General features: G+C 36.3%; 11 protein-coding genes and 1 long non-coding RNA gene across 18 annotated transcripts in view; 7 read left to right on the top strand and 5 right to left on the bottom strand.

The window, feature by feature from the left end:
* The window catches only part of LOC101899460 (uncharacterized), a 61,692-nt gene extending 11,858 nt beyond the window's left edge, over window positions 1-49,834 (top strand). The window contains exons 2-7 of one of the 3 annotated variants that reach the window (XM_059130878.1): window positions 2,591-2,677; window positions 26,987-27,155; window positions 37,091-37,347; window positions 38,260-38,472; window positions 47,271-47,480; window positions 49,394-49,834. In XM_059130878.1, coding sequence (XP_058986861.1) covers window positions 2,591-2,677; window positions 26,987-27,155; window positions 37,091-37,347; window positions 38,260-38,472; window positions 47,271-47,480; window positions 49,394-49,480 — 1,023 coding nt within the window. In that variant the 3' untranslated portion in view covers window positions 49,481-49,834. The remainder of the gene's footprint in view (window positions 1-2,590; window positions 2,678-26,986; window positions 27,156-37,090; window positions 37,348-38,259; window positions 38,473-47,270; window positions 47,481-49,393) is intronic. The other 2 variants (XM_005178301.4, XM_059130879.1) reach the window with 2 other exon arrangements.
* Window positions 11,246-16,658, bottom strand: LOC101899282 (uncharacterized). Of its 2 annotated transcripts, none has more exons than XM_005178299.4 (3): window positions 16,524-16,658; window positions 15,684-16,264; window positions 11,246-11,505 (listed from the first exon to the last, which is right to left on the bottom strand). In XM_005178299.4, the coding sequence occupies exons 2-3, from the start codon at window positions 16,125-16,127 to the stop codon at window positions 11,281-11,283; spliced, it is 669 nt and encodes a 222-aa protein (XP_005178356.1). In that variant the 5' UTR covers window positions 16,128-16,264; window positions 16,524-16,658; the 3' UTR covers window positions 11,246-11,280. The 2 variants fall into 2 exon arrangements, with proteins under 2 accessions (XP_005178356.1, XP_011290430.1); XM_011292128.3 differs by having other exon boundaries at window positions 16,557-16,657.
* A 10,588-nt stretch (window positions 49,835-60,422) lies between the features above and the next one.
* On the bottom strand, window positions 60,423-60,915 carry LOC131806623 (uncharacterized). Its single transcript, XR_009344116.1, has 2 exons — window positions 60,677-60,915; window positions 60,423-60,617 (listed from the first exon to the last, which is right to left on the bottom strand). It is a non-coding gene; the product is annotated as an uncharacterized LOC131806623 (long non-coding RNA).
* Window positions 60,916-61,421: 506 nt separating this feature from the next.
* Window positions 61,422-62,436, bottom strand: LOC101900362 (uncharacterized). Its single transcript, XM_005178306.4, has 2 exons — window positions 62,315-62,436; window positions 61,422-62,256 (listed from the first exon to the last, which is right to left on the bottom strand). The coding sequence occupies exon 2, from the start codon at window positions 62,247-62,249 to the stop codon at window positions 61,515-61,517; it is 735 nt and encodes a 244-aa protein (XP_005178363.1). The 5' UTR covers window positions 62,250-62,256; window positions 62,315-62,436; the 3' UTR covers window positions 61,422-61,514.
* Window positions 62,437-62,584: 148 nt separating this feature from the next.
* Window positions 62,585-63,773, top strand: LOC105261491 (uncharacterized). Its single transcript, XM_059130923.1, has one exon. It carries the CDS (start codon window positions 62,994-62,996, stop codon window positions 63,750-63,752), a length of 759 nt encoding a protein of 252 aa, XP_058986906.1. The 5' UTR covers window positions 62,585-62,993; the 3' UTR covers window positions 63,753-63,773.
* Window positions 63,774-64,556: 783 nt separating this feature from the next.
* On the top strand, window positions 64,557-66,536 carry LOC101900186 (DNA polymerase epsilon subunit 2). The gene is made up of 2 exons (XM_005178305.4): window positions 64,557-65,511; window positions 65,580-66,536. The coding sequence occupies exons 1-2, from the start codon at window positions 64,809-64,811 to the stop codon at window positions 66,452-66,454; spliced, it is 1,578 nt and encodes a 525-aa protein (XP_005178362.1). The 5' UTR covers window positions 64,557-64,808; the 3' UTR covers window positions 66,455-66,536.
* Window positions 66,537-67,448: 912 nt separating this feature from the next.
* On the top strand, window positions 67,449-68,151 carry LOC101899110 (large ribosomal subunit protein mL52). Its single transcript, XM_005178298.4, has 3 exons — window positions 67,449-67,605; window positions 67,674-67,819; window positions 67,890-68,151. Exons 1-3 carry the CDS (start codon window positions 67,557-67,559, stop codon window positions 68,079-68,081), a joined length of 387 nt encoding a protein of 128 aa, XP_005178355.1. The 5' UTR covers window positions 67,449-67,556; the 3' UTR covers window positions 68,082-68,151.
* A 415-nt stretch (window positions 68,152-68,566) lies between these two features.
* On the top strand, window positions 68,567-69,989 carry LOC101898935 (small ribosomal subunit protein uS15m). The gene is made up of 4 exons (XM_005178297.3): window positions 68,567-68,713; window positions 68,772-68,993; window positions 69,057-69,190; window positions 69,421-69,989. The coding sequence occupies exons 2-4, from the start codon at window positions 68,779-68,781 to the stop codon at window positions 69,903-69,905; spliced, it is 834 nt and encodes a 277-aa protein (XP_005178354.1). The 5' UTR covers window positions 68,567-68,713; window positions 68,772-68,778; the 3' UTR covers window positions 69,906-69,989.
* A 147-nt stretch (window positions 69,990-70,136) lies between these two features.
* LOC101898766 (zinc finger Ran-binding domain-containing protein 2) lies at window positions 70,137-71,925 on the bottom strand. The gene is made up of 3 exons (XM_005178296.4): window positions 71,768-71,925; window positions 71,271-71,533; window positions 70,137-71,214 (listed from the first exon to the last, which is right to left on the bottom strand). Exons 1-3 carry the CDS (start codon window positions 71,815-71,817, stop codon window positions 70,454-70,456), a joined length of 1,074 nt encoding a protein of 357 aa, XP_005178353.1. The 5' UTR covers window positions 71,818-71,925; the 3' UTR covers window positions 70,137-70,453.
* Window positions 71,926-72,893: 968 nt separating this feature from the next.
* Window positions 72,894-81,768, top strand: LOC101898470 (GATA zinc finger domain-containing protein 14). Of its 2 annotated transcripts, XM_005178295.4 has the most exons (4): window positions 72,894-73,797; window positions 75,444-76,502; window positions 77,065-78,067; window positions 80,953-81,768. In XM_005178295.4, exons 1-4 carry the CDS (start codon window positions 73,469-73,471, stop codon window positions 80,959-80,961), a joined length of 2,400 nt encoding a protein of 799 aa, XP_005178352.1. In that variant the 5' UTR covers window positions 72,894-73,468; the 3' UTR covers window positions 80,962-81,768. The 2 variants fall into 2 exon arrangements, with proteins under 2 accessions (XP_005178352.1, XP_005178351.1); XM_005178294.4 differs by having other exon boundaries at window positions 77,065-80,971.
* Window positions 81,769-83,296: 1,528 nt separating this feature from the next.
* LOC101898299 (uncharacterized) lies at window positions 83,297-84,521 on the top strand. The gene has a single exon (XM_059130764.1). It carries the CDS (start codon window positions 83,581-83,583, stop codon window positions 84,295-84,297), a length of 717 nt encoding a protein of 238 aa, XP_058986747.1. The 5' UTR covers window positions 83,297-83,580; the 3' UTR covers window positions 84,298-84,521.
* Window positions 84,522-86,351: 1,830 nt separating this feature from the next.
* Window positions 86,352-121,660, bottom strand: LOC101898120 (uncharacterized). 3 transcript variants are annotated; one of them, XM_020035001.2, is made up of 5 exons: window positions 121,315-121,660; window positions 113,937-115,027; window positions 88,242-88,640; window positions 87,995-88,138; window positions 86,352-87,926 (listed from the first exon to the last, which is right to left on the bottom strand). In XM_020035001.2, the coding sequence occupies exons 2-5, from the start codon at window positions 114,762-114,764 to the stop codon at window positions 87,810-87,812; spliced, it is 1,488 nt and encodes a 495-aa protein (XP_019890560.1). In that variant the 5' UTR covers window positions 114,765-115,027; window positions 121,315-121,660; the 3' UTR covers window positions 86,352-87,809. The 3 variants fall into 3 exon arrangements, with proteins under 3 accessions (XP_019890560.1, XP_011290427.1, XP_005178349.1); XM_011292125.3 differs by having other exon boundaries at window positions 113,937-115,068; XM_005178292.4 differs by lacking the exons at window positions 113,937-115,027; window positions 121,315-121,660 and adding an exon at window positions 96,180-98,892.
* Between the last annotated feature and the right edge of the window lie 236 nt (window positions 121,661-121,896).

Genomic DNA, 121,896 nt, shown 5'->3' on the forward strand with positions numbered 1-121,896 from the left:
CCGAATGTTGCTCTGCGGTATTTTGGTCCAATCCCGGCGAAGCGCTTGCTTGAGGTGATCGACATTTTGGTATTTCTTAGTGCCAACCTTGCTCTCCAGACACAATAGTCAAACGGGTTGGTATCCGGAGATTTTTGTGGCCATTGTGAGCTGGAAATGAAGCGAGGAACCTCATTTGGCAACCATTCTGGGGTGGCGCGTGCTAAGTGCGATGGTGCTGAGTCCTGCTGGAATGTCCAAGGTCTGCGAGCCAAAATGTTTGCGTGCCCAAGGCTTTAATACACCCTCCAGAATATTTTCGCGATAATATTCGGCATATATTATGATGCCACGGTCGATTAATACGAACGGAGAGCAATCATCGGCTGTTATGGCGGCCCACACCATCACCTTGGCCGGCGCTTGAGTTCTGGTTGCCAACCCAAGGTGAACATTTTCAGCTGACCTCTTTGGCAAGTAAACACGATGATTTTGTTTGTTAACAAACTGCTGGACAACGAATGTTTTCTCATCGGAGAAAACCAAATTCGGCAATTCACCACTTTCGGCCAAGCGAAGCAACTCTTTAGCTCTTTTGAGTTTATTTTCTTTCTGTAGCGGTGTAAGTTCTTGCACTTTTTGGAATTTTAATGGCTTTACACCGAGCTCATTTTTCAATATTTGCCGAATGGAATGTTGCAATATGTTCAGTTCACGAGACATTTTTGGGCCACAACGACGTGGGTTTCGATCACTGCGATCAAGTCGCTTCTTGATTTTTCAAACCATTTCTGCTGATGTTGCTGTTTTCTTCCTTCCACTTCCTTGACGTCGGTATCACGATAACGAGCGACGGTACGAGACACAAAAGATTTATTCAAATTTAAATGCTGAAATGTTCTAACGATAGCCACTTGTGGTTTCCCAGCCAAATATAGAGAAATCACACAATCACACTTGAAATCCATCACGAATAACTTTTTTCTGGAAAATTCTAACCAAAATGCTTTTGTACGCTTGTAAACAATATAATGAGCTGTCACTGGAATAATTTCAACAGTTGTCGGACGAGTGGCTTGGACATGACAGCAGTCTGAAGTTGGTTGCAGTTTTTTTCATCTCACCCTGTTATGAGAGCTATAGCTATATCTGAACCGATTTTCACCAATTTTTTTTTTTTATTTAATTACCTCTGGATGTGCCAAAATTCAGGTCTTTTGGTCTAATATTGGCCATTTAGTACACAATTAACCCGAAATCGATTAAATATATATAGGGGAGCTAATATGTAAATTTGAACCGATTCTCACCAATTTCAATGGGTTTTGTCCTTGGGCCGAACAAATATTGTTTTGAAAATTTCATCTCAATCGGATAATTAATGCGACCTGTATTTTGTGCACAAAAATACATGGACGATGGACGAACGGACTGACATCCATAAATCGACTCAGAAAGGGATTCTATGAGGATCCTCAAAAGTAACTATGGTTCTATCGCACTTTCTTCTCCATGTTACACACAAATGCACATAGACATAATGCCCTTACCACTATGTGGTGTAGGGTATAAATTTATCATAACTTCTTGACTCATATAAAAACAATTTCTAATTTTGAGTAAAATTATCATAGCCATGTTCCACTGTATTTCTAGATTCCTTCAATCTCTCAAAACGCCTTACATGCCAACCTCATTAAAAATGTAGAATAAATCTCATTCCAGTGCAGTCCACCATGTGTATGTCTGTGCTGAGTGAAATAATAATTTCTTAGGAAATCGGAATCTTAACATTTTCAAAACATTTCTTCCTGGAGATTATGGCCAAGACACAATTAATTTACAATGGATAACTCTGCACGCCAAGTGACAACTACAACAACAACAACAACAATGGCAAATTCCAATATGCAAATGTATTTATAATTAATTACACAAGTCTCGGCCAGAAGTAGCCAACTATTACTGCCACTTGAATCCCAGCCGGCTTTGTCGCACTTGACATTGCCAAGGGAAAAGCAATTCGAAACCGAAATGAGGTTATAATTATATAATTTACGATTATTTCCCTATTTCGTAGAACCGAGATTTACAACACAAATGAAAAATGAACTTTTAATTTGAAACGAATGTCAAAGATTATTTCGTTTGGGCCAAGGTTAATGACAGGCAGCCAGATACATTGTCATAATAAAAATAATAATAATGGCCCGGCCTTTTGTGAGAATAATTACCCGGTGTGGAAGCCATTTGGAATAATTCGAAATAATTGAATATAATATTAAGTTGAGGTTAAGTTAATTAAAATGAATTAAAGTAGGAGAGAGAACAAGGTGGAGTGCAATGCGTGAGAGATAAGAAAGTTGCAAGGCAGGCAGGCAGGGATGGGAATTGAGAATCAAGTGGAAGTTTAATGGGAAATAGGATGAGAATTATAAATATTGTTTGTTAATGTATATTCTCGATATTAAAAAAATATTGGAAAAATGAATTAAGGCTGTGTTTGAGAAAAAGAAACAAATCGTATTTTATTTCATAAATTTTTCCTTAAGAATTTTCCAAAAAATTTCCCATTTATTAATTATGAGTTTTTTTTTCTTTTATTTTCCAGGTAAATTTAGAAAATACCATTCATTGGATAAACAATAATGAACTTGTTAAAAAAATCTTAAAGGAAGGTAAAAAGAATTTGAAAAAAGTAAGTAAATCACTGATGTAATATGAAAGGGAACATACTTCTTTTCTTTAGAAACCCATAAAATCTGACTGCAGAACTAGACGACAGAGGATAAAAAAGTATTTTTTCTATAGAATTTCTTCTTCTTCCATAGAAGACCAAGTGGTCTTCTTTTTACATAAAGACAAGGAGATCTTCTTCTTCTTCCATAGAAATCCAGAAGCTCTTCGGTTTCCATAGAAGACAAGAGGGTCCACTAGAATATACTAGGGTGGTCTTCTTCGATATAAGACATGGGAGGTCTTATTCCATAGAAGACTTGTGAGGTCTTCTTCTATAGAAGATCTGGGAGGTCTTTTTCGATAGAAGATCTGTGGAGGTTTTCTTCTATAGAAGACCTTGGGAGGTCTTTTTCGATAGAAGACCTGTGGATCTTCTTCCATAGACCACCAGGGAGGACTTCTTCCGTTGAAGACCTAGAGGTTTTCTTCTTCCATAGAAGACAACGAGGTCTTCTTCTTTTTCCATAGAAGACCAGAAGATTGTCTTCTTCCATAGAAAAAAAAGAAGGTATTCTTCTTCCATAGTAGACCAGGAAGCCTTCTACCATAGGAGACCAGGAGGTCTTCTACCATAGAAGACCAGGAGGTCTTCTACCATAGAAGACCAGGAGGTCTTCTACCATAGAAGACCAGGAGGTCTTCTACCATAGAAGACCAGGAGGTCTTCTACCATTGAAGACCAGGAGGTCTTCTATCATAGAAGACCAGGAGGTCTTCTACCATAGAAGACCAGGAGGTCTTCTACCATAGAAGACCAGGAGGTCTTCTACCATAGAAGACCAGGAGGTCTTCTACCATAGAAGACCAGGAGGTCTTCTACCATAGAAGACCAGGAGGTCTTCTACCATAGAAGACCAGGAGGTCTTCTACCATAGAAGACCAGGAGGTCTTCTACCATAGAAGACCAGGAGGTCTTCTACCATAGAAGACCAGGAGGTCTTCTACCATAGAGGACCAGGAGGTCTTCTACCATAGAGGACCAGGAGGTCTTCTACCATAGAGGACCAGGGGGTCTTCTACCATAGAAGACCAGGAGGTCTTCTTCCATAGAAGACCAGGAAGTCTCCTTCCATAGAAGACCAGGAAGTCTCCTTCCATAGAAGACCAGGAGGTCTTCTTCCCTAGAAGACGAGGTGGTCTTCTTCCTTAGAAAATCAGAAGGCCTTCGTCCACAGAAAAGCAGAAGGTCTTCGTCCATTGAAGATCGGAAGGTTATTTCTTTCATAAAAGACCAGAAGGTCTTCTTCTAGTATAGAATACCAGATGTTCTATAGAAGACCAGAAGTTCTTCTTCTTTTTCAATAAAGCACACGAAAGTATTCTTCTTCTTTCATAGAAGACGACAAGGTCTTCTTCTCTTTCATAGACGAGGTTTTCTTCTATAGAAGACCACAAGATCTTCTTCTATATAAGACCGCAAAATCTTCTTCTATAGAAAACCACAATGTCTTCTTCTATAGAAAACCACAAGGTCTTCTTCTATAGAAGACCACAAGGGGTTCTTCTATAGAAGACTACAGGTTCTTGTTTTACAGAAGAACATAACAAGGTCTTCTTCTGTAGAAGAACACCACAAGGTCTTCTTCTATAGAAGAATACCACAAGGTCTTCTTCTATAGAAGAATACCAGAATGTCTTCTTCTATAGAAGACCCCAAGGTCTTCTTTTAGACAACAGGGTCTTCTCCTACAGAAGACCACAAGGTCTTCTTCTTCTATAGAAGACCACATGGTCTTCTTCTTCTTCTGTAGAAGACCACAAGATCTTCTTCTTCTATAGAAGACCACAAGATCTTCTTCTTCTATAGAAGACCACAATGTCTTCTTCTACAGTAGACCACAAGGTCTTCTTCTATAGAAGACTTCACGTTTTTCTTCTATAGAAGACTTCAAGGTTTTCTTCCTTAAAAGACCACAGGGACTTCTTCTATAGAAGACCACAAGGTCTTCTTCCATAGAAGACCACAAGGTTTTCTTCTACAGGAGACTGCAAACTCTTCTTCTATAGGATACCGCAAGGTGTTCTTCTTCTATCCAATTACAAATAAAATAATTTGAAATGTGTATGATATGAAAAATTCGATTCTTGAATTGCAGAATTAGAATGTTAAGAAGATTTCGGTTGATTAAAACGATTTTAAAACAATTCGATAATGAAATTTACATTTGTCTTTTTCGACAATCGCCCGGCTGGCAACATACATATGTTGCTGGAGGCAAAAGGGCAAATTTGACTTTGGCTTAGAAAGGGATTTAATGCTGATGGCAACAATCTTAGCTGGCAGTTTGCCAACCACACATAAACTAGAGATGGATGGCCAGTTGGCTGGAAGGATTGTTAAATGGTTGGCTATCCATTTTCTTCCTTTTTTTTTTTTTTTGTTCCCAACATGACTTCAATGACGATGACGATTATTGGTGTAATGCTGTTCAAATAAATTCTCGGTATTTAATACGATTTGGCTCCAAATGTCAGAATTGCTTCAATGACAATGGGATGCAGCACGCAAAGAGGTATTCTAATTGATTTAGAAAATAGTTGGTAGTGTTGTTGTCTGATACCCTTAAATGGGCTACGAGCAATCATTCTTAAATGACAGAGAATATGGCAAAGCATCCTTCCACTCATGCAAGGTGTTCCAAAAAAGGTGTCATAAAAATATAAAAAAAAAATCATTGATCGCAGATTTTAGATACAACCATTAAAAATGCTGTACGCCACCATTTGGTACAAATTTGGCAATTTTCAAAAAAAAAATAAAATCCGTTAAATTTTTTTTAAAATCTTAAATCTAACAATATTCAAATGCGAAACTTGAAAAAAACATGTAGCTAAAATCATCAAAATACCGAATATCGTGGGGTACCGTTATATGGGGGTTATTCGAAGACGTGGACCTGCATGGACAATTTTCCGTCATAGGCTGTGTTATCCATTACGAAATTCAAATACCAAATTTGAAACAATTCCGGAAAATAATGTCGCTAACATCATCAAAATACCGAATATCGGAAGGTACCGTTATATGGGGACTATACGAAGACGTGAACCCGCACACACAATTCTCCGTCATAGGCTGTAGCATCCATTGCGAACTTCAAATACCAAATTTGAAATAGTTCCGGATAACAATGTCGCTTAAATCATAAAAATACCGAATATCGGGAGGTACCGCTATATGGGAACTATACGAAGATGTGGATCTACATGGCCCAGTTTCAATACCAAAAGTCCTGCAGACATAATACACATTTGAGTAAATTTCTATCAACTTAGTTAATTTGATTTCCACAGACGGACTGTCGGACAGACGGACGGACATTGCTAAATCGACATAGAATTTTATGCTGATCAAGAATATATAGACTTTGTGAGGTCTAAAATGTATATTTCGAGGTGTTACAAACAGAATGACAAACTTAATATACCCTCCATACTATGGTGGAGGGTATAAAACGAGATAGATATATTCTTTGTAGACTCACCTTGTTGCCGAAACGTTTTCTGCCTCACCTTTTTGCAATTTTTTGAGTTTAATTAAATGGAGGATTTAATTTCTTTCGATGTCTCTCACTCACCATTGTTGTCACACACACACGCACTTGAATTGGGGTTAAAGGTTGGGTTCAATGTTTACGTTTTCATTGTGGTTTGACGGTAAAATCCTCAAATCAGACAAACAAAAACGAAACAAAACCTGTGGTTAAATTGATTTTTTTTTTTTTTTGGTTCGTATCTCCGATCCGCTCTTAATTTAATGCATTGCAATTAAAATAAATTTGCAGTTATTTCTCCCCCGGGAGCGAAATTTTAGACTTAATTACAGGTTATTCGTCGCTCGCGGGGTTACTTATTATGGGAGGGGGGCAATTAAATGGGTTTATGCAAATTTGTTGTGCCTTTTTTTAATTAATTTGATGCGGGATTTTATTGTTTTAAATCTTTGATTCAGTTTTAAGTTTTGAAATTATTCAATTTATTTGCTGTCGTTGATCCGAATGACGTAAATCACGTTACATTTAAAGTAATTATTTACGCATAATCTGAAATGACACTGTGAATTACAATGTCAGGGTTGAAATGTATATTTGTTTACCAATTAATTAAAATTAATTAAAATAATTGTAATAATACATAAATAATTATTTGGAAATTTCCACCTTTCGGTTGACTTTTTCGCAGAATTATTTAATATTTAAAGAATCGCCGTTACTCACTACTTTGTAATGGAGAAAATGGGTAGCTTGGCTTTTCAGTTTTTGAGGGATAGCCCATTCAGACCCCAAACATGAATAACAACTTCATGAAGCCTTTTTCATAAACGAAAGTTCGCAGGGAGAAAAAGTAGACATCACGGATGCTGTCAAATTTATATTTTAAATATTTTATATTTTTTCCTACCGAATAATTTTGGGAAAGGGAATTTTGCAGACATGAAATTATTTCTTATTTGCATTAGTTATTAGTTTGTTCGTCCTTCTATGGAAATCACTCTAGCTTCCGAACGAATTGAATAAGGTTGATAAAATTTTACTCAGATGTGTCTTTGGTCTGCAGAAACTTTGGTATCAAAAATGGGCTATATAGGTCCACGTTTAGGTATAGCCACCATATTACTGTACCTCCCTATATTCATTGCTGATGGTTTTAGCGAAATTATTCACCGGAATTGTTTAAAATTTCCTATTTGAGGTTCCTTTGTACTACAGTCTATGACAGATAGTTTTCTTTGTTTTCTTTGGTCCAGGTCTTCGTATAGCCCAATACAAATATACAAATGGAATGACAAACTTAAAAACCCTCCACCATAGTATGGAGGGTTTTTAAGTTTGTCATTCCATTTGTAACACCTTGAAATATACATTTTAGACCCCACATCTATGTCGATTTAGCAATGTCCGTCCGTCTATCCGTCTCTGGAAATCACTCTAACTTCCGAACGAAGTAAGTTGATAAAAATTTACTCAAATATGTATTATGTCTGCAGGACTTTTGGTATTGAAAATGGGCCATATAGGTTCACGTTTTCCTATAGCCCCCATATAACGGTATCTCCCGATATGTGGTACTTTGATGATTTTAGCGACATTATTTACCGGAATTGTTTCAAAATTGATATTTGAAGTTCGTAATGGATAATACAGCCTAAGACAGAAAATACGTCATGAAGGTCCACGTTTTCGTATAGCCCCCATATAACGGTAGCCCTCGATATTCGATATTTTGATAATTTTAGCGACATTATTTACCGGAATTATTTCAAATTTGGTACTTGAAGTTCGTAATGGATAATACAGCCTAAGACAGAAAATACGTCATGAAGGTCCACGTCTTCGTATAGCCCCCATATAACGGTAGCCCTCGACATTCGATATTTTGATAATTTTAGCGACATTATTTACCGGAATCGTTTCAAATCCCGCATTTGAAGTTCGTAATGGATACTACAGCCTATGCCAGAAAATTGTGTGTGCGGGGCCACGTTTTATAACCCCCATGGTACCTCCCTCTATTCGATATTTTGATGATCTTAGCTACATTATAACAGATTTTTTGCAAGTTTCGCATTTGAATATTGTAACGACTTATGACAAAAGTGCAGGTTCACGTCGTCGTAAAGACCCTAATATACGGCTACATTCGGTATTTTTAAGATTTTAACAGGATTTTTCTTCGGATTTTATTGTTTTGAAAATTGCCAAATGTGTACCAAATGGTGGGGAGTATACAAAGTTCGGCCCGGCCGAACTTACAGCTTTTTCACTTATTTTTTAATTAAAAAAAGAGCAACTGGAGAAAATTTAGTTTTGTAAAAACTCTCGGATTTTTTTTTTAATTTTTTTCCAGAGGTGGGTATTTTTCCCTGATCCCGGAAAAGTATATTTTTCTTGATGGACGAACACGGATATATGACCCAAAAGTCCGGGTCCAATACCCAAACATACTAAACAGATATGGAGAATATAGGTGTCATCAGAAAGCTAATGTATATATCAATCCAACAAGGGCTCCTTTGATTGAAATGGTTCAGGCGTTGTATCAAAATTACTGATTTTTTTGACCCGGATTTTTTTTAAAAAGCTCAAAAGTCAAAAAGGCCCCATTTTGGGAGTCCACAAAATTTATGTCAAAGTATAGTTGACACTATCATCATTCCAAAATCCTACAATATATATGTGATTAACGTTCTAGGATTCAGAGATATGGGTCTTTGAACCGGGACGAGCCAGTATTGAAAATATGTTTTCAGTATGAAAAAATAACTTCGCGTAGTCGGTGTTGGAAAGAGAGGAAATCTCAAGCCCCGGCCAAAATAGCCTTTTTTAAAATGGCCATAACTCCTTAAATATTGACATTTTGGGATTTTTAGCATCGTTTTGATTGCAGTAATTTAAAGTTGAAAAATAGCCTTTCTTAAAATGGCCATAGCTCCTTAAAAAATTGACATTTCGGAAGTTTTTAGTATCATTTGGATTGCAGTTATTTAAATTTTAAAAATAGCATTTTTTAAAATGGCCATAACTCCATAAATATTGACATTTCAAGGTTTTTAGCACCGGTTTAATTGCAGTTATTTAAAGTTGAAAAATATTCTTTTGTAAAATGGCCATCGTTTTCTCTGAAATTTGTTTTTAGCTCCATTAATTTTAAAATATCTTAGAAAGATTGTCAGATTATCCATAACGTCTGGGGAAGATCATTTGACTCTGAGAAGGTCCAATTAATATGTTTACCAAATTTGAGAATCCAAAAAAAAACCCTTGAAATGTAATCAAAACAATAAAATCCGAAAAAAATCCTGTTAAAATCTAGAAAATACCGAATGTAGCCGTATATTAGGGTCTATACGGCAACGTGAACCTGCATAGGCAACTTTTGTCATAAGCTATTACAATATTCAAATGCGAAACTTGAAAAAATCTGTTTATAGTGTAGCTAAAATCATCAAAATATGGAATATAGAGAGGTACCATGGGGGTTATAAAATGTGGACTGTAGTATCCATTACGAACTTCAAATTCAAAATTTGAAATAATTCCGGTAAATAATGTCGCTAAAATGATCAAAATACCGAATATCGGGTGGTACCGTTATATGGGGGCTATACGAAGACGTGGACCTATAGGGCCCATTTTCAATACAAAAGTCCTGGAGCTGCATAGGTTACTTTTGACATAAGCCATTACAATATTCAAATGCGAAACTTTGGAAAAGATCGGTGAATAATGTAGCTGAAGTCATCAAAATACCGAATATCGGGTGGTACCGTTATATGGGAGCTATACGAAGACGTGAACCCGCACTGACAATTTTCTGTCACAGGCTGTAGTGTTCATTATGAACTTCAAATACCAAATTTGAAATAGTTCTGGTAAATAATGTCTCTAAAATCATCAAAATACGTAATATCGGGAGGTACCGTTATATGGGGGCTATAGGAAAACGTGGCCCATTTCCAATACCAAAAGTCCTGCAGACATAATACACATTTGAGTAAATATTTATCAACTTACTTCATTTCGTTCGAAAGCTAGAGCGTTTTCCACAGACGAACAGATGGCCGGACATTTCTAAATCGTCATAGAATTTTATGCTGATCAAGAATATATGTGTACTTTGTGGGGTCTAAAATGTATATTTCAAGGTGTTACAAACGGAATGAAAAACTTAATATACCCTCCATACTATGGTGGAGGGTATAAAAAGAAATCCATAGCAACAAATTTGTTATCCAGTGTTATCAGTTGAGCTCCACGTACATATATATGTTTATAGCCTTGTTCATAAAATCGAATAGAACTACTTGCATAAATTGTATGTATGTATGTATGTTTGTGTGCATAACATTTCCTACAGCATCTTATCCCGCCACATAATATCAATGTTTATTATGATATATGTAAAGATAATTCTAAGGATAATTCTATCCCAGATAAGGAAGACATACATACATACACTCATATTTCCTTCCTTCCCTTAGGCAAAGTAACAAAATATACACAAAACTCGAACTCGGTTGACTAGCCGGACTAGATTCTAGTCCGCATCAACCAGACTGCTGCTATTCATTCTACTTTATAGATTTGAATATTAAATTTGTTCGGGCCATTAAAGTGAATGAATGGATTTTGACCCCTGATTTGGGTTGGCTCACACAACTGGTCAACTGGTTCTACAACATGATTGTCGATTTGCCACATAAATTTATAAATAATTTCACTAATTGAAATTTGGTTTGAAATATACATTTTATATGTCGCAGTTATTGAATTTCGTCGAAGTCATGGCGATAATGATGATATATTTCATTTATTTTATTCAGAGATTTGTGCAGTAATTGAAATTTTAAATGTTTATATTTTAAAATAATATGTTAATTTATTTGTTTTATAATTGCATGGGATAATAAATAAAACTCTTAATTAATATATTATTTTTATTCTACTTTTTTTTAATTTCTTCACACACAATTTTTGGCATTTGATTCTTTTTTGGTTCTTTCTTCCCTTCCCATTCCTTTTCTTTATTTTATTATTATTATTATTTTTTTTTTTTTTTTTGTTAAATATCCACTCCATGAATTGTCAATTTATAATGCAGCTCATGTTCGGCAGGCAACAGGAAACGTACGACAGTGAAATTAAAACCAATGCCACCCATTACAGGATACACTTGTAAATCTTGGTTTCCGGTGTGGTTTTCGTTATTAGGGTCAACAGCATCGGCATCATTGCCATTATTATAGTAGGCATGAATTCCAATTATGGTGTAGGTATTTGAATTTTCCTGGAAATAGAAAAAATTACAGACAATAAGGAAGTCAATAAATACTATACCATTCTACATGCATTTAAGACATTCTCAATATATAGAAGAAAGAAAGAGCTAAATTTAAGAGGTTTTTAGAAGGATTTTACAGAACTTTTTAATAGGTTTTTAGAGAACTTTTTTAGTTCTTCTAAATAGAGAAAACCTTATGTAAGATCTCCTGATATAGCCAGTCTTGTAATAGGTCGAGTACACACTTGCAAAATTCCAAACCATTTTTAAGGAGTTTTCTATTGAAAGGAGGGTGTCTGCGATTTGCCTTTTTATACCCTCAGCCATATGGCTACAGAGGGTATATAAAATTTGATAGGTCAAAATGTGCCTAGTCGAAATAACGATTTTAGACCCTAGGTCTCTTTGGACCAAACCCTTTTCAGAACATTTGGAGGCGATCTGGCGATGTACGTCTGTCTGCCTGGTGTCCAAACTGGGTACATCATAATATTTTTGTCAAACTTAGATCGAGTTCGGAGATGGGCAATATCGGACCACTCCTTCTGGTACCTCCCCCACAAAAGGTCGAAATTTTCAAAAAATATATTTTTTGCACAGAAAGAGAAAGGATAATTCGATTTTGCTCCATTTTTGCAAATCCTACTATTTTCGTCAGTTCTAGGTCTCGTGCCAAAATGGACAATATCGGTCCACTCCATCAAGTACCTCCTCCACAAAGGGTCAACATTTTGAATAATTACAACTCTCATTGAATGTTCAAAATTCACATATCCCAATATTTATATTAACCCAAGGTCTGCTGTTAAGATGGGCAATATTGGTTTATTTCTTCTAATAACTCCCCCACAAAAGGTCGATATTTTCAAAAAAATATATTTTTTGCACAGAAAGAGAAAGGATAATCCGATTTTGCTTCAACTTTGAATATGCTAATATTTACGTCAGTGCTAGGTCAGGTGTGAAAATGGACAATATCGGTCCACTCCATCAAGTACCTCCCCCACAAAGGGTCAAAATTTTGAATAATTACAACTCTCATAACATCTCAATATTTCCTTGTATGATTTTAATGTATCTGGGCGATTTCGGATCGGAGAGCTTTAAGAAGTCCTCGATAATTAAAAGACGTTGTTATTTATTTATTTATTTATTTATTTTTTTTTTTGGCAGAAGAACTTTCGTATGTCTTCTACAGGAAAAAGCCAGTAAGGAAAGTCCGGCGTGGCCGAATATATGATACCCTACACCACTATGCGTATTTAGTAGAGCTCCCGTACCTAAAAAGTTTATATAGTGGGATATTATGTAAATGTTATGATTTTACTTCGATAAAATTTGACAAAGGTGCATAAAACGCATTTCAGGCACTAGAAACCCAAATCTGAACCGACATTCACCAAATTTGAAGTTCTTTTTTCCAGTATAAATTCAGTCAGAAATTCCAAAATCAAGTCCATTTGAGCAGATATTAACTATTTTGCGCACAAAAAACGTGAAATCAGATAAAGATATATATGGGAGCTATCTCCACATCTGAACCGATCGTAACAAAATTGTAAACACTTATTTCTGAGCTGTACCGAAGATTATCGTTGTGGAGTGCATATTACGCATGTGAGAGACTTAAAACCCTAAATAGGATAAAACATATATACAGGGTGAGATAAAAAAAACAGCAACAAAGTCAAACGCCATAATTTTTAATTTTTTTTAATTTTAATCAATGAAAGCAAAAAATGTCGGAAATAGCATAAAATTTTAGGAAAAGCTTAGATTTGTTCGAATTAGTCACCTTTGTCACGAATTATGGCCTTCAAATGGCCAATAAATCATATTCACCGTCACACGCTGCCCGAATGTTGCTCTGCGGTATTTTGGCCTATTCCCGGCGTAGCGCTTGCTTGAGGTGATGGACACTTTGGTATTTTTGTTGTGCCAACTTTGTTTTCCAAAATACTCCACACACAATAGTCCAACGGATTGGTATCCGGAGATTTTGGTGGCCATTGTGCGCTGGAAATGAAGCGAGGAGCCTCATTTTGTAACCATTCTTGGTTGGTGTGGTCTTGGCGTGCTGAGTCCTGTTGGAATGTCCAAGGTCTGCGGCCAAAATGTTTGCGTGCCCAAAGCTCTAATTCACCCTCCAGAATATTTTCGCGATAATATTCGGTATTTATTCTGATGTCGATTAATACGAGCGGAGAGTGACCATCGGCTGTTATGGCAGCCCACACCATCACCATGGCCAGCGCTTGAGTTCTGGTGGCCAACCGAAGGTACAAATTTTCAGCTGACCTCTTTGCCAAGTAAACACGATCCTTTTTTTTTTTTTTTTTGTTTACAGACTGCTGAACAACGAATGTTTTCTCATCGGAGAAAACCAAATTCGGCAGTTCAACACATTCGGCTAAGCGAAGCAACTCTTTCGCTCTTTTGAGTCTATTTTCTTTCTGTTGCGGTGTAAGTTCTTGCATTTTTTGGAATTTCAATGGCTTTACCCCAAGCTCATTTTTCAATATTTGCCAAATGGAATATTGCGATATGTTCAGCTCACGAGCCATTTTTCGGCCAATGCGACGCGGGTTACGATCAAGTCGCTTCTTTACTTTTCGAGCCATTTCTGCCGATGTTGCTGTTTTCTTCCGTCCGCTTTCTTGACGTTGGGCCACGCTACCAGTATCACGGTAACGAGCGATGGTACGAGACACAAAAGATTTATTCGCATTTAAATGCTGGAGTGCTCTAACGATAGCCACTTGTGGTTCTCCAGCCAAATATAAAGAAATCACGCTTGAATTCCATCACGAATAACTTTTTTTTTGCAAAATTCTCACCAAAATGAGCTGTCACTGGAATAATTTAGTAGCTGTAGGACGAGTGGCCTAGAAATGACAGTAGTCTGAAGTTGGCTGCAGTTTTTTCATCTCACCCTGTAGTTCCCAAATTTTGACTACTGCAAAACCATGATACGCATTCAAATAAGTTTCATAGTTGGTATGATCTACTTCACATAAATCCCGAGTATAAACTTTTTTTGTTACGACAGCGACAGGGTATCATAAAGTCGGCACCGCCCGACTTTCGAACTTTCCTTACTGGTTTCAAAAATCTACTTTTTTATGTGACGTCACCCCTCTATGCGTCTGTTGGTAGTCTACCTCTAAAAGTATTTAATTGAAAAGCGAATTTTTAACAATGTTGTATTAATAGGTTTTATATAAGTCTTCGACTGATAGAAGACCTTTCAGATATCAAGTCAAACATAAAACTATTTTTATACAATTTTCCCTTATCGAACTTAACCTTTTTTATACCCTCTACCATACTATGGAGAGTATATTAACTTTGTCATTCCGTTTGTAACTCCTCGAAGTACTCATGCCAGACCCAACAAAGTATATATTATCTTGATCAGCGTAAAATTCTAAGTCGATTTAGCGATGTCCGCCTGTCTGTCTGTATATCCGTCTGTCTGTTGTAATCACGCTATCTTTCAAACGAATTGAGGTAGAAGGCTAAAATTTTGTACACATGTTTATTTTTCCAGTAGGCAGGTTAAGTTCGTAAATGGGTCATGTAGGTCCACATTTTCATATAGCCCCCATATAACGGTACCTCCCGATATTCGGTATTTTGATAATTTTAGCGACATTATTAACCAGATTTGTTTCAAATTTGGTATTTTATGTTCGAAATGGATACTACAGTCTAAGACAGAAAATTGTCTGTGCAGACCCACGTCTTTGTATAGCCCCCATCTAATATATAAGTACCTCCCTATATTCGGCATTTTGACGATTACAGGTACAATACCCACCGAAATTGTTTGAGATGTCGTATTTGAAGTTCGTAATGGATGCTACAGCCTGTGACAGAAAATTGTCTATGCTGATCCAGGTCTTCGTACAGCTCGGATATAAAGGTATCTCCCTATATACGATATTTTGATGATTTTAGCTGCATTATTCACTGCTTATTTCAAGTTTCGAATTTGAATATGTAGGTCCACGTCGTATAGACCCCAAAATACCGGCTAACTTCGGTATTTTTAAAATTCGTTCAAAATCGTGGAGGGTATTCAAAGTTCGGGCTGGTCGAACTTACCGCTTTTTAAGTTGTTTTATTTTATTTTATTTTATTTTTTTTTTTTCAAAATTCTCACTTTTTTTGTTAATACTCACCACTTCTGGATATTTGACATCCAAAACCGCCGGGCCTTTTAACACAATATCCTCATCGTACAATATTGTAGAATATTTCGTGACATGACCCCATGCAAATATTTTCGGGACCTCATCTGCTTCCGATGACACTGGCAAACGTTTCGCCGCTGTAGTTGTGGCTGTGCCAGTGACTCGCCTTACAGCTGCAGGCTGAATGTGGCCTCTGTTCAACCACAATGAAGAGGTGTCTGGCGAGTGGCCTTGAGTTTTTCCATGACTGCTAACTTCATGGGAAATAGTTGTAACACCACTTGTCGTCTCAATAGTTGGTGTGCCAAAACTTGTTGCCGGCATCATCAACAACAGCACTAGATATGCCAAAAACGGCGGCGGCGGCAGTTGAGCGTAAAACACTTTTGCCAAAATGCCAAAAAATTCCACAGCATTGCAAAACAACCGCATCCTGGGGCCTGGTGGGGGATGTGGATGGTATGTTTGAGTCGCCTCTTATAATGGGGATCTCCAAGAGAGATTCTTATTCAATTTAATTTCGTTTTTTTTTTTTTTTTTGTTTTGTTTTTGTGTTAAGAGTTAATGAGCTGGCAAAATAAAATAAGTTAATTTGGAGTAATTATTTTGGGCTTACATGGTTATAATTTTTTCTCAATTTTGGAAGCAATGACAAAGTTTGTTATCCCAAGGCTTGAGGCAGAATATGGGACACATTTTAATATTTTTATTTTTTATTGTGTTTAAGTTTTAAAATGCTATAGAAGATAATTTTAAATTTCAATTATTACGATGAACCTGTTGGAATTTTTCCAAAAAAGATCATTTTCAAAAAAATCAACAAATTACACAAAAATTATTTCCAATGCTATTTTTGTCCACCTGATTTATTTAACTTATAGAACAAACTAAATAACTGTCTACTTGTTAAACTTGTTTTGTGTATTTGCTATTGTTAACTGAATTTAAGTTGCAATTTATCAAATGTAAACAAAAATCAAGAAGTTATATTGACGCTCCAAAAGGCACAGTGTTTCGAAACCGCACAATAAATATTTTATCAAAAAAAACTTGGTGGGAAATAATATCCACAGTACATCTTTAAAAAGAATCTACTGGCTAAAAAAATAGCAAAGGTCTTTGGTCCATAGAAGGCCTGCCCTATGTTTTTTTTTTTTTTTCATGGAATTCAGCCACATTGAAAACCTATAAAGGACCTTGTATTCAAACAAAGTCCCTTCAAAAGTTTTCACTGTATATAGAAGGCCTACAAAAATTTGTGAATGTATAGCAAACCTGGAAGAAGATCTTTATGCAATTTCCGACCACAAAAGGGTAAGAGGCATTTCGAAGAATTTTAACCGAACCATCTATCCATATAAGGCTTTAAAAATATAAATATCTGAAAAATATATAATAGATGGTCTTTCGTCCAAAAAAAAAATGTGTACGCATAGAAGACCTGGGGAAAATCTTTAGGAGATTTTGGGACCATAAAAGTTCTTATTGGGATCTTGGCTCCATGGAAGGCATTTCGAAGAATTTTAACCTAGCCTTCTGTCAATATAAGACTTGAAAATGGTTTTCTGTCCAAAAAAGTTCAATAGATGTTCTTCCGTCCAAAAATTGTGTACGTATAGAAGACCGGGGAAAATCTTTAAAAGATTTTGGGACCAAATAAGTCCCTATTTTGGTCCCTAAATGTAATTTCGAAAATTTTTTTTACCTAGCCTTCTGTCCATATAGGACTTTAAAAAAGGCCAATAGATTGTCTTCCGCCCAAAAAATTATGTACGTATAGAAAGCCTGAGAAAATCGTTAGGAGATTTTGAGACCATAAAGTCCTTATTGGGTCATACAAAACTTTAAAATGTTTTTCTGTCAAAAAACCGATCAGTAAATGGTCTTCCGTCCATAGAATTTATGGGAGGACTTCTTCTATAGAGTATATATTCTCTCTTCTCTCTATAGAGGATCTATTGAATGTATTCAGCCTATAAAAATCCTGCATGTTATGTATGAATTATGGAAGGTATTCTATTTATAGAACGGCTGTAGAGGGTCTTGTATCCAAAGAAGAAAAATTGTAAAAGACCTTTTGCACTCAAAATATCGGTAGAAGATGTTTCGTCTCTAGACGAAAAATCGTTAATCTACAGGAGACCCCTAAATGCTCTCCGAAGACGAGGACAAGGTCCACTGTCTTTAGAAGACATGTAAAGACATAAACATCTTCTTTCTACAGAATACCGGTAAAGGTTTTTATGCCTATTTAAGAACTGCGAAAGGATTTCTGTTTATAGAAGATTTGTCAAAGGTCTTTTGATTATTGAAGGTCTTCTGTCTATAGAAACCTTCTTAAGTTGTTATCTATATGAAAATTGTGTCAAAGATCTTCTGCTTAAGGAAGATATGCTAGAGGTCTTCTGCCAATAGAATATTTGTCACAAGTATTTTGTCTACAAACGACCTGTTAAAGGTCTTCTGTCTATAGAAGACCTGTCAAAGGTATTTTGCCTAAAGAAGACCTACCAAAGGTCTTCTGTCTACAGAATATCTGGTTAAGAAACTTCTATCTATAAAAAATTTCCAAAGACCATCTTACCAACAAATTAGAATTTTTGAAGAACATTTTTCCGCCCCCTTGTAAGAGTCTTCTATAGAAAAGTAAATCTATCAGAGATAAAAGCTCTTTGAAAGTATTCACATGACAGGAAAGAGAAGGCCTATTAATGGTCTCTGGTAGAGAAGGTATTCAATAGTCTTCATGAAAAAAGAAGGCCTTTCAACAATGTTTTTTTTTTTTTTTTTTTTTTGATAATCCTACCTTTTCTTGTTCGTCTCCTGTAGAGAAATACGTTCCGAAGACAAAAGATCGTTTATTATAGACAAAATACATTTTCAAAATCTTCAATATAAAGAAGATCCATAAAAGTCTTGTATGGTCTTCCATAGATAATAGGTATCAAAAAAAACTCTTTATAGGCATAAGACCCATATAAACCCTTTTAAATGTTCTCGTTCCTTAAATTACCCTTCCAATGGATTTCTTTCCGTAACCAAATTTTAAATATATAATTTATAAATTTAAAATGTATAATATAATTTAAAAATTTAAACATATTTTTTTTTTCGAAATACTGTGTTTTCCCCACTGCCTCAACATGTCTATTCACATGTACCTGTGCGTGGCCGAAGAGACATAACAGAAATACACCAATAAGTGATAAGAAATTCCATTATCAATCACAAGCACCCACCCGGTTTGGGGTTTGTCAATGTGACTATTCAACACCCTTTTATGAGTAATTATGCGACATTTTATGGGTCCAAAAAATTAAAACAATGCAGAAATTAATAACCACTACCAGAGTTAGTTAGGGTACTTTTTTATGTGGAGAACAAGGCAAATTTATGTTCCCAAGTGTAGCAATCAACGAATTTGAAAAAAAAAATTGAATTGGAGAGAAACAAATTGTGAAAAAAAACACAGCTAATGGCCTCCAACATATTGAAGGAACTTAAAAAATTTCCAAAAAAAATTTCGCCGAAAAATACCGCTCAAAGGAAAACCATTATATGGGGGGCATACGAAGACGTGGTCCTGCATACACAATTGATTTCATAGGCTGTAGTACCCATTACGAACTTCAAATACGAAATGTAAAACAATTCCAGCAAAAAAAGTTCACTAAAATCATCCAAATAGCAAATATCGGGGGGCTATACGATATCGTGGACTTATATAGACAATTATCTTCCAGAGGGTAAAGAACACAGAAGGAACTCCTTGTGTGGATTTTAAGACAATTTCATATAAAAAATTAGCTACAATCATTAAAATAACGAAAATCGGTTATATGGGGGATATACGATATCGTGGGCTTATATAGACAATACTCTTCCAGGGGGCAAAGTACTCTGAAGAAACTCTTTGTGTGGAATTTCAGACAATTCCATATAAAGGTGTGGCTAAACTCATCAAAATACCGAATATCGGTCGTTATATGGGGACTAAACGATATCTTGGACCGATATAGCCCATCTTCGATTTTGGCCTACCTGCAGACAAAATACTAATCTGTGCAAAATTTTAGCTTCCTATCCTAATTCGTTTTGACTCTAGCGTGATTACCACAGACGGACAGACTGGCTGACAAGGCTAAAACGTCTTATAATTATACGCTGATCAAGAATATATATACTTTGTTAGGTCTCAAATTATTATTTCGATGAGTTACAAACGGATATACCCTCCATACTATGTATGGTGGAGGGTATAAAAAGTAAATTGTTTCTGGCCATAAATTCCGTGCAGGTCAGTATTTTTATAGACCTGTGTGTTATCAGTCGATATCTCTTTCAGTCGTTGCGATAATACATTTTTTTCTTATCGCTCTGAGTATCAATCACATTTACTCTCAATTTTTATGGGCCACATTGCAGCGAATATCAGCGCTACAGTGTTGTATTCAAACAAATAATTTTGAGAATTATCGAAACAATTGTCTGCTGCTCAATTTTACCTGAAAATTTGTAATTAGTATCGAACTCTATATTTACAACAGATTTCACCGTAATCTGGTATTTTGGTTAACCAAAGAGTACAACATCCTGTCTCTTGTATTAGAGAGGTTACAAACGAAACGACTCTTTTCATGAGTGTTTAAAAATAATATTTTTGACATGTGAAGCATTTGAATTCTAGGTTCTACCTTTGAAAGATTAGTGTGGATAATGAGGTATTGTTCTTAATTACACCGGCCTTGAACTAGATTATAACAGAGGTTTGAAACTAATACGGCTTTAGGGCGAAGCAGGGAGAGAGTATTGTATTATTCCAGCAAAGCTATCAACGTGGAAACCATTTTTCTGTCCAAAACTATTTCAAAGTTTCCATATCTAAAACCAAGGAAAAAAATTACTTCAATATCAAATTTCAGAATTTCAGCTCAATACCAAATTGAGTAACATTTAGTACAAATATCGAAAACAATCTACATCTCTCCATCCTATACATCAACAAATTAGTACGATATAGTACTTTTCGAATAATAATAGTACGCACTTGCACCAGATTTCAACACCAGATACCAACAGAGACATCTTTATCAAAATTTCGAGATTCCAGCTCTCTATAAATTCACTCTATACCGAATTTAGTACCATTTAGTACTTTTCGTATAATTTTTGTTCTCATTTGCAGAACCGTTCTATATGTCAATTCCAGACACCAACAGTTATTGCAATAAAATATAAAATCATATAAAATTTTACGGTTTCATCTATATCCCTTCACCCCGTACAAAATTTAGTACCATTTAGTACTTTTCGAACAACCATAGTACACATTTCCATTTCGATATCTCAGTTCCAGATACCAACAGAGACCTCAATATCAAATTTGAAAATTTAAGCACTACCCCTTCACCCAATACCAAATATAGTACCATTTAGTATTTTTCGAACAACTATAGTCCACGTTTCCTAAACCACCCCCAATTCCAAAACCACCACCAAATCTGAAACATAGATACCATCAGTAGTCTAACTATCAAATTTCAGCATTTTATCTCTATCCCTTCAACAAATAGCAAATGTAGTTCAATTTAGTACTTTTCGTACAAACCAACGCCAAATCTCAAAGACAGATATCATCAATAATTAAAATATCAAATTTCAAAATTGTACCTCCATCCCCCAGTACCAAATTTAGTACATTTATAGTACAGATTTCCGAAACCATCTCCATATCTCAATACCAGATACCAATAGAGATCTCAATATCAAATATCGGGATTCCAGCCCTATCCTATCATCCAATACCAAATTTAGTACCATTTGATACTTTTTGTACAATTTTGGGCCGCATTTCCAAACAAATCTCAAATATAAATACCATCAGTAATTTAAAAATCAAATTGCAGCCTTTTATCTCTATCCCTTCACCCAATACCAAAGTTAGTAATATTTAGTACTATTTAGTACAATTATGTTACAGATTTCCGAAATCACCTCCATATCACAATTCCAGATACCAACGGAGATCTCAATATCAAATATCGGAACTTCAGCCCTATCCCTTCACTCAGTACCAAATTTATTGCCATTTATGTACTAATCGTACAAATATAGGATGCATTTCCAAAACAACCGCCAAATCTCAAACACAGATACCATCAATGATCTAAATATCAATTATAAGAATTTTATCTCTATCCCATCAATCAGAACCAAACTTAGTACCATTTAGTAATTGTCATGCAAATTTAGGACAAATTTCCTAGACCACATCCATATCTCAATCTCAGATACCAGCAGAGACATCAAATTCCAAATTTCCTAAACCACCTCCATATCTCAATATCAGATACCAACAGAGACCTCAATATCAAATATCGGGATTCCAGCCCTATCCCTTCACCCAATAGCAAATTTAGTACCATGTAGTACTTTTCGCACAAATACAGTACACATTTCCGAGATCATCTGTCCAGGCTAAACATGAACAGCCACCCTAATACCAAATTTCAGATTTCAAACACTATCTACTCACCCAATACCAAATTGTTCCTAATATAGTACCTATTTTAGTACTTTTCGTACACTTGTGGTACACATTTCCGAAACTATCTCTTTATCATAAAGCTATTACCAGCAGGGATCCAAATATGAAATTTAAAAATTCCACTTCCATCTATTCATACTAGACCAAACTGTTCCGAATTTGGTACCATTTAGTACAGTTCGCACACTAAGTAAACATTTCCCAAACCCCATTCATATACCAAACTTACTTTACAACATTGATTATCATACCAAATTTCAAATTTTTAGCTCTATCCGTTCACACAATACCAAATGGTACTATTTTAGAAGTTTTGTACCATTTTCGAAATTTTGGTAACCTTAAAGTTCGAATTTCCAAAAATCCTTTGGTGCATCTATCCCGTACTCCATCTGTGACTTTCATTCTAAATTTCAGAAAACTAGCTCATTCCGTTTGTCCAATACAAAATATTTAATTTTTAGTCCATTTTAGTACTTTTCGTATCCTTTTAGTACGTATTTCCAAAAACTCAGCCTTATCACACGTCTACGTCTAAAAACGGACCCTTGTTCAAAATTTGAAGATTCTAGCTCAGCCTTTTTGTCTCAGCGTTGATTCTCAATTAGTCAGTTATCTCTCTCTCTATCTCTCTCTTTGTCTCTCTTATAAATATATTGTATATATTTTACAGCATACCCTATATCATGGCTGTCATAATCAATGTAACGGCCAGAAGTAACCTTTACGTGTATTTATGATTTTTCCGGGGTTAAAAGTATTCGTGGTTTTATGGAAATTTCGGTAGTTTTTACCCAATGTTATGTAAATTTCGGCCTCCATATATTATACGCTGATCATCCAAATTAGTTGGCTTCTGCCCTGTCCTAAACCCAATCCTCACGCCGTGTGGTATATAATTGTGATCTTTAGAGCCACTGCTAAATTAGGACAATTTTCTATTTTTGGTCCATTTTAAACCCCTAATCATCTCCAAAAATAATATGTTTCTAACTGACCCTAATCTCACCTCCATGCTAAGTTTTGTGAGGATCGGACCAGGAGACGAGGAGACCAATATTTCGAGGTATTACAAACTTTTTGGCCCAATTAAACATATAATGATCAACATTTTTGAAAAAATGTTTTCTTCAAAGCCTCAATTAAAGTTGAATTTTTTTTTTAATTTTTCAAATATTTTTGAAGGACCTAAATAAAGTGTAAATTTCAAGGATTTTTTCAGGGATTTATTGATTTTTATTTATTTTTTAAAAGAAAATTATTTTAAATATAAATAGATATATTCAAGTATGTTCACCAAAATTCCCTTAAATACATATTCCGCATAACCAATGACATTTTTTTATACATTTTAAAATTTCTCAACTCCAACAGACCACAACCATACCCTCACATTCCCACACAGAAATATATATGACCATGTCCAGAGGTTGCAATTAGTCTGCGATGCCTTTGGTATTTTGGCCACATGCTGCCACCACAATTGACCGTAATGAAACACTGCCATTAAGCATTTGCCAAAAAAAAAAAAAAAAAACTTGAAAAAAAAAACGAGCCAAAAGCAACATTTATTTGTTCGCCTCATATATCCTGGCAAGCTATCTCTCCTCCTCCTCTTCTTTGGTCCTTCTCCAAATGTGTGCAAGAAATTCCTGCCAAAGGTCAAAGTCTCAGATCAAAAGACAATGGACAAATTTAGTGACACTAAGAGTAATGACTTTATCTCGCTCTCCCTAACTAATGTCCCTTTGCCAAAGTAAAAAGCAAACAATTGTAACAAATCACTTTTTAAAATTAAATATAGATTTTTCTTATTTTTTTGCGCAACAAATCAATTTATGTTGTGTGTGTTTTTTCGTGGGAGCGTTTTAGAAAGAGGGGGAGTGAGAGAGAGAGAAGATATGTGGTGGGCTGATATGGAAGCTGAGGATACCCTTTTTTCGCAGTAATCTAATATCTTAACATTTTTAAGAAAAGGGATTTTTAAGGAATATTTAAATTTTTGAGGAGAATTTTGTTCAAGCTCGAAAGCGGAATTGTAAGTAATATTTTTTTCAAGAACTATAAAAGATAAAAATCTTGTTTTTTAAAAATATTTTTAACAACTATCAAAATTATAATTTAGAGTTTTCAAAGAAGATTTATTAAATCAATAACAGACCGGTAGACACATAACCCTTGTTTTTATAGAATTTTTTAAAGAACCGACAGAACTATTATGCGTGCGCTAATTTTTATAACTATTGTTGGATTTTTTAAGGGTCACTCGTGACATGTTTACCCTCAGCCATATGGCTACAGAGGGTATACAGGGTGAGATTAAAAAACTGCAACAAAGTCAAACGCCATAATTTTTACATTTTTTTCTTACATTTTATTGAATGAAAGCAAAAAATGTCACATTTTAGAATAAGTTTAGATTTGTTCGAATTCGTCACCTTTGGCACAAATTATGGCCTTCAAACGGCCAATGAAACCGTCACACGCTGCCCGAATGTAGCTCTACGGTATTTTGGCCCATTCCCGGCGAAGCGCTTGCTTGAGGTGATCGACACTTTGGTATTTTTTAGTGTCAACCTAGCTTTCCTGACACAATAGTCCACCGGAGTGGTATCCGGAGATTTTGGTGGCCATTGTGAGCTGGAAATGAAGCGAAGAACCTAATTTTGTAACCAATCTTGGGTGGCGCGTGCTGAGTCCTGTTGGAATGTCCAAGATCTGCGGCCAAAATGTTTGCTTGCCCAAGGGTTTAATACACCCTCCAGAATATTTTCGCGATAATATTCGGCATTTATTCTGATGCCACAGTCGATTAATACGAGCGGAGAGCGACCATAGGCTCTTATGGCGGCCCACACCATCACCATGGCCGGTGCTTAAGTTCTGGTGGTCAACCGAAGGTGTACATTTTCAAATGATCTCTTTGGCAAGTAAACACGATCAGTTTGTTTTTTTTTTACAAACTGCTAGACAACGAGAAGGAATGTTTTCTCATCGGAGAAAACCAAATTCGGCGGTTCACCACTTTCGGCCAAGCGAAGCATCTCTTTAGCTCTTTTGAGTCTATTTTCTTTCCGTTGCGGTGTAAGTTCTTGCACTTTTTGGAATTTCAATTGCTTTACCCTGAGCTCATTTTTCAATATTTGCCGAATGGAATATTGCGATATGTTCACATCGCGAGCCATTTTTCGGCCACTGAGACGCGGGTTTCGATCAAGACGCTTCTTTAATTTTCGAAACATTTCTGCTGATGTTGCTGTTTTCTTCCGTCTTCTTCCTGGATGTCGGGCTACGCTACCAGTATCACAGTTACGAGCGATGGTACGAGACACAAAAGATTTATTCACATTTAAATGATGGATTGTTCTAACGATAGCCACTTGTGGTTTTCCAGCCAAATTTAAATCACACTATCACGCTCTAATTCCATCACGAAAAACTTTGTTTCCGGAAAATTCTCACCAAAATGCTTTTTACGCTTGTAAACAATGTAATGAGCTGTCACTGGAATAATTTTAACAGTTGTCGGACGAGTGGTATAGAAATGACAGCAGTCCGAATTTGGTTGCAGAATGTTTGACTAAACTCAATATCTAATATGAATATCGAACCACTTCCTGCAAAAAAGTGCAGTATTAATATTCTCTGTAACACAGTGTCTCTGTTTTAATGCATCCACTCTTTCTCCTACCTCTTCAAAAAAGTTCAACATTTTCCAAAATATTTTCAGATCAGGTCAGATGCGAAATAGAAAAATATTGGTTCACGCCTTCGGCATCATCCCAATAAAGGATAAACATTTTGAATAATCAAATCAAAATATATTTTATAATGAGACATGGGCTGAGGGTAAATATCTGTCGACATAACGGGCTGATTTTTTTTTTAAGTTGTCTTCAAGAAAATTCACTGATTTTTTTTAAATTTTCTTATAATCGTACAAACCAAAAGATAAATCAAGCATACCCACAAAAACTCTCTCTCCCTCTCTTTTGTGACGAAAAAAGCAAAGTTATTACAACAATGGTAATTTAAAGAGCAAATATTGAGTTTTTCTCTTCCCCCCTTTCACTCTTCTCGAAACAAAAATCCTACATTCTCAAGAGCCACTTATGAACCACACATGTTCCGGCTTAAAATAAGAAAAAAACTCACAACCATAGATTAAAAGTTTCGCCATAGACCACAAAGTCAAAGGATACCCCGAACTCAGCGCATTCATCAGCGCACTTTCAAATAAAAATACAAAAAAAAAAAACAACTACACAACTCTACAAGTTTCTCCTCCCACAGAGAGACATAAAAACGAACTTTGATTTCTCCAACGACAACTATAACGAAATGTCCAAAGACGAAGCTTGTTTCCTGGCAATAAAACGCAACTAAAAAGGAAAACTTTGTGGGAAATTTATTTTTCATTTTTTTGCGGTATAATCGAATTACACGGCTGCTGCTTGTCTTTGATTCAAACTTCCTCACATTCCACTCTCCTCCCCTCCATTTTTCTTGTCATCAGAGGTGGTGTGGCATTGTAAATCTTCGATTATTGCCATTGTGGCCAACAAAGAATCGACTTTTTGGCCAAACAATAAAAACAATTTAATGGTTTATTGTATTACAAATATTTGGGGAAAGGTTTTAGTGATGTCCACCAAAACTTTTGGCCATGGGAGTTTGGAGATTTTCTTTTGTCTTTTTTATCTTTTTTTAATCTTTGATTTTTGTTTTCTCCTCTTTTTTATAGTTAATCACCTTTAAAGATGGCAAAGTAGGTGTCAACTTCTTTGGCTATCATGCTGAGGCTGGACTTGGTGGCCAAAATTCGGGTAATGGCTTAGCTGGCGGCCTACACGCCTCCGCAGGAACCCCATGGGGTCAGAATGCCGCTGCCGGTTTGGGTGGTAATGTGAATGGTAAGTGGAAATTGATGAAGTGGAAAATCGCATTTACTATGTGGAAGGAAGGTGTCCGGTTTATTAGAAGAACAATAGTTTTTTAAGTATCAGGCTCATAGAAGAGCTCTAAGAGATCTTAGAGAGCTGTGAAAGTTATTTCAAAGACGTCATATGGAAGATATTTTAACCATAAAAGACCCATGAAAAAACTTATTTAGAGGAGGCCTCTAAAGGAGATTCTATGAATAGTCTTCAAGACATAAAAGATCAGAGACACTTAGACACTATACTTAGAAGACATTTGAAGGATCTTCTATGCAAGAAAGACTTTAAAAGGAATAAGGGATCACAGAAAGACCTTCTATACGTAAAAGGCCTTTGAAGGGTCCTTTATCCCAGAAAGACATTTAAAGGGTCTTCGTCGCCTTTTCCGCCCACGGAATAGCAATGAGAGGTCCTATTCAGCACCTTCTATCCAAAGAATACATTTGGAGAATCTTCTATTCATAATACTGTAAAAAAACTCAGTAGATTATGAAAGTAAGGCTAAAAATAGAAGTCACTTGTATCGACGTTTTGAAAGTTTACTTAAATATAGGGGACAAGTTATAATCTCTTCCGCAAATTTGGTACAATGACAAGTGACACGCTGCCCGAATGTTGCTCTGCGGTATTTTGGCCATTCCCGGTGAAGCGCTTGATTGAGGTGATCGACACTTTGATATTTTTTAGTGCCAACTTTGCTTTCCAAAATACTCCCGACACAATAGTCCAACGGATTGGTATCCGGAGATTTTGGTGGCCATTGTGCGCTGGAAATGAAGCGAGGAACATCATTTTGTAACCATTCTTGGGTGGCGCGTGCTGAGTGCAATGGTGCTGAGTCCTGTTGGAATGTCCAAGGTCTGCGGCCAAAATGTTTGCGTGCCCACGGATTTAATACACCCTCCAGAATATTTTCGCTATAATATTAGGCATTTATTCTGATGCTACGGTCGATTAATACGAGCGGAGAGCGACCATCGGCTGATATGGCGGCCCACACCATCACCATGGCCGGCGCTTGAGTTCTGGTTACCAACCGAAGTTGCACATTTTCAGCTGACCTCTTTGGCAAGATTGTTTACAAACTGCTGGACAACGAATGTTTTCTTATCGGAGAAAACCAAATTTGGCCAATCGAAGCAACTCTTTAGCTCTTTTGAGTCTATTTTCTTTCTGTTGCGGTGTAAGTCCTTGCACTTTTTGGAATTTCAATGGCTTTACCCCGAGCTATTTTTTTAAAATTTGCCGAATGGAATATTGCGATATGTGCAGCTCACGAGCCATTTTCGGCCACTGCGACGTGGGTTTTCGATGAACCCATATATAACTTCGACCGATTTGCCTTTTATTGTACACCAAACGTGTAATATTAGCCCAAATGCGATGGAATTGGGCACTTACAACCGAATTGAGTCTAGAAGCTAGTATGCCAATTTTGGAGAAGATCGGTTCAAATATAGCTATAGCTTCCATATATATTGTTCATCCGATTTGTTATATTTGTTCCCCACAGCCGTAATATGCACTCCGTAACAACGATATTCAGGAAAACATATCAAATACAGCTCAGAAATATATTTGCCAAATTCTATCGAGATCTGTTCAGATTTGGATATAGCTCCCATATATATCTTTATTCGATTTCAAGTTAATTGTGCACCAAATGGACAATAAAAGCCCGAATTTAAAAGATACAAATGACTCGGTATATTTAGTCCTTTGAACTTTAAATTATAGTTATAATCATAGCTTCTATTAATTGAATTCTCCCATAAAAACTTTTAATTGTTACGTGAAGCTCTACTAAATATGCAAAGTGGTGTAGGGTATCATCAAGTCGGCCCGCCCGTCTTTAAAACTTTCATTACTGGTTTTAAAATATTTTTTTTTTCCAAAAAACTGGATTTTTGAAGGACTTTCTGACTGGGAATCGTGATTAATCTTACAATATTTTTAAATGTCTCATATTTTTAAAAGTTTTTTTTTAATGTTGTGGATTTTTTCATTTTTTATTTAAGGACATTTTATATTTATAATATTTTTTTAAAGATTTCACTCTCTCAATAAAATCTCAGACAACTTTGCAACACATTAAAATACATTTTATTTCTTACTTTCCCTCTCATCCTGCTTTCCTCATTTGAGATTTCCGCAAAATAAGCTTCCGCAAAAAAACTCTCCCAATTCCCACGAAAATTATTCGCTTAATTACTCGCTCTCTTCCCTCTCTCTCACTCTCTTGTCTAAAGTAACACTTAATTACAACAACAGCAATCCACCAAATGATTAAATTTTCCATGTCCGGCGGAAAGTTGTTAGCACGATTTTTTCGTCAAGATAACAAAAGCAACAACAACACCAACAAAACTCCACACAAATCTGCATTATCTTTATACCGCCATTAATTAATATTATTAAAAAATTTTCCAAAAATAATTAATTTTATTTGTTTACATTCCTTCCTGGGCTCCCCTTCCTGTAAATGGTACCTTTGCTGTTGTCGCTTTTGTTGTTGTTGTTGATACAAAGGATTGTTTTGTTGCCTCAAAGTTCTATCCGCTGCTGCGGCTGCTGTTGTATCCTTTGTCCATTTAAAGTGTTAACCAACCAACCATCCAACCGGGAAAGTGCTAAAAACCGTCATGGTTTAACTCTTTACCGTCCAGCCTGAACTCCGCCAACGGCCAACATGTTGGCTGGCTGACAGACTGGCTCTTTGGTTGGTTGCCTGCCTGTCTGCCTGTCTGTCTGTTTGGCACGTTTGTTAGTTAGACAAACGTGCTTTGAAAATGGTTTAAGACAACCAAGGATTGCCACGAGTTTCCCAAAATGAATTATGTGCCTTGTCAATGGTGCCAACGGAAGGAGGAGAAGAAGTAGGTACTGTGGTTGGAAATTTTGAAAAATAAAGGTCAGAAGGTCTTCTCATGCAAAATGCAAGATGATCTGGAGGGGTTTAAATCCCCGAGACCACAGTGAGGGGCTGAAATGCGATCTAGCCAAACCCTTTTTTTCTCGGCCATCTCGAAGGGAGTAATGGTTTTAGTACAAACTTGGAACGAAAATGGAAAATATTGATCCACTCCTTTTAGGATTTCCAACAAAAGTAGAAAACAAGCAAAAGAATGTATAGCATATATAAAGCGAACGAAGTTCCCGTAGAATAATCCAAACTTGGTAAATTGTGATATTTATATCAGATGGAAAAATGCGAGCACTAATTCTCGTACCTAGCCCCCTCCCACCATAATTTCTGGACCAAAAATCACGGATCTTTTTATACCACATTGTGGTAAGGTATTATGGCTTAGTGCATTTGTTTGTAACATGGAGAAGGAATCGACATAGACCCATTGTTATTTTCGAGGATCTTCATAGAAACACTTTCTGAGTCGATATATGGATGTCCTTCCCCTGTCCACGTCCAAAATGCAGGTCGCATTTATTATCCGATTGAGATGAACTTTTCCAAACAAAAATAGATTGGCCCATGCACGAACCCTATTGAAATTGGTGAGTATCGGTTCAAATTTTGATATAGCTCCCATATATGTGGTCAACCGATTTCGGGTTAACTGTGCACCAAATGGTCAATATTAGTCAAAATGACCTGAATTTTGGCACATCCGACCGAATTCAGTTTAGAAGCATGTATGCAAATTTGGTCAACATCGGTTCAGATATAGCTATAGCTCCCATATATATGTTTCATCCGATTTTGGGTTTTAAGTCCCTCACATGCATATTATGCACTCCACAAGAATGGTACCAGAAATGGTTTGGTACCAGATATCAGATACAGCTCAGAAATACATCTGTAAAATTTTATCGAGATAGGACCAGATTTGGATCTAGCTCCCATATATAGCTTTATCCGATGTATGGTTTATTCTGCCCCAAATAGCTAATATCAGCCCAAATGGATTAAATTTTGGAAATTCCTTCTGAATTCATGCAAGAAATAAGTACCTCAAATTTGGCGAAAATCTGTTCAGATATAGCTATATCTCCCATATTCAGGGTGAGATGAAAAAACTGCATTCAAACAAAAGGCTGCTGTTATTTCTAAGCCACCGCAAGTGGCTATCTTTAGAGCATTCCAGCGTTTAAACGTGAATAAATCTTTTGTGTCTCGTACTATCGCTCGTTACCGTGAGGTGATACTGGTAGCGTAGCCCGACGTCAAGAAAGTGGACGGAAGAAACCAGCAACATCAGCAGAAATGGTTCGAAAAGTATAGAAGCGACTTGATCGATATCCGCGTCGCAGTGGCCAAAAATGGCTCGTGAGCTGAACATATCGCAACATTCAATTCGGCAAATATTGAAAAATGAGCTCGGGGTGAAGCCATTGAACTTACACCGCAACAGAAAGAAAATAGACTCAAAAGAGCTAAAGAGTGGTGAACCGCCGAATTTAGTTTCCTCCGATGAGAAAGCATTCGTTGTCCAACAGTTTGTAAACAAATTAAATTATCGTGTTTTCTTGCTAAAGAGGTCAGCTGAATATATGCACCTTCGGTTGGCCACCAGAACTCAAGCGCCGGCCATGGTGGTGGTGTGGGCCGCCATAACAGCCGATGGTCGTTCTCCGCTCGTATTAATCGACCGTGGCATCAGAATAAATGCCGAATATTATCGTAAAAATATTCTGGAGGGTGTATTAAAGCCTTGGGCACGTAAAAATTTTGAACGCAGACCTTGGACATTCCACCCAAGAATGGTTACAAAGTGAATTTCCTCGCTTCATTTCTAGCGCACAATGGCCACCAAAATCTCCGGATACCAATCCGTTGGACTATTGTGTCTGGAGTATTTTGGAAAGAAAGGTTGGCACTAAAAAATATCAAAGTGTCGATCACCTCAAGCAAGCGCTTCGCGGGAATGGGTCAAAATACCGCAGAGCAACATTCGGGCACCGTGTGACGGTTTCATTGCCCATTTGAAGGACATAATTCGTGCCAAAGGTGACCAATTTGAACAAATCTAAACTTATTCAAAAATTTGATGCTGTTTCCGATATTTTTTGCTTTCATTCAATAAAATTTAAAAAAAATGTAAAAATTATAGCGTTAGACTTTGATGCAGTTTTTTATCTCACACTGTAAATATGTATTCTACCACTGTGCAAACTTGAACGCATCTTATTGTTCCCTAGCCGAAATACGTAATTCATACTCTTTTGCGCTGGCTATTGTCTTTCAATATTTTCACCAATTTACACTTTAAACGCTGTACTTGTTATCGCTTTGGTTAATTACGAGAATGCTGTTGAAGAAGTTTTCTGGCTTTTTCTTCGAAAATTCTTGAAAGTTGGTTATTTTGGTGGAACTTTCTAATGCGCTCGAAAAACACTTTTTGCCACCCTTCCCAACGGTTGGCCAAATCGTCTACAATTATTTACGCTATCGTCGCTCTGTTTAATTAATTTCTCTGGCACATTGACAAATGTGGCCCTTGGCATCCATTTACATGATGGGGATTTGCCAACAACAGCAACAACAAAAACTTGCAATCCTTTTTTTCTGCGTTCTCTCCACAAACATTAAGATGACCGTACCGAAAACGGAAACAAAAACAATGTTTCTTTGTTAGGACAAAAAGCACCTCATGGACCTGTTTGGCTTTAAATTGTTAACTCTTTTTCTTCCATTGCCTCTCTCAATCATTAAAACGAATTGTCGAACTTTTTCAATTAATCTACTGTTCCAGAGAGAGAAGAGGAGGGGAGGGGTTCCTCTCCTGGCAACAACAAAAAAAGAAACGTATCTCCTTCAGTGCCATGTGGAATAATTGTTATAAATCTTTAGCGAATCTCTAAAAAAATATATATATGACGAAGGTAACAAATGCTTTTAATGGCTTTAAGTTAAAAATTTTCAGTGGAAATTTCCACTGATACAATTGTGCGCCTCACCCTTGCCCTCGTGGCATTTTAAGTCAAAGGCTTAGCGCTTTTAATGGAGTTGAAAGTAAATTAAAAATCTTAAGAGTGCAAGAAAGAGGTCTACACAGTACAACCTCTCATGGCAACCCAGAGATTTATTTCTCTTTAAAGGGTTTTATAACTAAACAGAAAATGATAACAATTGTTCGGGACTAATGGAATTGTTCTGTACCAAACAATATTTCAATTGTAAAGATAGCAAAAAAATCTATCCACTCTTCATTAATCATGGCAATGCATTCTATTCATTGCAAACACAATCTTGTCCAGACATCTCTAAAACATCGAATAGATATGAATTCCATGTATTCAATCACCTTAAAAACCAACTAAATGGCAAAGAACAATTAAAAACTCATAGAGAAAATCATTTGGGCGCCAACTTTTTACGAAAATACAATTTTTGCTGCCCTAAAGGGCAAAAAATGGAGGATTTTTAAAATACACGGTATAGGTAAAACATGTTTTAGGTAAAATATGTTTTATACTTATTTTTTACATATAGAGGGTGAGATAAAAAAACTGTGTCTGGAGTATTTTGGAAAGCAAGGTTGACACTAAAAAATACCAAAGTGTCGAACACCTCAAGCAAGCGCATCGCCGGGAATGTGCCAAAATACCGCAGAGCAACATTCAATGACAGTTTGAAGGCCATAATTCGTACCAATGGTGACCAATTCGAACAAATCAAAACTTATTCTAAAATTTGATGCTATTTCCGACATTTTTTGCTTTCATTCAATAAAATTAAAAAAAATGTAAAAATTATGGCGTTTGACTTTGTTGCATTTATCTCACCCTGTATATGAGAGAAATTCTATCTCTTATTGAGAGAAGAATCTTCTTTAATAAGGAAGTGATGAGGAGGATGTGCAGAGACGAGAGGTATAGAAGTTTTCGCTTCTATAAAGTGAATACCGATTTAAGATTTCATCTACAGAGAAGATAGACAATAGGTAAGGCATATCTCTCTTAAAAATCTCTCTTCTATACCAAAGAGGATTTCTTCTACAGATGGAAAAAAAAATCTTCAAATGACACAAAACACGCAAAAATCTGGCAGAAACCCCCTCTTTTCTAAAGAGAAGAGCCATATTATATCAATAGAACATTTCTCTCATTCTACAGAGAAAAAAGTTTTTACCATCAGATATAAGAATTTTCTTGTAAAGGTTGAAGAGCCCTAAAATACTATATATTTCTATAAATAGAAAAATCTCTTCTGTATTGAGTAAAAGTCCCTTTTGTAGATGGGAGAGTTCTTCTCTACAAATAAAGCTGCTCTCTTCAATAAATAGAAGGCTTCTACAAATGGGAAATAAAATCCTTATAAAAACAGAGGAGTCCTCGAAGAAACGAAGTAGAATATATTTTTTCTTGAAAAGAAAAATTCCCATTTTTACAAAAAAAAATCCAATCTTCTACAGATAAAGTTTCTCTCTTTTGGAGTTTTTTGTCTCTTAGATAGCAAAGCTTTTTTCATAGATGAATATTGTTTGGATGAAGAATACTCTATTGAAAGAAGAACTCGCTCTACATTTTGATTGATTTCTTTGCAATGCATAGATAGGTCGTCCTCTATACAGAAGAGCTCGTTTCACTCCATAGACTATAAAATGCTCACCTGTGAAATGAAAGCTCTCTCTTATTGATAGAAGATTCTTCGTCGCTAGGAAGAAGATTTTTCTCGATGGGTAGAAGGATAATTCTCTCCTATATATGGAAAACTTGTCTTCTACATAGAGAAAATAGATCTGCGCAAGACAAAAAAATCGTCTGTGGATGGAAGAGGTTGACGACTCATATCTACAGGCAGAAGAGCTTTTTTGTAGAGGAAAAAGGTTAAAAAGGAAACGGCAACAAAGTTAAACGCCATCATTTGTACATTTTATTTTAAATTTTATTGAATGAAAGGAAAAAAAGTCGGAAATAGCATCAAATTTTAGAATAAGTTTAGATTCGCCAATGAAACCGTCACTCGATGCCCGAATGTTGCTCTGCGGTATTTTGGCGCATTTCCGGCGAAGCGCTTGCTTCAGGTGTATTTTTTAGTGCCAAACTTGCTTTCCAAAATACTCTAGACACAATAGTCCAACGGATTGGTATCCGGAGATTTTAGTGGTCACTGTGCGCTGAAAATGAAGTAACCATTCTTGGGTGGCGCGTGCTGAGTGCGATGGTGCTCCTGTTGGAATATCCAAATGTTTGCGTGCCCAAGGCTTTAATTCACCCTCAAAAATATTTTCGCGATAATATTCGGCATTTATTCTTATGCCACGGTCGATTAATACGAGCGAAGAGCGACCATCGGCTGTTTTGGCGGCCCACACCATCACCATGGTCGGCGCTTGAGTTCTAGTGGCCAACCCAAGGTGCACATTTTCAGCTGACCTCTTTGGCAAGTAAACACGATAATTTTGTTTGTTTACAAACTGCTGGACAACGAATGTTTTCTCATCGGAGAAAACCAAATTCGGGAGTTCACCAATCTCGGCCAAGCGAAGCAACTCTTTAGCTCTTCTGAGTCTATTTTCTTTCTGTTGCACTTTTCGGAATTTCAATGGCTTTACACCCGAGCTCTTTTTTAAATATTTGCCGAATGGAATATTGCGATATGTTCAGCTCACGAGCCATTTTTCGGCCACTGCGACGCGGGTTTCGATCAAATCGCTTCTTTACTTTTCGAACCATTTCTGCTGATGTTGCTGTTTTCTTCCGTCCACTTCGTTGACGTCGAGCTACGCTACCAGTATAAGTATGACGGTAACGAGCGATGATGAAAGACAAAAGATTTATTCACATTTAAATACTGAAGTGCTCTAACGATAGCCACTTGTAATTCTCCTGCCAAATATAAAGAAATCACACTACCACGCTTGAATTCCATCACGAATAATTTTTTTCTGGAAAATTCCCACCAAAATGCTTTTATACGCTTGCAAACAATATAATGAGCTGCCACTGGTATAATTTTAACAGCTGTCGGACGAGTGGCTTGGAAATGACAGCAGTCTGAAGTTGGTTGCATTTTTTTCATCTCGCCCTGTATATGGACAAATTGTGTTCTACATTGAGAAAAATTCTCTTCCGAGAGACAAAAATATCATCTATGGATAGAAGAGGTTACAAAAGAGAGTTTTTTTTTATTATGGGTAGTAGCTCTTATTTACGTTTTTTGTAGAGGAAGAAGTATCCCCAATATAGAGAACAGCGCTCTTTTCTGGAGAAAAGAACCCTCTTCTATATTGAGAGGAATTCTTCTTATGTAAGGAATAGCTCTCATGTATGAAGAGAAGGCTTCTCACCTATAGAACGATAAGCTATATTTTATAAAGAATAGAACTCTCTTCTATAAAGAGAATAATTCTCTTCTATTTATGGACAACTTCTCTTCTTCATAGAAAAAAATTCTCTCTTCGGAGACAAAAAAATCATCTATGTTTGCTAGAGGTTACATAGGAGACTTATTTCTTTTATAGGTAGTAGAGCTCTTATCTAAAGATAGAATAGCTTTTATTGCAGAGAGAAGAACTATCTTCTCTACGGAAAGAGTTCCCTTCTATAGAAGATAGCTATTCTATAATGAGAATAAACCTCTACTATATATCTGTGAATTATCTCTTATAAATAAAAGAACCACACATAGAGAACAACTCACTTTTGTGGAGAAAATAACTCTCTTCTGTATAGAAAAGACTTCTCCCCATGTAAAGAACAGCTCTCTTTTATGAAGAGAAGAGCTCTCATCTTCTCTTCTAGAGACTAAATGTTTTATATGTATTGAAAAACTATCTTCTATTTATAGAAGAACTCTCTTCCAGAAAGTTCACAAAAAACTTTTTTTCTGTGGATTGAAGAGGCTATCGAAGAAAGTTCTTTTATATCCACTGAAGAGAGCTATTTCGTTTAAAAAAAAAGCCTTTCGCATGTCTTACCTCATATTTTAATTCTTGTCCTTGCAGGACGTGCCGCTGGCGGTTTATATGCCGGAGCCCAAGCATTGCCCGATGTTGGTGCCAGTGCGGTTTTAGGTGGCGATACTTCCAAGGGCGGCTATGGAGCCTCCGAAGCATATGTTCCCGGCAAGGTCAGCCATCGTTCACACAATGTACAGTTTGAGCAGGCTACACAAGCTGTGTTGACCAATGAAGTCCCAGTTACAGATGGCCCCAATGTTATCCAAAAAGTCAAATCGAAGAGATATCGTGGTGATGCTGCTGTAAGTAGATGACTTGTCGATTTTTAAATATGTGTTCTAAAATTCTAGACAATTTGTAGTGACATTTTGTTTAGACGAATTTTGAATGTACAGTGGAACCCCATCCTCCCTCCCCTCCCCTCCCCTCCCCTCCCCTCCCCTCCCATACTATTAAACATTTTTTTTCCAAATTTTCCTATGAGAGATATTTTGTCATCTAATTGGCTGGCAATGAAATATCCCACTGTATATTCAATTTTTGAGAATTTTGTATTTCTGTATGGTCCTATAATTCATTAAAATCATCTTCATTTAAAAATTTCATATTTTCGATTATCATTGCGATTATGACTTAACATCTCTTTATGATACCCCAAATTTATGACTTTTTAACAGTCAGATGTTAATGAGAATCAAAACATTGGCCGCAGTCGGCCAACACAAAATCTTGTCATTACGAAAACCATCAGCAAAACCGCAATTCCAATATCATCCACAGCCACCGAGAAAAGTGGATCCAGCAAATACCATGGAATTGCAGCAGGCAAATCATCAACATCGCCACCATCATCATCATCGTCATTAATATTCCCATCAGACCACCACAGCAGCCAGGCCACTGTGGATGGTGAGAATAATACCTTTAATCTCCTGGTTGACGATAAATCTCCATTATTATCACCAACGGCAACGGGGAACTCATTTGCTGCATCACAAGGCATTATTTCATCAGAGTCATCATCACTATCGTCCTCGTCATCCTCTTCGTTGCCATCATCGCCATCATCATCATCGTCATCACCGTCGCACTCATTAACTCATTTCAATCAAGACAATTATAGTGGAAATTTAAACGATGACGTCGATGACGACGACAAATCGACCATCATTGTACGACAACATAACCGAACTAAACTCCGCAATCGTCAACAGCACCAAACAGTCTTGCGACAACGGCTGCATCAACGCCACCCTCATCCCCATCAGCAACGTAAATTGCAGCGGCGCCTCAACAATGCCCACCAGGAACGTCAGCGTTCCAAGACCATTGTCCGTACGGTGGAACAAGTGAATGTTGCGGCATCCGACCAGCAAACCGACAATCATGGCGAACAATTACCGTATCAGGCAGGGAATTCGGAAAAGGTATAAACAAAGCCATGGTAGCATACATTGTGGAAGCCTTGGGGGAAGATGAAATATAAGACATGGAAAATACAAAGAAAGGGGAGAAAAGAAAGGAATTACAAATGGTTACTAGTGGTGGTGGTGGTAAAGGATAAACAAGAAATGAAAGGGAAACAAGTGTTGCAATATGTAGCTTTGTCATTGCTTAGAGTGTGATATGCAGACACATAGACACACGCATATATACTCAGTAAATCACACATACTCACACGCAGCCACAACACCTGGTTAACGGTTACACAAAATTACATGATTCCATTGTTGTTTTAATTGATATTTCCTGAAAGTTAAAAAGCAAAGGTCTTTCCACGATTCCTAAAGAGCAAAGACCTTGAGGAGGTCTTGGAATGGCAAAAGACCTTCAAAGGGTCTTGCATTAATCGTAGATTTCCAAAATTTCTTCCAGAGACAGAATGCATTTACAAAGTCTTAAAAATACTAAAGGCCTTTTCAAGGTCTTCAAGAAACGGAAGAACTTTGCCGGGTCTTCCTTAAATAGCAGACCTGTACAAGTTTACATACTGAAGACCTTTACCACGTTCTCCATAGACAAAAGACCTTAACAGGGTATTTTAGTGACCTAGATTAAGTACAATGTTATCCAAAGGCAGAGGATCTTCACAACATCTTCTGAAGGCAAAATACCTTCACTTGGACCACTATAGAACAAAGATTTTGTGGAAAATTTTCTAGAGAACGAATACTCTTAATATAACGTTTTTCTACCCTTCACCATAGTATGGAGGGTATATTAAGTTTGTCATTCCGTTTGTCACACCTCGAAATATCCTTTTTAGACCCCACAAAATACATATATTCTTGATCAGCATAAAACTCTATGTCGATTAAGCGATGTCCGTCCGCCTGTCCGTCTATGGAAATCACTCTAGCTTCCGAACGAATTGAAGTAGATTGATAAAATTATACTCAAATGTATATTATGTCTGCAGGACTTTTGATATTGAAAATGGGCCATGTAGGTCCACGTCTTCGTATAGGCCCCATATAACTGTACCTCCCGATATTCGGTATTTTGATTTGGTATTTGAAGTTCGTAATGGATACTACAGCCTAAGACAGAAAATTGTCTGTGCATGTCTACGTCTTCGTATAGCCCCCATATAACGGTACCTCCCGATATTCGGTATTTTGATGATTTTTGAGACAATATTCATCGGAATTGTTTCAAATTTGGTATTTGAAGTTCGTAATGGATACTACAGCCTAAGACAGAAAGTTACTTATGTAGGTCCATATCGTCGTATAGACCCTAATGTAACAGGTACATTTTATTGTTTTTGAGAATTGCCAAATTCGTTCCAAATTTAGTGGAGGGTATTCAAAGTTCGGCCCGGCCGAAGTTACAACTTTTTTACTTGTTTAATGGTCAAACGGCTTTATAAGGACTTCCCTGGAACAATGAACTAACAATGTCTTCTTTGAACCAAATGACCTCACAAGACGTTCTTTGAACCGAAAATCATTGAAAATCTTCTAATTTATGGACCGACACCTTTTCAAGGATTTTTTATAGAGAGAATGGCTATAGAATAACTTGTATAAGTCTTGGATCTATGGTATACCTACTAAAGCTTTTCTATGTATGGAAGACCTTGAGAAAAATTCCTTGGAAATATCTTCTATCTAGAAAAGATCTTGGGCCGGTCACCTGTAAATTACATTCGTTGTAAAGTTCTCTGTCTTCAACAGCTCTTCCAAAACTCATATAAAATGAATTTTGGTGGCGGAGTGCATCAGTAGTTGTGAGAGACTCTCTTGCTCTGCCAAATCAATTGTAAATGAAATTCGAGAGAGAATACGTGTGCTCTTCTGTGTATGGATGAAAGCTCTTCTGTCTGTGAAGAGCTTCTAAAGATTTTCTGTTAATAGAAGATCTTCTAAAGCTCTCTTGATTTTAAAAGCTCTTCCTCTTATGTAAGACTGGCGATTGGCCTCCTGTCTAGATAAGACCTTTAAAAGCTCTTCTGCCTATATAAATACTTACAAATCACTTTTATCCATTGAAGAACTCCTAAAGCTTCTATGCCTAAAATGTTCTAGATCGGTCCAGATTTGGACCAAATCAATTGAGAGAGAATACGTGTGCTTGATGAAAGCTCCTCTGTCTGTGAAGAGCCTCTAAAGCTCATCTATTAATTGAAGACTTTCTAAAGCTCTCTTGTTTATAGAAGAATTTTAAAAGCTCTTCCTCTTATGTAAGACTGGCGACTGGCCTCCTGTCTAGATAGGACCTTTAAAATCCCTTCTGCCTATATAAATCCTTACAAATCACTTCTATCCATAGAAGAATTTCTAAAGCTTCTATGCCTATGAAATCCATTATAAAGCTCTACTGTCTCCGGAAAACCTTTTAAAGTTTTTCAGCCAATATAAGACTAGGAAAAATTCGTGGTTTTTTTTAAGGCAGTGTAAAGCTCTTCTGTCTACAAAATAACCTAAAATGTTTTCAAGATCGGTCCAGATTTGGATAAAGCTCCCATATATATAGATATATTTATCCGATATCAGGTTTATTCTGAACCAAATGACTAATATCCTAATGACCTGAATTTTCGCACATCCGACTGAATTCGGTCTAGAAGCAAAATTGGTGATAATCGGTTCATATATAGCTATAGCTCCCATATATATGTTTCTTCCGATTTAGGGTTTTAAGTCCATCACATGCACACTTCGCACTCCACTAGAATGATATTTGGTACCAAATAACTTATGAAGCTCAAAAATAACTTTGTCAAATTTTACCGAGATCGGATCAGATTAGGATATACCTCCCATATATATCTTTATCCGATTTCAGGTTTCTTGTGCCCTAAATGGATGAATATAAGCCCAAATGCATGAATTTTGGCACCTCCAACAGAATTCAGTCTAGAAGTAAGTACATCAAATTTGAGGAAAATAGGTTCAGATATAGCTATTGCTCCCAGAAGTATGTTTCATCCGATTTGGTGTTAAAGTCCCTCATATGCGTAATATGCACTCCACAACAATAATATTTGATACCGGACATCAGATACAGCTCGATAATACCTCTGCCAAATGTTATAGAGATCGGTTCTGATTTTTATATTGCTTCGATATACATTTTCATCGGATTTTATGGTTATTGTTCACAAGATATGTAGTATCAGCCCAAACTGGACAGATTTTTTTTATTCAACCGAATTTAACCACTTGGTAAAACTCGTTCCGGTATATCTATTGCTCCAATAAATATGTTTGAACATAATCTTTATCGAAGTCATATCATGTACTATAGAGCAATGTTATTTGGAACTAGAGGTACAAAAGCCTCTGTCAAATTTGTTGAAAATCGATTCAGAGTTGAATATAACTCCCAAATTGTGACTACTCTAAAGCCATGATACGCACTCAATTAAGATTCATAGTTGGTATATATAAACTATTTTTTACAGGAGCTGTACTAAATACGGACAGTGGTGAAGAGTATCATATAATCGGCCCGCCCGGTTTTTCGACCTTTCTTCACTTTTTTTTTTAAAACATTACAAGCATACCTTTTGTTAACAGAGAACTTTTTAAAAGTCCTCGTTTAAAAGGACTACAGAGGATCTTCCGACAATAAAATACCTCTGAAATATTTATTGTCCGTAAAAATATAAAAATGAATTTAACTTTTTATTCACCTCTCCATTATCCATAGAAATTGAAACCAAGCCCTTTAGAAATTTTGAGCTTATCTTAAAATTTATCGTTTTTACCATTTTTCCCAGTTTTCTATCAGTTTTGGCAAAAAAGCCCGCCACTAAAATGATTCCTCGAATTTCATAGAAAATATTGTTCCCTTGTCTGTTTTTTTTTTGCCATAAACTCCATAGCGTAACGCTCAACCAGTCCCGGAAAAAAACAAACAAACATGCAAACACATGTGCCAAAAGGGGCACCAACAAACACAACCATTTCGCAGCCAATCAACATGGAGTGCCATCTTTCATTTATGGTTAAAATGGGAATGTTAGACGACAGCGACTCCGACAAGAAACTGCAGCAGGAATAGATCCTCTGCTACGCTGCAATATTGAGGTTTTATCCTCTTTCAATTGAGCCGGGCCATATTGCCTAAAGTCCCAAAAGGATTCAAAATAAGATGCAGCTCAACTACGGTGTGTAGTCATGTATGAGTTTCTCAATGTGTGAGTGCCTGTGTGTATGGGAGGAGGGGGGAGGTGACTATCTCTGTGTAGGGATAACATCTCAAAGCATTGTGACAGAATATAATGCCACGGATGAATGAATTTTGTGAGGGTTTAAGGTTAACACTCATAGATCTTTTGTAGGAGATGCTGGATGCAGATGCAGATACTAAACGTGTGTCTTGCTACGGGTGATTCCCACGCCAATAACAGACATTAAAGCGTCGTTGCATTGTTCCATATTGGTGCCATTTAAGTGCACTTTAATGGTTAACGGCAACCAAGGACTCGTCGACAAGATGCTGTTGTGGCCATTAAATGCTTTAAAGTCATTAAAGGGAATTGAATTTCCAAAAGGATTCCATTTCTTGAACAATTTATTTGAAAAAGAGATTCGATAATTATAACCTACACCACAAGGTGGCAAAAGGAAACGAGATAGACCCATAGTTCCTTTTGATGATCTGCATAGAATCACTTTCTGAGTTGATTTATGCATGTCAGTCCGTCTGTCCGCCCGTCCGTCTGTCTAGTATTTTTGTAAACAAAGTACAGTTCGCATTTATTACCCTATCCAGATGAAATTTTGCACAAATCATTTCTTTGGCCCAAGGAAGAACCCTATTGAAATTGGAGATAATCGGTAAAAATTTAGATATAGCTCCCATATATATCTTCGTCCGATTTTCCTTTTATTGTGCACTAAACGTGTAATATCAGCCCGATTAGTATGCAATTTTGCACATACAACCAAATTAGGCCCGATAATAAGTATGCCAAATTTGATCGAAATCGGTTTAGTTATAGCTATAGCTCCCATATATATTGTTCATCCGATTTGTTATTTTTGTCCTCCGCAGCCGTAATATGCACTCTGTAACAACAATATTTGGGGAAATGTATCAAATGCAGCTCAGAAATACATTTGCTAAATTTTATCGAGATCGGTTCAGATTTGGATATAGCTCCCATATATAACTTCGTCCGATTTACCTTTTATTGTGAACCAAACGTCTAATATTTGCCCAAATGGGATGGAATTTGGCACATGCGACCGAATTAAGTCTAGAAGCTAGTATACCAAATTTGATGAATATAGCTCCCATATATATTGTTCATTCGATTTGTTGTATTTGTTACCCACAGCCGTAATATGCACTCCGTAACAACGATATTCAGGGAAAAATATCAAATACAGCTCAGAAATATCTTTGCCAAATTTTATCGAGATCGGTTCCGATTTGGATATGGCTCCCATATATATTTTTATCCGATTTCAAATTAATTTCGCACCAAATGGGCAATACATGTCAGAATTTAAAAGATACAAATGCTTCGGCATATTTAGTCCTTTGAACATTAAATTATATTTATAATCATAGCGTATCTGATTGAATTCTCCCATAAAACTTTTAATTGTTATGCGGAGCTCTACTAAATTAGAAAAGTGGTGTAGGGTATCACAAAGTCGGCCCCGCCCGACTTTAGGACTTTCTTTACTGTTTTTTTTTTTTTTTTTTTTTGTAAGAGAAGGCATTTTAAACAACTCCTGGAGAACCATCAAAGCTGGAAATATTTCTTCTACAGATCCTGCCTGGACAATTTTTATACCTCCTTAAATTCCTTCATATCAAAAAAAAAACAATCATTTCTAACTCCTGTCATTTTACCACAAAACGGTCCGACCACTTTATCTGCTAATTGAATTTTCAAAATTGTTGATTTTTTTCTTCAAACCCCATTTAAAACGATTAAAACTGATAAACCAAATTTGCAAATCCACAGATGCATTTTGTTAAGCGAAAATAAAAATATGGTCACATTTTGATTCATTTCGATTTGAATAAATTTTCATGGAGAGAAAAAAACCACCACCAGCCTGCATTGCACAAGGTCATATCCATTTGTTATCTGACCAATGTTTTTACAAATTAACACATTTATGACTAAACTCAGTGCTTAGATTATCGTCCCCCTCCGCCCAAAAAAAAATAACAAAATTTTCAATTTTATGCAACGGATACGGAAATTATTTTGTTTAGAGGAGGACCCTCCCCGCTTCCCAGGAAACCAATAACATGTCCGCGATTAGCAATAAATATGTGTGAGTGTTTGTGTGCTCCATTGAGCACATGAGCTGATAGTGTTGCTCTCGTTGTGACCACAAATGCATAAAGTATTTTAACAATTTATTATTGTTATTGTTTTTTTTTTTTTTGTGTATTACCCAAAACAGAAATATATGTGTATGATTTTTGCTAAATGCAGTTACATTTATATTGCGGCATGTCGGGGACATAAAATACATATCTACCACAAGTGGATACTGGGGTGAGGTGAGAAAATAGCGCACACGGTTCCTCTAAAATAACAACAAAGTTCTCTTCGATAAAAGTAAGTCAATGTTTTCTCTGGGAAGAGCTGATGTTATTTTTTTGAGCTCGTCTGTCTTTAGGTCTTCGCATAGAAGAGCTGAAGATCTCTTCTCACAGACGAGCTCAAGGTCCTCGCATAGAAGAGCTCAAGATCTTCTCATAGAAGAGCTCAGGGTCTTCTCATAGAAGAGCTCAGGGTCTTCTCATAGAAGATCTCAAGGTCTTCTCATAGAAGAAGAGCTCTAGGTCTTCTCGTAGAAGAAGAGCTTAAGGTCTTCCCACAGAAGAAACGCTTAAAATATTCTCATAGAAGAAGAGCTAAAGGTCTTCTCCCAGACTAGCTGAAGGTCTTCTTCTAGAAGAGCCTAAGGGTTTCTCCCAGAAGAACTGAAGGTCTTCTCACAGAAGAGCTGAAGGTCTTCTCCCAGACTAGCTGAAGGTCTTCTCCTAGAAGAGCTGAAGGTCTTCTCCCAGAAGAGATGAAGGTCTTCTCCCAGAAGAGCTGAAGGTATTCTCCCAGAAGAGCTGAAGGTCTTCTCTCAGAAGAGCTAAAGGTCTTCTCCCAGCAGAGATGAAGGTCTTCTCCCAGAATAGCTGAAGGTTTTCTCCCAGGATAGCTGAAGGTCTTCTCGCAGAAGAGTTGAAGGTCTTCTCCCAGAAGAGTTGAAGGTCTTCTCCCAGAAGACCTGAAGGTCTTCTCCTAGAAGAGCTGAAGGTCTTCTCCCAGAAGAGCTGAAGGTCTTCTCGCAGAAGAGCTGAAGGTCTTCTCCCAGCAGAGCTAAAGTTCTTCTCCCAGAATAGCTGAAGGTCTTCTCCCAGCAGAGCTGAAGGTCTTCTGCCAGCAGAGCTGAAGGTCTTCTCCCAGAATAGCTGAAGGTCTTCTCCCAGGATAGCTGAAGGTCTTCTCGCAGAAGAGCTAAAGGTCATCTCGCAGAAGAGCTGAAGGTTTTCTCCCAGAAGAGCTGAAGTTCTTCTCCCAGAAGAGCTGAAGGTCTTCTCCCAGAAGAACTGAAAGTCTTCTCCCAGAAGAGCTGAAAGTCTTTTCCGAGAAGAGCTGAAGGTCTTCTCCGAGAAGAGCTGAAGATTCTCTCCGAGAAGAGCTGAGGATCTTCTCCGAGAAGAGCTGAAGGTCTTCTCCGAGAAGAGCTGTAAGTTTTCTCCGAGAAGAGCTGTAGGTTTTCTCCGAGAAGAGCTCAAAACCTTCTCCTAGAAGAGCTGAAGGTTTTCTCCTAAAAGAGCTGAAGGTCTTCTCCGAAAAGAGCTCAAGTTCTTCTTCGAGAAGAGCTCATGGTCTTCTTCGAAAGGAGCTGAAGATCTTCTCTGAGAAGAGCTGAAGAACTTCTTCCAGTAGCTTTCTCCGAGATGAACTGAAGGTCTTCTACGAGAAATGTTGAAGGTCTTCTACGAGAAGAGCTGAAGGTCAGTTGGTCTTCTTCCAGATAAGAAGAAGGTCTTTTCCAAAAAAACAGAAGGTGTTTTCCTCGATCAAACCCAATACCCATACAAATGTTGACATTAGCAAATGAAATAAAAATGTTTATTTGCCACAACAAATCCAGCGACACACGCACACACACACACATACCGGAACCAGACAAAGATTCACACAAACAGATTTCTACTAACATTGGCTTCGGTTGGTTTTGACATAAATGTTGTTGTTGCTGTTGTTAGCCACAAATTTACATTAGACAGTACAGCAAAAACATATTACATTATAGACATGCATATATTTTTACACGCTTACGTACATATGTAAACACACACATACATGCTAATGCATGTATGTGTTGGGATGGTCATATTTATGATATCTGCATGGGTATCAAAAATACAAAAAAGAGGGACAAATATTTTCAGAATAACAAAAAAACCCATAAGTGCGGCTTTTCGGAGAGTGTTGCTGACATTTGCGTTTATTTGCATCCCCGCCCCGCCACAGATGTGTTGACAATACTTTTAACCACATACCCGCAAAAAGAGCCTCCATTTAATATAACCTAAAATGCTGGAAATTTATGTTAATGTGCCGTAGATTTCGTTTATAATGACCTTGACGGAGGAGCAGGAGACGACTTGTTGAGATTGTTATAAACGAATGGTTTTTGTTGCTTAAATTATTTCAAAATCTGCTTGAAAGGATTTAATAGATTTGAAATGAAAAATTACTAATTCGGATTTTATTTTGTAATTTCTTTAACAGCACATTAGAACCCACAAACACAAATTGATTGCAACCACATCCGCTGACGTTTCTGCTGCCCCCGCACCCCCAGCCCCAGTTAAAGTAGTATCCGAACCAGCCCCAGTGAATTATGTTCCAGTACCTGGACCCGTTGGCCACTCCGAAGCATCTGCTGATGGTTACATTGGTGTGACTAAATCCGGAAATGTTGTTCCAGCTGCCTTGCAGGTAATAACATAAGAAGACTCGGTACTTCTGAAGTAATTTAAAAATATTTTACATACGAAAAAAATCGATCTAAATATCCCCTATGTAGAGGTCTTTAAAAGATTTAAAATGGAAGATTTACCATTAGTACATTTTACATTTACCATTTTACAGATCTTGAGTGTCCCCTATAAGTTCTGTCTGTAGACATAAGACCATGGTAGATATTTGCAAAAAAAAAAACATATCATATCTGAAAATTTTGAATGGATAGAAAATGCATAGAGCTCTATTACAGATCTATTTTCTCAGATTTCTAACGATCAGATACTACACGGATCAGAACGTTGTCACATACACCAAAAGTAGTTTCATAGAAGAGAGTAAAAGCTCTTCTCTAAAAAACTGAGGCAGAAAATGTCTTGTCGTCGGGGGCCAAAAGATCTTCACGTAGAAGGCCAAATGTTCTTCTCGTAAAATGCCAGATAGTCTTCTTATAGAAGGCCCGAGGTCTTCTCATAGAAGGCCAGAGGATCTTCTCATAGAAGGTCTTCTTATAGAAGCACCAAAGGACTTCTTTTACCTTAAGACCTTCAGGTCTTTTCAGAGAAGTGCTGAAGGTCTTCTCTTAGAATAGCTGAAGGTCTTCTCTTAGAAGAGCTGAAGGTCTTCTCTTAGAAGAGCTGAAGGTCTTCTCTTAGAAGAGCTGAAGGTCTTCTCTTAGAAAAGCTGAAGGTCTTCTCTTAGAAGAGCTGAAGGTCTTCTCTGAGAAGATCTAAATGTCTTCTCTGAGAAGATCTAAAGATCTTCTCTGAGAAGATCTAAAGTTCTTCTCTTAGAAGAGCTGAAGGTCTTCTCTTAGAAGAGCTGAAGGTCTTCTAGCAAGAGTAGATGTTTTTTTTTTCCAGAAGAACAGGTGGTCTTATCCTAGAATACTAGAGATATTATCTTAGAAGAGCAGATTGCATTCTACAGAAGAGCAGATGGTTTTCTCCCAGAAGAGCGAATGGTACTTTATAGGAAAGGCAGATGGTCTTCTCTCAGGAGAATATATAGTCTTCTCCCAGAAGTGCAGATGGTCTTCCCCCAGAAGAGCAGATGGTCTTCTCCCAGAAGAGCAAATGGTCTTCTCTCCTTGAAGGGCAGAAGTTTCTTTCCTTGAAAAGCAAACGCTGTTCTCCTCGACGAGCATAAGACCCTCTCTTAGAAGAGTAGAAGCTCCTCACCTAAAAGAGAAAAAGTTTCTTTCTACTCTAAAAAAGCAAAAGTTCATCTTCTAGAAGAGCAGATTCTCCTCTCCTAAAAAGATGGATTTCTAGGATTTTCCTAGAAGAGCAGAAGTATCCTCCTACGCGGCCTTTAAATAATAGACTAGAAGGTATTGTCATAGAAGAAGACTAAACATAGACCATAAGGTCATCTCAATGAATATCACTACATCTTCGTGCAGAAGAGGAGAAGGTCTTCTCACAAAAAACCACAAAGCCTTCTTACAGCAGACCGCAGAATCTTTTCATAGAAGACCACAAAGTTTTCTTTCGAAAGAGCTCAAGATCTTCTCTTGAAAGAGCTCAAGGTATTCTCATAGAAAGCCACGAAGTCTAGATCTTCCCTTGAATGAGATCAAGGCCTTCTCATAGAAGACCAGAAAGTCTTCTCATAAATGAGCGGAAGGTCTTCTCACAAAAGCGAACAAGACATTCTCATAGATGAGAACAAAACCATTTATAGAAGAGAATAAGGTATTTTCAAAGAAGACCAGAATGTCTTCTTACATGAGACCGGAATACAAATTATTGTAGAAAAGGAATTAAAAAATAACACTTATTATCCTTACAAGCTTCAACATACAATTAAACATTTTTAAATTTATTAAACATTTTTTTTTAAATAATTGTCATTAAACCTCTCCTCCGTCCCTCTTTTCATTTCAGATTCCCATTGGCATTTTGCAATCTCTACAACAATCCCTGGGTGGCCTCGGGGGATCGAGTAGTCTGTCCGTTTCCAAATATCATTAAATAACAAAATTACACAAATGATTTTCGATATTATTTTATTTTATTTTGATTCGACTCAACTCATATCTATTTTTGTATATTTATATCTCTCCATATTCATATACGTATTTATGAATGTAATCATAGTTATAAGTTTGTATGTAATAACTAACGTGTTTTTTTACAATTGTATTTTCAATATTCAATTTTAATTTGATGGCATTACAAGGCAACAACAAAAACAACTATAGCATCAATAACAACAAATTACTTACTGATGAGAATTCGAAATATCAATACTATTTTCTGTGGTGAATATGATTATTTTCTGTGTTTTGTATAAAACAAATAATAAAACAACAATTAACAAAAAAATCGGTAAAGTTCTTGTTTGATTTTCCATTTATGGCGTACTGGCTGGCTGGCAGTCTGTATGGCTGACTGACCATTATTGGAATGTTTAATTATAACTTTTTATTCAGGATTGTAATTGGCCATAAACTCAAACAACACATTCGCGCCCGTGGCCAACATTTAAGTTATTTCAGAAAGATACCAACGCACTGGCCGGCCAGCCGGCAGTCAGGACAGCCATCATGCATTCGGTGGAAGTCATTAAATGTCCGAATTACAACAGCAGCCACATCGACATACACACTCGCACACCTCTATCCAACCCTTCCCATATCCTTGCAAAAGTTATGGTAACCAAAGGCGTGTGGGGTGCGAGGGCGAGAGATTTGAAATCGTTATCCCGTTCATATTCCCTTGGCTACCAAAACAAAACATCACAACAGAGCAGCAGCAACAAAAATTACAACTGCCGAAAGTGCTTTTCGTACAACAGATTAAAAGCCATTAAAAATTATAGCAAATTTTCCATGTAACTCCAGAGGCAACGATCTGGTGGGGTTATAGTTTAACAGCGAGCCCAACGATGTGTATGGCGAACTTAATTGCGAGGAAACAAAAAAACAAGTTTTAGACAACAATTTGCCAGGACGAGAAAAATATCATGTTTTCCACTCATCATTTCAATATTTACTTTTCTCCGAAATCATTTTCGGGGGTCATGTTCTGGGAAAATTGACATGGACATGGGCATCAATCATGGGCACAATGAACATGTATGTACTGTAGAATTTGAGGTTACAGGGCAAAGTTGAATGAACAATGGTGTATAAAATAATAAAAGGTTAGGTTGGGTTATTTAAAAATAGAAAGCCACAGGCATTTGAAAACAAGTAAGCAAAGGCTACAGTCGAGCGGGGCCGACCGTTGAATACCCTACAACACTATAATACACCATACAGTTTATATAGGCGAAGTAGTCGACAGAATTCCACAAGATATTGAGACAGATATTTAAAGAAAACTATCAGGTTTCGTTCTCTAATTTTCGAAAAAATAACAACTTAAACTAATTTGCTCATTTCCAATTTATTTGTAGATGTTGCACGTAAATGGTCTTCCTAGATCTGGAACCAATATCTCCCAAAGACCTATAATCTCTCAGAAGTAGCAAAAGATTAACATTTATTATTGGTTTTTGACTGAAACGCATCTATATGAGATACAGACATTTGACTATATTCTTCAAAGAAATAGTCAGAAGTGCGGCTTTCTTGTATTTGTGAATTCTCCAAAAAGCCTCTGGAATGGACATTTTCGTATTTTGTCTACAAAAGTTGGCAAACTATTTCACACATTGAATATTTTTGGATGGCCATTAGAAATGGCTTGGTTTTTGCAATGTGCGGTAACCCCCATTCAAATGTGCGTGAGGATCGGGCGATAATTACGACCTGCCGACAATTTTGCAGTTTTTTGGTCCATTTCAACCCCTAAATATATGGCGATCATCTCAAAAAAGAGTAGGCTCCTATTCTGACCCTCATCTTATCCCCATGCAAAATTTCGTAAGGATCGGGCCATAAATGCGATCTGTATATGATATCCTGATATCCCAACTACTTAGTTTTGTTAGCTGTAGAAATATTACCAAATATTTAATTCAAAATGAAAATATGCCAAAAATATGACAAAATTGAAAAAATATGAGAAAATTTTACAAAATCAATATTTTCATCTTTAGAGAGATATTTTTATGCGATTTTTTTAGACGTTTTTTCTTTCCTACCAAGAGGCCATTCTGAATTTATGAGAACTGTCGAAATCAGTTCAGCCGTTCTCGACATATAAGAGATCTTTCAAGCATATCTTCTTTGATAGACATATATATCGCACATATTTTAACATCAATGTAAAGATCAGAAGTAACCTCGTCATGGCTTTATGATTTCGCCGGGATTTAAAATATTTGCGGTTTAATGAAAAAATTTTGAATTTTTTCAACACAAAATATATGGTCTATTTTACCCGCTAAATATTATCCGATGACCACCCAAATTGGTAGGCTTCTTCCCCTCCCTAAACTCCAGCTACATGCGAAATTCCGCGTCGATTGGTCTATAATTGCGACCTGTATAGCTACTGCAAAATCCGACATTTTTTCAGTATTTGGTCCATTTCAACCCCTAAACATTTGGCGATCATCTCCAAAAACAATAGGGTTCTATTCTGGTTCAAGCCCCACCTACATTCTAAATTTTGTGAAGATCGGACCATAATTGCGACCTGTAGAGTGATTACAAATTAACATGGACAGACGGACAGACGGACAGACGGACGGACGGACATACATAGCTAGATCGACTCAGCTCGGCGAGCTAGGAAGATCCATATATACTTTCCTATATGGGAAATCAATATTTCGAGGTGTTACATAAATTCTGGCCCAATCAAACTTATAATACCCCCAACACATAGTGTTGTAGGGTATAAAAAACACAATTCCAAAAATAACTTACAAGATCCGCTCATGGATAGAACAAAGGTATTTTCGTAGAAGAGCGGAAGGCCTTATGTTATAGAAGTAGAAATTCTCTACAAAAAGAGCAACGGATTTTCTCTTTAAAGAGCAGAAGGTTTTCTAATGTAAGAGCAAAAGTCCTCTCTTAGAAGAACAGAAAATCTGCTCCGAGAAAAGCAGAAGGTCTCCTCATAAAAGACCAGAAGCTCTGTTCATAGAAGGCCAGAAGGTCTGCTCATAGAAGACCTGAAAGTCTGCTCAAAGAAGGCCAGAAGGTCTGCGCATAGAAGACCAGAAGGTCTGCCTATAAAATACCAGAAGGTCTGCCTATAAAATGCCAGAAGGTCTGTTCATAGAAGACCAGAAGGTATGCTTGTGGAAGAGCAGAACTCTCCTCATAGAAAACTAGAAGGTCTGCTCACAGAAGACCAGAAGGTGTGCTCTTAGAAGAGCAGATGTTCTGCTCATAGAAGACCAGAAGGTTTGCTTATAAAAGACCAGAAGGCCTAATCACAGAAGAGCAGAAGGTCTGGTCACAGAATAGCAGAAGGTCTGGTCACAGAAGAGCAGAAGGTCTGGTCACAGAAGAGCAGAAGGTCTTGTCACAGAAGAGAAGAAGGTCTGCTCACAGAAAAGCAGAAGGTCTGCTCACAGAAGAGCAGAAGGTCTGCTCACAGAAGAGAAAAAGGTCTGCTCACAGAAAAGCAGAAGGTCTGCTCACAGAAGAGCAGAATGTCTGCTCACAGAAGAGCAGAATGTCTACTCATAAAAGAGCTGAAGGACCAGAAGGCCTGCCTATAAAAGACCAGAAGGCCTGCTCACAGAAGAGCAGAAGGTCTGGTCACAGAATACCAGAAGGTCTTGTCACAGAAGAGCATAAGGTCTTGTCACAGAAGAGCAGAAGGTTTGGTCACAGAAGAGCAGAAGGTCAGGTCACAGAAGAGAAGAAGGTCTGCTCACAGAAAAGTAGAAGGTCTGCCCACAGAAGAGCAGAAGGTCTGCTCACAGAAGAGCAGAAGTTGTGCTCACAGAACAGCAGAAGGTCTGCTCACAGAAGAGCAGAAGGTCTGTTCACAGAAGAGCAGAAGGTCTGCTCACAGAAGAGCAGAAGGTCTTCTCACAGAAGAGCAAAAGGTCTTCTAACAGAAGATCTGATGGTCTTCTCACAGAAGATCTGATGGTCTTCTCACAGAAGATCTGATGGTCTTCTCACAGAAGATCTGATGGTCTTCTCACAGAAGATATGATGGTATTCTCACAGAAGAACTGATGGTCTTCTCACAGAAGAGCTGAAGGTCTTCTCACAGAAGAGCTGAAGGTCTTCTCTTTGAAGAGCTGAAGGTCTTCTCTTTGAAGAGCTGAAGGTCTTCTCTTTGAAGAGCTGAAGGTCTGCTCATAGAAGACCAGAAGGTCTGCTCATAGAAGACCAGAAGACCAGAAGGTATGCTTGTGGAAGATGACATTTTTTCACTAGGGCGAGAGACGTCCACAACGTCCTCTTTCAAAATACCTCATTGTATTCTCTCAGAGGTTCCGGAGGTATTCTCTCAGAAGATTAGAATGCCTCCTCTCAGAAAACCAGAATATCTTCTAGCAGAGAAGCCAGGAGGCCTTGTCATAGAAGGCCGTCTCATTAAATCCCAAACGAATAGAGTAGAGGTATCTCTAAATCCCAACCACATCAAAAACTAACCTCACTTAAATATTTACTCCCACAAAACTCGTCGTTCTATATTTGTAGGATTTACCCAATTCCCTCTCCCTCCCTATCTTTTTTCTTGTTTGAATACAATGAATTTGAATATAAATCACCACATTTACACATTCGTTGAAAACTTTTCATTGCCTTGTGGAATCGTGTCCTTGAAATGTTTCAAATAAAATAGCAACAAAGCACAACAAACCGAAAAAAAGGAAACATTCCAACTCCCAATTGTTGTTAAATATTTAGAAGCCACATTTGTATGAATGTGGCAAATGCATATTTCACACTCGAAGGCTATTAATCTTCTAAGAATTAATTGAAACATTCCAATGATCCGCAAGAGCATACCCCAAAACTGCCGCCAAACGATGCGGTGGCATCCCTCTTTGGAGACCTCAAACACAATCAAGCCAGCCAGGCAGGCAGGCAGGCATCACAGCGTGTTTGTATTTAACATAAAACCGCAATGGCAATAACAACAACCATGATGACGGCGAAAGGAACCATTGCTACATTTGTTTGCCTGCAATATGGTATGGGATGGATGTGGAGGTTCTGAGAAGCATAACCATAATGAGAAGATTTAGCAGATATAACGAAGGTGTAAATGTTTGCCAACTACCCATGGCAGATGTCTTGTGCAAAGTTTTTAATAACATGAATAGAAATGCCAGCATTCTAATGCTCCCCAAACAACCAAACACCTCCACCATTTCCTCCAGCAGCACCAGAACCCATAACATGTTTACTATCTGTTTACATATAAAGCCCATTCGTATTCATCTTTTGCCCACCCCCACCCCTTCAACGATACAACTAACCATGCCACCATTATATCAAAAGCGTTAATGACAGCGTGAAATGATTAGAAGGAGTGGGGTGGGGAGGGGGAGTTCGTTTGGTTGTTGAGGAGATTTAAGTGTTCGCTGGTATTGCTAATGGAAAGTGGCAACTGCCACTGACATTGTCGCAGTTACTGGTTTACTGCATGGACCGTAGAATGGTGGAGATCTTCCCCAGCGAAACAAACAACACAATTTGTTAGTGCGGTTACAGGACAGACCCCATTTGTTTGCCAAATACATGGCCCGTGTTCGCATATTTCCATGTGTGGACCTACGGTTAAGCAGGGAAGGACTTGATTTGGGCATGCATTTACTTTTCACAACATTTTAAAAGAAACTCCTAAAAGCAAACAGAGGAAACAAGGAAAAATATCGAAGAAGGTCTAAGGCTTCCATATGAAAGTCGAAAATGTCTTAGAGATAAAGGCTTAAGGTCTGCAAATAGAAGACTTAAGGTTTTCTAAGAAAAGACCAAAGAAATTACTTAAAGAAACTGAGTTCTTCATATAGAAAAGCTGAGTTCAGAAGGTCTGTTCCAGAAGGCCAGAGGATTCTCTCATGGAAGGGCAGAAGGTCTCTTCATAGAAGAGCTGAAGGTCTTTTCACAGAAGAGCTGAAGGTCTTCTCACAGAAGAACTGAATATCTTCTCACAGAAGAGCTGAATGTCTTCTCACAGAAAAGATGAAGGTCTTCTCACAGAAGAGCTGAAGGTCTTCTCACAAAAGAGCTGAAGGTTTTCTCACAAAAGAGCTGAAGGTCTTCTCACAGAAGAGCTGAAGGTCTTCTCACAAAAATTACTTTAAAAAACTGAGTTCATATAGAAGATCTGAGATCTTATATCGGTCCGTATCGTTATATGGACCCAAACAATAGCAACTATCTGACATACCCATAATACATAATATTTCAAAAAAAGATTCGTCGAAAATTACCGTATAATGAAATCCGTTATATGGGGGCTATACAAAGACGAGGACCTGAATATGCAATTTTTGGTCATAGGCTGTAGTGCCCATTTGGACCTTCATATACGAAATTTAAAACAAACGTGGACCTGCATGAAAAATTTTGTGCCATAGGTTTAAGTACCCATTACGAACTTCAAATACGCAATTTACACCAATTCCGTTGAATAATATCGCTAATATCATCAAATTGCCGAATAAAGAGGGGGTACTGTTATATGTGGGGTATACGAAAACGTGGACCTGCATGGAAAATTTTCTGCCATAGGTTTAAGTACCCATTACGAACTTCAAATACGAAATTTGAAACAATTTCGATGAAAAATATCGCTAAAATCATCAAAATACCGAATATAGGGAGGTACCGTTATATGGGGGCTATACGAAAACGTGGATCGACATGAGCCATTTACGAACTTCGCCTGCCTAATGGAAAAATAAACATGTGTGCAAAATTTTAGCCTTCTATCTCAATTCGTTCGAAAGATAGCGTGATTACAACAGACAGACGGACAGACAGACGGACATGGCTAAATTGACTTAGAATTTTACGCTGATCAAGAATATATATACTTTGTAGGGTCTATGAGTATTTCAAGGAGTTACAAACGGAATAACAAAGTTAATTTACCCTCGATAGAATGGTGGAGGGGCTTCCACAAAACCCAAACAAGAGCTATTCTAATTGAAACCCAAAACGATTACTTTTCGCAAAAGAATTTTCCAATGAAATCCCGAAAAATTGAATTTTAGGAAGACTAATGGTCTGTTACAGAGCTGGTGTGATGTAAAAGTATTTACTACGATCACCGATTTTCCCTTTATAATATCGGAGAAAAATGCAAAACTTGTACATTCTTTCAGGTTCTGGAACGGAGCGTAAAATGTTTTCTTTACTGAGAATTCCAAATAGAATATTAAAGCTTCCCCTCAGCACATGAGTTCGAAAAAGGCCCTTGTGGAGTATACTCCTCCAAATTCCCTGCCTTTAACTTTACACTAGGAAAAAAATCGAAATAAAACTCCAAAGTATGTCTGCTGGTAATTCACTAAATTATAAAGCTCCTTTGCTGAATGGTATAACATTAGAAGCATATCAGCACCAACACCTCCATTATCGAAATGTAGCCGCCAAATTTATTTACATACATACATATGTACATCATCAAATATTTAAATGTATAGGGGGAACTTAGGTGGGTGGGTGGTCTAGCCATAAAATGTAACGCAATGTCATTTTGTCAAATATATGGACGCATATTTTTTTCTTGTTTTAATGACCATGATTTTATCTTTGCGCTGTGATGCAGGAAACATATGATGTCTATTTACAAGAAGATAGCAAATGAAATCTAGACCATTTTATGGATACTCCAAAAAATGAGTACCAAATTGAATTCATAATTCCTCTAAGAAACCAGAGATATTCAATGGTATGAGGTGTATGGCAAAAAGTTCGAAAGCCGACTAAATCAATTTAGAGAAATGATTTTGGAATCATTTGGCATGAGGAAATATAATTCACTTATTATTAAATACCAAACGAGTATCAGCAAAGAATTCTAGGCGCTATCAATTGCCTATTTGCAAGCTCTTCTATTCCAAAAGAGGGGTGTACAAGAAACTTTTCAGCAAAAAACTACTCAATAACTTGTAGGGAGGGAATTTTCTCGTCCCCGTACAAATCTTGCAAACAGCTATCTAACGACGTTCGGTAAAATCTAAAAAAGAAACCGTTTTCGCCTTATATAGGCGTTACACTTTTAAATAAGTGCAAAAATCTAATGAAAATAGCAATTTTTATAAAAAAACAAAGTAATTTAATTGTACAGTACAATATTGAATGCTTATTATCTAAAAATTAAAGAAATGTGTTAATTGTTGCCCATAATTTTCAGTCATGATACTGGATAATTCTTACTGAATAAATTTTCCCACTAAAAATCAGCAGTCTCTTTACTCAATCTCATATTTTTGGGTTATCGAACAATTTGTACGCTTCAAATCTTCCAGGTAGTTTTTTTTTTTTTTTTCAAAGAATTTTATACATTTCATCTACTTCCCCATCCATAGTACGGCTATAACTCAACACAAAATGCATAAATTCGTAGCGTCCAAAAAATAAATAAATATCTTTGAATGTAATAAACCAAAATCTAAACCATCGTGCAAAACTTCGTTAACCTCAACAACATTGCCTTACAGAAGACCAATCCAACCACCCATACCTATCTGCATATTCTCCGAACATTTTCCCAATATTTAACAACATCAACACCAAAAACATCCATTTTGTTGAAACTATTAGTTGAAAGTGCAACCACACAATTTGGAGCGGCTTGTTTTCATTTTCACTGAACACGGGCGGCAGTCCGTAAAAACGATACAAAAGTTTCATCGTATCAAAGCTCAAGGCCAAAGGCGGCAAGCTACTATGGTTTAAAGGCTGTTTGGTGGTATTTGCATTGGTGGTGTTTTCCATTGAAGAGCTGCTGTTTGTGGGTGCCAACGCATAACACGTTACAATGCAAGACCCCCATCAACGAACATTTGATGTGTAAATATTCGGCTGATTCTACACACACGCAATAGTCTGCCAACCACAAGCTGCTATAAAGAGTAACAAAACATAATGTGCCTAAAATATTTCTGGCGAATCAATGGACAAAGTGGGCCCGTCAAAACCATCATCTAACCATGCAACCAAGAGGCGAAAGTGGTTAAAAATCCTTAATAAATACTTGCTCCTTTCAAAAATGTAATTACCATAGCACAAAATGTATGGGCAAGAGTTTTGGAACTCATTCTAACAGTGGTCCGGGGAACCAAATAGAAAAAGGAGCAATAGACCTCAAACTAATAATTAAAATCCAAAACTTAAAAGAAATTGAATTGTATTTAGTTGGAAAGATTACGTCTATTTTCAAGATTATTTCTCTCCATAGACAGACAGCGGAGAAGGTTATAGGGTCTATTTGATGTTTAATTTTGGTTGGAGACACATATAACTTAGTAAAAATTATCCTACTCAAAAAATTGAACTAGGGACCTTCTGGTCAATTCTTTGAATTTCCACTTGGCTTTAATACTCTCTTGGGTGACTTATTCAGGGTGAGATGAAAATATTGTAACTAATTCAGCTGTCATTTCTAAGCCACTCGTCCGACAGCTGTTCAAATTTTCCAGTGGCAGCATATTATACTGTTTACAAGCGTAGAAAAGCATTTTGGTGAGAATTTTCCCAAAAAAATTTTCCAAAAAAAAAAAATTCCAAAAATATGTTTCGTGATGGAGTTGCTTCTTTTGGCCAAAAGTGGTGAACTGTCGAATTTGGTTTTCTCCGATGAGAAAACATTCGTTGTCCAGCAGTTTGTAAACAATCAAAATTATCGTGTTTACTTGCCAAAGAGGTCAGCTGAAAATGTGCACCTTTTGTTGGCTACCAGAACTCAAGCGCCGGCCATGGTGACGGTGTGGGTAGACATAATAGCCGATGGTCGCTCCCCGTTCGTATTAATCGACAGCGGCATCGGAATAAATGCCGAATATTATAGCCTTGGGCACGCAAACATTTTGGCCGCAGACCTTGGACATTCCAACAGGACTCAACACCATCGCACCAGCACGCGCCACCCATGAATGGTTACAAAACGAGGTTCCTCGCTTAATTTTCAGCGAACAATAGCCACCAAAATCTTCGGATACCAATCCGTTGAACTATTGTGTTTGGAGTATTTTAGAAAGCAAGGTTGGCACTAAAAAATATCAAAGTGTCGATCACCTCAAGAAATCACTTCGCCGGGATTGGGTCAAAATACCGCAGAGCAACATTCGGGCAGCGCGTGACGGTTTCATTGGCCGTTTGAAGGCCATAATTTGTGCCAAAGGTGACCAATTCGAACAAATCTAAGCTTATTCTAGATTATTATTAAATTATTTCCGACATTTTTTTGCTTGTATTCAATATAGTTTAAAAAAATTAAAGTTATGTATGTCTTCTTCCCATAAAATCTAGCAAGCTCACATTTTTCTTCTGCAAGACCAGAAATATTCCCTTTCTGGAAATTGTTATGTCATTGACATGAAAGTTTTTTTTCAAAACAGACAAATATGTCATATTCTCGCCGAAATTAACATTTATCATTCTTCTTTTTCCAAAAAGATCAAAAGATTTCTATTTTTTATAGTTCAAGAACAATTTAGATGAACTTTTCTCATAGGGGCCTTCCTTTATAGGAAAAAATCTTCCACTTATTGATGACCAGAAGAGACTTGCAAATCCGAGTTTCTCAATCTCATAGAGAAACATCAGAGCAGATGCTATTGTTCCCAAAGAAGTAAACAAGTAAAAAAACTATTCCCAGACTAGGCAGTCCAAGTACCCAACATACCAAATTGACTTGAGAATAATATTTTAATAAGCTTTCAAAAATAAGCCTTAAGCTTGAGAAAATCTTGAGAATGTATTGAGAAATGCTTGTTTAACAATTATAGAATAGTCGAAAGGGAACCCTTATTCATAAGCTTATTCTTGTAATTGCAGAATAAGCTTACGAAAGTAATATTATATCAAGCTTATTTTTTCAATGGTATAAAATATTTATTTTTTAATTATTTTACACATTTCATTCATTGATCGCCATCCCAGCTGTCGCTGCCTCCTGTTGCATTGATACCTAGATGATTTCTTTCCCCTTATTTGAGCTTCCGCATCTCCTCCACTAATTCTTCACTTCTCTTGAATTCTTGCAACTTTTTGACGCCTCTATTCTGAAATGAGATTGAAATAATATACACTACAGATTCCCAGATTTATTATTCATCATTACCTTAGAGTTTCGTCCAGAAATGGGTCTTAAATTCGCGTGATTTTGATTTTAACCAAAGAAAATATTTTTTTTGTCAACAATTTTCACAAAAAAAAAAATCAAAACAAATTTGTCAACAAAGGACAGATTTGAGAAAAGTTTGTGCAAAAAAGTTTTTCTCTAGCATTGTTGAGGAATTCTTACGATAAACTATTTTCATAATATTATTCTCAAGCTGTATTGTATTTTTGGTATGTTGGGTAAAGACCATACATTCTTGTCTGTAATTTGTCTATTCAATTAAGAGAAAATAATCATTCTATAAAGATTAAGTCCCTATGCGGTTTCCCATAAATATATAAAAACAATTAATCATCAAAGATAGAATAAATCATTTGATATCGTACAAATTACCCCATTGTGTCATCTTTATTTATAGAAAATATCATTTGGCTTTCTTCATAAGTAAGAGATCCCAACTAGTCTTTTTAGCCGCCTATATAACTTTTATTCTAATACTGACAAAGATTTGGGTTTTTGTGCATTAAATGTTTTTGTGTAAGAGACCCACTTGCTCCTCTACAAAGGAGTTGGTTTTCAGTTTCCAAAGCTTCGCAAACGCTCATTTTCTGTTTGTATTAAAAATATTTGTTTTTTATTAATTTAATTATACCTAAATATATAACATATATAACAATTATCGTAATACTATGTATGTAAGCATATAGAACATTAATTACTTGCTGCAACAGCTACTAAAAAGAGATTTTTGATCTAAAAACAGTTCTCATCGTATTGTATGTCTCATCTCTAATAACTTATTATTATTAGAATATGACAAATCACTTATTTTTAATTTTCACTGTGGGTTATCTGTTGTCTTAGGTATTCTGACTAGCACTTCATATTGGGAATTGCAAACTTCGACATCACCATAAGGCATATAGGCCATTTTATATTGACGATGTAATTTTCCATACAGAGTTTTTCCTTCGTGCTCGGCACGAGCTATGTACAACGGTTCACTGTACGCTGTATGGCCCGAGACCAATGCATTTTCTGGTAAATTCCCCTCAGATGCTGGCACCCATTTATATTCGGCATTATCACAGCTTATGTCCAAAATTTCGATATTACTTGTTAGAAAATGTGATTTAAATCCCCATGGAACATATACCCCACGTTTTTGTGGGCAATAATAGGCTGGTATCAAATCTTGGTTAAAGTAACCACGAGCAGCGTACATATCATTGCCATCATCATCGGTCCCGTAGTGCAGCCCAAAGCTTTTTATCATTTCCGCATCCATATCGTGGTCTATGTGAAGCCAATCATAGCCGCTATAGACATTATTGAGCTGAGGTGGGGAATTTGTTACTGTTGATTCGTCCAAGGGTTGAAAATTTAAATATATTCTGTGACACCGATGTCGTAGACAAGGATCTCGACACTGGGGACAAGTGTGTGATACCCTTAACCAATGGAATAAACATTGCTGATGAAATACATGACCACAACGAGTAACGTAAATATTGTCACGAGCCGCATAGAATTCACTGCATATTCCACAAAGTATATTCAACGTTGATGCCATGTTGTTGCTGGAATTAAAAAATCTTTCATTAACAACAATTACAGAAAAATTGAAAATTTTTTTACTTTAGCAAAAATTATTTCCGAATGAATAAATAAATGTATTAGCTGTCCTTTGTTGTTGTTGTTGTTTATGCACTATTGACAGTTGCACTTCTTCGATATCATCTGTTGTGAAATACCTACACTGAAAATAAATTTTGAATAACCGGTTTCCGTTAAGTAATAAATAGCGGTTATAGAAATAAAAAAAGTTGAAATGGTTGGTCATGGACATATATTTATGTACCTTTAACTCTTTTGGCTGGCAAATGAAATATCCAGACTAAATTGTCAAAATTAGTGTCATGAAATTTGCATCAGGGTGAGAGATAACGCGGATGTTTCATTTCTATAAGTATTCAAAATGTGCATTGAAATCATTCTTACTGTACAATTTAAGTATTGTACCTAGCGCCATCTATTGAAATTTACAAAACAATTAATTGAGCCAAACAAATTGGTCTTGATATGATAAAATATGTCCATATCTGCAGTATTTAATAAATATTCGGAAAAATATTAACTTTCAATGACTTAGGGCTTAACAAGTAACCGTTTCCCAAACTATTTCAAATTAATTTTTTTAGTGCATTAAAAATTCTTTGGCATTTTAATTTCGCAACGGAATGACTGCTCGGTCAATTCAGCCGCTTAAAAACTCTGTCAACACAGTTCCCACCATAATATTCCATGTTTAACGGACATGACTTCCCTTAATGTAGTCTGTGACGTCTGCAACGAATATTACAAATCCAATGATTTCATCTATACAACGGGATGTGGACATCTATTTCACAGAACTTGCCTATTTCGCAGACTTCAAACTTCATATACCTGTCCCCAATGTAGTGTTGGATGTTTGCGGCAACAATGTTATCGGGTATATTTCAAGTGGATAGGTCAATCAACTGATGACACATCACATCTTTTATTACCAAACATCGAAGTGGAATCGACAAATCCATATAAAACAAAATATCCCAGCAAATATATGTGGCTTTTTGTTCAGCATGATTTCAACGACGATCTCTGTCAACAAATTGGTCTTTATTTGGATATTAACGAAGATAATGGTTATGCGATGTATGCTGCACGAGTATATTACAAGGGTGATATGATTCCCGGTGTCTATTGTCCACAATCGAAAGGAGTGCATATAGTCTGTGGTAGTAAGTGTCATTTACTTACTGAAAATATAGAAATACTTGATATTTCCAATGATGATGCGGTATATAAATGGATAAGAAGTTCTTATGATGAACGACCAGAAAATGCTTTAGTTTCTGGTAATGCCATAATGGGCAATGAACCACTGTATATGGTTCGTATCATTCATAAGGGTAAAGTTTTATATGGAAAATTGCATTTAAGAAATAAGATGGCATATGCCCCATTCCGTGGTAAAGAAATTTGGAAATATAATTATGAAGTGTTGGTACGACTTCCAAGGAATTGCCTATAATAATAATTAATTAAAAAATTATTAGTTTTATATGAGGAATTATTGATAAATCTGCTGTAATAGTTACATATAAAAAAGTAGGTATGTAGTAACGCAATTAAAACCATATATATATATATATATATACATATATATATATATATATATATATATATATATATATATATATATATATATATATATATATATATTATATATATATATATATATATATATATATATATATATATATATATATATATATATATATATATATATATATATATATATATATATATATATATATATATATATTAATTTAATGTTGGTGCAAAATATATAAATTATAATATATGAAGTCTTTAGATAGATGGAAATTTCGAAGTACACTATATGGAATGTTCCCTGCATTGAAGGTCTCCAATGAATACTTCGAGAAATTAACTTGAAATATACCACTTGAGTACATATCAAAGCTACATATCTCATTCTTTAAAAAAGGATTAACGCGCTTCTTTGAACAATCGGTCATTCTACTCCGGAAATCGATTTGGCTACAGTTTTAATTTTTCTTCTATGTATCCGTTGAAAGAAGAAATTTTTAAAAATCTGAATAGAAGAAAAATTCTGTAAATGACCCATAACCTTAAAGTTAAACAAAAGGATTCTAAGTTTTTATTGAACAATTGGTATATTTAAATGCTAAAATTGGAGCTTTACCATTGTTTGGAAGCTGCACAAGTCAATGTCAAAATTGGACACTCTTTTTATATATTTAATAGTAATATGTGTTTTATTTTCATGTTTTCATGACCCAGAATTGTCATAAAGGTCCATCACGGCCTACAAATGAACTCTCTCCCCACAAATGGACTCTGGATCCCCCATGACCAATACATTTACATTTTTGGCATAACTAAATATTTTTCTACAGTGTAAATTACTCTTCGGGTTATCGATTACTCGATATATATATACCACTCTTGGCGCGCAAAACAACAGTTGACAGTTCAATTGCATTGTTTATTTTGGTTTTTTGCTGCTTTTTGTTTGTGCAAAAATAAAATCATCAACGAAATGGACGATTTAGCCAAGCTACGGAAGAAAATTACGAATGCATTTAAATTAAGTGGATTTTTAATACGTTCCGAAAACAGCGTTTTCCTCGCAGAACAATTGGCTCCTTTCGATGACAACGAACGAGAAAAATGGCTCACAATCATAACCGAGAATCTGCAAAGTCAACGTCTGAAATCGACCCATGTTGAAAGGGCAGCATTGGAAAAGGCTATCAATGAAATAAATCGTGTGGGGCTGGATGAGGGCGAGTCTGTTTTCTCGGTTATCGATGCCTTTTCGGTGCCGCGTTATGTGTACAACAAACAAAATAAGAAATTTGAATTAGAAACTGAACCACGTTCGTTGCTGGCCAAAACCACGATGAAATCGGGACAACTTAGGCAACGGTATGAAATGCTACTGCAAAAGACACTGCGACATGAACTCTTTGCTCCTGCTGTAATTGAGAACGGTGTGTCGGCCGAGTCCAGGGCAAAGAAGTTTAAACTGCTTTATTGTGAGAATCTCTTGTCCAATTCCGTGGTCGAGGAAGCTGTAGTCTTGGGTTTGTTGACACAACTAAAGGAGGGCAAATTTTTCATCGAGGATCCAACGGGTAGTGTGGAACTTGATTTGAGTGGAGCCAAGTTCCATGCCGGATTCTTTTGCGAAGGATGTTTTGTTTTGGCCGAGGGATCTTATGCTGGACAAGTTTTAAAAGGTTTGATACATATATATGCCATTCCATTTTTCTTTTAATTTTAAAGTGATGGATGTTTTGGATTTTAGTGGACGGCTTGGGTTTTCCACCTGCAGAACCAGCCGTTAGCAGCCGAGCCTTTTTTGGCACACAAAACAGTTGGGGAGGTGAATCTTCAAAGTTATTAAAATATTCTACAAGACTACAAGAACTGGAAAGATCAAACACAGAGGCCACCATTGTCTTTTTATCTGATGTTCGTTTGGACATGCCTGTGGTTATGGAAAAATTAAGAATGCTTTTTGTTGGTTATGACTCGTGTCCACCTGTGGCCATTGTGTTAATGGGCCCTTTTGCAGCTTCCGAACGGCAACATCATGCCCTGAAAAATCATCTTAATGCTTTGGGAGCCTTGGCCAATGGCTGTGAACAATTGAAAAAACAAACAGAGCTAATTCTTATTCCTTCCAGTGAAGATCCAGCAGCCCCGAATATATTTCCCCGTTCAGCTATACCCAAAACTCTGGCAGCTGGACTGCTAAAAGTATGGCCACGTACACGTTTGGCCACCAATCCATGTCGTCTACAGTATTGTACCCAACAAATTGTGGTATGTCGTTTGGATCTGATGGCGAAGTTTTGTCGTAATACCTTACATTTCCCACCGGATACCTCGAAAATCGAACAACACTTTGCCCGCACACTAATATGTCAGGGCCACCTGACACCCATACATCCTATTGCCATGCCTGTACATTGGGATTATGATGCAGCTTTGTGGTTGTATCCTCTGCCTGATTTAATTGTCGTTGGTGACTCTTGTCAAAGTTTTTCCACAAGTCAACATGGTTGTACCGTACTGAATACAGGATCATTTGTTAAGTCCAAATTTGCTTTTAAAGTATATATACCACACACAAAGACAATAGAAGATTCCGAAATACCAGACGATATGGAAGAGTAAATTAGTTAGGGTGTACGTTTTATTGTAGTATTTTAAGAAGAAAAGGCTTTCTGTTTTAATAAAGTTGTTTTTAAACCAAAAATACATATGTACTTAATCCATATTTGCACAAAAAAATTTATTGAAAATTACTTTCTCAAGAAAAGAATTTCTACCCACTATGCGTGTGTGATTTCGATTGAATGTGGAAGTAAAAAACCTAAAGCATATATAGAGCCTTGTAAAAATTTAGCACACATATTTTTACACATATTCACGAGTATCCATTTAAAGCCTAAAATTAGAGGTCAATTAGTTGAACAAAGTGTCTGTGACCTTGACGAACCAACCAACGAATAACCAAAGCAATTTTGCTCTTTAAATGTGATACCAAATTATTAGTGCTAATCAAATGCGTAGTTTGGTACTAAAAAGTCATAACTTTAATATTAGTACAAAATTTCTATCTTAAATTTTGTGTTTGGAAAACATAAATAGATCCCATCGCCACTTTCCTCTACGAAAACCTACCCCTGCCCAGCGTGTGATACAGGCCCGCACAACACGCTGCATTTGTTTAATTGTCCTGCCAAGCCTACCCAACTCCGTCCAGAGGATCTATGGCTACAGCCCATAAAGGTAGCAGAATTCCTAAACCTGGACATTGAGGAAGAACCAGATTAGTCGGAAAAAACAACAGAACGTGTAAAACTGCTACAACAACAACAACGAAAACCTACTACTGTACCTTCCTAATATTTCTTATTTCTCAATATATAAATCTCCTTCCAAAAACAATTTAACCACGCCATCTACATGCGTTTATCAATCATCATCTACTACTAAATTCATCAACCCTTAATAGGTAACAACATCAGCTGTCAAGAGATTTAATAATTCCTCCAAGAGGAGAGCGAACAATTATAATTAGAACATAGCATAAGTCGAACAATCGACTATGAATAGTCGAGTACTCGGTTTTCACCCAAGCCCATAGTCGAGTTCGAGTTTCAGAACTTTGAGTACTCAAAGTCGATTAATCAAAAGTCGACTTACATATCCCTTTCCAAGAGGATAGGATTTCTGTGAAACCAGCAAAAAGTCTTTGATTTTTGAAACAAAAATGCTGAGAGTTACACAAAACACAACTGGCGTCATATGCAAAAGACTGGGTAACTATTCTTTAAATAACCTATGGCTGAATTTCCGAATTATCTTACAACATTCATTTATATTACAGCTCGTAACATCTCGTGCACGGCCCAAGTGTCCATAGATCAGAGATGGCGTGAAGAACATGGTTTGCCAGCTAATCCCAATGAGTTTGGACCATTGACCAACTTACCCGATTACACATTTCTGGATGGACGTCCCACACCAATGGGCGTAAGTACAAAGTTTTGATGCCCGCGAGAAAACCCTTGCTAACATTGTTCCTTTCCTCATTTCCAACTAGTCCAATCAGAAGAAACGTCTAATAAAACAACAGACCATTGCGGCTAAAATTGTCACACTTAACAAAGAATTGGATATGGCCAAGCAGAGGTACCAACAATTGCAGCAGCAAGAGAAAGAACAACGCCAACAGATTATGCAAGCCAAACTGAAACCAAAGGGTAAACTAATGCTGGAGAATCTGAAAAAGTAGGAGAAGCTTTTGGAACGAGTATCATTTAAATTTATTGTTATTTAATAAATGTCAATGTTAAACATTTAAATTGCATAGTGATTTATGCCAACTTTAGGCCACACTCTTATTTACATTCCTTATAACCTCCGGTATTGTATTGTATTGTCTGTCATATGGGTATAATGCTACCACAGTATGGAGTATTTTTGGTTAGGTCAACCAATTGTAACAGCTTCGCTCAAATGTCTGCCGGTATACTCCAAGATGTATGCAAATTGGTTGAACACATTTTTGGATTAAACGAATTAATTTGATATTCCTATATAGGAATGTTTTTGTGGGAAAAGCTATGGCTATTCTATTACCTATCTGTTATGAGCTTAAGGGAAATAAAAAATAATAATAATAAAAAATTTTATTTTGATAAAACCAAAATAATTCGGCACTTTCAAAAATTTCTAAATATGTTGATAACCATAATTATAATATTGGATTCATTGCGATAGTGAGTTGGTTGTAGGGCATTAAAAAGTTGCATTTGCCCGCCTTTTTGGTTGTTTTTATTTTTCTTGACATATCAGCTGTTTTCTGTCATTGGGTGTCAAATGTGTGTGTGACATAACCTCAGCGTTGCGTTTCTTCTAGAGGAGGTATATCTTAAAAATGTCTAAATTATTAAATAAAAATTAATAAAATTATTTTTCATAGGGTCAAAATGAATATAACACCTATTCTACGCACTGGTTTGTATTTGGCCAATCGTCCTGTGGTCAGACAGTATGCATTTAAATCGGATCTAAAAATCAAATGGGTTCGTCCCGAAAAAATTCCTTCTATTCATCCGGAGAAAAGTGGTGATTGCTCCAAACTGTCGGCAGTTAATCCAAAGGAGTTGATGCTTGGATTTGAAAAGTCCAAAGAATTGGAAACGTAAGCATTTACAAATCCTTTTATTTTAATTTAAATAATGTTAAGCCCGTTTTATTTGTATAGCGCTGATGCGGCCGTCAAATCTCTTTTTGAGTTGGGCAACAATCCCTATGTGAACACAACCAGATACCACAGTGAACAATTAATCAAAGAGGTTCAAAGGCATCCCTTGGATTATGGTTCCATGGAGGCAAAATGTAAGTTACTAGAATTTGGAACAAGTTTCGTTTAGGGACACCTTCCGGGCGATATCATTAAATAATGTTTTTTAAGGCGAAGTTGAGGTGGTATAAAAACTGTTTAAAAAATACTCCTGTGTAAAACGAGACTTACGAAAAATATTTCCGAATCTAGCCCAAATTCTCAGAAGTGCCCTAAACGAAAACCATTACTTTAAATTTCAATTAAAATATAATCATTTTTTTAGTGGCCCGTATGACCGTTTTCATAAGAAGATATCAACAACATATGGAAGAACATCCGCGGGACAAAAAACGTAAAGTTATACTCAAGGAAATGATTGAAAAACGCAAGAAATTCCTAAAATACTTACGTCGTTGGGACTACAGGCGTTTCGAGTGGATCTTGGAAAAACTGGATTTGGTATATAAACCACCACCAGCTGAATTCCATTGGATTACACGCAAAGAGTCGTTACAAAAGCTCACCGACATCCATTGTGAAAAATTGAGACAAGAGAAATTGGATGAATATCGTAAAACCCTAGAAGAGCAGCAAATTCCATTTTTAGAGGATGCCATTAAGAAAATGCAATTTATACGTCAGGAACAAATTGATTTGGGCATACCGGTAACGGTTACCGAAGAAGACATCGAACAGAATAAAAAGAAACTGGCTGAATTGAAGGCATTCAGAGAAGAGACAAAAGCAGCTGCACGTAAAAGTAATTAAATGTAAATCTACACAGCTAGCAGTTTTATAGTCGTAATAAAGAATTGTTGTAAAAAAAATATTTATTTATGCGAAAAAACACTACTCCAAATGTGTTTTTCGTTCGCATTCACGTTTGTATCGTCATACAGAAACAGGTCCTCAATCTTTACTCCCCAGTGTGACATCTTTCCAAAAAAAAAAAAAATTTTCTTACTGACAGATTCTTAACCCCGACAATCTTAAAACAAATTATTATGGGCATGATATCTTTATTATTGATGACTTTTTAACAAAATGTCAAAGAATTTAGCAACGAGCAATTTATTATTCAAAGTTGTGGGAAAGTTTTTCTTGTTGCCTGAGAAATTCTAAAGTGATATTTAATATTGAAAACAAAATTCAATGGACAAAAACTCTTTAGGGTTCTTTCCTATATTTGTTTACATAGAATACTTAATTCATGTTTAGAAATTCATTAACATTAGGAATTTTCTTTTTATGATTGAAGGATTTAAGGTTTAGTAGAACGTGGATGCGCTAATGTTATTATTAAGGATGCTTGGCCATTAACGTTTACGTTTTGGTGAAATCGATCTTGAACGCGATCGGGTTCTTCTACGGGAACGTGGTGACCTGGAGTGCTTGCGGGATGAGCTTGAATTCCGACTGTGATTACGTTTGGATGACAATGAACGTGTTGAACTGTGGGATTTCGAGCGTGAATTTGAATCATCACTGTGATGGCTGTGACTTGATGATGTTTTATGTTTATCACTCGGAGGTGAACGATGTCGATTTTGTACTACTTTTCTGTTGGGGCTACGGCTAAGGGAGCGCGAATACGACCGTTTCTTTTTAAGACTACTTCTCGATCGAGATTTCGAGTGAGTCGATGATCTCGAGGATGACGAAGTGGATGATGAAGAAGACGATGAGGAGGACGATGATGACGACCTGCTTGAGGAAGACCGTGAATTTGGACGTCTTCTGTGTTGGGATCTGCTTCGCGATCGTGATTTTCTTTTGTTGTCACTCTTTGAACCAGAAGCATTACTCGACTTGTTATTGGTATTATTTGCATTGCCATCGTCATCATCTTCATCACCAAACAAATCATATTTGGCTAGATCATCTTCATCTCCCTCTTCTTCGTCATCGTCATCTTCTTCATCTGGTTCACGCTTCGTGTCTTTTTCTTCGTATGCCTCTTTGCTATTGAAATTCTTTTTGCGTTTTTTTAGACGGCCAAATTCGTCATATTCACTGTCAGACTCAACATGCTCCTTATATTCAACTACCCCGCGATCATTGTAGCCTCCACCCAGACCTGTAAAAGTATAGATTATTATCGGCCAAAACAAGGTACTATTAATTATAACTAACCTGTTCTTTCCTCATTATCAATAACCTTTGGAGCATTACACATATTACATGTCTGGCGACGGGCCCAGTTTACATTGGCACATTTGTGACACTGCCAATCATCTGCACTGAAAAGACCACGAGACTTTTCGGCTGCAGCTTTTCCAATTTCCGTGCCTAGCTTTTTGCTACCAGCACTGCCTCCACGTTCTGTACGCTCAGTGCTGCGAGAACGACGACACTTATTGCAACGACTGCGACGGGCAAAATTCAGATGTCGGCAGCTGTGCGGAAAATGTTAACAAAAATAAAAACAACAACAAACCAAAGCAGTCGTCCAAATGTGCACACAATGAATTAATTCGTTGTTTTGGCATGGCAGGATGCATAGATGGGACGAGAGTCACCGAGAAAAACACGACCAAATAGAAAGAATTAGATTAGTACTATTTCAACCAAATTGCATTTGGACTATGAGTGTGTGGTTCTATTAAGCGTCCACAGCAAGCACCACTCACGTTACATCACCACAAATCCAATCCCCACTGCTATCGGAAACAGAAGACATCCTTATTTTCTATACTGCAAAATATATACCATTCCAAGCTTCCGTTTTGCAAAAAATTCTTCCGTAGTATCTACTATTGAAGTGTGAGATAGAGCTGACAGACATTCGATAACAACATTTATAATATCGATTATTTCCTTCCACTGTCAATATTGATATGTCATGTTCCCACCGGCATTTAAACAACGCCGTTCGCTCCCAAATTTGATGATTATGAACAACAATATACAACTTTTATCCTTCTTTTTTAAAAAAATGAAAATACTTTGAAATTCATTTCAAATTCAGAGACAACATAAATGCATATTTTCAACGGGGGACAATATGCATAATTTTAGGATAAAAGATCTTGCCCTACTATCTTTGATACAATTTAATTTTGGAAGAAATTTTTAAATAAAAGAATGGTTGACATAATAAACTCCATTACAGAGTTGCATTTCCCTAGTTTCCTTAAAGTTGAGCAACCTTTCTTATTGGGCCAAAAAAACGTCTGAATTCGTGTATTATTTGTCCAAAAAAACTATTTTATCAGGTATAAAAATTAATAATTATTTACCATTCACTTAGAAGAGTTTAAAATCATTGTCTTTAATTTAGATTTTTATCAACATTTGAAATCGAGTAGATTTAGTAGACTTATGACATGTATACGTTAGGACTTTTTGCAGGGTTAACCTACGTCAAGTGTATTTATTTGAAGTATTAGTAAGGTATATTACAATTTTAATCGAAATCCAGTGGGTTAACTCTTTTAAATGTAGACGTACTGTTACCTGCTCTTTAAAGCTAAACGGATTAAGCCCGTTGATAAAATGACTCAATGCGCCATATCTGTTGAGCCCTTCAAAAGTATGGTGAGGCTTTATTCCCTTTTGCTTTCTGTCTCCAAAGTCATTGAACAAATGAAAAAGCGAATAAGGAGCAAAAAATATATTCGATAAGAAAAAAACTTTAGAAAAAAAATCAAATCATTCTCGCACAGAATGATGTGTGAAGCGTACAATGGCCGATTGAGCTTGACAGACAACGGAGTCGCAGAATGCTCCATCTCCGGCAGTCTCAACGGACTGTGTCGACTTTGATGTTCGTGTGTCAATCGACGCCGATAATTTTGCATTCTTCAAGATTTTTTCGGGCAAAATTTCTCACGAAAGGAAGGAATATTGCATTTGCTTTTATTTTTTCTTTCAAAAGAATTTGTTAAAGAAAATCCGTGTTTATTTAAGTGTTAAGTGTTGTGATTGTGCTAAACGAGAGAAAACGGTTTTGTCAACGAATTTTGACAGTATTTCACAACAGAAACGCCAAAAGAACGGAGAGCAACAGCAACAACAAGAAGAAAAGCAAAGCATTCAACGTCTAAGACGCATTTTTGTCTCCCCCTTAATGTTTTGTATATATCTTTATTAGACTTCAAGGAATAAAAATTACATTTTACCCTAATAAAACATTCAAATTGGATTTGAAACCATTTTGAACACCAAGTTTGGCAGCGTATTTTACATCATAATTGGTAAATTGCAGCAATAAAATTAGCAATTAACGCTTTCAAGATACTGCCACAAAGCAAAATTTCTTTTGCGTCGGCCAAGACAAAGGAAACGGATAAGGTTTGCGTCCCCAAACAACATCTGGAACACGTTTCACTATGGCTAACATGATTGGCAACAATAACAATCCGAACGCTTTAAACAACAGTAACAGCATGCCGTTGGCGGCGGGATCCAATCCGAATGCAAACTCAGCGGTAGGAGGCCACAGTGTGGGTGGCGGCATATCAAGTCTTCGTGAAATCAGTGATTATCTGCTACCTAATGGTGGTATGATAAATTTGGCGCCGGGTCAGTGCCCTTATGATCATATCATTGAAATGATACGAGGTCTAGATCTCGACGATGATGGCATTACAATGAATCACAAGATCAAATCTATAGAGACCGATTTCTGTAATATGGTCCAAGATGAGAATATGCTTTGGTAAGTTTGTTTGTTTTCACTATGCGCTATGCGTTCTTGATCCTTACAAAATCGACTGCACTAATATTTGAGGTTATGTCGGGAAGGAAGGGAGGTTGTTGAGGCCCTGCTGGTGCTTTTGTTTTTGTAAATATTGGAGGGGTCATGACGCGCGTTTTAATGTGTATGTGTACATGCTGTTTTAACACAGGCAGCAGCACCAGCAAGTAAACAAAACGTTCACATCGTGTAGCCGTTTTTATATTTCATGCTAATCTCACTTACCGTCGTCGTCGTTTATTGATAACTTGGTTTAGTTATGCTAAGCTATGGTTGTTGTTTTTGCAGCTTTTGTTGTGACGCATTGACCAAATGTGTGGTCGGACATTGATGACTACTTTTTGTTTTGTACCTATATTGGGTTTCTAATGAATGCGCTTTGGTCGCAAAGCGAAAAAATATTCGAAATGTCTTATGCTAAACAGGGAGGGAGATTGTTTTAGCTTTCTGTTCCCGTGCTTAAATTGTGAAATTAGCTAGAGAAAAATTTTGGTGAAATTATAAGTAGCTATCCATAAAAATTACTTATCAGTTTCCAGAACAGTTTGCAATTAGGAATGTCTAAGAGAAACGGTAAGATAGGTTTTAATTCTAAGGAAATTCTAGATAATTTTTTTAAAATAGTTTTCTCTTCTAAAAATCCGGTCTTCCTCAAATGTATTGAATTCCACAGAATGTTTATATGCCAGAAAGAAAAATCCAATTATCTGTGTCAATTTTTAATAGAAAATTTGATGCCTTTAGAAACCTTAAGGATGCATTATAATTATAGGAGATAGTATGGATCTCACATGAGTATTCATCAGTGGAAGATCGTAAGATCCTTTAGGCAAGTTATTCAATCTGCAAGCCTTTAAATAAATTTCAATCTTGGGAAGGGCATCTGTGTGAGGTCTAAAAAGTACTGAGTAATATAAGGCCTGTAGTTGCGGGTAACCTACATATTCTATCAAAGGCTATGTATTCAGAAAACTCTACACTGACGAGTATTTGAAAATCAATGACTATAAATTAAATATTTGCCTGGGAGTACATTGGAAATTTCTGTAGTATTGAAATGCCCTTTCCTGTTATAGTTATACATTTTATTGCATCTATTATCTTAACCCTGAGTGGGCAGATCGACATAAAGGTCGTTAAACGCCTTAGCATAAAATTGAATAAAATTATCAAATCGCCCACAATAGTAGTTATAATACATTTTGTTTTAAAGGTGGAGCCCTTTATATCTTATAAGAAACAATAATAGATTTACGAAACCCAGCTTGAGATTTTTATCCAACATCATTTCTTCTAAAAACCAACAATTGTGTGCGTAAAATAATATTGAGTTGGGAAATTTTCGAACGCAAATGTAAACACCATCAGCTTGATTTTCCCGCCAATTCTATGCTACACTTTTATTGCAATCCACTTAAACTCACACAAACGATGGGAATTAAATTTGTGTTTTGCTTGCTTTCGAATTGAAGATAATTAAAAGTGTACAAAAACATTTAATTAACTCCAATTAAAATACACGATGTGATTTTCATTTTTTCTTGACTTTGTTTTATGAATCATTCCTCGATGTTTTAAATAAATCTCTATGTTCTTTTTCTTTTCAGTGAATCAATGGCCTATATTAATGACAAAGCTCTAGAGGATGGAGAAACTGCACTAAAATTTGCACTATTATTTGCCTCACGCAATTTTGATGTCTTGGCCATGAAAGAGACCAAGGTGCGTACGGCCATGTTAACGCTTTTACAAAAGAATTTCGTCAATTCTGAAACATATCGCTTGTACGATCGTGAGCGTTTGTATAATTCAATAATACTTTTGGGTGAATACTATCATCGAGTGCGCCTGGCTGACAATGCTCCGATCACAATTTTGGGCGAATCACTGCTGACCCTTTTGATTCGGGAAATAAGTGAGGAGAAAAATGTCAATAACGTTAAGTTGGTCAAATTAATATTGTCACAAATTACCTTAAATGGTGGCCTTTTGCGCAACTTGCACAATGCAGATTTATCACAACTTTTATATCTCATACGGAAGAACTTGATTGAACAGCCGAATCTTAAGCCGAACGTTAAAGCCATTATGTTAATGACTTTAGATTTATTTTATAGCAATTTTGAGAGTCTCGGTTCACAGCTGGAGGGCATGTATTCAAAATATCTAATAATGGAAGATGACGACGATCCGGAAGATATGGGTAACAATAATCAAAACTTGTCATCACCTGCTCAACAACAACAACAACAACAGTCTCCATATAACACCTGCCCCACAACAACAAATACCCAACGCCAAGGCTATAGAAATGAAACGTGTAACAATTACGATGAAGTTCCCCTACCATCCTCTTCAAACAACACCAGCTATGAAAATGGTGATTCAGGAAATGTAAATGATAACACCGAAGAGGATCATGATAACTACAAGCGGTGGAATGATCAGGAGTGTGGAGATTCTTTGGAAGAGTGTGACATAAATGTGGGTAATAGTGGCGGCGTTGCAGGACGTGGCGTTGGTCCATACAGCAGAAATGATGATCGAGATCAGTTGCATTCGTCCAATAGTCGCCATGAAAATGACCCTGACAGAGAAAGTCGTAATTCAAGGCGATCATATCAACCAAGACAGTCGCCAAGGCCCTTGAATCAGAACTATAGTCGGTAAGTAAAATATGTCGGGTTTTTGTTTCGTTTTAAGCTTTAACCAAATGTTGAATTCTTTGTATTTTAATTTTTTTATTAAAGTAGTTGAATCATTTTGTATTCGATTTACTAGACTTTGTATGCATGACACAATATGAACAAATAAATAAAAAATGTATCCATGATTTGTAGAACCCCATTTGAAAACCCTGTGGAAACTCTTCTATCTATAAAACATCAGTGGAATGTCTTTTAGGTTTTTAGGATATCTTAAGAAAGTCTGATAAAGATGTACTATTTGTAGAAAGTCTAGTTATTCTGAAATGAATAGACTTATGGACTATACTTGTCATGGTACAAATAAATAAATAAATAAAAGCTACTCATGATTTTTTGATGCTATTAATAGAAGAAATATCTTGTTCATTCATCTCAGGCCTTGGTACTGATTCTAAAAAGCAAGGACAGATTTTAAACATTAACACTTTTAAGTAAATATAGTTTAATGTTTGTTTAAAACGAATGAAATTTCCAAATTGGGCCAAAATAAATTTTCAGAATTTTCCTTGTTTTTTTTTAGACAAAATGAAAATCAACATCAAAGTGCAAGGGATTCTCAGAATAGCGGTAATGAGGAACGTGATGAATCAAAACCTTTGCCTCGTTGGCGTGCACCTCGTTTCAATCGCGACGACCAACACAAAGATAATCGCAGCCGCAATGTGCAACGGCGATTCAGTGGCAGTTTCGATGATGACCGCCAAAGTGTACGCAGTGACGGTGGCAGTATCCGTTTGTATAGTATAAACGATCGTCTCAAACATGCTCAAGAGAAAATCGAACGTTCGGGCAATGCAAGCACTTACAGCGGCATTGCAAACTCCAACTGGGATCGTCAGTCGCAGCGAGATGATCGCAGTGAACGTTCATATATGAGCAATTATGAACGGGGCAATAACCATCGTCGTGGTGGCCGGCATTATAATCAGCGGCCAATGTACGATAAACCACCACGTTTCCAAAAGAACAAAGGTGGGGCCAACAATGCGCATAGTGGTGCTGGCGATAAAAATCAGTCGGATACTTGGAGACGTTCTAATAGCAATCTTAAGTACTATGATGAGAATTCACAGTACAACAACACAAATGGCCCAGAATCGAACAGTCGTAGCTCATCGCGGGCCCGCACATTGCCAAGACCTGCAAAATCGAGAATGGATGGCGGAGGTGCTGGTGGCAATTCATACCGACGCAGTCAAAGTCCCAACAGCTACCAGGGTGGACGTGGTGGCGGTGGAAACCACCACAATAGCCATAATCATCACAATAAAAACAGAACACGCCACTTTGGCCAAAGATACAGTAGTCAAAGTAGTTTAGCCAGCGAAGCGTCCAGTACATTTGATCGCCATACGCAGCATCATAGAAATCGCTCATTCTCAAGACGTAATCCATCTTCTGCCATGCAACAATCCGAACAGCCACCCCAACAACAACAAACACAACATATCCCGCCACCACCGCGCAAGGAGAAAGAGAACGAGGATGATTGGACAGACAATGAGGCGACAAACAGCGAATTGGTACGTAATGCCCGCCAAACAACCGATTATATGAATTACTTATCATCAAAATAATATGTTTGGTGTAAATTATTATTAACAAATACACATAGTAAACAAAAGACGTTATCTAAACGTACAAGGGAATAATGTAAAAAAATGTGTGTGTGTGTGTTCGTACAATTCCCGCCTAAAATGTAATGCATATGTTGTATTTTTTTTTAATTGCATCTTTAATGTTTCATACAATATACATATATATATTTCTTTTTTTTTTTTTTTTTGTTATAAGAGAATGTATGTAGATTGTTTTAAGTAACATTACATTTATATTTAACAGTATCCCCTTTGGAATGTTTTATATTTTGGTGATATAATTGATCAATTACATTTACGTTTCTTTTTCATAGATTCTTTCTTGAATTTGTAACTGCTCTGTATCTATATCTAAATATTTTTATGTATGTGTTTGTCAATTGTTTTGTTATAGATTTCACATTTTGTTTTAGAACCAATACTTTTGTATTTTATCAAACATTTTTACAGACATTCAGAGGAATGTATACCACTATCGCTTTGTTCTATATTACCTTTTTTCCGTAGATATCCCTCTTTAGATATTTTCATATTTTCTGAAAACCTTATATTTTGAAGTTGACTTTTTTTGAAAGCTTGCTATGTAGAGATGGCTCGATAGAGAAGTTCAGGAACAAGTTTATACCTATGTTATTAAATTCAATATCTGTGCATGAGTACATTTAAATGTGTGTATATATTTTATACAGATACTCTCTAGCATACCCGAGGAAACTCTTCTATTTATAGAAAAACTGTAGAAATTCTTTTATCTTCAGAAAACATGTAGTATAAATTAGATATGGAATGTATTCCATGAAAGAAATATTGCGGTGGGATCAATTGTAACCCTCAGATTGCTGTAGCGAACAGTCCTCAGAAAGGCACCAGTCAAAGATTACTTTCATAGAGATAAGCATGTGAAAGGACCTTATATCTATGGAATATATGTATACTCCAGCTATAAAATAATTTAGAGAATCTTTAGAGGCGAGAAGTCATAAGGAAGGCAGCAGTCAAAGAGAACTTCCATAGAGATTATCATGTGAAAGGACCTTGTATCTATGGTATATATGTATATTTTAGCTATAAAATAATTTAGGGAATCTTTAGAGGACATTCTCTTATTGGAGATCGTGGAGGACCTGTGGCAGATATATTGTTTCTTTAAATCTTGGAATTTTACACACTAAGATAAAATTTGGTAGACATTTTATGCATACACACCTGTGGAAGGCAAAGCAACTGCCGAAGCCCAAAGACATTTAGAAGATACTTTTTTAAATACCTTCTATTTGCAGAAGACCCGTAGTAATAATTTTTATATACGAGCCTCTGGGGAAGAGATATCTACAGCAGATCCGTGCAAGTCTTAGGACGAATTATGGAAAGTATTTTTAACACAGACTTGTATATCCTCCACTTACAGAAGACTCGATGTGGAAAATCTCCTATCCATAAAGAACATGATAAGCATATTGCCTTTATGTGAGCATTGGAATCTGTAGGAACCAATCAACAGAAATCCTACGAAAAAATTTTTTACATCCGATTTTATATAAATTTTGCAATATTTGTATCAGTGCGAAAATTGCAATATCGGTCCACTCTTTCTAGTACATCCAACACGACGTGTCAGCTTTTTGAAACCCCATAACCCTCAGGAAATGCAAAATGAGTATCGACTCTTTTCAAACTTGTTACATCCCAATATTTCTACCAAAACAAGATTTGATGTGAAGATGGGGAAGATCGGAACACGACGCTTTTTAAAAGTAAAATAGGACTCCGATTGTTTTTAAATTTCGCTAGTTACAATATTTCTGCCAACTCTACATCTTGAATTAATATATGATAGATCGCACCACTTCTTCTGGTATCTCTCCCATAACGGGCCAGAACTTTGAATACCCATAACCCTTATGCTTCAATGCAAAATGAGCATCCGATTCTTTTCAAACTTGTCACATCCCAATATTTTTAACGAGACAAGATCTGGATTGATAATTGGGAAGATCGGACCACGCTTTCGAATAATTCCCCTACAAATGGTAAACATTTGGAATTGTCTTCGATTGTCTTCAAAATTTGCATGTTCCAATATTTCTACTAACTGTAAGAAGACCGGGATAGATCTGACAACTCCTTCTGGTACATCCCCCATAAAGGGTCAACTTTGAATAATTTCAGTCTTCTAAAATGCGAAAATATTCCTCAGTACTAATCATAGATAGCACATTTCAATTTAGTGTAAAGATCGCAAAATAGCAAAAAAAATATACATAAATAAATGATCATATGCTGAGGGTATATATTTGTCGACTGACAGACCGACACTTTTTAACTTCCTATTGTCCTTTTAAAAAAGAAAAATATTTCGAGAAAATATTTCGATCTGAAATAGATCTATTAAACGTGTCATATCTAAAAAAGTTGAAACGTCTTCCTGAAATCTTATAGACCTCTGTCGGGTTTTTCCTTCACTATTTATATGGAACTTTTAATCCTTCCGGAAAATAAGAACACTTGAAACTTTCTGTAGCATTACTTTTTAATGTATGTTCCATACATTTTAATTGTCTGAAAACACATTTCTAAACCAATGTTGCATGAACTATAAGAAAACAATAATGATGTTGTATACGCTAATGAAGAAGGTTGCATGTAATGTACATTGTTTGTTAAATTCAATTCAATATTTATTTATATAAACATATTTTTATAATATTTCTAGTGAATGTTTATTTAGGAACCAAACTAGTTTCTTAATTTAAAGGACGTTGTTGAAATAATAATTATTTATGTATTTTTTCGCCAACAAATCACAACAGATTCCATGAAGAAATATTTCACAGAAAAGCATTAACATAAACGGCTACCTATCTGTGTCTTTAAACGTTTACCACTTGATAGAACCTTAACGCCGGAATGTATCTTTCCAATAACACTGCAATCAACAGCAACCCAAAATGGACTCAAATGAAATTGGTATTCCTTTAAATGTCTGTTAGTGTAAGAGAAGCAAAATACAACAAAACAACAACAATGCATTATAAAATTCTACTGTGGTATAAAAACAACAACAACAGCAAGAACAATGATCAAATAGGAGAAGCGCTAACATTTATATGTAAAATTAAAGAAAAAGGAAACAAAAGAAAATATATTAAAAATAAATGTAATGTATTTTAAACAGCAACAGTAAAAAAAATAATCATAGTATCAACTAAAATACATAGGTTTGAAAGTTGCAACTAATCTTAAATCAACCAACCAACCAACAAAAATTTATTAATTATATATGAAAACAGAAAAAGTCTATAATTGTAATTATTAGAGTTTATTATATTTGTTAACAAACTAAGCTTTCATTCATAATTTATATTTTATAAGTAGCCATTGTTTTATAAAGTCGCCACAGTTCATATCCGACAATGTGGTTTTTCCATAACTTTTTTGTTCATTTTCCCCGAAACTCCTGCATCCAAACAAAACCCTCCGCCCCTTTAGAATCAAGTGATGTGTAACTTTGGAATTTTATAAGATTGTGGCATGATTATCGTTTATTTTAATTTGAGTAAAAGAAAACCAATTGTAAAAAAAAATACTTATATTAAAATAAAAAGATACAAACAAAAAAAATAAAAGTAAATAAATAAAGTCATTAAAAATGACCTATTTTAAGCGTAATAAAATGTTTAATTATTTTATTGGATTATATACTTTGGTAAATATACGTCATGGAAAATTGTGGATCGAAAGACATTTATAGACAATGATGAGTTAAGCATAAGCGTTTTGCAAAAAAAAAAAAAACATTTTATAGCAAGCAAAGCTGTTTATTTTTATAACTTGAAGTTCTGTGCGATGATTTACTTGATTAGATAATCTGTCTACACATATGTGCAAAATATATAAGCATTTAATTTATTTAAAACATTAAAAGAGTTTTAAGATAGGTTGTGTCTATGGAATATCTCTGGAATCCTTTTATCTGGAAAGTCTCAGTACTTAAACTTTCAAAATTGCTCTCTTTACTTGTTCTCATTTACTGGACTTTTGGGTTATCGAGCAATATTTTGTAAAAAATATTGGGTTGTCGAACATACCTTTTGTAATATTTTGTAAAAAATATTTATATACATAGATATTTTCTCAGTGGAATTTATCCAGTAATATTAGCTGATTGAAAAACAGCTACATTGCAAAAAAAAAAAAAAAGCTCATACCTATTTCTAATGAAAACTCCCAAATAACTAAAATTCACGAATAGAAAAACAGAAAAATATGTTTTCTTATACAACGTCAATTGCAGGTTTTTAAAATAAGGGGTTTTCAACAATTTTTAAAATTTTCACCAAGTTTTCATTCAAAATTTTCAATTCCAAAATAAATATAATAAATGGTATAATAAATACGCATTTTTCGATGCCGACTTAACCAGCACTGCTCAAGAAAAAAATATCTCTTTACAGTCAAATTTCTCTTTGCTTTTTTAAATCAAGAACAAAACAATGTTATGTCATTATTTATACAAATATATTTTATCCATTTGCTTTATAAATTATTTTGGCAAACATTCATGTTTAAAAACAATTAAATGGAGTCGTAGAGTATAAAGAAAAAGAGAATTTTAATTTTCTCTTATATTATCTCTTTTTTCGGCTCATGTTCTAGAACACGGGTTTGAGCAGGGCTGGTCTTAACTCAACATAAGCAGCTTGCAAAATGAAGTTGTACTAACGGTTGTACAGTGTGTGGCTTGCATAAGAATTATCTTTGTCATCATTTCGTTTTGTATACCTGTATTGAGAAAAAGAAGAAGACTTGTCCAACTAGTTCCGCGCTCTTTTAGTGAATGTGTTCAACAATATATGTTGTCAGCCTTTTGTTTTGATTCCCATCTTTATTCAGATTTTCTTTTTGTGCTGTTTTTCTTTTCAGAGTTGCCATTGTTGCGACATAACAGCTAGTTCCGCGCTCCTTTGGTGAATGTGTGTTCAAACCACTTATGTTGTCGGCCTTTCCCTTTTGATTCCCATCTTTATTAAGATTTTCTTTCAGTGATGTCTTTCTTTTCAGTGCTGCCAAGTATCCTTTGTTCGTTACTTCACTCTCCCGGTGGCGTCGGTGGCGACGGTTTGGTGTGAAATTGTTAAATTATTAATAAAAAATCAAGCTTAAAAAATAAATATTTAAAATATAAATATTATTGAAATATTTCCAGATATACATTATTTATTGTATTTTTATCTGCTAGGTGGTTGATTCTGGCTTTTGTTCCTCGGGTTTTTCCAAGAGTTCGGATGCATACATATAAACGTGCATTAATCATCATCTTCATATGTGCATATGTGCACAATGGATGTGCAATAAACATCTGATTGTTTAGACGAAGACGACTGTTAGAAGTGAAAACATCTCTTTAGAAAGATCATATCCAGAATCCTGTTCCAAGGATGTCGGCGCCCACGTCTTTAAATGTCCTTTGTGCTATATGCAGTGAATATTTTCAAAACAGTGACATTGTTTATTGTACTACAAGATGTGGCCATGTATTTCATCATAAATGTCTGACTCGTTGGTTGTCCAATTCCAAAACATGTCCCCAGTGCCGTGGCAATTGTCAGCGTCATATGATACATCGAATTTATTTGAATTTTTCTGAACCCACACCATTGGATGATGTCGATACGGAACCAGAGGCCACATTCGATTGGTACCCGTTGGAGAGTTCCATGAGTGTTTCCGAGATTGCTGGCTTTGGCTTCAAGTTGGATAACGATGAAAATGGCGATGCGATCTATGCTGCCCGTGTATACTACAAGGATGATTTATTACCAGCTTATTATGTTCCCCAAAAGAAGGGAGTGTATTGTGCCTGGGGTTGTGCGTCACATTTTGTTGATGACAATATTGAGCAATTGTATATCGCTAGCGATACGGCTGAGTACAAATGGGAGTCAGCTGAAAATGGTCATGTACCGGAAAATGCATTGCATGTAGGTTATACGCAAAACAATGAAGAATTATATTTTGGCCGAGCTATGTACGAGGGACGATTACGTTATGGCAAAGTTCATCCATCACATCACTGCTGTTATTTTCCATATAAGGAGTGGGAGAAAAATAACAGAACTTATGAAGTATTAGTTCGAATACCAAAGTCTGAATGAAGTAAATAGGAGAGGGGTAATTAAGCATAAAATATATTATTTTCTTGGGTATTTTGCTTGTTTTTTTTTAACCAATATTTTTGTTTTAAACCCATATAAGATGGCCAAAGTGACGGACAATGTTGTGCTTTTGCATAATATAAGAAAATGTTTGTCCTAAATACACTATGTTATGATATGTCATTTTATTTTAAATAAATGCTATTACATTATTAATAACTAAACGTTGATGCATTGAAAATTACACAACAAAACTATTTGTTTTGAATTAATTAATGGTTTTATACACCAAACATTTAATTTCATTCCATTTGTTTCATTCAATTCAAAATAAATAAGCCAACGTGACCAACATAAAAACAGCATACAACTAAGTTAAACTAAAAAAACTAAATATGGTCTGTTCCAGAACTGCAAGAATGTAAAAGTTTTTACTACGATAACCGATTTTCCCATCTATGATATCGAAGAAAATTGGAAAACTACTAGATTTTTGCAAAATTGCATTCCTTATTCAATTTTCAAGAGAATATTTTCCAATAAATTGGAAAAACTTTTTAGGAGTATAGGGCAATAAATTTGAGGCCCTTTGTGTATGGTTAAGCTACATAAAATTGACCCTAAAAAAGTTGAAAGTATGGGAGCCATATCCCAATCTGAACCGATCTCTATAAAATTTAACCGAGGCATTTCTGAGCTGTATTTGAACAGATTTTCACTAAATTTGATGTACTTGCTTCTAGGCGGAATTCCGCTGAAAGTGCTAAAATTCAGCCCATTTGCTGCACAAGAAACATGAAATTATAAAAAAATATATGGGAGCTATATCCAAATCTGAACCGATCCAAATCTGCGCTGTATCTGATATCTAGTACCAAAGATCTTTGTTGTGGAGTGCATACTGCGCATGTGAGGGACTTAAAACCCCAAATCGTATAAAACATATGTATGGCAGATATAACTATATCTGAATCGATTTTTACCAAATTCGAAGTATTTGTTTCTAAGATGAATTCAGATGTAATTGTCAAAAATCAGTCCATTTGCTATATCTGAACCGATTTTCACCAAATTTGATGTACTTCTAGACTGAATTCGGTGGGATGTGCCAAAATTAAGGACTTTTGGACTGATATTGACCATTTGGTTTGCAATTAATCCAAATTCGGTTGAAGTTATATATGGGAGCTATATCTAAATCTGATCTGATTATCACCAATTTCAATAGGGTTCGTCCTTGGGCCAAATAAATTTTGTTTGGAAAATTTTATCTCGGGGACCTGCATTTTGTTCAAAAGAATACATGGACGGACTGAGATGCATAAATCGACTCAGAAAGTGATTCTATGAAGATCTTCAAAAGTAATTATGGGCCTATCTTTCTTCCTCCTCCATGTTACAAACACATGAACAAAGACATTATAGCCTTACCACTATCTAGGGTACAAAAATCTAGGTTTGAGCAGGTTTGAGAAAATCATCTCTCCTGATAGAAATAATAACAGAATAGAAGAGAATAATAATAGAAATAATAGAAGAGAAATAATTCTAAAAGCGACAAGCTGGAAAAACACTTCTTAATGAGTCTGTCATTGATAAGCTATTGAAAATATACATCTTAAAAAATCTATGTTTCTTGCACTGGAAGTTTTTGAAAATATTTCTTAAAAATTCATTTTAATTAGATTGGGAAGTTATTTAAAAATACTTCTTAAAGCATCCAGATTTTTGGAATCCGAAAGCGTTTGTAAAACGAATGTATAAAAAAATTAATGTTCTTTTAAAGGTCTGTATTCTCGGATCATGAGGCTCTTAGTTCTAAAACAAATAACAAAATTTCTTTATTTGTCCTTTAAAGACATGCCCGTGGCATCGGCCTCATCAAAGTGTTTTAACATACTTTTAATTTATAATACTCACTTCCAAGTTTCCTGGCAAATAAAACATTGAATATCTTAATAATCTACTTAGATTATATTTTGAAAAAAATTGTCGAGATTTATTATTGTTTTTATTGTAAATCCTTTAAAGTATATATATAAAAAACATAGTAATTTAGTAAACACCAAAGAAACGATATTTTTATTATAAAATTTTTGGTGATATAAAGAGGCCCAAATTAATTTTCAATATAAAACAAGGCAAACAATAAATACAAGCATAAAACAAATTTGCTTAAATCTAAACCAAAGAGTGGAAATGATAAAAAAAAACTCAACAAATAAACACATTTTTTTCATAAATATAAAGATAAAAATAAAAAATGCACACAATAAATACAAAGATCCAATGTTAGGAGAAATAATTGAGAGACAATTGTTAATTTTAAGTATTTGATAAAACATTTTTTTGTAATTATCTCATTAAAATGTTAGTTTGTATACATGTAATTGTTTACTGTAATTGTAATTGTTTACTGTGTTTAAAACAACATATGGCTACAATAAAATTCGTTTATAAACAAATAAAATTAGTTGGGTTTCAGATACAAACAAAATTTATGAAAGAAAGAACATAGACTGAAAATCGTTATTTTAAAGATCCAGATCTTTCGGATCCAAAAATGTATACTAAAGGTATTCGGCAATAGAATACTCTTTAAACATTTTTCAGGAGTAGAATACCTTCAAAAGATTTTCCAACGCCTTTAATAGCAAGGGTTTTCTATTGATAAAATAATTCTTTCTAAGAGCTGTCTTAAAGCAGAAGGCATTTACAGGTAAAAAAGAAGAACTTCTTAAGAAAAACTTTCAAAAAGACCTGTTTCTCTATGACGATGCGAAAGGAAACTTGAAAGAGAAAAATCAATTCTTTACATTTTTTTTTAAATTTTTGATTCTTATTTAATTAAAAAAATGCTCATAGTTCAAGTTCACTTTCCTATCGTCATAGAGAAACCGTCGCTTAATAATTTTGAAAATTAAACTACCGGAAGAGTCTTCTCTTCCCTCATTTATGTCCCTTCTCTTTCATAACATTTTTGCTGACTGAATCCCGACGAACAAATATTGACAATTGAAACCATTAATAATGGATTTTGGAAAATGGCTGTTTCAAGAATACTTATAGAAGGCCTAGATGTATATATAATTTTCCGACAATGCTAAAAATGGACCTTACAAAAAAAAAATCGAGATGACAATACGTATAAAAATATTCATATTCTTGCTGAGACTCACTTGCAACAGCAAGGATATAATTCTTCATCTTCTAAAATTGCTTATATGCTAATCTATATTATTCTATATATGTATGTAAGTATGTATATATGTATGTTTAGCTGGGTGTGTGTGTCTCCTCGGTATATTATAGATTATATATTAATATAAAAAATGACCCTACATACTATAAAACTTAATGTTAGTGGGAGGAGGGTTGGTGCCAATAATAATAATGGCCTTTCTAAACGTATGTTCCATAGGTCCAAATGTCCCCCATGCACAGGAGCGAGCGGGTACTGTTGAAAGCTTTCATGAAACCATTTTCATTTTGATGTTGTTGCAAACAATCAATCAACAGGAACATTTACTCTTCTCATCGTTTAGTGTCTGATCTCCGGTCTGGTTGAGATTGAATTTTTCGCTATCGGCTAAATCGGCGGCACTGATCAATTTATCATTAAGTAATATCTGCAAGATCAAGGGAGAAGAATTGTGGTATTATTTAAATAAAATAATTTGCGGAATTTTTATTTTACCTTATTAACTAAAGCTCTAGCTGCCTCATCTATGTTAATGTTCTCCTTGGCGGATGTTTCGAACCATCCAGCAAAGCCATGCTCCTTAACATATTCATCCATTTTCTCGGCATTTGTTACCATGCCCTGTTTATCTTGATCGCACTGCAAGGAGAATAAAAGTTCAGATATTTTGTGAAAATATAAGGAGCTCTAATTTTAAGGAAATTGGAAAGAAATAGTGGGCTCATTGATTCGCTTCACCTACCTTATTGGCCAGCAATATACATGGAATCGGACTGCCATCCGGCAGCTGAACTTTCGAGTCTAAATCCTCTTTCCATTTACTAACACAATCGAATGTACCGCTGCGTGTCACATCGAATACAATAAAGGCACCGACGGCTTCTTTGTAATACACTCGGGTCATATTGCCGAAACGTTCCTGTCCGGCAATATCCCACAATTGAAGGCGTACAATGGTGTTGGGATCCCAGTGCAGAACCTTCAAGGCAAAGTCAACACCGATTGTTGCCCGATAGTTTTGACTGAAAAACTGATGGACATAACGTTTGATGAACGATGTCTTGCCCGTGCCCAGCTCACCGATGACTAGAATTTTATAGAGATGCTCGCGTTTTTCGGCATTTGCTGATGTCATTATAGTCTGAAAGCAAAGAGAAATTGAAATGTAAATAAAGGTATTTTAGCATAATGTTGGGATAAATTTATCCAGCTGAAATAAAAATTATTAAAAATTCATGGCTTTTTTGTGGTTACAGCCCAAACTTTCGATTTGCCACTCTTCAGTATTCAATACAAACTAACTTCATCGTTTAATAGTTCAAATCAATGATGAGATATTAACTACATATCAAAAGTGTGTAATTATTGGCTTAAGTCTTATATAAGCTTCTTAGACGGACGGACATAAGACATTTAGAACTTGCTCGGCTATTAACTGCCCTTTCGGGTGTCTTGAGGGCCAGGGAAAAAATATGCGAAGAAAAAGAAAAGTGTCAATTCGATTGTGGCAAAAGGAAAGAAATTAACGTTTCTACAGCCAAACAAGGTTAGCGCGAACTGCTTGGAACCGTAGCAAAATCATACAAGGTAAGCCGATAGGGCTGTTCCAGAATTGCAAGAATGTACACATTTTTAGTATAACCCATTTTCCTAAAAGAAAACAATATTATATTCTTGCAGGTTCTGGAACAGAGCATATGCTAACATATGTGTTGTCTTCGCACTTTTTTAGTGGTAAAATTAGTAAGAGGGAAGAAATGTAACTCTCGCTCTGAGAGAACGGGAACGGTGCTTTTCTCTGAGAAAACCCATTGGTCGGAGATCTTCTCCGAATGTGTTAGAGTTCTTAACAGAAAAAGGCCAAACGTCTTGGAATATCTAGTACGGAAGAACTGGAGGACTTCTTACAAAAATGATACCTTTCTTGTACGAATAAGGCCTAACTTTTATAAGAAATCCTCCAAGTTTAAAAAACACTAGCTCTTCAAGAATTAGACCTCTAGCACTTCCAAGAGAAGGTCTTCGGTTATTCTTTATGTAAAAATTTAGGTCATTTATAAGAAGAAATCTAGCCTTTATATATGAAGAGATTCTGTACTTCCAGAGGAGATGCTCTTTTACGAGAGACTTTTAGCTCTTCAACGAGAATACTTTCGGTTTTTTTTATAAGAAGACCGACAGCTCTACTGTGAGAAGATCCCTAATTCTTTTACGAGAAACCCAACAGCTCTTCTGTGTGAAGACCTCTAACTCTTTGACGAGAAAACCTACAGCTTTCCTATGAAAATACCCTCAGTTAGCTCTTCTATGAGAAGACCTTCAGTTAGCTCTTCTATAAGAAGACCTGCAGATAGCTCTTCTATGAGTATGCCTTCAGCTAGCTCCTCTATGAGAAGACATCTAACTCTTCTATGAGAAAACCTATAGTTCTTCTATGTGAAGATTTCCAGCTTAGGTCGTCAATGAGAAGGCCTCCCGCTCTTTTATGAAAAGGCCTCTTGCGTTTCCATTTGAAAAGCTCCAGATTTTCCATAAGAAAGCCTCTAGCCTTTCTATGTGAAGAGTTCCAGCAATTCTAGATAAGTTCTCCAGCTCTTCGATGAAAATACCTTTAGTTTTTTTAGACCTCTAGTTTTTTTTTTGATTTTCTAAGTGAAGACCACCAGCACCTTAATAGAATACTTCCAGCTCTTCTATAAGAAGAATTTCAGGTATTCTGTAATAATACCTCAAGATCTTCTATCAGAAAACTGCTTAGCTCTATTGTGAGAAAACCTCCAGCTTTTCTGTGAGAAAGCCACTTGGACCGTTCATGAGAAAATCTTCAAATCTTATATAAGAACACCTCTAGCTCTTCTATTTGAATACCTCTTCTGATCTTATGTGAGAAAGCCTTCCTGCTTTGCAAGAGGACCTCCAGTATTTCAATGAGAAAAACTCTCGATCGCTATTCTTTAAGAATTGTATAGGAGATTGTGATTAAAACGAAGAACAAGTATTATTCTCTAAACAGATCTTTGAGTCTTCTTCAGTGCTGTCGAAAATGGGCATAATTTTTGCCATTTTTTATACTCTCCATCATACTATGAAGGTTATATTAAATTTGACATTCATTCTATTCAAAATAGAGTGCAAGGCTATTAGACAGATTCCCAAATGCCTCGGAATCTGCCTAATTTCCGTTGGAATCCTTTAAAAACGATATAATATGAATAACAATGGAAGGAGTTCTTCTTTACATATAAGACACCACCATAAAGAAGATTTTTTTTGTTATAACGATTTCATAACAACAGGGTTGCCAAGTTAAACAAACTTCAATGGTATAATACGTTGGTGTTCTAAAATGTTGCTCACTTTTTGCTCTACAGCAGAGTTCTCGATAGGAACATGTTTCTGTCACATGAACTGTTCATAAAGCATTTTGTCTCGTCTTTTTAATTGTTTCCCCCCCATTGGGCGCCATTGTTGAATACACACGTTGAGTTTTTAATTCCTTCCTACTTGTTCGAGATTTCATATAACATATTGCTGCGGAGTTCAAAGTTCAAACTATCACTAAACATGAGAATGAATGATATATAGCCTAAAGTAGTAGACTGAAGGTATAAAAAAGGACCCAAATTTTAATTTATAACATCAACGTATATTTTTCTTCAATTTCAAATACTTCTGCAGATTTTGTGGCGGAAAACAATTTAAAACTCCAATACTGGTCTTTTTGAAGAAAAGCTACTGTTCTTCTCTAAGAACATCTTGTCCATTATATATACGTTTGCCTGTACCTTTGGCCCGGTCTAACCAATTGTCTAAGGTTCATTTGTATTCTCTCTAAAGAAAATTTATTTTCACAATGCTAAACAGTATCCAAGCAAAAGAAGGTAAGAAGAAATAAAGGAAAGCGTCACGTGAAAATGAATGACCTGACCAAACCCAACATCATCAACAACAACAACATGAGCAGCAGCAACACATGGCGACCAAATGAACTGAGAAATCTGGAATAACTGACTGTCATTTACAGTTGTAAGGCTTCCAGACGGAATCAAATTTCATCATGATGTTGGTGTTGCTGGTGCTTTACGTCGGCGTCACCTAATATGCCAGCCAGCCAGCCAGCCAACCAACCAAGAGGAAAGAAATCAATGTTTGCCAGTGATTAGCTGCAGATAAATGTGATTTAAATATAAGTGTTGATATTTCTGAAAATGAAATGTAAGGAAGAGGAAATAAATATTTTCACATAACCGATGCCGCAGAGTTTACCTCAAGTCGTTGAACCTTTTGTTAGATGGGGGTGATAAATGTTAGGTTACGTATATTTTGGAGAAAAAAAATAAAAATCTACAATATTCTTATCCTATTTATAAATTAAGTGGGTGAATATGGGAACTATTTCTTTAAAAAGATTCATTAAAAAATAGTTTATTAGTTATTATACTCAAAGAATTTTTTGGGAACCAAGAAAGTACATAGTAGAAGTATTTCGAAATATAAGACGATTCTTCCCTTTGGTCCGAATTATGGACTAGGGCTTTTGTATTTCCAAATTTATAATAATACTCTAGATATGTCGAGGATTTCACCATGATAGAAATAACATGTAAACCAATAAAGAAAGTCTAAATTTTGCGCGAGGCTTTTTGATACCCTACACCCCTTTGTATATTTAGTAGAATAAAAAATATAAAAAATTGGATGAACAATATATATGAGAGCTATAGCTATATCTGAACCGATTTTCACCAAATTTGACATAGTGCCACATTCCAACCTATTAGGTCTAATATTATACATTTGGTGCACAATAAAAAACAAATCGGACGAAGATATATATGGGAGCTATATCTAAATCTGAGCCGATCCCGATAAAATTTAGGAAAGGTATTTCTGTGCTGTATATGATATATTTCCCCAAATATCATTGTTACGGAGTGCATATTACGGCCGCGGAGGACAAAAATATCAAATCTGATGAACAATATATATGGGAGATATGGCTATATCTGAACCGATTTCGATCACATTTGAAATACTTATTTCCAGGCTTAATTTGATCGTAATGCATAATTCCATATTATTTGGGCTGATATTACACGTTTGGTGCACAATAAAGACGGGAACTGTATCTAAATTTTGACTGACTATCTCCAATTTCAATATGGTCAAACAAAGGACTTGTGCAAAATTTAATCTGGGTCAGGTAATAAATGCGACCTGCACTTTGTACCCTGACCACCTTGTGGTGTACGGTTAAGAAGGAGCTATGTTAGGCCGGGTAAATACTCTTTGGAATGACCTTGCAGCAAAATGTAAAAAAACGTTGAAAATGCCGATATAATTAAAAAAAAAAATACAATAATACAAATTCCGAATTTAAAATTATTTGGTAAAAAGTATGACTAAAAAGTCAAAATATCGAATTCACGTCTATACGAAGACGTGAAATTTTATTTATTTTTTATCTCTGCCATAAGATATAGTACCCATTACGAACTCTATATACCAAATTTGAAACAATTCCGGTGAAAAGTATTACACAAATCGCCAAAATACCTTGAGGTGCAGTTATGTGGGGCTATACGGACCTTGGTTAGATAGGAAATTTGAGATAATTCTGTTAGTACCGATATTGGCAGGTATCGTTATGATCTCCAAATGCTGCATTTGAAGCAATTCTGGAGAAAAGTGTGACACACATCATCAAAATACAGAATATCTGGAGATACAGTTATATTATGAGGTCATACTCCTTATTTACAGCAAATTCGGTTTGATGTTATGACTAAAACACCCATAAATCCTATACCAAGACGTATATATATAGCCTATTTTCAATACCTGCAGACCTAAAACAAATTTGAGTAAAGTTTTATCACTTCTTAATTTCGTCAAGAAGTTGGAGTGATTTCCAAAGACGGACATTGCTAAATCGATAGGGAGTCTTAAATTGTGTCTAAAACACCCAAAAATCCTATATATAGTCTATTTCCAATACCAAAAATAAAAATTTTCAAAAAAAAAAAAAACTCCGAAAAAACAGTTAAATGATGACCTTTATGCGGGGCTATTCGAAGTCGTGGACCTGCATAAGCAATTTTTTGTAATAGGCTGTAGTACTCATTAAATCTTCAAATACGAAATTTGAAAAAAATCGGGTGAATAATGTCTCAAAAATCATCAAAATACCAAATATTGGGAGGTACCGTTATATGGGGGCTTTTCGAAAACGTGGACTATTTACGAACTTAACTGGCAAAATACGCATGTGTGCAAAATATAGCCAAATCATGAATATTTCGAGGAGTCACAAACGGAATGACAAAGCATAGAATGGTGGATGGTATAAAAATGGGAAGCGAGAAATTATTTGAAATTAGGTTACCTTAAATTGGACCATGGGGATTAAGCTAGTAAAATATTATTTTTTTTCATTTAGCTTCTTACGTATACCTTCAGAATCTACTATAGTCCGCCACAATCATGCTTCTATTTCAATTTTTCTTATCACGCAGTAATACGAATTATTTCTTTGTCTACATTTGAATCGTAGTATTCCATCAAACATAAGATTAGGGATTGTTTTGTAGATCTAAACAAATATTTGACAACATACAAAATTAACCGAACTCGTACATATGTAATTTTTGGTTGAAAGATAAACAACAAAAACATTTTATCTCCGTGGAATTAGTTTCGACCAGACTAACAAAAATATGTTCCAGTCATCTACACACATCTGTATCTATGAATGTTTTGTTGTTTTGGAAATCTCGTTCATGGACCTTTTTATATGACATTTGTTGTGTTGTTTCGTTTGACAAATAGAATTCTGAAGATAAGCTGAGATATGGCAACCGAAAGCGATTGTCTTAAAAATAGCATGAAATCTATGAGTGTTTTCTTGGAGGGAAAATGTCTTCTAAATGAAACCCTCGTTCAACCCAAGGCTTTAAATTAACCTTTAATTGGACAAGGATAAGAGGTAGAAGTCGCAATATGAAAGTGATCCTAGACCAAAAACCTAATGAAAACTCAAATCTGAGGGTAGGAAATTTCAGCTTATAGGTGTTGGTGAAACTGAAGATGGAGCATAGCTTTGATACCCTCCACAATTTGGACGGAATTTGGAAATTTTCAAAAAAAAAAAAAAAAAAAAAAACATATAAATAAATAAATAAATAAAATCCGTTAAAAATTATGTTAAAATCTTAAAAATACCAAATATAGCCGGGGCTATACGAAGACCTGGACCTGCATAAACAATTTTCTGTCACAGACTGCAGTACCTATAAGGAACTTCAAAAAGGAAAATTCAAACAATTTCGGTGAATATTATACCTGAAATCGTCAAAATACTGAGTATAGGGAGGTACAAATATATGGGGCCTATACGAAGACCTGGACCTGCATTACGAAGTCTAAATGCGAAATTTCGAACAAATCCGGTGAATAATGTCTCTAAAATCGTCAAAAAAAGCGAATATCGGGAGGTGCCGTTGTGGCTATACGAAGACATGGGCTTGCATAGGCTGTAGAGCCCATTACGAATTCGAAATACGAAATTTGAGACAACTCCGGAGAATAATGTCCCTAAAATCATTATAATACAGAATATGGCGAGGCATCTTTATATGGGGGATATACCATATCGTGGACCTGAATAGACAATTCTCTTCCAGGGGATGAAGAACTCAGAAGTAACTCCTGGTGTGGATTGTCAGACAATTCCATTGAACATTTTGGCTACAATCATCAAAATATCGAATATCGGTGGGTACCGTTATATGGGGGATATACGATATCGTGGATCTATATAGACAATTCTCTTCCAGGGAATAGAGTACTCAGAAGGAACTGCTTGTGTGGATTTTCAAACGATTTCATTAAAAATTTGCCTAAACTCATGAAAATACCGAATATCGGGAGGTACCGTTATATAGGGGATTTACGATTTCGTGAACCTATATCGAAAATTCTCTTACAGGGTGGAAAGTACTTAAAAGAACTCCTTGTGTGAATTCAGACAATTTAATTAAAAAACGTGGCTACAATCATCAAAATACCGAATTTCGGAGGTACCGCCATATGGGGAATATACGATATCGTGGATTTATGTAGACAAATCTCTTACAGGGGTTAAAGTACTCAGAAGGAACTCCTTGTGTGGATTTTGAGACAATTCAATTGAAAAATGTGACTAAAATTATAAAAATACCGAATATCGGGAGGTACCGTTATATGGGGTATATGATATCTCTTACAGGGGGTGAAGTACTCTGAAGGAACTCCTTGTTTAAAATTTCAGACAATTCCATTGAAAACTGTGGCTAAAATCATCAAAATTCGGTATTTTCGGGGGTATTTTGACTTGGCTGCAGACAAAAGACAGATCGGTGCAAAATTTTGGCTTCCTATCGTCTTAGAATTTTACCCTGATCGAGAATATAGATACCTCCTTATGTCTAAAATTATTAATTCGATGAGATACAAACTGATTGACGAACTTACTATACCCTCCATACTATGTATGGTGGAGGGTAGAAAAATAAAAAAATGTTTGTCCCCTCATTGGGCGCCATTGCAACTTAACATTACCATTGATTTGAAAACACAACATAGAACAACCAAATATCCTTTTTTCTCTGTTTTTATACTCCCATATACACATCTGGCTTACCGGTTCACATTCCTGATCCATTGTCAAGTCTCCGAATGCGGGCATCTGTTGCTGTAATTCCGTACTCAATTTCTGTATATCCTCGTTGTTGTGCGAATCCAATGACAGATCACTGACGCCCGAATGATAACGGAAATATTTATGCTTCAATTCGAGATTATCGAATTCGTCATAGAGTGTGGGCGGTTCGTTTTCACCCGATGGTGTGGTGGCAATATAACGGATGCGTCGTCGACGACTGTCGTCACTGTCGGGCGTATCGTCTGAATCGTCGTCGTCACTGTGATGTTCAATGGAATAGGGCTCCTGCGATGAGGGTTCGTAGGCTAGCTGTTTGGCAATAATCAGCGGTGGTCGTACACGATTGCCCAGGGTGAAGCGTACCGTTGGATGGACGGATGTTGTATCCTTGGGTGTTATGTCTTCCGTTGATGTTGCACTGGGTTGGGCGCTTTCCGCTAACGAGATGTGATCGTCTGTTTGATTTGGCGTTAAGATATGAACTGATTTATCTTGAGATGTAGGCGATGGCTGTTGGGGCGGCGGCGGTGGCGTCGACGTCTGCTGATGCGCTGACGGAGATGCTTGATTGGCTGGCAATGAAGCGTTGGTTGCAGACAACGAATCTGTTACAGATTGAATTTCGTTTCTTTGCGGTTGGGTGGCTGGGTTGTTGGGCGGCGTTAGATTTGAATCGGCTGCCGTTGCAGTTGCTGGCAGTGGTGTTGTCGCCTGTGGTGACGGCGGGGATGCTGATATTGCGGAATTCTTTGAGTCTGGCGTTCCCACAGCTTCGTGCGATCTATCTGTAGACTCTGTTGATGTAGGTCTTGGAAATCTATGACCTCTTTGTGGATTTATCATTAAATCGCTTTCTTTTGTATCCGAAGCGGTGTTGTCACCGGCAGCAGCAGCTGCCGTTGTGGTGGCGGCGGTGGAGTTGTTGTTGTCGCTGGCTTTTGTGGCAGATCCTTTTCCACCTCCTGTTTGCTGTTTGGCGGCGTTTGTTTTATTCGCCTCCGATTTCTTTTTGGATTTTGCAGCCGTTACCAATTTTATGGCTGCCCTTGTGGTGGTTGCTGTTTTGCGTACTGCACCTCCGGTGTTGGTATTGCTGCTGGTACAGGTTGAGTGACTAGTAGAAGGGGGCTGTTGAGGCTGCTGCTGCTGTGCTAGACGGGAGGGTTTGGCGGGTGCCTTGTCTCGTGGTGGAATATCTTTAGAACTTTGAGTGATAACGATTTTCTCTTCTTTCTTCGTTTGCGGTTGTGTGGGTGTGGTGGGTTTCTGTGACGTTTGAGTTTTTAATTTACCTTTGAGTGTTTTCTTTTTATCTTCCCTAGCTGGGGTGGTGGTGGTGGCGTTGGTGTCACTATCGTTTTTCAATGCTCTGCCCAAAGGTGGGGTTGTTGTCGGTGTTGTCGAGGGTGAGGGTTGTGATAACGCTGGACTTGGAGATGGTGATGTTGGGCGCCTCTGTGTGCTATCCGCGGTATCCGCCACTTTTTCAATTTTTTTGGACTTGATGGTTATTTGCACCTTACGTTTTCCCTCGGTTGGCGATAGACGTTCTGTGGTCACCACAACTTCATTTTCTGTGTCATGGAAAAGGGGTTCCAAAATGCGCAACGTTTGAGGCTCCTCCTCACCACAATCCTTTTTGGGAGCAACCTTGGATTTTTTCAAACCAAATAAAGAGGATTTTTTCTTTTTTGTTTTGACTTTAGTGGCCGCCAATTGTTCTCCGCTGGCTATGTCATCAGCATCACTGGACAGAATTACATCTGAGGCAGCCGCGTCCAAGGATCCTTTGATTGCCGCGGATTTGTCCTTTTTCCTTGTGGATCGCGATAATTTCCTTAGAGCCGAGGAGAAACGAGAACGAACCTTTTCCTTGGTTTGCCTTTCCTCGGGATCAGAGTGTATGGCACGCGAAGATTCCACTAATTCTGGATTACTACTCTCCGCTGTGGTCACTGCACTGGGTAATAGCTCCAATGAGGCTGGTTGAGTACCAGGCCAGGTTTCAAACTTTTTGTTTGTTGAATCGATATTATCGTTGACATCAGTATTTTGCATAGTATCAGGCAAGGCGGGTAGGTCCTCGGGGATGGGAGATGTGAAAATTTAATGGGGAAAGGATAAGGGGAGAGTTTTAGAGTTGTCAAAAAGTTGTGTACGATTCATCAAACCCATCAAATGGAATCACTCATTAGGGTGTTTTGTTGTTATTGGGGGTGTTTTCACTTTCAGCACTTGTTGGGTTTCTCGGAAAAATTCTTAAAATTTTTCATTTGTTTTCTATTTTTTTATTGGAAATTGTTTATTATTTTTCACGTTTCTTATCCCTCTTCTAAGGGTTATTTTTTTATATTATCCTTAAGTCCTTTTGAGGTCCTTTTCAATTTCCTTAGCTCACTTAAAACTTTGGGTTCTCTTGCACTTGTTGCCTGATTAACATGAAATCACCACCGTTTCCAACGCCCACTTAAATGAAACTGTTCTCTTCTAGGCATTTTGTAGGCTTTTTATAAATTCGTTTTCTATTCAGAGAACTGCACCGGTTGCTGGCTGGCTGGGTAGCTGGCTGCACTACAAAAAATGAAACAGGGCCAAACCAACCGCGAACAAACAAAGTGTCTTAACGATAGTAAGTGTTGCTGTTGCCGTTGTTGTAGTTGTTGACTTTATGATTTTTGCAATTCTTTGCAATACATGTGTACGGACGTGTGTCTGTCTGTCTGTCCGTCTCTTTGCATCTCCAATCCATAGGGTTTTAGATTACACATGTACACAGTTTTTTCCGTATGGCTCAACCAACCACTCGCTCTATGTTGAAAATTCATTCCATTTTTCTTATTGTTTTTCCTTTTTGTTGCATTTTTCCTTTTGAGTTGAGGTGGAAATTTGAGTTCTACTCAAAATTAATTGCGGTAAATATTTAGATGTGGCATTTTCGGTTTAGAATGGTGGGGGACATTAGTGGTTTAGGTTTTGCCTGGTTGTGTGTGTGTGTGTGGTTGCTTTTGGCGGTGGTATTGCAACATATGTAGTCATTTGGTTCGGTTCTGATTGAACAACAATAACTTGGATTTATTGTTGGCCAACAGTTATTTTGATAACGGTGGGTGCGTATGAGCAATGTCATTCCATTACACATAGACAATGGCGTAGGAGGAAATACCAAAAGAGTGAGAGAGAGAGAGAAGAAAAATCCCTGGGGAACCTCTTTACGACCTATAATCAATACAAGATATTTGTATGCGTGAATTTTGTGGGAAGGCATAATGTGATGACTCCCCTCTATAAATATGGAGTAATTCCCCTCCTCCCACGCCAGTGGTCATCAAATAGTCTCACTATTAAGTAATGACCTTTACGTCTCTAATCAAAGGGTTGTATTGATCAATTCAAAAATAGCAAGTGTTTCCTCTTCAATACAAAACAATTAATTCATAAGCAATATGTTGTGATTTCACAATTAGTTATTAATACATTTAAAGATTATTTAAGAAAAACGTTGATTCTTAGGAATTTAACCCAGTTTCAGATGACACAATGTAAAATTAAAAAAAAAAAAAAAACAAGTCAAAAAGTATCAGGCGGGTTTGCCGACAGACTTCGTTTGCTTGCTTTGCTTTGTGTGTGAGGTACCAGAAGAAGGTCGCAGATATATATCATCTTCTCAACAGATCTTGTGTTAACAAAGATGTTTGTATGTGGGAAATTTAAATAGAGTTAGAGGCTTATTTCGCTTTTTTTGAGCGTTTTGTTTTTTAAATCTTAAACCCTGTGTGGTGGAGTTACCAGAAGATACGGTCTGATTCCTCCCACCTTTATAGCAAATCATGTCTTCATGGAAATTCTAATGATGAGATGTATCAAGTCTAAATGGAATTGGATGTTAATTTTGCGTTTTATGAGCTTCATGTTTATTAAAAATATTGACTCTTTGTGGGTGAGGTGCCAGAAGAAGTGGACCGATACATCCCATATTTGCAGCAGATCTTGTGTTAATAGAAGTAATGGGATGTGTGAAACATGAAGAGAACGGGATGCTTACTTCGGATTTTATAATCGTTTGGTTATTCAAAACTTTTACCCTTTGTGGGGGAGGTACCGGAAGAAATGGTCGGATCTCTATCATCTTTATAACAGATCTTGTGTTAAAAGAAATATTAACATGTGCCAAGTCTGAAAGGAGTTGAATGTTAATTTCGCGTTTTATGAGCTTCATGGATGCTCAAAATTTTGAACCTTTGTGGGGGAGGTACCAGAAGGACCTCACCGGACCTTGGGTTAATAAAAATATTGTGATGTGTGTAATTTGAAGACAATTGGACTCTTAAATTACATTTTATAAGAGGTATAATTATTCAAAATGTGACCGCCTGACCTAACACGGATGCAAATATTAGGATTTGCTAAGGTTCAGCGAAATCCGATTATCCGCACCAGCCAGACAGACAGACTGACGGAGGGACATTGCTAGATCGACTCCGGATTTTTCCAAAGAGACCTAGAGTCTAAAACCATTAATTCGGAGAGGCACGTTTTGGCCGTATCAAATGATATATACCCTCTGCAGCCATATGACAGAGGATAATGTGTTAAAAATGAGGTAATGTGTTAAAAATAAATCGTGGAGAAGAAAGACCGAATCAAAGACCTAGTTTAGACCCGGTTCTACTAAATCGTCAATAAATTGAGAGTTACATCAAAATAATCGTTTTTTTTTTTTGTATCCGGATTTTTGCCCCTATTATTCGTGCCTAACTATAGTTGACACTGTAAACTTTCTAAAATGCTACAATATATGCATCTTTCCAGGATTCAGAAATAAGGGTGTTTGAACCCGGACAACCCAAGTACATCGGAAGAATGTTTTCTAAATTTGATACTTTCTTTTTCGACTTTTTAGTGTGTTTCTTTTAAATACGGGTCCAAAAAAGCAATCATTCACATATACCTCTCGAACCGAAAATAATTCAACTTATTGAATTCATTAGCTTCTAAAGTATACCCTTATTGTTCATATCTACTCTAGATCCAGAAGAACCGCGTCTTTTAAGGGTCTTAGGCCGGGACTTTTGAGTCAAATATCCGAGTATTCAGATACGTCCCCCAAGAAAAAATACTTTCCCAGTATCAGGGTACAAATATCTATCTCTGGAAAAAACTTGAAAGTCCAGAGTTTTTGACCCCTGGTCAGTAGGTAAATGACTCAGAGTCATCAAGTTTTGACTCAGGATCAAAAGGTCATTGAATAGATCAATAGGTTTCTGACCGCTGGTCCATATGTCATTGATCTTTGTTATGTTATTAGCCCCTTTGTCAAAACGTTATTGACCCCGTGTCACTAAGAAATTGAACCCCTGGTCAATTAGTGATTGACCCCAGGTGAATAGGTCATTGAACTCTGGTCAATGGGTCATTGACTCCTGGTCAATAAGTCATCAACCCCTAGTCAATAGGTCATTGACCCCTGGTCAATAGGTCATTAACCCCTGGTCAATAGGTCATTGACCCCTGGTCAATATGTCATTGACCCATAGTCAATAAGTCATTGACCCATGGTCAATAAGTCATTGACCCATGGTCAATAGGCTATTAAGTAATTGACGCCTGGTCAATATGTCATTGACCCATGGTCAATACGTCATTGACGCATGGTCAATAGGCTATTAACCCCTGTCAATAAGTAATAGACGCCTGGTAAATACGCTTGGTTGATTGGTGTCAATTAATAACCTTGAGTGGTGTCAATTAATAACCTATTGACCAAGTGGCCATGTCTAGGTATCGTTGAACCCATTTGACCAATGCAATGAAATTAAAATTTGAGGACCTTTTATTTTAGGACATCTATGGTTCGTATTTCCAAAAACTCAAGCTTACTCACCCTTAAACACCAACATTGACAAACTCACCCTTCATATCGTTATGAGTTTGAAGTGAATACAGCGAAACGAGAACGAGTCATTTTCAAATTTTATCTAACGCTGGTACCCAGTGACCTTCTTTTCAAGTCAAGTCAATCAGAAGGTCTTCCGTCTACAGAAGATCTTTAAAAATGTATTGTCTATAAAATGCTTTAATATTTTCAAAACATAAAATATATCAGCGAGGTCTTCTATACCTATAAAATCTATGTGTTCTATCTGCAGAACCATCTTCTGTCCATCCCTACAAGATCCAAATTTCCTATTTCCTATATTTTAATAATGGAATTTCTTCTCCCTACAAAGCTTTCATTGTAATATCAAATTTAGCATAAGGCACTGAGATACTCGGAAAAGCCTTAACATGACATTTTGCAATGCTATTGAAAGTGTTTATTTTATTTTGTCATTAATCTGCGGGTATATGAATATGTATATATTAATTACATATGTATTTATGCGTGTAGGATGTACAGTTTTATGTTCTGTTTCGATAGCATGTAATCTAAGTAACTAATTGATGGTTAACCACCATATATCCGTCAGCTTCAACGCTTCACTAACATCTATCAAAGACAGAGGTTGTCATAGAATATCAATAACTCAAATTTGTTCGATAGGCGCTTCATTCCGCTCGCTGATGATTTGGTCTACTTGCTTTGTTAGAAAACAAAATCAAATATTTTGTTGTTTTTTTTTTTGCATATCAATGATGCAAACTAGGCTTTATGTATGGAATGCTAGTGGAAATTTCAAGGAGATCAACCGACAATGAGAGATATATTTTGTTTTTCAAAATCTTGAACCCTATGTGGAGGAGGTACCAGAAGAAATGGTCCGATCTCTATCTCGATCTTTATAACAGATCTTTTGTTGATGGAAATATTGAGATGTACCAAGTCTGAATGGAATCGGATGTTATCGGTTAATTTCGGGTTTTATGAGCTTCGTGGAGATTTAAAATGTTTACCCTTTGTGGGGGAGGTACCAGAAGGAGTAGACCGATATATCCCATCCTCACAGCGTCTCTTGTGTTAGTAGAAATAATGGAATGTGTGAAATATGAAGAGACCTGGATTTTAAGATCGTTTCGGATTTTAAGATCGTTTTGGTTATTCAAAACTTTGACCCATTGTGTGGGAGGTACCAGAAGAATGGTCCAATCTCTACCATCTTTATAACAGATATTTTGTTGATAGAAATATTAAGATATATCAAGTCTGAATGAAATCAGATAATAATTTCGAGTTTTATGAGCTGCATGAAAAAAATTTTTTTGTGGTTGAGGTACCAGAAGGAGTGGACCGATATATCCCGCCTTCACACCAGACCTTGGGTTAATAAAAATATTGTTATGTGTGTAATTGAAAGACAAACCGGATTTTTACATCACATTTTATAACAGTTATAGTTTTTCAAAATTTTGACACTTTGTGGAGAGGTACTTGATGGAGTGGAGCGGTATTGTCCATTTTCGTACCTGTTCTAGCACAGATGCAAATATTAGGATTTGCAAAGATGGAGCAAAATCGGATTATGCTTTCTCTTTTTGTGCAATAAAACATGTGTTTGAAAATTTCGACATTTTGTGGGAGAGGTGCCAGAAGGAGTGGACCGATATTGCCCATCTCCGAACTCTAAGTTTGATAATAATATTACGAAGGACCAAGTTTGAACCAAATCGGATACTCTCTCCTAGAGTTATAGTGCGCACCAGGCAGCCAGACAGACGGACGGTCGGACATCGCTAAATCGACTCCAAATGTCCTGCAACGGATTTGGTCCAAAAAACCTAGGCTCTAAAAACGTTATTTCGATGAGGCACGTTTAGGCCGTATCAAATGATATATACCCTCTCTAGCCATATGGGTGAGGGTATAATAACAAAAAAATAAACAAGAATCAGTTGTTTTGTTGGGGTTACGACAGAAACCCAAAATTTAATTGGCTTCAACGGTAACGGTTATGGCTATGGTGATATGTTATGTTACAAATAATGAACTATATTATTCCCCATAGCATTGGTTTGAACAGTTGTTTTATATGGCTATGGCATGAATATAGATTTTGACAATCCTAGGTCTCAAGGTTACCATCTTAATTATATCCTATATTTTCCAATTTCCCTCAATAAAAAAATTCTTTGAAAACCCTGACCCATTTTCATTACGACGAGTCGTGATATGTATGTTCATACATGTGTGGGTGACAAACGGATTGTAGTCGAAGGTTATGAAGTCATTATTATTGGTGTTGTTAAATGTGCCAAGAAAACCAAAGGAAATATTGCGTGACTTTGTGAATTTGAGAAATAATTTCATTTTAAATTTGCAAATGTCATGCGGGGCAACTGAGATGACCTTTCAACGTTTTGCAGTCTAAAATCCTACAATAGTTTTAAATTTTCTAATTAAATGTTGAAAGTTGTGGAATTGATGTAACTTCCAAGGGAAAAACTTTTTTTTACATCAAAGGGCAAGGTATTAGCAAGTATGGTAATTTAAATGACCATTATATTCAAACTCATTCAAAATGAGGGTTAAACCCTTAAGGCAAACATGGCCCACATATATCAGCCCACTCTTTCAGTACCTCCAACACAAAGAATAAAAATTTTGAATATCCATGAAGCTCATAAAACGCGCAATTAAAATTCGATTCCATTCAGACTTGATACATCATAGCATTTCCATAAACACAAGATCTGTTATAAAGATGTTAGAGATCGGACCATTTCTTCTGGTACCCTAACCCACATAGGGTTCAAGATTTGAAAAACAAAACGCTCAAAGAAAGGTAAGTAAGCATTCAAGCATCTCTAAATTTCACAAATACAAACATTGTTGCTTACACAAGATCTGTTGTGAAGATGTATGTGACCCAGCGAATGTAAAATCTCCCCCTTGATATTTGATATATAAAAAAATTAAATACAGGGTGACATGAAAAAAATGCAACTAACTTCAGACTGCTGTCATTTCTAAGCTACTCGCCCGACAGCTGTTAAAATTGTTCCAGTAACAGCTCATTATATTGTTTACAAGCGTACAAAAGCATTTTGATGAGAATTTTACAGAAAAACAATTATTCGTGATGAAATTCAAGCGTGATAGTGTGATTTCTTTATATTTGGCTGGAAAACCACAATAATAAATAAATCTGTTGTGCCTCGTACCATCGCTCGTTACCATGATACTGGCAGGGTAGCCCGATGTTAGGGAAGTGGACGGAAGAAAACAGCAACATCAGCAGAAATGGTTCGAAAAGTAAAGAAACGACTTGATCAGAATCCGCGTCGCAGTGGCCGAAAAATGGCTCGTAAGTTGAACATAACGTAATGTTCCATTCGGCAAATATTGAAAAAAAAAGCTCGGGGAAAAGCCATTGAAATTCCAAACAGTAAGAACTTACACCGCAACAGAAAGAAAATGGATTCAAAAGAGCTAAAGAGTTGCTTTGCTTGGCCGAAAGTGGCGAACCGCCGAATTTAGTTCTCTCCGATGAGAAAACATTCGTTGCCCAGCAGATTGTAAACAAACAAAATGATCGTGTCTCTTTGCCAAAGAGGTCAGCTGAAAATGTGTACCTTTGGTTGGCCACCAAAAATCAAGCGCCGTCCATGGTGATGACGTGGGCCGCCATAACAGCCGATGGTCGCTCACCGCTTGTATTAATCGACCGTGGCATTAGAATAAATGCCGAATATTATTGCGAAAATATTCTGATGGGTGTATTAAAACCTTGGGCACGCAAACATTTTGGCCGCAGACCTTGGACATTCCAACAGGACTCAGCACGTGCCACCCAAGAATGGTTGCAAAATTAGGTCCCCCGCTTTAATTCCAGCGCACAATGGCCAATCTCTTGGACTATTGTGTCTAGAGTATTTGGGAAAGTAAGGTTGGCAATAAAAATTACCAAAGTGTCAATCGCCTAAAGCTAGCGCTTCGCCGGGAATGGGCAAAAATACCGCAGAGCAACATTCAATCAGCGTGTAACGTTGCATTGGCTGTTTGAAGGCCATAATTCGTGCCTAAGGTGACCAGTTCGAACAAACATAAACTTATTCTAAAATTTGATTCTATTTTCGACATTTTTTGCTTTAAATTTAAAATTTAAAAAATTGTAAAAATTATGACGTTTGACTTTGTTGCAGTTTTTTTTATCTCACCCTGTATTACACAAAATTAAATTTTATTTATTTTTTTTTAAAGGGAGCCTAAAATTTAATACAAACGTTACATATATTTTCCCTCCAAATTAAACGGAATGCGATGTATGATGAGAGGAGATCCACCATTCCACTATCATTCATTTACTCACTGCGTACCCTCTTATCCATGTAAGATATGTAGATGTAAATGACTTGGAAAACCTTGTCGTAATAAATCGTATACGATAAAACAACGATGTGATAAAAGTATCTCACCTCTCGATGCAGTATCGTTATAAATTTTCTCGATCTACGTTCACTTACTCGCACACTTTTGTTAGCTTAACACTGGAGACATAAGACCATTTTAAAGGCCTTCTATGGGGCTTATGAAGATGTCAGGGTTTTTAAACCCTACAACACTATGTGTTGGGGGTATTATAAGTTTGATTGGGCCAAAAATTATGTAACACCTCGAAATATTGATTTCCCACATAGGAAAGTATATATGGATCTTCCTATCTCGCCGAGCTGAGTCGATCTAGCTATGTATGTCCGCCCGTCCGTCTGCCCATGTTAATTTGTAATCACTCTACGGGTCGCAATTATGGCCCGATCTTCACGAAATTTAGAATAGAGGTGGGGCTAGGATCAGAATAGAACCCTATTGCTTTTGGAGATGATCGCATAATATTAAAAGAAATGGACTAAAAACTGAAAAAAATCCTGTTTTTGCAGTTGCTCTATAGGTCGCAATTATAGACAAATCGACGCAGAAGTTATTATGGGGCTAAAGCTTAGGGCTGGTCAGAAGCCTTCTAATTTTGATGGTCGTCGGGTAATATTTAGTGGGTGAAATAGGCTACAACATTTGTGTTAAATAAAAGTCAAATTTTCTATTAAACCGCGAATATTTTTAATCTCGGCGAAATCACAATTAGACGGACAGGTCAATTCTGACCGTTGCGTATATGCAGAAAGTAAATATGGCAGATATATATAGCGAGATATATACAATGTACATATACAAAGCAAGGGGATGTTAGTTAGAATGCTTATATCTCAAAAATGGCTGAACCGATTTTGACAAATTTTGTCAATTTAGAATGCCCTCTTGACATAAAAGTATAAAATCGTAAAAAATCGCAGAAAAATATACCAATAATGATGCTAATATAGATTTGTAGTATTTTGTGACATATTTTTATTTTTTCATATTTTTTATCGCATGCGATTTTTTCATTTTGACTTATAATATTGAAGTGTATATTTTGTAATATTTTTTCACTGTGCAACACAGGTTGGGGTTATTATATACAGATTGCAATTATTGTCCGATCCTCACGAAAATTTTCACAATGATAGGAATCGGCTCAGAAGGGCTAGGCCTATTGTTTTCAAAGATGTCCGCAATATAATTAGGGGTTGAAATGGACAAACAACTAAAAATGTTCCTGATTTTGCACCCGTTATAAAGGTCCCAAATAGAAACCAAACGACACGAAATCTCGTATGAAGTTGGATTTTAGGACAGCGGGTAGAATGGACCACTACTCTTGTGTGAAAAAATACCAACTTTTCCATTCCAGATGAAAAACAGAAACAATTTTCTGTTCACACAATTGAAGCCAATCGACACGCCTGAGAAGAGAGTTAAGGACAGGGAAGAAGTCTAGCATTTTGGACGACCATTGGATTATATTTAGCTGTAAAATGTACCAAATAAACTAATAGCACGACGGAGTGCGTAAATATTGGGCAAATGGCCCCGGTCAAAATGATATCTGGGTTGAGCTCCGTGACATAATTTCAAACGCGAAATCTTCCGAAATGGATTTGGACATAAAGGGGCTTCTAACATATTGTAGTGTTGTAGGGTATCACATGGTCGGCCACGCACGACTATAGCCTTTGCTTACTTGTTTTATATGGGTTTTCTAAGGATAGAATAGCTTTCGCCAATAAATGGTCTGCCAGAAATTGTGAGGAATATAGCATACTTTTCGGACGTATCATACATACTTTGAAAAAGTTGTAATCCTAGGCAAATAATACGACAAACACAGAAATAATTTGACGGGCATTTAATATTTGCCAAGCTTATGATTGTTAAGCCCGCATATTTCATAAAGTTGAGATGCTCCAAGGACAGAGCCACATCAGTTTGGTTAGTTTGGTTGTAGATTTTAAAGCTAGAATGACAAGCAACCAATGATGTTATTTTTATACCCTCCATCATACAAAGTATGTAGGGTTTGTCATCAAGTTCGTCATTCCGTTTGTAACTCATCGAAATAATAATGTTAGACCTGACAAAGTGCATATATTCTTGATCAGTGTAAAATTCTAAGATGATTTAGCCCTGTCCGTTCCTCTGTCAGTCTGTTGTAACAACGCAAGAGTCAAAAAGAATTAAGATAGGAAGTTATCATTTTGCACAGATCAATCTTTTGTATGCAGACAGGTCAAGTTCAAAGATGATATCCATGATATAGTCGGTATTTTTATGATAGTAGCCACATTTTTCAATGAAATTGTCTAAAAATCCACACAAGGAGTTCCTTTACTCCCTGGAAGAGTAATGTCTATATTGGTCCACGATATCGTATATTCCCCATATAACGGTACCTCTACATATATGCGGTATTTTGATGATTTTAGCTACATTTTTCAATGGAATTGTCTAAAAATCCTTACTAGAAGTTCACACATCTTCGTATAGCCTCCATTTCACGGTACCTCCCTATATTCGATATTTTGATGACTTAAGCGACATTATTCACCGGAGCCGTTTAAAATATCGTATTAAAGTTTTTTAATGAAAACTACTGTCTATGACAGAAAATTGTATATGCAGGTCGAGGTCTTCGTATAGGCCCCATATATCAGTACCCCCTTATATTCGCTATTTTGACGATTATAAATACAATATTCACCGAAATTGTTTGAATTTTCGTATTTGAAGTTGCTAATAGGTACTACAGCATGTGACTGAAAATTGCCTATGCAGATCCAGGTCTTCGCATAGCCCCGATTTAACGGTACCTCCCTGTATTCGGTATTTTGATGATTTTAGCTACATTATTTACTGGGATTTTTTTTTCCAGGTGTCGTATTTGAATATTTTAATGACTTATGACAAAAGTTGCCCATGCAGGTCCACGTCTTCGTATAAACCCAAATATAACGGCTATATTCGGTATTTTTAAGATTTTAACAGAATTTCTAAGGGATTTTATATTTCCTCGATTCGTTCTATGTGGTGGAGAGCATTAAAAGTTCGACCCGACCGAATTTACTGTTCTCACTTTTTTTTTAATACTGTAGTTTATTTACCAGGATATTTTGGCACAATTCACACCTTTCTAGGTAGAAGGTTGTGTCTTTTTCGACATTAGCTTTCTGACCCATGTAATATTTCTATTGTTTATTGAATTCTAATAATCTCTCAGCCAGTCTACTTCATATTAAATTACTCACATACCTTCAGTTTTATAATTCAGATCTATTCACTAAATATAAAACAAGTACAAACATTACATCATCGATTTGACCCAAATATGGATAAGAATGAAAGTGAGAGTAGCGTTTCACTTTCATCCAAGGTGAGGGGAGGTGGATTTGTATGAAATTTTACATTCCCATTGGAGGACTTTAATGCTCATTGTGAATATGTAAACATTATGGCATACTTCCATGGGCGTATTTCATTTCTAAAAGAGAGTAACTTATACTTTCCCCGGGAAAATATTCAACTAATATGGAAAACTCCTTATTGAATATTCCTGTCCACATTCTTCCTTTTTTCCCGCAAAAACTGTTTTTATTTACGCCAATGGTTTCTATAGAAAACATAAAAGCTCTTCATACCTGTAACGTCTGCTTATAAATCTGTCAGATTTACTTTAACCTAAATCTTTTATGTTTACCAGCCAAGCAAGAAACAAAGAATCCACTTCAGGTGGTAGCAAAATTCACATAAAGAGTGAGTTTTTCTCCATGTTTCCAGATTGTAAAAAAGTAGTACCATATGATGCTTTGAAAAAACATTCATAAGGATAAAAGGTATATGTGAGTATTGAAGGAAATGTAACATATTTTGTAATAATAAAACCTGATTCAACGTGGAAAAAATCTGGATTCGTTAATGTCCCACAAAACAGAATTTCTTTAGCTTTAAATGTATTAAGATCAAAAAATTTCGTATATTTACACTAAAATATGTAAGCGTATGAAAAAGAATTTCGAAAGATGTTTTCAAACGTCATAACAAAAACAGCAAAAAAAAAAATAATTTATTCACAACGCGTATTGTTGTCATAGCAAAACCTTGCCACACAAGTAAGGCACATTTATGCAGACATTAGATGGGGCCAATGAAATGGAAATTAAATGAAGTAAAATCTTTGAATACCCTCCACCATTTGCAATGATTTTTGAAATTTTCAAAAAATTTAAAATCCCTTAAAAATTCTTTTAAAATCTTAAAAATAACGAATGTAGCCATTATTTTGGGGTCTATACGATGACGTGGACCTGCATAGGCAAGTTTTGTCATAAGCCATTTTAATATTGAAATGCGAAACTTGAATAAAAAATTCGGTGAATAATGTAGCTAAAATCATCAAAATACCGTAAATAGGTAGGTACCGTTATATCGGAGCTATACGAAGACCTGGACCTGCATAGACAATTTTTTGTCACAGGTCATCTTTTTTGTCATCCATTACGAACTTCAAATACGACATCTCAAACAATTTCGGTGGGTATTGTACCTAAACTCGTTAAAATACCGAATATAGGGAGGTACTGATATATGGGGCTTATACGAAGACCTGGAGCTGCATAGACAATTTTCTGTCATAGGCTGTAGTATCTATTATGAACTCTAAATACGCAATTTGAAACAATTCCGGTAAATAATGTCTCTAAAATACCGAATATAGGGGGTTATACGAAGCTATCGTGGACTTACATGGCTCATTTTCTGTCTTAGTCTGTAGTATCCATTACGAACTTCAAATACCAAATTTGAAATAATTCCGGTTAATAATGTCGCTAAAATCATCAAAATACCGAATATAAGGAGGTACTATTAAATGGAGGCTATATGAAAACGTGGACCTACATGGCCCATTTACGATCTTAACCTACCTACTGGAAAAATATGAAAATGGAATAAATCTGGTAAACATTACCATCGTTCTCCACTAATAAACAAACGTTGTTTTTTAAAGGGATTAAGCCTGACCATTTTGCAACAACAAATTTTTTTTTAATTTACTAATATTCACCGGATTCTAAACGTAAAATATTTTACAGTACCTGTTTTTTTTTTTTTTTTTTTTTTGAAAAAAAAAAAAAAATTTTACTTTTTTATCTCCGATCACCCCGTTTAATGTACACACGATGATCGAATATATAATACTTATTATAAAATTAAACTTGGATGTGCTTATATGTGTGTACAGTAGCAAATATTTGTTTTGGGCTTCAAAAAAGGTAAAAAGAGAGCAAAAATTTCTCTTGATGACATTACACATTTTCCATAACGGGCAATAAATTTCGCAATGTATTTTCAAGATTATTCTCAATCTAAAGTCTCCACCTTTAGATGAGCTGTTTGTTGTTTTCATTTCAAATTAACAACAATTAAAATGAGATCTATACTATACACACTTTTTTATTTCACTGCACAGTGTTCCGAAATCAAACAGCATACCACAGCTAATATGTGAAAATACTGAGGGGAGCTAGGACCTATGTATGCAGCCTCAAGACTTGTTAAAATATCATATTCGGGTAACATGTTAAGTGGCCCTACTACATGTTTCTCTAGAACTTTATAGCATGCTTATAGGATATGCCCATAAGTTTTAAGTCCGATTAATATAATATAATAGCATTATATATTCTATAAGAATATTATTTAGTTAATATGACGCCTTAAATTGTGCTATAAAAATGTTAAATGCAAACTTGAAAAAGTCACTTAACATATGACTCCAATACCCTAGCCTTCAGGAGGTATAGGGGGAAAACATCGATCCAGAGGTAAATATACAAATTGATGATTTAGTTTTTCCTAATCCTCTTTATGGCTTTATGTAGGCGAAGGACATGAATATTTATGTACGGACTGAAGGGACCTCAGCCTCTACATACACTACCTGAGAGAACCTTAGCTTCACTATTTACATATTAATTGATCTACAGTTTTCTACGTTCAGAATAATGAGACCCCAGTCTCCGAATTTTCCAGAAATAAATTATAGTGCGATTTCTTTATATTTGGCTGGAAAACCACAAGTGGCTATTGTTAGAGCACTCCAGCATTTAAATGTGAATAAATCGTTTGTGTCTCGTACCATCCCTCGTTGCCGTGATACTCGTAGCGTAGTCCGACGTCAAGGAACTGGACGGAAGAAAACGGCAACATCAGCACAAATGGTTTGAAAAGTAAAGAACGGCTGGATCGCAACCCGCGTTGCAGTGGCCGAAAAATGGCTCGTGAGCTGAACATGGCGCAATATTCCATTCGGCAAATATTGAAAAATGAGCTCGAGGTAAAGCCATTGAAATTCTAAAAAGTGCGAGAACTTACACCGTAACAGAAAGAAAATAGACTCAAAAGAGCTGAAGAGTTGCTCGCTTGGCCGAAGGTGGTGAACTGCCAAATTTGGTTTTCTCCGATGAGAAAACATTCGTTGTCCAGCAGTTAGTAAACAAACAAAATGATCGTGTTGACTTGCCAAAGAGGTCAGCTGAAAATGTGCACCTTCGGAAGGCCACCAGAAATCAAGTGCCCGCCATGATGATGGTGTGGGCCCCTATAACAGCCGATGGTCGCTCTCCGCTCGTATTAATCGACTGTGGCATCAGAATAAATGCCGAATATTACCGCAAAAATATTCTGTAGGGTGTATTAAAGCCTCCGGCACGCAAACATTGTGGCCGCAGACCTTGGACATTCCAACAGGACTCAGCACCCAAGAATGGTTACAAAATGAGGTTCCTCGCTTCATTTCCAGCGCTTGATAGCCACCAAAATCTCCGGATACCAATCCGTTGGACTATTGTGTCTGGAGTATTTTGGGAAGCAAGGTTGGCACTAAAAAATACCCAAGTGTCGATCATCTCAAGCAAGCGCTTCGCCGAGAATGGGCCAAAATACCGCAGAGCAACATTTGATCAGCGTGTGACGGTTTCATTGGCCGTTTGAAGGCCATAATTCGTGCCAAAGGTGACCAATTCGAACAAATCTAAACATACTCTAAATTTTGATGCTATTTCCGATATTTTTTGCAGAATTGCTTGAATTTTGGATTAGATGTTTCTAATAATAGAAGTGAACCATACCCCTCGAATACTGGAATTTCGGCATTTACAGACATATTTTTACATGAGAAACTTTCCAAATGGTGGAGATTATTAAAAGTTCGGTCCAGCCTCACTTAACTCCTTTTTTTATGATTTTAATTCAAAGTTTACCTAACATTGTGTTTCGAAACACTGTGTCAACAAAGTACTATCAATTAGAACAGCTGTTAGCATGTTTGGCTTAATAAGCAATTAAGTACATATGTTAATGAACAATTCATAACATTGATATTATTAAAAAAAAAACAACAACAACGTAAAAATAATGTTAAATGGACTTACCCAATGTTTTGGTACACCATTACGATTTATATCGGTTGCATTGGCTCCATTTGTTGCCGGTGATGCTGTCACTGAACCATTCATAGATCTTTTCCCGCCATTCATACTTGGCAATGCTTCCGTTGCAGTATAATCGATATTTTCCTTGAAGGCTTTCAGCGACTTGGGCGATATCAGATCGTTGGCATTCAATAGATATTCCGAGTAGAATGGTTCCTGGGTTCGGAGGGATATACCACCAGCTAATGGACCAAAGATTGGGGAACGTTTTTCAGTTAATATTCCCAAGGCACGACAATTGCTGGTATATTCACGGGGTGGGGTAAAGAAGTTGCCTATCTCTTCGGTGGTATGTGAAACGTTGGAGCTGGCAGTAGGACTTCTGTCTCTGCTGTCGCTACCGCTGCTGCTGCTGGTGGTATAATCCAAATGCGTAGAGGACGAAATATTGGATCTGGAAAACGAGCGAACGGTGAGAAATTTAAAATCTTCTTTGGGGCACTTGCTGCAATTGCACGCTGTACTCGAATACGAGGCGCAAAAGTCTAAAGTTTGGTCGGTTATCGGAGACAAATACGGCGAACGTTTACGGGCGCTAGGCGGCAGTAATAACCGATATGGGGGTGAATCAGTCGTTGACTGTGGTGAGGTGTTGCCGCTATGACACTCGGAGCAGAGTAAATTTGCCAAGATACGACGACCAGCTGTAGTACGTCGGGGAGAGTTTCGTTTTGTTTGTGGGCCGTTCTCAACGGTAGTGGCTGCGTTCGTGTGAGAGTCGCTGTCGGTGTCACGTATTATTGCACCAGTGCCGGTGATAGATGCCATACACAAACGGAGCGAAAAGTGGGTGGTGGTGAAATGTTGTTAAACTATTTTATTTTATTATGCCTTCTTATTTTATTTTGTATGCAGTTGTTGTAATAGCACGTGGTGTACGATGATATGAACGTTGTTGTTTTCGTGTTCTCTTCTTCTCTTTTTGCCATACACAACGTTTGGTTTTATCGTTATTTTGTTATTGTTTTGCTGTTTTATTTGTTATCATGTTTTATTTACACATTCTCTTTTTTCTGTTTTCTCAAACATTTCTAGATAGTCAATAGTTTCGATTTCAATAAATCATTGTACCCTACATGTTGATATGTGGAATTATTGAGAGGTTTGTTATCGATATATAGAGTCTGATTAAAGATGAGACCAAGAGGCGTAAGTATTGAAAATTGGAGGTGTACATGATATAAAAGAGAATACTCCCCAGAATTTTTAACAGAATTTAAAAGCTTTTCTACGATATCGAAATACTTGCATTTTCGGTTCCGGAACTCAATTTGTGCCGTATATAGCATTGTACAGAATATAGTCTCTTTAAATTTAAAAATTGTTGGGCGCTTAAGATAATGAATGCTATGCTCAGTAAAAGTCCACCTCAATATTTTAGATTCGTTCCGACACTTCATTTTAGCCCTTTTTATACCCTCCACCACACATAGTATGGAGGGTACATTAAGGTCGTCATTCCGTTCGAAACTCATCGAAATAATAAGTTTAGATATAACAAAGGATATATATTTTTGATCGACGTAAAATTCTAAGACGACTTGGCCCTGTCCGTGTGTTGTAATCACGCTAGAGTCGAAACAATTAAATATAGGAAGCTAAAATTGTGCACAGATTAGTCTTTTGTCTGCAGGCAGGTGAAGTTCGAAGATGGGTTATATCGCTCCAAGATATCGTATAGCCCTCATATAACGTTACCGACCGATATTCGGTATTTTGATGATTGTGGCCACATTTTTCAATGAAATTGTCTGAAAATCCACAAAAGGAGTTCCCTCTGAGTACTTTACCCCCTGGAAGAGTATTGTGTATATAGATCCACTATATCGTATAGCCCCCACATAACGGAACCCCCCGATATTCGATATTTTAATGATTATACCCAAATTTTTCAATGAAATTGTCTGAAAATCCACAAAAGAAGTCCCTTCTGAGTACTTTACCCCCTGGAAGAGTATTGTCTGCATAGGTCCACGATATCGTATATCCCCCATTTCACGTTACCTATCTATATTCGGTATTTTTATAATTTTACTACATTTTTCAATGGAAATGTCTAAAAATCCATACTAGATGGTCTTACTAAGCACTTTACCCCCTGGAAGACAAGTGTCTATATAGGTCTACGATATCGTATAACCCACATATAACTGTACTCCCCGACATTCGATATTTTTACTTGATTTTAGGGACATTATTCACCGGAGTTGTTTCAAATTTCGTATTTATAATTCGTAGTGGGTACAGCCTATGACAAAAAATTGTTTATGCAGGTCCACGTCTTTGTATAGCCTCCATGTAATGGTACCTCCCCATATTCAACATTTTTATGATTTTAGCGACTCTATGCCCCTGCACCCTATGCCCAATTTAGTACCACTTAGTACTTTTCGAACAGTTAAAGCACACATTTCCAAAATCAACTCCATATCTTAACCACAGACACCAACACCCAATACCAAATTTAGTACTTTTCATACAATTATAGCACGCATTTCCATAACCACCTCCATATCTCAATTCCAAATACCAAAAAATACCTCAATATCAAATTTGAGGATTTCAGTCTTGATCCTTCATCCAATATCAAATTTAGAACCATTTTGTACAAATATAGCACACATTTCAAAACCACCGCCAAATCTCAAAGCAGATTTAATTATCAAATGTAGAAATTTTATATCAATACTGAATATAGTACCATTCAGTACTTTTCGTACAATTATAGTAAACATTTCCGAACCCACCTCCATATGTTCAGGTTACACATAAACAGCGACCCTAATAACAAATTTCAGATTTCCAACACTATCAGCCCACCTAATACCAAATTATACCAAAAACAGTACTATGTAGCAGTTTTCGTGCACTTGTAGTACACATATCCAAAACCACCTCTTTATCACAAACCTACCATTAACAGGCACCCGAAAGCAAGATTTCAAAAATTCAGCTTTTTCCGTTCACCCTAAACCAAACTGTTCCAAATTTAGTACCATTTAGTACAGTTCGCACACAAGATACATGTATACTAACATTTCCAAAATCAACCTTCACTATATATCCGTTCACATAATACCAAATGGTAACGTTTTACAAGTTTAGTACCATTTTAAAACTTTTCTTAACCTTAAAGTTCGAATTGTCAAAACTCTTTGGTACATTCATCCTGCATCCCAATAGAGACTCTCATTCCAAATTCTAGCTCATTTCGTTTGTCCAATAGGAAGTATTAAATTTTTTGTACATTTTAGTACTCTTCGTACCCTTTCAGTACGAATTTCCAAAAACCCAGCCTTATCATATGCCTACGCACCAAGACACGACTCTAGCCTCAGCCATTTCGTCATATAGATGTAGGGTCTCCAAAGGTCGTCGAATCGTCATCTATATCCATTTTTCTTCTATCTATGCCCCTATTTCCCTGTGGAATTTTGCTGTTTTTTTTTTTTTTTTTTTTTTTTTTTGAGAAACCTTCATTGATTTTTACGAAATTAATTTCAGCTCTGTTGCGAATTTCACTGAGATCGCATTACAGAGACACACCACGAATACGTAGTAACTGAGAAGTATAAACAATAACTCACAGTCATACAAAAACAAAAAACTCTATAAGAGTATTATCAATAGTTTGAAGGTCAGAGAGTTGTGCTGTTATCTAAAATATCCAGCAGATGGTTGAAGAGAAAACAAAGTTGTTATTGTTTTTCTGTTTATCGATAAAACTTTGCGAAAGACATTCTGCTGGTTTGGGGCTTAGAAATGCTTTAACTATTTATAATTGCAAAATTCTTTGGGAATGAAACTTTAATGAAAATGTCATATCTACTACTGCTAATTGAAGGTATTTCCCAGATGTATATTTGGGGTTTATCTTATCTAGTTATTGTATTGTGACTCATACTAAAATAGGGTTCGTTTTTACTTTAATACTCAAAATTAATATTAGACATTTTCAGAACTTTGGGGCCAAAAGCATGTTGGCATAGGGCAGGAAATTGCACTGGACTGGAGTTGGGGCGTTTAAAATATTTGAGTGGCCACTGATAAATTTAAAAAAAGAAACATGTCTTTATGTTGTTTATTTATCTCTTTTAACTCGAGTTTGATGTTCCAGCGTGTAATTGTCGGCATTTGTAGACACAATAGCCTCTTGCTATCATCCAAACAAAGAGTCTCGTGGTTTTCTGTCATATGACTAAGGACATTCGCTTGTTGTTGTTGTTGTTCAAAAAGACAACAACAACAGAATACTATATGATTAAACTAGAGTAAATACAACTATCGATGATATATGAAAGTACATACATGGATGCATATACATAAATCTCTTTTAACGTTTCTGGATATTATTATGTAAATTAATAATACTTTAATTTTCATTATTCTTTAAATGGCGAACCCTAAACCGTTATTTAAAATATAATTTTTTTATAAAGCAAACTTGCCTATAAATGCAGTTTATGAATGTTTTTTGTTATTATTAAATTTTAACCATGACATGAGATCCAAAGAGTTTTGCCCTTCAGTATGCTTCTTCACTCATTGTCTTTGCACTTGGTTTCTATTTTTTTGCTAATTAATTTTCGTGCGGAAATTATCTAGATAACTTTGTATATATGGCATATAATTGTTTTTCTGTATTTGTCACATTCTCTCATATTCTCATAAGTTACAGTAGAACTAGCTAATGAGGTGAAGAAGAAGAACAACAACACAGTAGACATAATACATAGAAGCAATTCTAGACCTACGATAACACAATCTTTTTTAACAAAATATTATTCAAAAACTCAGAAATTCAAAAATGGGTGATAATAAATTCCAGAACCCAAAATTTTACAATTTTCTTCGATACCATAAAGGGAAAATCGGTTATGGAACAGACCAAAAGAGAGGATTTTTAACAATTAAGGTACTGGGAAATTGCAAATTCTTACTGGTCAAAGTTTCTCTTTAACAAGTTAACAGTACCAGTCGGTCTTGCCGAAAATTGTGACCCTTTGTGGGTGAAGGACTAGAAAGGGTTGGCAGATACATATAACATAACAGGAGATCTTGTCTTAGCAAAAAAGTTTGTATGTTTGAAATTTGAAGAGAGTTGCATGCTTATTTCGCTTTTTCTTTAAGCTTTTTGTTTTTCAAAATCTTGACCCCTATGTAGAGGAGGAGGAGTTCTTGTGTTGATGAATTTATTGAGATATACCAAGTCTGAATGGTATCGGTTGTGAATTTCGTGTTTTATGAGCTTCATGGATATTCAAAATTATGACCCTTTATGGGGGAGTTAGCAGAAGGGGTGAACCGCTATATACCATCTTCACAGCAGACCTTGTGTTAATGGAAATAATGGGATGTGTGAAATATGAAGAGACCCGGATGCTTGTTTCGGATTTTATAATCGTTTTAGTTATTCAAAACTTTAACCCTTTGTGGGGGAGGTACCAGAAAGAATGGTTCGATCTCAACCATCTTTATAACAAATTTTTTGTTGATGGAAACATTGAGATGTGCCATGCCTGAAAAGAAATTGGATGTCTATTTCGCATTTTATGTGCTTCATGGATATTGAAAATATTGACCCTTTTGTGAGTACCAGGAGTGGTATTCCTTCTTCACACCAGATCTTGGGTTAATACAAATATTGTGATGTGAGAAATATGAGGAGAACAGGATGGTCATTTCGGATTTTATGATCATTTTTTTATTCTAAACTTTGACCATTTGTGGGGAGGTACTTGATGGAGTGGGCCGAAATTGTCCATTTCCACACCGGAACTAGCACTGATGCAAATATTAAGACTTGCAAAGTTGGTGCCAAAACGGATTATCCTTTATCATTCTGTATAGTAAAATAATTTTTTGATCTTTTGTGTGGGGGTGGTACCAGAAGGAGCGGACCTATATCGCCCACCTCCGAACTCGATCTAAGATTGATAATAATTTTACGATGTACCAAGTTTGAACCAAATCGGATACTCCCTTCGAGCGTTATCGTGCGCACCAGCCAGACAGACAGACAGGCGGGCGGATATCGCTAGATCGACTTCAAATGTCCTGAAACGGATTTGGTCCAAAGAGACCTAGGGTCTAAAACCGTTTTTTCGATGCGGCATGTTTTGGCCGTATCAAATGATATATACCCTCTGTAGCCTGCGGGTATAATAATTATCCTGTAGGCTGAAACAAACCCGTTTTTGATCACTATGAGAATGTTATAAGTTATTTTTCAGAAAATAAGTATTCAACATTGTAGTAAACAATCAAATACCTAATTTTTCACTATGAAAATCGCAATATTCAATCGATTGTATCAACAATTTCAGAGGGTAACATATTTTCAGCAGACGGAAGGATTAAAATAAGTCTCCTAAACCAATACAGCTTTGAAACATAAATAACTAACGATCTCTCAAACTTGTTTTTTATGTCTGAATTGATTTAATTACAAACAATTAAAACACTTTGACCCACTGTCTACAATGCACAATATTATGATTTGGTTAACAAACCAAACATTCACACAAACTCATCTTTGTTTTGGTAAGACGAGACGTACCCCAAGCAAAACAAGTTCAAAGACCTTCAACGTATGACTCTCGAATTAGATTGTATATACGGTATTGTGCCGGCATATGGACGATGGATGTGTCGGTAGGTAGGTAGGTATGTGATTGTGTCAAAAAGAACAATTGTGGCTTAAATAAATCGGCTAAAACAAAAACAAAACTTGACTGGTCAAAACATGAAGAAAAAACAAACAACAAACGCGGACGTTAAACAATGAAACAAAAAAAAAAAAAAAAAAACGACACGAACAAAACTGCTAAATCAAGCTTTAAATATTGTTTATGTCGAGGAAACTTAAATTTAAAATCGAATTATTCCATTTTTGGTTTTGTTGTAATTTTCATTTCACTGCGCCTTTAAGCTGTTATGCATTTCAGTAGAATCATTTCATTTTTTCTTTCTTTCTTTTTTCCCCTCTTTTCCAGGATTAGCCTTTTGCCATCACTTCGTTTTGACACATATGCAAATCAAGCTGAAAACACCGTTAGAGAAATTGCACTCAGCTAATTTGTCACAACTCAGAAGTGTCACAGAGTTTGATGTAAAACAAAAACAACACCAGGTGATAGCAACTTTGACTCTCAATTATGAATTGTGTACTAGTTGGGGCTAGGTTGTTGTTGTTGGTCGTCCCTTTAATTTTGGAGTAAACGATAAAAAAACGGAATTGGCGGAAAATAAAATAACGAATGATTTCCATTTAGTTAACGGCACGATTTGACATCTTAACGTTTATTATTTTCGTTACCAATAAAAACACAAGGCACACACAAATTACACGGAAATCGAAAAACGAAACATTTGTTGTTTTGGTTTGGCAAAGCTTCCACACCACTATGACGTCCGGTCGCAAGTGTCTCAAATTAACAACTGAACTTTTTTCCTTGCATAACGTAATATGACTCTCGGTTTCAGCGTTGTCCGTGTCTTGTGCTGTGCTGGCTGCGTCGCTTACTGTGTGGCTTGGTTGTTATGTTTTGTTTTGCCTTTTTTCATATAAAAGTAAAAGCCCCAACCATCTACAGCAACAACAATAACAAGTCACGAAGAATAATATAAAACCGAAACCTTCCTTCTCAAGCCACAGCGGAGCGACTGAGGCTAGCTGTCCTCGTTGGTGGGTCTTTTACACATGGACCACAATTTGGTGTGAAAGGAAGCAGTAACCATAACAAACAATTTGCCATGTTAGCTCAATTGTTCCTCCTTTTCTTCTTTCTCTTGACCTCTCTTTATCATATTCCATTGCTGACACTCGCGAAAAATCCTTGTTCTCATTTCTTTCGACATTGCATTATTTTACCCTAACAACAATTTTGCAAATCTCTCT

The sequence above is a fragment of the Musca domestica genome, unplaced genomic scaffold (genome assembly GCF_030504385.1).
Source record: "Musca domestica strain aabys unplaced genomic scaffold, Musca_domestica.polishedcontigs.V.1.1 8, whole genome shotgun sequence".
Lineage (NCBI taxonomy): Eukaryota > Metazoa > Arthropoda > Insecta > Diptera > Muscidae > Musca > Musca domestica.

Coding starts and splice junctions, on each gene's coding strand:
- LOC101899110 (XM_005178298.4), top strand. CDS start 67,557: ATGCTGAGAGTTACACAAAACACAACTGGCGTCATATGCAAAAGACTG. Junction 67,606..67,673: donor CGTCATATGCAAAAGACTGG/GTAACTATTCTT, acceptor TTTATATTACAG/CTCGTAACATCTCGTGCACG. Junction 67,820..67,889: donor GACGTCCCACACCAATGGGC/GTAAGTACAAAG, acceptor ATTTCCAACTAG/TCCAATCAGAAGAAACGTCT.
- LOC101900362 (XM_005178306.4), bottom strand. CDS start 62,249: ATGGCATCAACGTTGAATATACTTTGTGGAATATGCAGTGAATTCTAT.
- LOC101898935 (XM_005178297.3), top strand. CDS start 68,779: ATGAATATAACACCTATTCTACGCACTGGTTTGTATTTGGCCAATCGT. Junction 68,994..69,056: donor AAGTCCAAAGAATTGGAAAC/GTAAGCATTTAC, acceptor TTATTTGTATAG/CGCTGATGCGGCCGTCAAAT. Junction 69,191..69,420: donor TGGTTCCATGGAGGCAAAAT/GTAAGTTACTAG, acceptor TCATTTTTTTAG/TGGCCCGTATGACCGTTTTC.
- LOC101899282 (XM_005178299.4), bottom strand. CDS start 16,127: ATGCGGTTGTTTTGCAATGCTGTGGAATTTTTTGGCATTTTGGCAAAA. Junction 11,506..15,683: donor ATGTCAAATATCCAGAAGTG/GTGAGTATTAAC, acceptor TTCTATTTCCAG/GAAAATTCAAATACCTACAC.
- LOC105261491 (XM_059130923.1), top strand. CDS start 62,994: ATGACTTCCCTTAATGTAGTCTGTGACGTCTGCAACGAATATTACAAA.
- LOC101898470 (XM_005178294.4), top strand. CDS start 73,469: ATGGCTAACATGATTGGCAACAATAACAATCCGAACGCTTTAAACAAC. Junction 73,798..75,443: donor CAAGATGAGAATATGCTTTG/GTAAGTTTGTTT, acceptor TTTTCTTTTCAG/TGAATCAATGGCCTATATTA. Junction 76,503..77,064: donor TTGAATCAGAACTATAGTCG/GTAAGTAAAATA, acceptor GTTTTTTTTTAG/ACAAAATGAAAATCAACATC.
- LOC101898120 (XM_005178292.4), bottom strand. CDS start 98,258: ATGCAAAATACTGATGTCAACGATAATATCGATTCAACAAACAAAAAG. Junction 88,641..96,179: donor TGGATCAGGAATGTGAACCG/GTAAGCCAGATG, acceptor CTTTGCTTTCAG/ACTATAATGACATCAGCAAA. Junction 87,927..87,994: donor CTAGAGCTTTAGTTAATAAG/GTAAAATAAAAA, acceptor TTGATCTTGCAG/ATATTACTTAATGATAAATT.
- LOC101898299 (XM_059130764.1), top strand. CDS start 83,581: ATGTCGGCGCCCACGTCTTTAAATGTCCTTTGTGCTATATGCAGTGAA.
- LOC101900186 (XM_005178305.4), top strand. CDS start 64,809: ATGGACGATTTAGCCAAGCTACGGAAGAAAATTACGAATGCATTTAAA. Junction 65,512..65,579: donor TGCTGGACAAGTTTTAAAAG/GTTTGATACATA, acceptor TTTGGATTTTAG/TGGACGGCTTGGGTTTTCCA.
- LOC101898766 (XM_005178296.4), bottom strand. CDS start 71,817: ATGTCTTCTGTTTCCGATAGCAGTGGGGATTGGATTTGTGGTGATGTA. Junction 71,534..71,767: donor TGGATTTGTGGTGATGTAAC/GTGAGTGGTGCT, acceptor TTTTCCGCACAG/CTGCCGACATCTGAATTTTG. Junction 71,215..71,270: donor TGATAATGAGGAAAGAACAG/GTTAGTTATAAT, acceptor ATACTTTTACAG/GTCTGGGTGGAGGCTACAAT.